Genomic DNA, 144,179 nt, shown 5'->3' with positions numbered 1-144,179 from the left:
CCCAGCCCTGCATCGGTATTGGAGCTGCCCAGTCCTGTGTCTGCGAGGGAGCTACGGAGCTCGGTATCCTCCGCTGGACCAAGCTCCGTAGCTCCACTGGATGAGCCGAGCCCAGGGCTAGATGTGGAGGAGAGTGAAAGTGAGTGTCTGACAACCCAGCTTAAGCTAAACAATTAATGGCTGTATATGTTAACCATTTTTTTTTTCTACACATGTTTTTAGGTGATGATCTGGTTGTGGTAGCCGAGCCATTTACATCGGACAGTGCCCACAGGCTGATAGGGCAGATCATGGCCTGGAATGCCAGGATCGACATCATGGAGAGCAACATCCAGGCCATGCAACAAGAAATCCTGGCCACGCAAAAAAAAATCCTGGGCATTCAGCAACAGCTGGTCCCTATGAGGCAGGAAATGAAGGACATGATCGATGTTTTAGGGAGAATATAAGCCCCCTTTCCCCTATACCACAATCGATCATGTTCTTCATTTCCTTGCCCAAAAGTTTTTAAGGTTGTTACAAGATTTTTATAGGCCAAATTTTGAAGATGCACACGGTGTGTCAACATGTGCTATGTGCCATCAGAGGATCGCAATGGACGCATTTGGTGTTTGCAAACCCTTCCTCCTTCTAGTATGAGAGAGGAAGGGATTGCACACACCAAACACGTCCATTGATCACTCATGATGGTACATAGCACATGTTGACATTACCAATTTTTGGTGTGCATCTTCAAAATTTGGCTTTACCCCTTGTTTGGTGTAAATAGTTCAAAATCTGATTTTATTATTTTAAATTTTAGTGATAATTGTATTTTTGATATATTTATATATTTTTATGTTTACCAAAACAAAACAAAAAAAAAAAAAATAAAAATAATTTTTAAAAACCAAAAAAAATATAAAAAACAAATATTTTTAAAAAACCAATTTCACAAAAAAAAAAAAAAAACCCAAAAAAAAAAAAAAAGCTCTAAATAAGAGGCACTGGTTTTAATGTGCACTATTAAAAAAAAAAAAAAAAATAAAAAAAAAAAAAAAAATGTGTGTGTCTACTTCTTTCAATACTCAATACCAGTTTGTAAAGTCATTTTGTGTTTTCTGTCACAAAGGGCCTTATTTCATATTGTCAAAAACCACTTTGATATACAAATGCACTAGGACAAGAATATGCAATTAGTGGAAATCCAGCTGTTGCAGAACTACAAGTCCCATGAAGCATAGCAAGACTGGCAGCCACAAGCATGAGACCCAGAGGCATGATTGACTTGTAGTTTTGCACCAGCCGGAGGTTGGCCAATTGCATATCCCTGAATTAGGTCAATGTAGGATACAAGCAACGTGAAAAGCAAACAAGAACCAAACTTAAAAATTTGAACAGACAAGACATATTTCAAGAAAAAGATTTTTTTTATTGGTCAGCTGGCATTGGAATAGCCCCCCTACCATTAAAATAGCTGACATACCGGTCACGCACCTCACGTGCTGTTTGGGGGGCTAAGCCAGGAAGGGCATGATCCAGCCCTGTCAGTTCTGGAAGCCTGAGTCCGGCCTCAGGCCCAATAGGCTGCAGGTACTGGTTACCAGAAAATTTCCTTAAAAAATTGTGTAGAATGCAGCAGCACAGAACAACATAGTTGAGTTTATATTCTGCCAGGTTGATGGCTGTCAGCAACAGACGGAACCGGCTGGCCATAATGCCAAAGGCACTCTCCACAACCCTTCTTGCTCTGGCCAGCTGGTAATTAAAAATCCTCCTCTCCGGGGTGAGGGTCCTTTGGGGGAAGGGTCTCATGAGATGTTCACTCAGACCAAACGCTTCGTCAGCCAGAAAAACAAACGGGAGCCCCTCCACATTTTCGGCATCTGGTGGCAAGTCCAGGCCACCAGTGGTAAGACGGTGGCAGAACTCGGTCTGCCTAAAGACTCCTCCGTCAGACATCCGGCCGTTCTTCCCCACATCCACATAAAGGAAGTCACATTGTGCCGACACCACCGCCATTAGCACCACACTATGGAACCCCTTATAGTTCCAATAGTAGGACCCCGAATGGGGTGGGGGCACAATCCGCACATGTTTCCCGTCGATGGCCCCTCCGCAGTTGGGGAAGTCCCAACGGGCAGCGAACTGGGAAGCCACAGTCTGCCATTCCTGTGGCGTTGAAGGAAGCTGAAACAAAAAAAAAAAAAAAATTAGTCATTAAATAAAAACAATTCATAACAAAGAAAATTCAAAAACATTTTGGAACAACAGTTAAACAGAAATCTTGCTAATTTGTTTTCTGCCAAGGAAAAAAAAAAGTAGGCGGACCAATTCACAGATTAATCAGCCCTCTGATGGACCAGGGGACATAAATTAGGTGGGTAAGTGGGGTGGGGTGGGGACTAATTACTAAGTCTACAACACATGAACATAATTTGAGTGGGGTGGGGACTAATTACTAAGTCCACAACACATGAACATAATTTGAGTGGGGTGGGGACTAATTACTAAGTCCACAACACATGAACATAATTTGAGTGGGGTGGGGACTAATTACTAAGTCCACAACACATGAACATAATTTGAGTGGGGTGGGGACTAATTACTAAGTCCACAACACATGAACATAATTTGAGTGGGGAGGAATAATTAATGAGTTGACAATCCATATCTCTCTCTATACATCTCTCTCTATATATCTCTCTCTATATATCTCTCTCTATATCTCTCTCTCTATATATCTCTCTCTATATCTCTCTCTCTCTCTCTCCACACAGGATGTATACACCAAAAAGGTAAAAAGCTAAAAAAAAAAAAAAAAAACACATTTAAAGAAAAAAAAAAGTGACACAAAACAAAAAAAAACATTTAAAGAAAAAAATAAAGACACCAAAAAAAAAAAATATATATATAAATAGGCGGACCAATTCACAGATTAATCAGCCCTCTGATGGACCAGGGGACATAAATTAGGTGGGTAAGTGGGGTGGGGTGGGGACTAATTACTAAGTCCACAACACATGAAAAAAATTTGAGTGGGGGGAATAATTAAATTAATGAGTTGACAATCCATATTCTCTCTCTCTCTCTCTCTCTCTCTCTCTCTCTCTCTCTCTCTCTCTCTCTCTCTCTCTCTCTCTCTCTCTCTCTCTCTCTCTCTCTCTCTCTCTCTCTCTCTCAGGATGTATACACACAAAAAAAAGGTAAAATGACACAAAAAAAAAACATTTAAAGAAAAAAAAAAAGTGCATGCATTCATATAAAGGGGACATTCACATCATATTCCTGTCATGGATATTAAAAGTCATGATGAAATTAATACAAACATACAATGCAATATTAAAATAACAAACTTACCTTAATATAGTCCTTCTGCAGGACCCGAATAATGGCAGAACAGGTCTCTGGAATAATGATCCCCAGAGCCTGGGGGGAGATGCCTGGCGAGAACTTGAGGTCCTGAAGGCTTCTCCCTGTCGCCAAGTAGCGCAACGTGGCGACGAGCCTCTGCTCCGGAGTGATGGCTTGCCGCATGCAGGTATCCTGCCTGCTGATATAAGGGGTCAGCAAAGCCAGCAGACGGTGAAAAACGGGGTCCGTCATCCTGAGATAATTCCTGAAATCATCAGGATTATTCTCACGGAGTAAAGACATATGAGAGAATTGGTCACGCTGGCGCAACCAATTCTTTGTCCATGAACTCCTCCTCACCCTGTTCACAGACTGGGCTCGGGTCAAAGAATTAACCCCAACACCAAGCCCCCATACAGCACGAACTCGTTCCCGAGTACGTCCACACTCCATGGCTTTGAAACGGTCGGCTGGACAGACAAGCTCAACTGAACGCACTGAAGAACAGCCAGACCTATGAAGAACGACCTGAAACCCAGAAACGAGCGGACCAGAAGCGCCTAATAACAGGTACAACTGATCCACGCGTACCGAAAGACAGATACAAACCTCACAGGTAGACTGCGCCGCAGTGAACGGACAAATTAAGCTGAAGTCTGAAAAGCGCGAATCGTCTCTAACCAAACTTCTACTAACGCAAAGTCAGCAGAAGGAGCCCAAAGGGTGCTTTGCTGTGTCTTGGACCTCCTATTTCTAGTCCCGTCGTACGTGACATACGTCATCGCGCACGGTTTCAGCAAACTGTTCGTTCGTCGTGTGTGGCCATGTCCGTCCATGCTAAGTTTGAGCGGACTGTTCGCTCAAACTGTTGGACGGACAAAGTTGGCCGAACAGTCCGCGCGTGTGTACGCGGCCTAAGTTCTTCTTGCTTCTCCTCCCTATCTGCTGGTCCATATCTCCCTCTGAACTCCCCTCCTCTTCCTCACTTGTGGGCACCCACATGACATCACTAGACACGTCATCATCGACGTCACCTTCCCCACCGCTATAATTAGAGATCTCGGAGTAGGCAGCAACAGCGGGGACCAACCTCCTCCTTGGGCTGATCTGGGTACTGTTGTCAGACTCCTGAGTGGCGGTTGTTGCTACCTCCTCTTCCTGATTCAATGCCAAGAGTGGCTGCGCATTGGCAATGTCTTGTGATGGATCGGAAAATAATTCCTGTGACTCAAGCGGAAGGTATATGGTGGTGTTGGTGGTGCACACAGCAGAGAGTGAAGAAGAGGGTGCAGATCGAGAGGATGAGGAGGGTGTAGAAGAGTAAGGCTGAGTGAGCCACTCAACCAAGTCTGGAGCATCCTTTGACATAATCACACGCACCTTCTGCAATTTGCCACTTTGGCTCAAGTCTGTTTCTCCTGCCCTACCCCTACCACCCCTGCGGAAGGGCCTGCCTCTTCCTCTGCCTGTCATTTTTTAAATGACCCTGTGACAAAAGTCTCTAGAGAAGTGCAGTATGTATGTGGAAGAAGGTATATAACACCCCGCTTCAATCTGTTGTTTTTGGGGGCCACTGGTCTATCACACCAGTTATAATACTTTTTTTTTATTGCATTTGTCACTCTTTGTAGTATCGCTGCAGAACCGTCAGTCACAATGCTGCACAGTGGAAACGCACTATACTATGCTTTCTATATGTGCAAGTATTTTATATGTGTATTACACACCTATATACTGCACACCAAATAATACACCTATACCAGTCCTTAAAAGGACCTTTGTGGACCTAGTAGCTAGTGATTTGCAGACTGTCCCTCAGTCCCCACACTGATAAAAGACTGCTGCAGAATAGGGTAGCAGTCAGCAGCAGTGCACCACAACCCTATATATTGTACACCTATACCAGTCCTTACAAGGACCTTTGTGGACCTAGTAGCTAGTGATTTGAAGACTGTCCCTCAGTCCCAACACTGATAAAGGACTGCTGCAGAATAGGGCAGTAATCTGCAGCCCAGCCCTGCACCAGCACCCTATATATTGTACACCTATACCAGTCCTTACAAGGACCTTTGTGGACCTAGTAGCTAGTGATTTGCAGACTGTCCCTCAGTCCCTACACTGATAAAAGACTGCTGCAGAATAGGGCAGCAGTCAGCAGCAGTGCACCACAACCCTATATATTGTACACCTATACCAGTCCTTACAAGGACCTTTGTGGACCTAGTAGCTAGTGATTTGCAGACTGTCCCTTAGTCCCTACACTGATAAAAGACTGCTGCACAATAGGGCAGCAGTCAGCAGCAGTGCACCACAACCCTATATATTGTACACCTATACCAGTCCTTAAAAGGACCTTTGTGGACCTAGTAGCTAGTGATTTGCAGACTGTCCCTCAGTCCCTACACTGATAAAGGACTGCTGCAGAATAGGGCAGTAATCTGCAGCACAGCCCTGCACCAGCACCCTATATATTGTACACCTATACCAGTCCTTAAAAGGACCTTTGTGGACCTAGTAGCTAGTGATTTGCAGACGGTCCCTCAGTCCCTACACTGATAAAGGACTGCTGCAGAATAGGGCAGTAATCTGCAGCACAGCCCTGCACCAGCACCCTTTATATTGTACACCTATACCAGTCCTTAAAAGGACATTTGTGGACCTAGTAGCTAGTGATTTGCAGACTGTCCCTCAGTCCCTACACTGATAAAGGACTGCTGCAGAATAGGGCAGTAATCTGCAGCACAGCCCTGCACCAGCACCCTATATATTGTACACCTATACCAGTCCTTAAAAGGACCTTTGTGGACCTAATAGTAATAGCTAGTGATTAAACTGACTGTCCCTGCTCCACACAGCGTCCTGTCCCTACACTGACAAAAGACAGCTGCAGAATCAGTCAGCAGTGCACTCAGCAATCACCAGCACAGCAGTGCACCAGAACCCTATATACTGTACACCTATACCAGTCCTTAAAAGGACCTTTGTGGACCTAATAGTAATAGCTAGCTAGTGATTAAACCGACTGTCCCTGCTGCACACAGCGTCCTGTCCCTACACTGACAAAAGACAGGCTGCTGCAATCACCAGCACAGCAGTGCACTGAACCCTATATACTGTACTACACCTATACCAGTCCTTAAAAAGACTTTTGTGGACCTAATAGCTAGCGATTTATGTCACTACAGTCTCTCCCTGCTCCACACAGCTTCCTGTCCCTCAACTGACATAAGACAGAATGTAAAATGCCCGCCAGATCAGGTCTATTTATAAGGTAGGGGGAATGTCCAATTATCCATGTGCTGTAATGTCTCAATTGGCTGTCCTGTACCCCATGATGGATGTGTCATTGTGGGTCAAAGTTCTTTCACACTGTAAACACATATGTCCGCCGGGTGAACAGCGGCAATAGTCCGCCGATTGGGCGAATCGCGAACACGCAAAATTCGCCGCAAACTGACCACCGGGCGAACAGTTCGGCCATCCCTATTGATAAGTTCTGAATGTAGGTGGCTTGGTATTGTTGTAATGAGACCTTTTACTTGCTTAGTAAAATCCTGGGTCGGCTCATAATCCAGTTTTTTGTAGTAAATGGTATTTGCCAGCTGCCACTGGCCCTCTTGTATATATTTGTTCAAAACAATATAAAAATCATATGAAATGATATCATTTGTACATTGAGCCCTTGTGCGTCGCGTATACGCGTTTCGCCGTAAAGGTTTCCTCAGGACACGGAAAAGGGTTCAAAAGGTTCAAGGTAGCAAGAGAGAACAACAATAAATCTCACTGTCTTCAAATGAGCTGCGCCTCAAGTACAAATGTCATAACAACCAGGACAGATCCAAATATATGGAGCAGTCAACCACACTGTGATAGAGTGGACAGCAAGTGGCACATTCTGATGAGTACTAGACATGTGCAGATTGAAATATTTTGTTTTGGAATTTCGTTTTCGTCCGAAAAATTAATTTAGTTAGTTACTCCCGAAATTCATTTTTATTTATTTAGTTTTTTTATAAAAAAAATTGCATTCGTCCGAAAATCCAAATGAATTACGGTCGAATCTGTCATTGAAGGCTTATGGTGTCTTTCAAATGTTTAAAGAAGATTCAACGGAGCAGCAAAACTCACTTATGATGCTGCAATCATACATTCCCGGTCGAATATTTAGACTACAAGTTACAGTAGGATTCTAATGTTGTACGTCTTCTATGGGTTTTTTTTTAAGGCTATTTGCATTGCACGGTGCACACAGGTCATTAGCATTAGCATTAAGAAAAAATTATTAAGAAAAAAAAATGTGTGGGGGGTCCCCCGAAATTCCATACCAGGCCCTTCGGGTCTGGTATGGATATTAAGGGGAATCCCATGCAAACAAAAAAAATGGCGCGGGGGTCCCCCTCAAAATCCATACCAGGCCCTTCAGGTCTGGCATGGATTTTAAGGGGAACCCCGCGGCAAAAAAAAATGTCGTGGGGGTCCCCCTCAAAATCCATACCAGGCCGGTGGTTGTGGGGGTCTGCGGGCTGGGGGTTTGTCGAATGCTAGTGCACAGCATTGGGCTGTCTCCCAGGGGTATGCCTTCATTGTCTCCTTAAAAATATTTTACCTTTAGTCTTTATATGCTTGTTTGGCCATAATATGTGTCACCAGCATTTACTAATCTTTATGTGGATGGGATTATGTCCTCTATTGGCCGTCCCCATTGATGGTAATTTGAAGATTGTGAGATTTATTGTTGTTCTCTCTCGCTACGTCTTTGAACCTTTTTCTGTGTCCTGAGGAAGCCTTTACGGCGAAATGCATAGACGCAACACACAAGGGCTCAATGTACAAATTGTATAATTTCATATGATTTTTATATTGTTTTGAACACTGTTATGATATTGCATTTTTCAATAAAATATATATTTTTTCTACTTTCCTATTTGCTTCAATGCCTTAAAAGTCTGACCTGTTGATATCTATTTGGTACCTTCTTTGTTTTCCCTTGATACATTTCGGATGTGGCATTGTGGGTGCTCTCTACTTCCCATTTCTCATCATGTACAGCCCTTCGCTTGAGTGGTGAAAGGTTGTATATTATTTTCTTTTGTTGGATGGATATCAGGGATGTGACACGCAGCCTGAAGCTGTCAATATAGGTATCCAGTTTGGGGTTGCGTCCTTGTGGAGGTGTGAAGTTGCTGTTCTTTTTCTTTTTGTCCCCTCCTATTGTCATAGGATTCCTTTCATTACAGTGAAAATATTCTTTGAGCCTTATACCCCATATACACGGTCAGAAATTCAGATGTTGTTGGAAAATCCGATCGTGTGTGGGCTCTATTGGACTTTTTCCGTCGGAATTTCCGACAGAAAAAGTTTCAGAGCTGGATCTAAAATTTTCTGACAACAAAATCCAATCGGATTTTTTCCGATCATGTGTAGAGGATTCCGACGCACAAAGTGCCACACATGCTCAGAAAAAATTTGGAGACGAAAGCTATTGGCTACTGGCCTCTACATAGTCCCGTTGTATGTTTTGTACGTCACCTCGTTCCGAATGATCAGATTTTCCGACAACTTTGTGCAACCGTGTGTATGCAACACAATTTTTTGTGTTCGGAATGTCCTACTGTGTGTATGGGGGCATTAGTCTTCTGAAGAATTCCTCCATCTCTTACCATACCTGTAAATTATTCAATTTGGTGGTTGGGCAGAATGTGAGGCCTTTGGAGAGGACTGTTATTTCTGGTGTGGAAAGTTTACGATTTGACAAATTTATAATTGCGAGTTCCTCCGCATTTTCAGTCAGGTCAGCATTTACACAAGGGATACTTTGGGATTCTGGATTGGGTTCCAAGCTGCTGATAGGAGTTATAAAGGTTGTGTTTGTTTTGTGTTGTTTAGGTTGTATCCAAAAGGTCTGCTCTTGGTGTAGATTTTGGAGTTTTTTTTTTGCTTCTTGTTCATGGCAAGTTTTTGCAGTTGTCTTTGTAAGGTTTCAATTTTATTCTTAATTAGGTTGATGCTTGTAGGGTCCAATGATGTTGAGGTTTCAAACACCAACTGCTTTTGTTTGCTGATTGTTTCCCTTTTACCATACAGTTTATGAATGAGGTTGTTCCTCTGAGTCCTTCTGCATAAGGAGAGTTCACTGTATTTGCACAAGGATTTTTAATCTGGAGACCTTGTGGTATGAGATACCTCTTTTTGCATCTTGAGAGAAAGAAGATGTCACTGTTGACTTGTGTTTCCTTTGTGATCAAGTTGGTTAATTGCTTCTTCATACGGCTATATGCAGTATCTTCCATCATACTTGAGGTGATTGTAGCTGTATTAGTGCAATTGTGACAGAGAAAATTGAGTATCGTCCGTGATACTTTTTTTATTTGCACTAACATATCATTTTTCATGGACGAGCTTTCGGGTGTGTCCCCTTCTTCAAGGTCCAAGCAGTATTGATTTACAAAAGTTTTAGCAGAAGGTAAAATGTTTAAACAAAACAAAACAAAAAAAAATCTAATAGGGAGGAGCAAGTGGAACAAAAGGTAAAAACTGTGAGAGATGAACTGATGGGAGAAATAAAAGATTCATTTGTTAGCTGAAGGCAGGTAGGTTTCCCTAAGGAGATGAGTTTTCAGGGATTGCCTAAAAGTGGACAGAGTAGGAGAGTCTGGAGAATTGATGATCATGGGAGGAGGAGACAAGGGAGTCAGAGAGCAGGAGGTCTTGAGAGGAGCGAATGGGACGGTCTGTGTGATATTTGGAAACAAGATTGGTAATGTAGCTCAGGACAGAGTTGTGAAGGGCTTTGTATGTTATTGTTAGTATTTTGAATTTTATTTGTTGGGCAATGGAAAGTCAGTGGAGGGACTGGCAGAGAGGGGTGGTGGACGCTGAGTAGTTGATAAGGTGGATGAGTCTGGCAGTAGTATTCATGATAGACTGAAGTGGGGATAGCCTGCAAATAGATAGTTCTATGAGGAAGAAGTTACAATAATCAAGGTGAGAGATAACAATGAGTAAATAAGTTGCTTAGTGGTTTCAACTGTAAAAAAGGGGTGTATTTTGGAGATGTTATGGGGTGAAGTCTACAAGCTTTTGACAACGATTGGATTTGGGCAGAAAGGACATGTCGGAGTCCAGGATTACACCTAGAACCCTGGCATGAGGGGTGGGGCTGAGAGTTGTATTATTGATCTTGATGGATATGTCAGGGGAGGGGGGCACAGGCAGACATGGGAAGGGGAGGGGTCCGAGAGCAGAACCTTAGGGGAACCCTACAGAAAGAGGAAGCTGAGAGGAGGAAGAGTTCTGTGAGAGGTAGGAGGAGAACCAGGACAAAGCAGAGGCTTGAAGGCCAAGAGGAGTGGATAGTCTAGTAGTAGATTGTAAGTTCCGAGGAGCAGGGCCCTCCTAACTTTTGAATTTAATTGTATCCCTATTTTGAGAAATAGAGTGCACTGCAAATTTATATACCGTATTTATCGGCGTATAACACGCGCCGGCGTATAACACGCACCCCAAGTTTAGTAGGGAATTTTAAGGAAAAAAACTTTTAGGAGGGAAGTTTAAGGGAAAAAAAAAACTTACATTTATATGCCCATCAGTGTCATCTGCAGCCTTGTCCACCATTGCAGCCTTGTCCACCATTGCAGTCTATTGCAGCCTTGTCCACCATTGCAGCCTTGTCCACATTGCAACCTTATGCAGCCTTGTCCACCATTGCAGCCTTATGCAGCCTTGTCCACCAGTGCAGTCTTGTCCCCCATTGCAGCCTTATGCAGTCTTGTCCCCCATTGCAGCCTTATGCAGTCTTGTCCCCCATTGCAGCATTATGCAGTCTTGTCCCCCATTGCAGTCTTGTCCCCCATTGCAGCCGTGTCTATTTTTTTTTTTTTAAATGCCGCCGCTGAGATACAGAGCCGGATGTGTATCTCGGCGGCGTGCGGTAGTTCTTGGTGGGCCTCCGCCCGCCTTTGGCTCTTCTCGGTAGCTTTCGGCCGCCTTCGGCCGTTCTCGGAAGCTTTCGGCCGCCAAGAAGAGCCGAAGGCTGCCGAGAAGAGCCGAAGGGGCCGAAAGCTTCCGAGAACGGCCGAAGGCGGCCGAAAGCTTCCGAGAGCGGCCGAAGGCGGCCGAAAGTAGCCTTGAAGAGCCAAAGGCGGCTGAAAGCCGCCCAGAGGCTCAGAATTTCGGGGGATCGGCGTATATCACGCACCCACGATTTTCCCCTGCTTTTAAGGGGAAAAAAGTGCGTGTTATACGCCGATAAATACGGTAAGTGTAAAATATTTAACTTTCTGACAAGGTGTACTTAATTTTAAATAGATACAAATGTTTAAATTGTGTTTTAGATCTTATACATAAAGACATTTTTTGTTGTTTTAAAATGTTTACTACTTTTAAAAATGATTGTAAAGTATTGTAAGATTACTCTGCTCGGAGAACATCCATACTTAAGCCTGGTACACACGATGAGATTATGGGACAAATGATTGTCTGTTTTTTTTTTTTTTTTGCATGGTAGTTTCCATATTAAAAAACGAAAAGGTTACAAAAGTATGAAAATTCTTGTACGACAGGATAAAAATTTTGGGCGAAAGCTGTGTAATAACAATCAGATTATGTTACGATCGCTTTGACAGTGGTATTTTTTATACAATATTCTGATCATGTGTACGGGCTTTAATATGCACTGCCCACCTTTGTAGGATATTTAGAATCAAATTAATAAGTTGTTCCATTTTTTTGTTTCAAAGGGCACACAAAATTCAAATACCAAGCAAAAAACAGCTCAGATTGGAGCCATTGCACTAACAATCCGATGTTAGTACAGCAATCTCTCCTGCTACTGTGCTCTGACAAAGCCCCCTCCAGAAAACTCCTGCAAGCGCTCTCAGCGATCGCCTGAGAGTGCTGATTGGGAGCCTGTTGGCTGCTGGTTTTCCAGCATGCTTGTCTGACAGAAGCCGGACAAACACCCAGCTTCTGTCGGACCAGCTGGCATACATATGGCTGAATGTCGGCTAGTTTTTATTGAACTGGCCAATGTCACATTTGGCCCGTGTGTACTAGGCTTTAGTCCACTGTATCTATTGAGACAGCCATGGTTGTCATTTTTTCCTCTCTTTATATCAATTACATGGGTGTGAAGGGATTAGTAGTTTACATAAAAAGTTCAGGTTACAATAAGGGACAGGGGACACTGCATTTGTGGTAACTGATTTCTTTGTTTGTTTGTTTTTTCTGCTACTTGCTGAAAATTTCTTTAGCCGGAGAATTTAAACTAAAGCAGACAATATATGATACAATTTTCTTTACTTACACAAAAAGTGCAAGGAAATAAAATCTCTTGATTCCTCCATCAACACAGTCAGTATTGAAGGGAGAATGCCTCTCGCTGCACTATTGTATTCTGCCAACAGGGGGGGGGGGCGCAGGGAGCATTCCCGGCCAGCAGAATATAATAGTTACTGCTAGCAGCTATAGCCTGACAGTAACCATATACAGAAAAATCCAACAGGCTAGTTGTACCCAAATCGATTAACGGATTGACTTGGGTACAATCAGCCTGCCCATACATGGATCGAAATTCGGATGCTCCCTGCCAAACCAGCCAAATGTTGATCCATGTATGGCCGGCTTTACGCAGAAACCAGATCTAAGATGCAATGTATTGAATGTTTGTTCTTGAGCTTAGATATCTTTAAAGGAATACAGTGTTGTCACCCTGCTATTTGGACAATAAAATTGCTGCAGAATAATGACAAATTATCAGTCCAGTCTATCTTCCGGTCAGCATGATCATTGTCAGCACATGTGTATGCAGCAATGCTCGATTGGCTTCTAGTGCTGCCTCTGTCTCACATTCTGACTGGCTGCTGTACATTGAATATCAGGGGGCTTCAATCAAGACACACATACAAATTGCATGTAATATGAAAAAAAAAAATCTGCGCTTAGTAAAAACGAATAAATCAGCAGCTAAACACTATAACCATAATACTGGGCACAACGAAAACAAAAGAAATAAAGTGCAGCGCTTGGCCACTAAATATAAATGTGGCCTAATAAATGTAAAACAAAAAAAACTGTGAAGTCAAATATACAAATATTGTGAAAAAACATTAATATAAGATGCTTCTGAAACTCAAGTGTCCAATAGAATCAAAAACGAACTGTGAATCCAAATGATCATAAATAAATTGATGCAGCAAAATAATATAAATAATGTCCCATGTGAATATGAAGCAGAGGTAGCTAATCTTGTTTGTTCAAAAATAATAACAATACTTGACCACGTGGACCCTTCACCTCTATAGATCACTAATAAATGGAGGCTTACCAGATCCCCAGTGACCCCCTGTTAAGGGAGGTCGAACTGTGCAGATTCGATCACAAATCACATAGACGTCTCGATACAGGATGCCGGAAAACGACCCAATCGTTCGGATGACACGTGATCTTCAAATCCGCTCGGATCCTCTCAGCAGGCCTTAAAGCGACGTATCACCATTTTGCTCCTCTTCTCTGTTGCTCTCATCCCAGCTGCTTCTCCTGAGTTTCCGTCAGTTGGCGATAATGCCCACCACTTTACTGCAGTGGGTCGGCTGGCATCTGTTGTCCACTGTCTGGTGTTCAGCTCTGTGCACTCTCCAGCTATTGTTTAAGTTGCATGTAATAATACATGTAATTATTTTTAAATAATAGCTAGCTAATCAAATAATGCATTTTATATCTGCTTGGATTTTAGCTTTAATCACATTTATCTGTATATTTCTAACAATAATATTATTATTTTTATATAGTGGCAGCAGTTTGCAAAGCTCTTTACAAAATTGGGGGAGACAGAACGGTTACAGAACTATCCAGTCCAGGAGGGTTCAGGGGGCCCTGCTCATGAGAGCTTACAGTAATAGTGTATTGTACAGTGTTATCCAGAAAGGTTGGCGTGTAAGACCCTTTATTGACTAAGTTAACCACTTGCCGCCCGCCCTATAGGCAATTGACAGTGGCAAAGTGGTTTCATAATCCTGATCGGACGTCATATGACGTGATCAGGATTATGAGCCGCTGCGCGCCCCTGGGGGCGCACATCGCGGCGATCGTTGTTGTGGGGTGTCAGTCTGACACCCGGCAACTACGATCTCGGTAAAGAGTCTCCGACGGAGACTCTTTACCACGTGATCAGCCGTGTCCAATCACGGCTGATCACAGTGTAAATGGGAAGAGCCGGTGATCAGCTTTTCCTCACTTATCAGCACAGCCCCCCGAGGATGCCCACACTGGACCACCAGGGACGCCACCAGACCACCAGGGAAAAGGTAATCCTCCCTAGACCACCAGGGATGCCAGTCAGCACAATGGATGCCAATCAGTGCCCATAATGGATGCCAATCAGTGCCCACAATGGGCATCACTGATTGGCATGCATTATTGTTTGGCACTGATTGGCATCCATTAGTACAGTATAACACCAATGCTGCCTATGAGTGCCCACCTGTGCCGCCTATGAGTGCCCACCTGTGCTGCCTATGAGTGCCCACCTGTGCCGCCTATCAGTGCCCACCTGTGCCGCCTATCAGTGCCCACCCATGCCCATCTGTGCCACCTATCCATGCCCATCTGTGCCGCCTATCCATGCCCATCTGTGCTGCCCATCCATGCCAATCCGTGCCAGCTATCAGTGCCAATTTGTGCCACCTATCAGTGTCCATCCGTGTCGCCCATCCGTGTCGCCCATCAGTGCCGCCTATCAGTGCCGCCTATCAGTGCCACATATCAGTGTCCATCAATGCCACCTCATCAGTGCCACTTCATTGGTGCCACATCATTGGTGCCCATCAGTGCCGCCTTATCAGTGCCCATCAGTGCCCATCAGTGAAGGAGAAAACGTACTTATTTACAAAGTTTTGAAACTGAAACAAAAAAAAACATTTTTTTTTCAAAATTTTCGGTATTTTTTTATTTGTAGCGCAAAAAATAAAAACCGTAGAGGTGATCAAATACCCCCAAAGGAAAGCTCTATTTGTGGGAAAAAAATGATAAAAATTTCATTTGGGTACAGTGTAGCGTGACCGTGCAATTGTCATTCAAAGTGCGACAGCGCTGAGAGCTCAAAATTGGTCTGGGCAGGAAGGTGCTTAACCACCTCGCGCCCGCCCTATGGCCGAATGACGGCCGTAGAGCAGGCGCGTTCGTCCGGGTGGTCGTCCCTGGACGTCCTGATGTTTACTTCCGCAATTCGCGCTGCCGCGGGCGCGCATCGCGGAAGTTCTGTGTTCGCTGTGTCCCCCGGGGACAGGCAAACACAGATCGCTGTAAACGGCCAATCACAGCGGTCGTTTACAGCGTGATCGACGTGTCCAATGGGAGATGATCTCATATGTAAACATATGAGATCATCTCTCAGCGCCGCTCTCCCTCCTCGCACAGACAGTGTGAGAGGGGAGAGATGAACGGCTGCAGCGGCAGCCGTTCTGCCTGTAGTAAAAAAAAAAAAAAGGAAAAAAATTAAATAAAAAGTGCCATCCTCCCCCAGCAGTGCCATCTGCCCCAGTGCCATCTGCCCCAGTGCCATCCGCCCCATTGCCATCTGCCCCAGTGCCATCTGCCCCAGTGCCATCCACCCCAGTGCCATCCACCCCAGTGCTACCTGCCCCCAGTGCCATCCACCCCAGTGCTACCTGCCCCCAGTGCCATCCACCCCAGTACTACCTGCCCCCAGTGCCATCCACCCCAGTGCTACCTGCCCCCAGTGCTACCTGCCCCCAGTGCCACCTGTTGTCAGTGCCACCTGTCGTCAGTGCCATCTGTCATCAGTGCCACGTGTCATCAGTGCCACATAGTGCCATCTGTCATCAGTGCCACGTATCAGTGCCATTTGTCATCAGTGCCACCTGTCAGTGTCACGTGCCATCTGTTGTCAGTGTCACGTGTCATCAATGCCACTTATCAGTGCCATCTGTCATCAGTGTCACGCGTCATCAGTGCCATGTATTAGTGCCATCTGTCATCAGTGCCACGTATTAGTGCCACGTGTCTTCAGTGCCACGTATTAGTGCCACGTGTCATCAGTGCCACGTATAAGTGCCACGTATCATCAGTGCCACATATTAGTGCCATCTGTCATCAGTGCCACATATTAGTGCCATCTGTCATCAGTGCCACCTGTCATCAGTGCCACGTATAAGTGTCATCATTGCCACGTATCAGTGCCACCTGTCATCAGTGTCACGTGTCATTGTCCTGGTGCTTCAAAAGTGTTATAAATAGTCAACAAGTTAGATGTGTAATTTATGTTCCTAGAACACATGATGGCGCTACCTGCATGTTGGGCCTCTCTATGTGGCCAGGCTGTGAAAAAGTCACACACATGTGGTATTGTAATACTCAGGAGGAGTAGCAGAATTTTTTTGGGGGTGTCATTTGTGGTATACACATGCCATGTGAGAGAAATAACCTATTACAATGACAATTTTGTGGAGAAAAAAAAAATGAAAAATCTTAATTTTGCAAAGAATTGTGGGAAAAAAATGACAACATCAAAAAGCTCACTATGCCTCTTACTAAATACCTTGGAATGTCTACTTTCCAAAAAGGGGTCATTTGGGGGGTATTTGTACTTTCCTGACTTGTTCGGGTCACAAGAAGCGAGATAGGCCACCAGTACATCGGATGTGATCAATTTTGTGCGATTCGCACCACACCTTGTAGACTCTCTAACTTTCACAAAGACCAAATAATATCCACTAATTTGGGTTATTTTTACCAAAGATATGTAGCAGTATAAATTGTGGCCAAAATTTATGAAGAAAAATTAATAATTTGCATAATTCTGTCACAGAAACAAAGAAATATGCGTTTTTTTAAAAAAAATGTCGGTCTTTTTTCATTTATAGCGCAAAAAATGAAAACCCCAGAGGTGATCAAATACCACCAAAAGAAAGCTCTATTTGTGGGAAAAAAAGGACAAAAAATTCATTTGGGTACAGTGTTGCATGACTGAGTAATTGTCATTCAAATTGTGAGAGCACCGAAAGCTGAAAATTGGTCTGGGCAGGAAGGGTGTTTAAGTGCCCAGTAAGGAAGTGGTTAAGTGCCTGGTATTGAAGTGGTTAAGATATTAACCACTTAAGGACCAGGCCTCTTTTTCAGACTCTGTGTTTACACGTTTAAAACATTTTTTTTTGCTAGAAAATTACTTAGAACCACAAAACATTATATATTGTTTTTTTTTCTAACACTAGAGAATAAAATGGCGGTCATTGCAATACTTTTTTTTCACACCGTATTTGCGCAGCGCTCTTACAAGCACACTTTTTTGGGAAAAAATAAGACAACAGTAAAATTAGCCCAATTTTTTTTTATATTGTGAAAGATAATGTTATGCTGAGTAAATTGATACCCAACATGTCATGCTTCAAAATTGCGTCCACTCATGGAATGGCGTCAAACTTTTACCCTCAAAAATCTCATCACATTTAAAAGATTATACAGGTTGCATGTTTTGTGTTACAGAGGAGGTCTATGGCTAGAATTATTGTTCTCGCTCTACTGATCGCGACGATACCTCACATGTGTGGTTTGACTATCGTTTTCATATTCGGCACTACTCACGTATGCGTTCGCTTTGCTTTCTTATTTATTTTACTTGATTTTATTTATTTTTACAGTGTTTTTGAAAAAATGGATCACTTTTATTCCCATTACATCCCTTGTAATAGAAAAAAGCATGACAGGTCCTCTTAAATATGAGATCTGGGGTCAAAAAGTCCTCAGATCTCATATTTGGACTTAAATGCAATAAAAAAAAAAAATATGTAATTTGAAAAAATGACATTGAAAAAAAATGTACCTTTAAGAGGTATGGGCGGAAGTGACGTTTTGACGTTGCTTCCGCCCTCTTATGGTATAGAGACGAGTGGGGGCCATCTTAGCCTCACTCGTCTCCATACCCAGCAGCGAAAAGGACTTGATCTCCTCTGCCGCTACCGACCGCTCCGGTAAGCTGCGGAGGGCGCTAGAGAGCGGCGGGAAGGGGGGTGGGGTGGCACCTCTCCCGCCGCTGATAACGGTGATCTCGCGGAGAACCCGCCGCAAAGACCGCCGTTAACGCACACAGGACCCCCTCCTGTAAAGAGGGATATCTCAGTTGTGGCAGCAGCTGCTGCCATTACCGAGATGTCCTTCTTCAAAGTAGCAACGTATATGTACATGAGGCGGTCCTTAAGTGGTTAAAAATTTAAGCTTTGGGACTCATTAGCATACCCCCAACTGTCCCTGATTTCAAGGGACTGTCCCTGATTTGGAGAAATGCCCCTCTGTCCCTCATTCCTCCTCATTTGTCCCTCATTTTGGTCTGATCTATATAGTTGTATATAAAATGCACTTTTTATCTTTCAAAATGTGTTTCCCAGTGATAAACCTTTCATCCAATTTCTAAATTGCTGCATATGTACATTTTACAAGCCAATATAAAGGAATATTAGTGGTAAAAAGTAGTGGGGGGTTAATTCTCCTTTAAGGGGGTGTGGCAGGGGACAATTGCTAGTAGATGTCCCTCATTCCCATCTCAAAATGTTGGGAGGTATGCATTAGGTCCCTTGTTTGGACTTTATGCAATTCTGAAAATGGTTTGAAATCATTATGTGGCCAATAAAGGGTATCACAAACATTTATCACAAACGCCAAACATTTTACGTATATATCTGTATATCTCTAAAAATAATAACATTTATGAGCACTGTTTGTATCTCTTATGTAGATAAACTTCAGAAGAAAATTCCATTCTTAAATATTAAAATTCATGTTATAGAGGTTTCATCATCATTTGCAAGGATGACTTATACTTTACTTCCTCTTATTCACACATAACATCCGTCAGATCTTTCCTGTGTTCACTTTGTTGACCACATAGTCTTCCTTTGGCAAAATATAGACATTGTTTTACATACAACAATTGATCACAGGTGATTTGATATCAGCTGTAATTTTAAAACACATCCATAGAGATATTTTTTTTCTGCAGATCATTTTGATTACTTGTACACCTAGAATATGGTCTTCCAAACCAATTAAACTAGTCAAGGTTGGATATATATCTTTTGTCTGCCTAGAGTAGTGGTCTCTAAACTGCAGCCCGCAGCCCAGATGCAACCTTTTGCTTGCCTTTATCTGGCTCTCGGGGCACAATTTCTTTCACTGATACCAATGATGGGTCACTATCCCTCCCACTGATACCACTGATGGGGCACTATTTCTTCCACTGATACTATTGATTTGGCACTATTCCTTCCACTGACACCAATGATGGGGTACTATTCTTCCCACTGATGCCATTGATGGAGCACTAATCCTCCCACTGATACCAGTGATGGGGCACTACCAGGAAGGTAGTGCCCCATCAGCATTTCTGCTTTATATGCCAGCACTTAAACTGACACTGACAATGGATAAGGTAGTAGAACCTATGGGTAAGTGACAACCACAGCCTCAAAATGTAAAAGTATCTGAAGGAATAAACTATTCTTGTTACCCTTATTTGACAAAAGCTTTTCCAAGTTCATTATAGCAGAAGAAAAGGAAAATCTGATTTGTATGTATGGACAACAAGAAAATCTTCTTGTTCAGGCATATTTGTTCATGAGGTCCACCACCTACTGGATTAAAGTGTGCCTCTAGTTAAATCTTTTTTATTTCCTTATTGATTTGGACAGACTAGGGAAGGGTTAAGCCGCGTACACACGGGCGGACTGTCTGGCCAACTTAGTCCATCGAAACACATTTCAGCGGACAGTCCGCTCGTGTGTGGGCTTCAGCTGACTTTTTCAGCGTGCAGTCTGGCGGACTAAGTATTTCGGAATTTCCGTAATATTGTCCGTCAGACTTTGGTTTCAGCGGACAATCCGCTCGTGAGTAGGCTAGTTCGATGGACTAAGTATGGCGCATGCTCAGAAAGGATTTACACGGCGAAAGGTTGCATTGCTGTGTATTGGACTTCCTATTTCTAGTCCCGTCGTACGTGCTGTACACGTCATCGCGCAAACTTTCGACGGACTGTTTGTGCATCCGTGTGTGGTCAAGTCCGTTCATTCGAAAGTAGGACGGACTGTCCGTCGGATTGTCTGACGGACTAAGTTGGCCATACAGTCCGCCCGTGTGTATGCGGCTTTAGAACTCCTGAGAGGTTATGTTTGCTTTCTGTGGCTCTCCAATTTGCTGGTCAAAGACCAGACCACTTTTTGCGATTCGGCACTGCGTCGCTTTAACTGACAATTGCGGTGTCGTGCGACGTGGCTCCCAAACAAAATTGACGTCCTTTTTTTCCCACAAATAGAGCTTTCTTTTGGTGGTATTTGATCACCCCTGCGGTTTTTATTTTTTGCGCTATAAACAAAAATAGAGCGACAATTTTGAAAAAAACGCATTATTTTTTACTTTTTGTTATAATAAATATCCCCCAAAAATATATAAAAAAACATTTTTTTCCCTCAGTTTAGACCGATATGTATTCTTCTACATATTTTTGGTAAAAAAAATCGCAATAAGCGATTATTGATTGGTTTGCGCAAAAGTTATAGCGTTTACAAAATAGGGATAGTTTTATAGCATTTTTATTAATAATTTTTTATTATTTTTTTTTTTACTAGTAATGGCGGCGATCTGCGATTTTTATTGTGACTGCGACATTGTCGGGGACCCATCGGACATTTTTGACACATTTTTGGGACCATTGTCATTTATACAGTAATCACTGCTATATAAATGCAGTGATTCCTGTGTAAATGACACTGGCAGTGAAAGGGTTAACCTGTGGGTGGCAGTGTAGGGGTTAAGTGTTCCTAGGGGTGTGTTACTAACTGTGGGGGGGTTGGGCTTTCATTTAGTGTACACTGATCTCTGCTCCAATCACATGGAGCAGAGATCAGCGTCACTAGTTGCTAGGCAGAATGAGAAAATTTTGTTTATACAGCATTTCCTCCATTCCGCCGCTCCGTGAGACGATCGCGGGGATGCCCGCGGCGATCGAGTCCGCGGGTCCCGCGACCGGACTCACGGAGGTCCCGACCAGCGCGGGAGCGCGCCGCCGGCGGCGCGCTCCCGATGGCACGGCGGCAACGAATATTGGACGTACATGTACGCCAATATGCCTGCCCGTGCCATGCTGTCGACGTACATCGTCGTGCGCTGGTCGGGAAGTGGTTAAGGAGGTTTCCCTTTACGTCTTGCCCCAGAAACACAATTGGTGAGTTACCTTAGTGGTGACACAGTAATTAAAGCATGATAGGTTCCAATCATCCCCTACACAATCCTAAACAACAACACAAAAGTCACAGCTTGCTATGGTATGTAACGGAAAGTCACATGACCCCCCCCCCCCCTCCCCAAATGATTCAGGAAACCAGATGCTAGATAATGGTTGATCATATTTTGACATTCTGTTTCTTCCAAAGAGAGTTGTGTAACCATGGTTGGGATCAGAAGAGCAACTAATTCTTTCTTGCAATTGTAGCGATTAGCAGATCCATTAGCAGCTCATTTTCTTTGCTGTATTCCACTTACCTGTCTCTCTTAACTTCCACTGAGCTTTACTGTAGAGTTTTCATTTTAGTGTTTTCCCCATAAATTAAAAGGGTCAGCGATGCACTTCTAGAGAAGGTTACCAAGGATCTCTGACCCCCAGTGGTGGACATAGCTAGAGGGAGTAAAAAGGGAACCCTCACCCCCTCAGTGATGTACAAATCTAGAGAGGGCTGCCTAGAAACCCTGATTCCCAGTGGCAGACAATGCTAGAGAGAGCAGCGAAGGAACCCTGACCCCCTTCCACCCCCAATCACTGGTGTTGCCTGACATGACAAGGAAGGCCTTTCTTATACCTCTGGCTCACGACTCCTGGTAAAGTGACATGAGGCATGAGAGCACAGAGTGGCATGAATGCCTTATCATTCTTCTATTAGCTGATGTGGGTAGGTCGCCTGCACATCCACAAGATCAGACCAGACAACACATAGGAGAACAGCTGAAACAGCTGACAGCAGGTTGGTGCTCCACAGGAGCTGGCTGGGCAGCAGGCAGTGGGTCAGAAGGCTGGAAGCAGGTAGTCAATCAACAGGTTATTCGCTGGCGACAGGTAGATGATTGTCAGGCATTGGCCGGTCAGAAGGTAGTTAGGCAGCAGTTACTGGCTGGGCAGCAGGCAGATGATCAGCAGACTCAGACAAGCCAGGTCAGTAACTGGCAGTCAGATCACGTAAAATCATAAGACAGAAGAGTAGTTAGGGTTCAGGCCAGAGTTGACAATGGTAAGGCAAATCAGCAACAAGAATTAGGCAGAGACATATTCCAAGAACAAGCTGGGATCAGTGCAGGTGGGGTTTAAGAAGGAAGTCAGAAACAGGAACGAATTTGAGGGTACACAGAGAATTCTGTAGACCAAATAGCTGATTCAGCTGCAGCTCTGCCCAGCATTGATGACAGACGCATGTGTGCACATGAAGAAAAATTCAGCGCTTATATATACTAGTGACGGTATTATATGTGTGACCAAATATACCACAATTATAAAAGAAAAGTGCAAATGTAAATCATATAAATATATATGTCCACCAAGTGAGAAAAATTGTATACAACAAGAAAAGAAGAGTTGAATCAAAAAAGTCCTGGTGTCAGTGAACACTGTAAGTAGGTTAACATCTCAGAAGCATCAAAGGATGACATCAATGAAACATAGTGCAAAGAGAATCTTATAAGAAGAACCGCCACCAATTGTATGAAGGCTTACCAGAAGCAGTAGACGTAAAGGGGCATATACCTCTTAAGTCAAACCGGCTTGTGGTGATAGACACCGTGTACAGTGGAGAACCATCAAGGATCCAGATCGCCTCGATCAAAAGTCAGACTCTGAACAGTACTGGTTAACGGCAAGTTCACAGTTTACATGCGGATGAGGCTCAAATGAAGGAAAGGAGGGCCAGAGGATATCCTCATGCTCACACGATGAAACCAAAAATTTAAGAAAAGTTCCACATAGTGTGATATAATTTAGAAATTAATTTTAATAAAAGGAGGGTAAAATGGAACACTCACATTTCAGATGTAAATAAAAACTCATGTAGAGACATGGAAAGGCACGATGATGTTGGCAGAACTCGACTCATCACTCATGACCTTCTATGGAATAGATAAAATTACAGGACATTGAAGAGGGGACAATAAAGAGATCAAAATTTCACAGAATGAAACCAAAAGGATTTTTATGTTAAATGCCCTCTAAGCAGAAGGCATGAATATAAATATAGATCTTAACTATTTTATTTCCAATTTTTAAAAACATCCTGGTTATAGGTGACTATATGTGGCTAAATATATAAAACAGTTGAATTTTACGTAGGCCCTCAAATCCTCTGTAGCATAATAAATTACCCCCTAATGCTATAAATTCCATTCTTCTAGGTAGTTTTCGAATTTCTAATTTAAAACTTTTTATTAGGAAAAAAAATCCTCCCAACTTTAAAAGATATAGGGGTACTTGCAAGTAGTCAATAAGGAACTTGCAGCCTTAAAACAAAATATTTGCAAAATTTTTAATTAGTTTCATTTTAATAAAGTATTTATCAACATAATTTTATTTTCATTTTATCTTTATTTTTATTTCATTTTATTACTTTACTTGTAATGAATGTCTTTTTATACTTGCATACATTTCAGTAGAATTTACATAATTTCTGAAATAAATATACTTTTTTTTTTAAATATATACTGTATGGCGTCCCGATTATACTCTTTTGTCACATTTCCTGTCTTCATAACACGACCGAGATGTTATATATGGTGAATTTGGTTAATCCTGGCTGCTTGGGGTAATATACGAACAATGTCCATTGGATATATACGAATAAAACAATATGAGTAATATAAGCACTAAAAATTAGGAGTAACCTACAAAAACAGACATCACAATAATCTTACGGCGGACTAACCAAATATGGCCCCTACACATGGGCGGATTTGGTCTATTCAAAAATGGACGTTAATTACATGGTATTAGGTTGTTTATATACCGCATACTATATAATCCTAGGAAGTGTAGCGAGATGGAGTTTATATACACTGTGCAAGAGCATCGCCTTACCCACTATCCCTTTTACCCTTTTTATATAGACTCTACTCTACTAGTAGTATTAGTGGAGGCAGCAGCTCCCAAAATAGGATAATAGACACCATTTGTGCGAAACACCCTCAAATTTATATAATGACCCTGCATAACTGTGTAGTCAGCCAGGTTGCAGGCGATCCAGAACTACAGAATTGGGACATAGAAACTCAGAGATGATCATTCTAAACCTTGCATTAACCTTAAATGGGAATCCTGCGTCACATTTTTCTATATTCTTAGCCCTTGTACACACGGTCAGACATTCCGTAGGAAAATGTCTGATCGGACCGCGTTGTCGGATAATCCGCGTGGGTTCCATTAGACTTTTTCCGTCTGAATGTCCGACCAACAAAGTTTGAGAGCTGGATCTAAAATTTTCCGACGACATGATCCGATGCGCGTCAGATCCAATCGTGTGTAGCCTAGTCCGACGGACAAAGTGCCACGCATGCTCAGAATAAATTCTGAGATGGAAGCTCTCGGTCAGGTAAAACTAACATTTGTAATCGATATAGCACATTCGTCACGCTGCAATGTTAAAAATTGTTTAATGCAGCGCATTCTCTTTTTCTTTATAATGCTACAAGAATGAAGTTGTTTTGCTGCTCACACACACTTCTCCAAAACATATTTCTTTATTCTTTTTCCTGATTTCATGAATACAATATTTCTAATTCGTCAGCTCTCCCCAATCATTTTTTATTTTTTTTTGTTTAAATTTTGTGGCTGTTTTTTTAATCAAGATCTCCTTTTTTGACATTTTGCTCATCTTCGTAACTTTTTTGGTGTGTTTTGTGTGTCAACTTACCACAACACCATTATTATCTTTTTATTTTATTGTTTTATTTTTTTATCTCTAGGAGGTTGTTTGGTGTTGGTGCCCCTTGTTAATTTGACTTTGTATTTTTGAAATGTACCTGCCTACTCACAAATACTGTCCTTTTTTGAAGTAAAACACATAGGCAAGTATTTCTTGAACCAAAAAAAAACTTTATTAGGTGTTATAAACAAATAAACAGGAAGGCAACACTGGAGAAACTGGTCAATTTGGCGAAGCCTTTGGCCCCCAGGGCAGACATCAATTATTTAAATGCAAAATTGGTGGCCTGAGGAGTCCATATCTAAAGGGAGAACAGTCTGGTCCAGAAGTCCAAGAGATCAGGAAGAGTAGATGACATCTATGTCCCCAGGCTGTGTTCATACAAGAGCCTTTATCTTCTGTCAGACCAGACTGAACCCAGGCCATCACTCTCTGGTCTTCCTTAGGCATTTCCCTCCAGGCCTCCTTCCAGGCTGTGGCTCTGCTGTTGTAGTTGTGGCAGGGGGTGGAGGAGGAGGAGGGCGATGGTCAACCTCCCGGCTGCCACTTGCCACAGCCTCCCCCCGACTGCCACTTGCCACAGCCTCCTCCCGGCTGAGGTCTTCCTGTGTATGAAAATGGGACATCGTTTTAGTTTTTTGGTCATCAATCACACAATTTTCAGCTCATGACTGTTGAAAATTGAATGTTAATAAATAGAACAGACTATCATTCTAAGCCCAGCATTTTTCATGCTTGTCCCAATAATTTTTGGTCACTACTGTCTATTGATATGTAAACCACTTTGTTAAATCACAACTTACTGATCAATAATAACATCTAGTTAACAACATTAAATGTATGACAAAAATATGTTGAGCAATGCTATACCTGTCTCAAGCTGGGCCCCTCCACATGTTGCTGCCTGGAAGGCCCAGGTTGGACATTGGAAGCCTCAGCTGGGGGTGAAGGAAGACTGTAGAGTGCTGGCCTGGGTTCCCTCTGGTCTGCCAGAAAATGCAGCCTCTCATAGTACAACATCCTGGGGACATAAATGTCATCTGGATCTCCTGATCTCATGGACTCCTGGAACTTCTTGCGCTCCCTCAGATATGTACACCTCAGGGCACCAATTTTGGGCATCACATAGGTCATGTCTGCCGTGGGGAGCATGATCTTCACCAAACCAAGCAGTTTCTCCAGCACTGCCTTCCTCTTTCTTAGGTCCTTATAAAAGGGGTTGTTCATCTGCCACAGGCAGGACAGCTCCCTAGGCATATCAATGATTAGCCCCAGAAAATGTGGTTCCTTGAAGGGATCCATCTTCTCTGCAAGACACAACACAAGACAAACCCTAATGTCAGGCTAAACTCTCCTAATCTTGTCCCAATATAAGCCTCAATCTAGAAGCAGTATAGGCTAGTGATATACCAAGTTAAAATTGTACCTTCCTTCTAACGATCAGTGCTTCAGCTCCTTCCTCCACTCACAGATCGTACGTACGACGCACGCATATTGCGTTGTATATACAATGCGCATGAGTGAAACTCTGCCCAGCTTTAGAAAGTGTCATAAATAATGTTTTCAGCTTTGAACTCAGCCAAAAAACACTTGTATGACACTTCCAAGCAATGTTTCATATTTCTATTTCTGCCCTCAAATATCTGTGTGCTAAGTATTTCTTTTTTACATTCTCATAGGGGAGAGAAGACTCTGGATGTCTGAGGACACCAGGGACCCCACACCTCCCAAAGAAGGGGAAATACCAACACCAGAAGCAGAGGAGGAGGAGGAAGGAGAGGTTGTAGAAATTGGCGAAATTGGCACCACAAACGGTGAGTGTCTGAGACCACAGCTTCAGGTAAGGTAATCAATGTATGCCTGCATATTTATAATACACTGTGTTTTTTGTGGGGGGTTTATTTTTAGGTGATGTGGATGTCGTGGAAGAAGAATCGCATTTTATCAGTGAAAGTGCCCAGATCATCATCGGGGAGCTAATGGGGTGCAATCGCGATTTAGATACTATCAAGAAAAACATCAATGATGTTCAACAAAAAAAGAACATCATTGATGTTTTAGGGAGAATCTGAAACACCCAAAACTAGCTAGCATCCATTTTCATTTTTAAAAAACACTTTTATATTTTTAGAAAAGCCAAATTTGGAATATGCACACAGTGTGTCAACATGTGCTATCTCCCATCATGGGGGATCAATGTAAATGTTTTGTGGGTGAAACCCCTTCCTTGCTACTAAAGTGGCTGAGATGAAGGGGTTGCACCCTCAAAACACGTACATTAATCCCCCATGATGGGAGATAGCACATGTTGACGTTAGGCATGGGATCAGGAGGATAATGGCCAGTTTGATTCACAATTTGTGTGTATCTTCCAAATTTGGCTTTTACAGGGATGGCACCCCATGTGATGAAGGCAATATCAACACAGTCTGTACATACTCATGTCTGATATTGTCTTCACTTTTCAAATTTGAACTTTGTAAGTTCCTCAGTTCTGTATGTTATGCTTTGATACATGCCTGTTTACACAAAAACGGCAAGTTATATTAATATTAGCAAAAATAATGTTATATACACCAAATATGTTGGTTTGTTGTAAAACCCTTTTATAAACGCACATGTGAATGTGCTTTGAGTAAAATGTTGAATTATCAACAATGTGTGGCTTCCTTTTTCAATGCGCAAAAGCAGTATTTGTAGTAAAGTTGTTGTTTTCTGTGACAATGGGTGTTATTTACTAAAGGCAAATCCACTTTGTACTCCAAGTGCAGTTTCAGGTGCACTTGTAGTGCATAGTGGATAACACCCACAATGCTTTTTAATTTGCCTCAATCACGCCATTTTCATGACTCCACACATTTCTGTCAGGGTGCTGAAAATGAGCAATATTTTTGTCAAAAATGCACTACATACATCAACAAAAACAAGGTGTGTGTGTGTGTGTAGCAGACCCACAACATAATAATATTATCTGAAGAAGAGACTGTCACCTCATCTCGCACAGAAATTGGGTTTGCACTGTTGAAGAAAAAGGCCCAAAGAAAACCCCAAAAAACCTAGGAGACACCTAAAACAAACCCAAGCAGTAAATGAAAACAAAGATTATTGCAGTTTGAAAGAAAAATGTATTAAAAAAAAATGCCTCTCAGACATTGTCTGGCATATCAATGGCCCCCCTACCCACAAAGTACTCCATATATCTTGTTCTGACCTCACGGGTGCTTTGGGGGGGGGGGCAAGCCAGGACGGCCAGCTTCAAGGGCCATCAGGTTGGCATGTTCAGGTAAGCCTGCATCAGGCAACATAGTTTGGTGAGTATTTCTTCAAAAAATTGTGCAGAATGCAGCACGAAAGCACAATATGATTGAGTTTATATTCCGCCATGTGGATTGGAGTCAAAAAGAAGGAACGGGCTGGCCATTATCCTGAAAGTGTTCTCCACTACTCTTCTGGCTCTGGCCAGCTGGAAATTAAAGATCCTCTGGTCCGGGGTGAGGGTCCTCATCGGGAAAGGCCGCATCAGATGGTTTACCAGACAAATGTCTCATCCGCGACGAAAACGAAGGGGAGTCTTTCCACATTCTCCTCTGGAGGTGGCAAGCCCAGACTGCCACTCTGGAGACGCCAGTAGAACACTCCACCATCCAACATCCGGCCATTTTTCCCCACATCCACATACAGAAAGTCATATGTCGCTGACACCACCGCCAACATCACAATACTATTAAACCCCTTGTAATTATAATAGTAGGACCCCGTGTTGGGGGGGTGGGACGATGCGGACGTGTTTCCCATCAATTGCACCTCCACAATTGGGAAAGTCCCAACGGGTGGTAAAGTGGGAGGCCACAGTCTGCCATTCCTGTTGCGTTGAAGGAAACTGTGGAGTCAAACAAGAAAAAAAAAATTCATTTTGCACATCAACATTGCAAGCAGATTAGACACAAACACCCCTACACCCCCCCCCCCCCCCATCTGATGGCCCATTGCAAAAAAAGTAGGGGGGGGGATGATTTGGACAGGTAACCCTCTCCACTTCATTGAGAGCTGAATGCATAAATAATGTGTGATACTTTGGCCAGCCCCTCCATACATACACTATTGGCAGCCCACCGGACAAGTAAGAAGTGTCATAATCCCAAAAAATAAAAAATAATGAACAAATGGAAGCACATTTTTACATTCTGCTATTACCTATCAAGATAATAATAGGATACATTTTTTTTAAACAGTAGCATTTGAAAGTATTGAGGCAGGCCCTTGCACTACATGCTTTGGTGAATTAATCCATAAATCTGACCACAAAAGAGGTAGACATAGTGTGTATTGGGTTTGGCAAAGTCAGCAGATTGCTATCAGCTGACCTAGAAGTTTGGGGAGGGGGGTTCTTAATGAGTTTGGCCCACCAAAAAAAAACCTCTAGCACTCTGCATGAATTTAAGCACACACATAACATTTGTACACATTTTCGGGGGTGTTTAGGGGAAAGCAATACCATGGAGCTGACAAAATACATTGCTAAGTGACTAAGCTATATGTTTATGGACCCAGAAGAGCATGCTGGAGAGGTTAGTGAAGGCAAATATGCATGAAGGACAAAAAAGGAACTTTAAAAGCATCCAGCATGCATGAGGACAAAGGGGCACAGCATATCAATTACAGCATACTTACCTTAATATAGTCCTTCTGCAGGACCTGTATGATGGCAGAACAGGTCTCTGGAATAATGATTCCCAGAGCCTGGGGGAGATGCCTGTCGAGAACTTGAGGTCCTGAAGACTTCTCCCTGTCGCCAATAACACAACGTGGCGATGAGCCTCTGCTCCGGAGTGATGGCTTGCCGCATGCAGGTATCCTGCCTGCTGATATAAGGGGACAGCAAAGCCAGCAGACGGTGAAAAACGGGGTCCGTCATCCGGAGATAATTCCTGAAATCATCAGGATTATTCTGCCGGGTCTCATGAAGCAAAGGCATGTGTGAGAATTGGTCACTGTTAGGAACAGTGTTATTGCTTGGATCGCCTGCTGGTGTCACTGTTTCTTTCGTCATCAAAGGTTGCAGTTCTGGTGGTCACCAGCGGGTGTCTCCCAGCAAATGGACATTCTAGCTGCACCTGATGTGGAATTGCTTGGAAGGATATAAGCCCGCCCTTCACTGAGGCTCATTGCTTCAGAATTCAGAATTGCTTCAGAATTCCTTCCTGCAAGCCTTGTCCCTGCCTGATCTGATCCGTTCCCAGAAACCTGTTCCTGATTTGCTTCCTGCCCTGTCCTGGACTCTGTTTCCTGTACCTGGTTCCTGAGACTTGTCCCCTGATTCCTGCCTTGGCTCCCCTTGCTTCTGCTTCCTCCACCTGGCCTCCTGTTCCCCTTGTCTCTCATCCATGCCTTGTTATATATGTGTTTCCTTTCCATGTGTATATATAGTTAGTTAGTTTAGGGTTTTGGGGTTGCTGTGTATTATTTGCATTCTTGCTTGTTCATGGTTTGCTGTATTTGGTTTGCACGTGTGTCTTTATCCTTAATAAATATATATGTTTTCATTTACCTTTTGAGCCTGATTCCTTTAGTGCAGCCCATTGATCTGTTTACTCTGTGCTGGAAGCCTCTGTTAGGCATCCCTCCCATGACAGTCACGCTGGAGCAACCGATTCTTGCTCCATGAACTCCTCCTCGCCCTGTTCATGGACTGGGCTTGTGTCAAAGCTAAAAGCCCAACACCAAGCCCCTGCACAGCACAAACTCTACGATGAGTACGTACACGAAATATGGCTTCAAAACGGTCGGCTGGTCAGAACGGACAACAGAAAGCACCGATAAACAGCAAGGCCTGAAAGAACGAACTGAAAAACAGAAACGAGTGGACAATAAGCACTGAGGATCAAAGCGTACTATACCAAGATATAGTCTGCAATGACCAACAAATACAAACTGACTACACGCACTGATAACCATATACGCACCCACAAGCACAAACTGAAGAGCAGTAACAATCTGAAGCACAAATCTGAAAAGCGCGAATCGTCTCTAACAAAACTTCTACTAACACGCGATAAACACGAGATCAGCAGAAGGAGCTCAAAGGGTGCCACACGTGGTGCTGAACTTCCCTTTTCTAGATTGTAATCTCTAACGAGCAGGGCCCTCTGATTCCCCCTGTCTTGAATTGTATTGTAATCTAATGTCTACCCTAATGTTGTAAAGCGCTGTGTAAACTGTCGGCACTATATAAATCCTGTAAATAATAATAATAATTTTCTAGTCCCGTCATACGCGGTTTACGTGACCGCGTTCTTGACGACCGGAAATTCCGACAACTTTGTCCAACAGAGCAGATTTTTTTAGACTGACAACGGTACTAATCATACTTTTGATTTTAAAATGGTTGCTGAAATGTTTTGGGCACCCCATAATGATCCACAATTTGGGCAAAGTATCATACAGGTACACCAGAGCCCTTTTATATCTAGGTTGCAATTCATTGCTTCCCCACAAGGTGGGGAGCTTACACAAATTACCAATAATACAAAAATGAGGTCTGTTGCTACTACTGTGCAAGATATAGTGAGATGGGACTAAAGCAAAAAGCATTTCAATCAAATCAGTGTGTATCATTCTTAGAGCATAAGTTATTCACATTTCTCATTCCAATAGCCATGCCAATCAATGCTTTATGCCTCATCAGCCAAATGCACATACACATAGGAGCCACTAAAACCAACATAGGCACCTTGTTATTATTATTATTATTATTATTATTATTATTATACAGGATTTATATAGTGCCAACATTTTGCGCAGAGCTTTACAACATGGGGCAGACAGTACAGTTACAATACAATACAGGAGGAATCAGAAGGCCCTGCTTGTTAGAGCTTACAATCTAGAGGACCAGGGACTGTATATCCTGATCTCAAATGTTACTCAAAGATCTGCAGTCCCTATTGATATAATAAAAAAAGGTTAAGCTCTGTTTGTTTGCTTCCTCCCCCTGCTCGGCTGCCACATTTGGCACCTTTTTTGGGGGGGGGGGGGGAGTGGGTACCTGGTTTTGACAGGTACCCGACACACTTCTGGGTGACTTTGGTGTGGCAAAGTCACACAGAAGTTCGCCCCCCTCCCCCCGCCACTGGGCCATTTACAAAGCGCAGCGCACTACGAGCATGCGGAGTAGGGAACCGCCTGTGAAGCCGCAAGGACACTGCTCGATTCCAGGACAGGTAAGTGTCCTAATATTAAAAACAAAAAAGCAGCGCTCTATGGGTAGCAGCCAAAATATATATATATATATATATATATATATATATATATATATATATATATATATATATATATATAAAAATACCTTGGACTAAATTCAAAGTTAGTTTATTGCACTGTAGACAATTGACCAGCAACTACAAGAGGCTGTTAGTGCTGGTACAGATGGCAGGAAATGGCAAAAAGCATGTGGCTATGTAAATACATTTTATTAAAAGCAAACCGTACCACAGTGATGTCTGGATGAGAAGGGGTTAACGTTTCCAGAAGGAACGCCAGTAACACGTGGAAAGAGGTCATCCCAAGCCATGTGGGGAATGATAATATCCCGGTGGAAGAAAATGGGGTGATGGACAGCCTCTTGCCTCTGATGAGTAGTAGGTACTGTGAATATCCAGAGGAAAACAGCGTGAGCAGGGAGACACTGGCTGGCTTTGGTGAATGCTCGAACTGATCGCAAGGATCGAACAACGCTCTGCCAAGCTGTATGGTGTGTAATGTGTCAGTCGCCACTGGAGGATGGAAGCCGAGCATAGCCACTGCGTGGGATGACGTCAACGCCACTCCTGAAACAGGATTTGGTAATGCCCTGTGTGTGTGTGTTGATATCTTATACCTGCAATACCTCCAAAACAAAGAGAAGCTAAAGCTGAATTAATGCCTCTCAAAAGCCTCTCACCTTTGTCTTAGACTTCCATGGAGGCTTTGAAGACGTTTTGAAGCTCTACTAAAGGGACATGGGATATAATTTTTGAAGTAAATAAAACACAACGTGTGGACAGGACTGTAAGCTTACCATTTTATTTAGTGACAGGGGCTTTGATTGGTGTTCAAAAAGCTTGTCCGAAGCCATGTTTTGAAGCAAGTGTAAATGGGCCCTCAGGGTCAGATTGCCCGTCGTACTATCGCAGTCCCATTATAAGTCATTGATCACCACCATTAGTAGTATAAAAGAAATGTAAAAATTTAAATTTCAGTATATATGCCAGTTTTCAGGCGCTATAACTTTTATGCAAACCAATTAACATACCCTTATTGAGATTTTTTATTTATACAAATTATGTAGCATAAAACATTTTGGTCAAAGGTTATGATCAAATTATATTTTTTTAATGTTTTTATTGGAAAGCAGAATGTAAAAAATATTGTTTTTTTTCAGGCCAGTTTTCAGCTTTCAGTGCTATCCCATTTTGATTGATAATTACTCAGTCATGCAACGCTGTACCCAAATGAAATTTTTATCATATTTTCCCCACAAATAGAGCTTTCTTTTGGTGGTGTTTAATCACTGGGAAATATATTGAGGTGAGCAAAACAATTGCAATTTGAGGTGGAGGGATTGTCACTTGTAGCTGTTACTCCTGTTATTTTCATCACGTGGAACATCCTTCTTATGCCCTGTACACACGACTAGTTTTCACGTCGGAATAAACTCTGAAGGTTTTTCCAAAAGAGTTCCGATAGAAAAGCTGTCTTGCGTATACACGATCACACCAAAGTCCGACTGTCAAGAATGCGGTGACGTACAGCACGTACGACAGGACTAGAAAAAGAACGATCAATAGCCAGTAGCCAATAGCTTCCGTCTCGTACTTGTTTCAGCGCATGCATCGTTTTTAGTGCGTCGGAACAGCATACAGATAGGAATTGGTTCCGTTGGAGATATTTAGAACATGTTCTATTTATAGTTTAAAAAAAAAAGTCTGATGAGGCATACACACGATCGGAATATACGATGAAAAGCTTCCGTCAGACTTTTTCTGTCGGACATTCCGCTCGTGTGTAGGTGGCATTACTGTTCCCTGGGCTCTTTTGGATTCACCATTTATCTTCTATGGACTACATGCTCTTTTTATCATATTTTATTTGTGTTTAATTTTTTGCGCTGCACTATTTTTGTTTTATTAATTGTTTTTGAAAGTTGTGAATATCTATTTGTGTTCAGCTGTAAGTTAGTTTTTTTTTTTTTTTAGTCCCTTGCACTAATTGCTTTCTATTGTTTACCTGTAGGTACCTTGAATATTCCCTAAACTTGCACAGTTTAGTAGATATTCAGTATATGCGCTGCTGCCAACGTCATCGGCACATGTGCACTGAAGAAATTGGCTGCTGGTGCCGTTTCTTCATGACTCGTGCCGTGACCGCCAATCACGGTGCCGGAGGCGCAAACCCAGTGGAAGTAACTCCGGTGGAAGATGTCCGCTGTGTACGCTGTGTCAATTCAGTTCTGAGGTAAGTATTTCATAATGAGCTAGTATGCAATGCATACTAGCTCATAATGTCTTTGTCTTAGAGGTTTTTTTTTTTGAGGTTTACAACCTGTTTAAAGTGGTTGTACACCCTGTACAACCACTTTTACCTACAGGTAAGCCTACATTAAGGCTTACCTGTAGTTGCTGGAAATATCTTCTAAACCTCCACAGTTTAGGAGATATTTACAATAAAGCCGTGCACCGATGTCTACGGCACATATGCACTTTAGAAAGAGCAGACCATGCCATTTCTAAAGGGGGTCATGCCGTGACTGGGGGCTCCGGCGCACATGTGTGGGAGTGACGTCACGCGACTCCGAGCAGTCACAGAACTGGAGTCCGTGGCCCCGGAAGGAAGAGGGGTGGAGATGGATGCTCGCTACTAATGGGGACAGTGGTGACATCGTAGGCTTTGTTTTCAGGTAAGTGACACATAATGGACTACTATGTGGTGCATAGTAGCCCATTATGCTTTAGCTTTGCAGGGAAATAAAGAGAAAGTAAAACCCATCAGGGTTTACTTCCTCTTTAACTAGTTGCTCACCCCCGGCCATCAAATGATGGCCAGGCGGTGCACCTATTGTGGCGGGAGGCCGTCATATGACTTCCTCCTGTTTAAACAGGGAATGCGCGCGATAGTGCGCACATCCCTGTTCCTTTGGTGGCAGCGTGTCACGGAGACACCGCTCGCCACCAAGGGGGGTGAACAGCCATTGGGCATGGCTGTTTACCACGTGATCGGCCGTGATGAAGTCACGGCCGATCACAGATGGTTACACCCCCACTGTGCACGGCGCATGTGCACGATCGCGAGCACGCTGCGCGTGCACATCGGTGGCGGCATGTTCCCGGGAACACTGCTCGACCCACGTGATCGGCTGTGAACCTTTCACAGCCAATCACTAAATGTAAACAATCCGCGGTAACAAGATGCCATCAGAGTACTCGTTACCAGGCCATCAGAGTACCAGAGTACCTATCTGCAGCCCATCAGAGTACCCGAGTACCTATTTGCAGCCCATGCCTCATAGAATATACGTTGGGGTGTTTGCTTTCCAAAATGGGGTCATTTTGTGGGTAATTTCACTGTCCTGGTGCTCCAGGACCTTCAAAAGTGTGATGGGTAGGAATGAAATGAGATGTGTCGTTTATGCTCCTAGAACGCCTGAATGTACTACTTCAATGTTCGGCCTCTGTATGTGGCCAGGCTGTGTAAAAGTCCTACACATGTGGTATCGCCATACTCGAGAGGAGTAGAAGAATGTGTTTTGGGGTGTAATTTATGCTATGTGTTAAAAATATCTTATAAATTGACAACTTTGTGTAAAAAAAAATGCATTTTCATTTTTTCCACATTTTCCAAAAACTTCTGGGAAAAAATGAACCGTTCAAAAGACTCATGCCTCACAGGTTATACGTTGGAGTGTTAGCTTTCCAAAATGGGATCATTTTATGGGCAATTCCATTGTCCTGGTACTCCAGGGCCTTCAAAATTGTAATAGGTGGCTGTGAAATGAGATGTGTCATTTTTGCTCGTAGAACGTCTGAAAGTGCCACTTCAATGTTGATGCTCTGTATGTGGCCATGCCGTGTAAAAGTCTCACACATGTGGTATTGCCATACTCGGAAAGAGTAGCAGAATGTATTTTGGGGTGTAATTTCTTGTATGCATATGCTGTGTGTGAGAAATAACCTGATAATATGACAATTTTGTAAAAAATAATAATAATAAAAAAAATCTTCATATTGCAAAGAATTGTGGGAAAAAATTACAACTTAAAAAAACTCACCATGCTACTTACTTAATACCTTGGAATGTATACTTTCTAAAAATTGGTAATTTGGGGGGTATTTTTACTTTCCTGACTTGTTAGTGTCTCAAGAAATGAGATACACCCAATTTACTGAAGGCCTGATCAGATGTGATCAATTTTCAGTGATTGGCACCATAGATTGTAGACTCTATAACTTTCACAAAGACCAAATAATATACACTAATGTGGGTTATTTTTACCAAAGATATGTAGCAGTATAAATTTTGGCCAAATTTTATGAAGAAAAATTACTAATTAGCAAAATGTTATGCCAGAAACAAAGAAAAGGGCATTTTTTCACAAAATGTAAGTTCTTTTTATTTATAGCACAAAAAAAAAAACCACTAGTGATTAAATACCACTAAAAAAAAGCTCTATTTGTGTGGAAAAAAGGACGCACGTTTCATATGGGTACAGTGTTGCATGACTGAGTAATTGTCATTCAAACTGTGAGAGCACTGAAAGCTGAAAATTGGTCTGGTCAGGGTGGGGGTGTAAGTGCCCTGTATTGAGGTGGTTAAAGTTGAAGTAAACCCAACAGGGTTTACTTCCTCTTTGTCTCCCTGCAAAGGTAAAGCATAATGGGCTAATATGCATCAGTTAGTAGCCCATTATGTGTCACTTACCTGACCGCTGTCCCCTGTAGCACGGAGTGTCCATCTTCTTCCGGGTATCGCTGCCCTGGCCACTCACAGTGCCGGAGCAGAGATGACGTCACTCCCGCGCAATCGCACGGGAGCCGCCACTAACGGCATATCGCCGTTAGCAGTGGCATGCCCAGCACGCCGCTGTCTACGGTGAATGCGCCATAGACAGCGGCGCCTGTTTTTTTGTAAATATGTCCTAAACCGTGTAGGTTTCAGAGATATTTCTTGCACCTACATGTAAGCCTTAATCTAGGCTTACCTGTACGTCAAAGTGGTTTGTAAGGGTTTACAACCACTTTAAAGGGATAAGGTAGCAGCCCTAGCTGAGGTGGACTGACACTGTAGCTTGAGAGAAATAAATTGTAAAACATTTGTATTGCTTTTTTATTTTATATAATATATATTCCAGTATCACAGTTCTAGGCTAGCTCAGTGTTGTGGTTGATAACTGCCATATTACAAACATTGGAAATGCATTACACAATACACAATCATCTCTTCCAATGGCGCCAACCAGCTGACCCCGCTACGCTGATTACGTAATGTGCAGGACGCACACCCTCCGTTGCAGAGAAGAAGCTGCGTACGTTACGCTAATTACGTAACGAGCAGGACACACCGCTCCACTTGAAGAAGAAATGTTACGCCAATTGCGTGAATTTCATCGTGGTGGGCGGGTCGCGCATGCGTGGTACGCTGCAGCGACGTCACCGGAAGGCCTAGCATTCCTTTGGCAGTGCTGAGTGGCGGAGAGGTGGCAGTCCGGTGTGTGCTGTCGGTCACTTGCAGACACAGTCAGGGTGTAGTTAGGTGTACGGAGGAGAGGGGGAACCTACGCTGGGTGTAGTTGAGCTTTCCGGCCCTGGTGATAGGGGCGCCGCGTTGCGTGATATTTTCGTCGCCCTCCGATCTAAGCGCGCTACCATTGGTCGCCTCCTCGTTGTGCCGCCAGCATGGTGAAGAAGAACAGCATCCCGGAGAGGTGAGTATGGCCGGTCCGCCGTGCTCTTACACGTACATCTGCTGGATGGGGACACACAGTCCGGTATTCGGGGCTCTCGGTCACCTCTTATCCAATCACCCGGGTGAGAGGGACACCCCGCACATCTCGCTGAGGCTTGAAGGGATAGTTCACCTTTTATTTAAAAAAAACTTCCCATGTAGATAAGGGATCTCTGTAGATAAAAATAAACTGCAGCTCTGACCGGAATTGTACAATGTCCTAGTTATAGGTATGCGCCATGTACCTACCTCATGAAGCCTGACTGAAAAACTCCCAGAGATGGCTTCATCCTGTCCTGCCTCATTGCTAAGAGTCTGTCAGCTGCTCACCACCTCCCCATCGCAGCAATGAGCTCTCCATTCAACCCCCTCACATGCTCTCTCTCTTCCCTGATGCAGGAGCTCCTCGCTGATGGTTGGAGCGCTCCCTCCTCCTGTGATGGTGAGTAGTAGGGCTCCATTCACACCAGATCACAGATGGAATCGCTGTAAAGCTTGGGGTGCATTTGCGATGCCATTACTTCTAATTGCACACCAATCATGCCCTGATTGTCGCCCAAAAGAAGCTCAGGTTCATGTGTTTTTTTTTTTGAGCGACAGGCGTTGCGCTTACAGCACGATTTCAGGTGCAATTAAGAAGTAATGACATCGCATGTTTTGCAGCGATTTGGAATTGTGGCAATTCCGTCCGCAATCTGGTGTGAATGGCGTTTAAGAGCAGGGATTGTCATAGCAATGTCCTAGCAACAAGACAGAACAGGATTATGTCCTCTGGGAGTTTTTCAGCCAGGCTTCATGAGGTAGGTACATGGCATACACCTATAGCAAGGACATTATTCAGCTTTGGTCAAAGCTGCACAGTTTTTCATCCACAGATTCCTCTCACACACGTCTGTGTATATATATATATATATTGTAAACGTGAACTATGCCTTTTAAATATGGTGAGCAGAGCTGTCTGCCTCCAAAAACAAAAAGATCCCTGTCTGCGATGGGAATACCAAATGTGGACTGTCTGAGATCCACCCCCTTCCTCGGTAGAAGGTACCCTAACCCACAGCATCCGATCGGATTGCTGGTCGCTGGTGTGTTCTGGTTGGCCACTTTATTAAGAAATGCCATACACGGGGCACACAGCGGTTCGAGGGGGGACTACATTTCCCAGCATTCCTTGCCGGTGGAACAGTACTAGTGCTCTATCACCGGAGGTTATTCCTAGGTCTAGTACTCCATTTCTGGATGTGTGAGATCTGTTGTAAACCAAAACTGTGCTGTTCATGTGGGCCCTCAGAATAGAACCCGGAACGTGCTGGTGAGTGATACCCAACTTTAAGTAATATTCCTGCTAAAGCCTATCTATTCTTACAACTGTCCCCTCCTGACATCTATACTAATACCCAACTTTAAGTAATATTCCTGCTAAAGCCTATCTATTCTTACAACTGTCCCCTCCTGACATCTATACTAATACCCAACTTTAAGTAATATTCCTGCTAAAGCCTATCTATTCTTACAACTGTCCCCTCCTGACATCTATACTAATCTGCGTAAGATGGATGCGTGTACTTATTGTCCAATCACATGATCACCAGTGTGAGACAGTGCCGGCAGTAGGGCAATGGCAAGAGCACTGACGTTGGCTGGGAATGTTGCCCATAGGCTCCCATGGTACAGCTATTAGGCTCTCGTCCCCTGCGGCTGACACTGCAGCTGGATCATGTGACCAGAGCAGGTTGACAATAGGTAGGTGTTAGGAGGGAGCATTTTTAAGACTAGTTAGGCCTTAGATATTATTCTACTTTGAGCCTTATCATCTGAGTACTGCTGCATTATACATAGTGTGTAGGGATAGCTGGGTCACCCATGTGCTTTCTGTGTTGTCGGATGACTTGCCCAAATAGAGCGGTTACATGCTTCTGGCCCATGTAAGGGAATTATACAGAAATGTTAAAAGTGAACCCCCCCCCCCCCTTATTTTTTGGCAAATAAAACCAAAAAAATGCACTTGTGCTGAATAAAGTGCATTTGTTGATTAGGAGTCTTCAAAGCATTGCAACCATAGTCGGCTCATCACGGGTGTGATGCTGAGTCTCCTGCGCACTATTTCTCCAGCCGCAGGTCTGTACGGAGGTATGGACCCGAGTTACAGGGCTGGGGGTAGGATCGGTGGACTGAGGTGACATAACCACACTAATACTCCATTAAGATCTACTAGTCTCTCTGCTGTGGTGGCAGCTGGGACTTGTCTTTTCATTCACTGGTTCCTGTGAATGATGTGGCTGTTTGGTGGAACAAACTGAAAAATGCACAGGGCGAGGAAGCGTGCAATTTTTCACATGTTCGCAAAGTTTGTCACGCTTACAGTGCCATTGAAATGAATGGGCTGCTCCATGTGGCCTGTAAAAATGCTTTTGTGCGATTAATGTGAATGGGGCCTAAACATTGGGTTTAATATGAAACCTGGACAGAATGGTGGCCAAAGCAACAGGCGTAAAAGTTGCCCTTACTGGGAAAATATGCTTCTGCAGACTCCTGCTAGCTTGTCCAAGTGACTAGGTTCCTAGGCATTTTGCCATGTGACCTGCTTGAAGAGGAAGTAAACCCTGATGAGTTTACTTCCTCTTTGATTCCCTGCAAAGGTAAAGCATAATGGACTACTATGCATCGCATAGTAATCCATTATGTGTCACTTACCTGACACAGGAGCCAGCAAAGTCACCGCTGTCCCTCCTAGTTCGGTGCATCCATCTTCCCGGTGGGTCCCGCTGCTCCGCCGCTGTCATTCGAAGCTGCGATGACGTCACTCCCACGCATGCACACAGGAGCCGCCACTCGCGGCATATCGCTGTTGACAGCGGTGCGCCTGGGTGCTGTAGACAGCGGTGCCTGTGTTTTGCCAAATACCTCCTAAACCGTATAGGTTTAGGAGATATTTCTTGGACCTACAGGTAAGCCTTAATCTAGGCTTACCTGTAGGTCAAAGTGGTTTGTAAGGGTTTACAACCACTTTAAAGGATAAGTGCACCTTTTAAAATAAAGGCACACTTTTGCAAGTAAACAAATGTGTAGTTACTATCTATTTATTTATTTTTCCTTTTCTTAGGAGCCTGTAAAGCATAGCACTTGTGATCAGCAGATCGTGGGTGCAATGTTAGGCTCCTGCAGACTTGTCAGTGTGCCTGTCTGCCTCCAATACAGGCAGGCAGTTACTTCAGTCCCAGAAGCTCAATGGACTACAAGTGCATTTCAGCACCCTTGCCGTTCATTAAGAAATACAACCTATCATCCAGAAAGGCTGATGGTACTTGTAGGCATTCATTCACAGAACTCTGAATAGGACCATGTGGGTGGAGCCTCACTCTTTAAATTGTGACAGCAGGTGCGAGAAGATCTCTGGCGCTGTCACAGAGGGGATCTGGAGGAAGAGCTACAGGTGCAGGAACATATTCCCACAGGTGAACTCTTAATTTAAGAAACAGCACAGAGTTTTCTTAGGTAGTAATGTTTTAGTTGCTCTGTGTACTTATCTGTCTCAGCAAGATGATAAAATAGCTTTAGGGACACTTGCAGTGACACACATGTGTTACTGTAAGGTATGTGTGATTTATTTTGAATGCCACATTAAATCCTTAGACTGCCTTTAAAAGAAGTAAAGGATTTTTTTTTTCTTTCGTTTTTATATTTACCTAGGTGGATGTAGCATCAGTCCCTCAGCGTCTACACTGAGAACCGAGCGATCGAACACTACCGATCACTTGATTTTCAGAGAGCTGTAGACTGTCAATCACAGCTCTCTGCTCTTCTCCCTCCTCGCTCATTGGAGTGCTGAGCTGTGGAGGGGCCGTCTCGCTGAACGGGGTGACAGCCCTGGTGGATCCAGACTTTATTGTCGTGATGATGCAATGCCTGGGCTGAGATCTATGACGTCAGCAGAGAGCGGACTTCAGCCTGTTCTCTGCTGAAAACGGGTCACTGAGTGCAAAACTTTTTGCACTCCTGTGATCTATAGAAGTACAGCTAAACAAGCTTTGGCTGGACTTTTTTTTCATCTCACTGTAAATAGTTTTTGGGCCAAACTGGTCCAAACAAACTAATCACTGCACTAATTGGATGTTTTTACAACCTCTCCTGAACGATTTAACTTGGCAGATAGTAACCCACGTTTAAAATGTCTGTTTTGTCATGTTTACATGCCACATTTATTTTTATTTTTTTCAATGTAGCCAAAAATGAAAAACGCTTGTAAACGAAACATGGCTAAACATGAGTTACCACTTTTAGAAGTGTTTGGCCCTTGAGATGCCTCTAAACTCTACTTCGGAACTTTTTTTTTTTTGCTTTCCAAAAAAGGCCCCTAAACTGAACTCTACTGTATATGTGGCCCCTGGGATTATTCTAGAACAAGTTTACCAGTCCTAATTGGACACCAGCAGGATATGTACAGTGCAGGCTTTACTCAGATCATGGGTACTCTAGACCACAAGGTATAGCAACAGTGCTGTTTGGATTCTATTCTGAGAGCCCTGACCAAATTTTGTTTTTAGAGCCCTTTGTAAGGGTCTTGTGCCAAGGTAGGTATTTTTCTCCAAAGGTAAGTATGGTCCTTTGTGCACAGTGAGCTCTACTAGTGTATATTTTGATTTCATTTCTGGCATGCGTTGGCATCCTAGACACAGGGCAATGAGCATTATTCATTATCCTGCCAAGTGTGGCTTCCTGCAGATATACGTGTAACCACGTGGGCTGTGTCCAATTTAAGGATTTGAAACTGATCCCATGTCAGGTGAGCTATCTGTAAGTGCACATTGATTGCTGACACTTACAGTTTAGTGATGCCTTTCAGAAAACGTTTTATGCATAGATGGTTGCTTAGATGTTGACTGATGTTTATAAAGGTATGTAAAGAATATATGGAATGGCCTACAAGGTAAGTTTTGGAAACGGTCTACAAGGTAAGTTGTAGAAATGGCCTTCAAGGTAAGTTTCAGTTCGTAAGCGCCGTCTTGGACGTCCGTGTAGCCCATCGTTTGCATAAGCTCATTGGTACTATATAAACCTTTAAAATGAAAACATGCAGGTTTTTAGATTATGCTGACGTTTTCAGCATATTTATTTTTTTGGATGGTAGCTTTTTTTTTTTTTTTTTCTTTTTTCTCTCCTCCACAGTTCCATCTGTTTTTGCGTTTTTTGTTTACCTGAGATCAGCGGCCTATTTTTATCCGCAGAGCTTTATCTATTTTTGTTGGCTTAGCTTTTAAATGACGTAGGTATTTTTGAACATTGGTTGAGCTGTTAGTGTTTAAGTTGCATTCTTTTACTTGGATGGACGTGGTAATGGTTTGCTGTATGCTTATGTGTTTCCACTAGGGCAGATTAGTTTAGGTCAAGTCTGCTATTCATCAGGGAGTGTATGGCGTACTACTGAATTTAGAAACTGACGGGAATCTGCTTGGGTGTCATGTGTTTACAATGGATGATACACTCATAATGCGACTGTCTGTGTGTATATACTTCAAAGTGTTTTTTTTTTTTTCTACCTTATCTGAGGTCAGATAGTGTTAACTTGCAGGTTGGTTTAAGAACTTCATGGATAACCACATCCTATTGAGATGCCTAATCTGTATGAGTATGGCCAGCCCATTAAAAAAAAAAAAAGAAGCTGGTTGATAAAGGAATAAAGTCCCAAATCACGCTGATGCGGTGCGGGAGAACCACGTGGTTCAGACAGGAATCGCACCACATTCCTGTTCAAATCGCATACGAGTGTTTGCTGTGCGACTTGAACCCATTGATTTTTGTCTGACGCAAATCGCACTGCACCCACACAGAAAAGGTGAAAGCACCTTTTTTCTTTTGTTTTTTTTTTCTTTATATTTTATTGCCGCTTTGAAATCAGATTGCTTGTGTGATAGCATCCATGCCACCTGATTCATCCAATCATACTGCGTATTTTTTTATTTTATTTTTTAAACCATTTTCTGTCTCATCTTGACATTGACACCTGCAGTGGTTCAAATGAATGGAGTGCGATTGTGGTGTGGGAAATGTTCAGGAATCGCTGCAAATCCTGCACTGCATCAGTGTGAACTGGGACTAAGGCTTTTTGCACACTGCTTCCAACAAGTTTAAGCCAGGTACACATGGACCAAATGTCAGGAGACATTTGTTGGTTCAAAAAAAGCCAATCTTCGGCCTGTGTATATGTCGGTCTGTCTGACAGAAACTGGCCGTTTGGATGAACATGCTGGAAAACCAGCAGCCAAACGACTCCCAATCAGCGCCTGCAAGTGGCGGAGAGTGCTGATCAGAGTGTTCTGGTGGGGGGATGTCCCAATGTCAGAAAACAACTCAGCAGGGTAGATCGCTCGACTAATGTCAGATGGCTGGTACAGCGGCTCCAACTGCTGGGTTGCCCATAAAAAAAAAAAAAAAAAAAAGTTTGTGTGTACCTCACGTTAGTGTTTTTTGGCATGCAGGCACTTTTATTTTTTTTGTACTGATCTAAATGCAGCCCATAGTTTTCATTATGCATGCGCTGCATATAGATGGGGAACAAAAATAACAATCTGCTTAGCTGGTCGGTATTGTACATCCACACTCAACAGAATATTATTTTGAAGAGCTTAGAATTGCATTCTGGAAGTTAGTGTTTTTTTTTTTTTTTTTTTTTTACTTGTGCATGCACAAAATAAACTCAAGAAATTTCAGGCAGGAATACTGATGTGCAAACATCAATATTGTGTACTAGTACTTGAATAGTAGTTTTTGTTTAAATTGGCTTGCTTTTTTGGCTGTAAATGAACAGTGCCATGACGGCTAGTATTCCTTTTGGGATTGTGATGCTGTTGAAACGGTTTCCCTTACTGCAAAATGAATCAGTATCCTTATGTGGCAGTATAGGGTCTGGAACTCGGATGATGATGTTTCCTCGTTAAACGCATCCTTGAATTTTTCTATGCTGATACAAATATTTCAAATGCGTGCAGTTTTATTATTTTCTAAGATCCTTTGCAGGATTCCATGCGCCGTAATTCCTTCTATATTCGTTGCATCCTTAAAGCTCAGTTTCAGATTTTTAATGGCTTGCATGAGGACACTAGCAGACCCAGCCTGACAATGATCAGCTGAATCTTTGCCATAAAGTTGGCCGATAGCTATGCATTCCACAGGTCACAGTAAAAACAAGGAACACCCTCATGCAGGTATAACTGCCACCCATGTTGTGTGGTATCCTATGTAGTCAAGTCAAACTGGCATGGCATAGGTCATGTGAAGACTAAAAACAAGAATATGTGCAGCCTTCCCAAGCCGTCATCATATCTTGCATCTTCCAAGGCAACAGCTGCAGACAACGTCCCAGCTGCAAACCAGAATAGGATGTAAAGTGATGTATCCCATCTACAGAAAATAGTCTTCTAGAAAGAAAACTGTCTGTGTTGGTTCAACTTCTGCAGAAAACTGGAAATGCGTATAGCTACTACGAGGGACGTGTTTAAGGTCACCATTTGGAAAAGCCCTGTTTGTTTCAAGCCTAACTTTTTGTAGAGTGTGTGTTTGTGTGTCCGTCCGTCCAAATGCTCCACTTAAAAGTGAACCTCTCTTTAAGGCTGGGTTCACATCTAAACCTCACGAGGCTCACAGCAGGGGTACGGTGTGTCAGTTTCAGGTCCGATTTCAGCCAGAATTTTTGGCTGCACTCGGACCTGAAAGGGACCAAAAGACACACACAGGACCCAGTGCAAATTCACACCGGAGCCGCAGCAGAGATACGTGAACTGGCTCTGTAAAGTGCTGGTCACAATCTCCTGCTATTGCGAATTGGTTGTGGGGAACTAAATTCGCACTAGTGTGAACCCAGCCTTAAATTTACTTTTCTGACAACACTACTTAAAGCTAAACTCTGGGCGCGCACACAAAAAAACGATCAGGGTTGAATAACCTCCATCATGCTGGCCACTTTCTATGTTCTGTAAACCTTGCTTTGGATGTATGTGTGGGAAGTGCAGCTCTAACTTTATTTCCAGCCTGCTTAAATAAAAGCATTTGATGTCTCGTAGCCAGTGCTACGGTTGTGTTTTCGACTTCCTCTCCTGGCAGTTCACAAAACACTGCTCCATGCTTCATATTGTCAATGGCCAGGGGAAGAGGGAGGCGGAGATTTGACCATAGCACAGGGGTCCTACACAGCTTATGTCTGAGCAGGCAATAAGTATAGGGGACTTTTACTTCCCCGGCTGTAAACAAAGATTTACCTAATGTCAAAAGTGGTCTGCAAGAAAAACCTATATACCTACTGCTGCTTTTTAAATGATGTAATTCATAACTTATTGAATGCGGGTCATTAATTTTATTTATTTTTTTTATGGTACCCAGAGTTGGGGTTTAAAGAGGAAGTAAACCCTGATGAGTTTATTTCCTCTTTCATTCCCGGCAAAGCATAATGAACTACTATGCATCACATAGTAGTCCATTATGTGTCACTTACCTGACACAGGAGCCAGCGATGTCACCGCTGTCCCCTGTAGTCCTGCGCATCCATCTTCTTGGTGGGGTCTCGCTGCTCCGCCGCTGTCATTCAGCGAAGCCGCGATGACGTCACTCCCGCGCATGAGCATGGGAGCCAACATGCGCGGCATCTTCGACGTTGACGGCGCATGCGCCGTAGACAGCGGTGCCTGTCTTTCGGCAAATATCTCCTAAACCATGTAGGTTTAGGAGATATTTCTTGGACCTACAGGTAAGCCTTAATCTAGGCTTACCTGTAGGTCAAAGTGTGTTTGTAAGGGTTTACAACCACTTTAAGTACAGTATATGTATTACAATTTGACTGCCGTTTAAGTTCACCTTTCTAAACATGTTATGTTGCACCCATATTTTAGCCGTTACATGTAATGTTCAGCATCTGACCCCTCTACCCCAACTACAACCCTCTCCTCATGCCGCTAGCCGAGTATCTTCTCTCCGCACTCGTCATAATCCAAACAGCAGTTCATGGTCCCTTTGCAGCTGAGGGCTTGTAGTTCTCAGTGAGCTACCCGGGCAATAATGAACACTCAGGCTCCTGACTAAAAAAATTAAATGCGCTTTTTTTGTTTTTCCTGCAAAAAAAGTGCTTTTATTTTTTGTAAAGGTGAACTTATCTTTTAAAGGTAAAACAATCCTTCAGCCTTTAGAACTGCTTTAAGCATAGCGTAGAAGGGTTTGCTTAGGCATCTCCCAGGGTAGTTGGAACAAGCTAAGGCATGATTCGCACCTATGCATCTTTTAGTGCTTTTTGCAGGTTTGCACTACAGTCCATTTAACATGGTTTCCTATGGAACGCGTTCTGTAGTGCAAATCTGCATAAAACACTAAAAATACATAGATGTGAATCAAGCCTAAGGCTTGGTTCATTCTTAATTTGCATGCAGCTCACAGCATGGGTCTGGTGCGTCCTTGTTCTCAGTTTTTTTTTTTTTTTTTTTTTTTTAAGGGGCAAATCGGTGAGCCAAAGACGCACAGGACCTCCTGTTCAATTTGCTCTGCAGCTGCCACAGAGATGTGTGAACTGGCTCCATTGAGAGCTGGGCACACTCTCCTGTAATGCAAATTGGTGTGGGAGTGTTTAAAAGGATTTCAATGCTCTGCTTTAAATCTGTTATATCAGAAATATGTAGTAGCTCTAAGGGGTGCCTAGAATGTTGGTGGGTTCCGACTTTTTATGGTACCCGATTGAATGTTTTGGGGGCTGAAGTAGAAATTATGTTTGGGACACTGGTTGAATACCTGTATTGATTATTATGACTACAAGGTCTTTAGGTCTTGTAAACGTGGGCTCCATTCAGTGGATGTATCTGAGAAGTGTCCCCAGCAGAAGATCTTAAACACACAAGTGCTCTTGGTGAAGCATTCATAATGAATGTGTGTAGCCTGCAGTGTTTGAGCAAGATTTCATCATGCAAGCCCTTCACTTTACTTCCTCCCCACAAAGCTGATGTTCCAAGCTGGATGAAATTGGCTACATTGGTTCAATATAACATTTAAACCATCGTATAGTGTTGGCACTAAGCTGGGTGAACAATACCAGATTTCACATGACTATGGTCTATAGGTTCCAGGACACAGAAAGTTGATTTAGCTGAAGCTTCATTGATTTTATTACACTTTGACCCCTTTTGGATTGCTTGATTGTGTAAATTTATGCAAACTGAAGCTTGTTTCTCTTTTATTGGGTTGTTCTTGAGACCTCTGAGGCATTTGAATGCAAAAGAAATTTTGGATTTCACCTTCCCAGGCAATCGCCTATTTAGCTTTAGCTTAGTGTCTGCTTTGACTGATCGTATAACCGCTGCCAGGGCAACACTGGTTTAGGTAATTGTATCCAGTAACATGTTACCCCATTTGCCAGGAGAAGAATTTGAACTTTATTCTATGACATTATACTTTTGAAAAATGTATTATCTTTCATGAAACAATGTTTGAAATTTTGCATGTATGTTTTAATAAAAATATTTGAATTTGCGTCTGGAGCTTTTATTTTGTATGTTATTTTCACAGAACTGTTATGGGACCAGTTAACGTGTGTAAATGTTTTCTGCTGACTATTCCAAACATCAAACACCTTTTTAGATTTACAAATACAATCTTTATTTTCACTTAAATCCAGTCTGTAAGATTACTTTTTAAAACAAATATGAAGAAAAACTTTTTCAGTGTGTTTAAAAACCAAAGAATTTACAAATTTTACTGCTGCCCCCATGACTAGCCTGTTCAATACCTCTTCCCTGTCAGACTTCAATAAAATCCATTGTTTCCAATAGGCTGAGTTTATACCAAACCAGGGTGGGAAAAAATTAAATGGAGGTGTTTTATTTTTTGTTTGTTTTAGAGGTCTGACCCACCCCTGCAAAAATGTAAAAGCCAGTAGCTACACATACTGCAGCTGCTGATTTTTTAAATGGGACACTTGCCTTTCCTGGAGTCCAGCTATGTTGGCACCACAGCTGATGTCTCCATCAGCTGTCGGGTGCTGCCATTGCGTGTAAGGAAACCCGGCAGTGTAGCATTACAGCTTCACGCCAGGTCACGACCACGCATGTGCAAAGCACTGCTGCGCTCTCCTACTGGCAGTGTGGGGGGGGGGGAGCGGCAGCCGAGCTATGATGTAATGGGAAGTGAGGGCAGGATACCTGTCATTTCAGATCAATCATGGCGGTGCCTTTTAGTGGGCATCCACTCACCTGCTGTTTCAACGTCCCTCACCTTGTGTCACTGCCGCATCACCAGCCATCCCAATAAAGTGATTGGGACTGTTGGAGTCAGAGGAGGAGCTGCTGTGAGACAGAGGATAGTTGCTCTTTTAAAAATGTTGTTTTAAATAGTTGATTAAAATCATGCCCCCCCCCCCTTTTTTTTTTTTTTTTTTTTTTTAAACTAGTAATTTAAATCAAATCCACCCTGTACCTAACTGAGCACAATGCAGCTTGCTAGAACACGCAATAAAGCGGATATGCATGAGCACCACAAATGCTATTTCAATATTCAAAGCAAACCAGCCTATCCATCAATGTCTCCATGCTTTATTTTGCTGGGAAATCACTTTTGAAAAAACACCCCTAGCATCTCTCGCCATGTCCATCTTGAATAAAGCAATTTTCAGACTGGGATGGTGAACTGACCATAACGTAGCTATTTTTAGCAGCAATTTACCGTCAATTTTGCTGTGCTATTTGGCCACTAGTCGGCGCTTTTACCCCCTCTAGTGGCCGAGAGAGTGTTAAAACCACCGCAAAGCTATGCTGGCGGTATGGCCGCGCTGCCCCATTGATTTCAAATGACAGCAGCAGTGTATACACCTCTCCATAGATGCTAGCAGGACCTTTTTTTGCATCCTGCCAGCGCACTGCTCCAGTGTGAAAGCCCTTGAGGCCTTCACATTGGAGAGACAGCGGCGCTTTGCAGACGCTGTTTTTAGCATTGTATCACCTGCAAAGCATCCCAGTGTGAAGAGTCTAAGGGCAGTTGATTTATGTAGCATTTACTTACTGGAATCCATCTGCCCATAGCTCAGGCATGCAGGTGTTCTATCAGAAAGCCGCTACCCATCAGAAAGGGCAACCGAAGTGACGGTCGAAAATTGGAACACCCCTAGTGGTGGACTTTTAAGGCACGTACAGTCAATATCAGATTTTTAAGATACAAAAAGTTTTTTTATTGGAAAAAAAAAAGAAAATACATAAAACAAGGAATGCATAGATACACTGATTACTTGAAATACCCTATGCGTTTCGGAGGGACTGAACCTCCTTCAGCGGTATGTATAAGTGTAAGATGGTATATTCAGAACAGTGTGTTAAATAGACATTCCATAAGGCTTATGATTAAAAACGCAACAGAGAACCAGGGTGGATGCTGCCGATGGTTGTTTTACCCTTTTGAAGCCTTCTAATGTGGTCACCCCAGGACGAAGGGCCAAAAGGACAGCGAGATGTAAAAAGGAGAAGGAGTTGGTCTCCTTTTTACATCTCTCTGTTCTTTCGGCCCTTCCTGGAATTCCTTATGGAATGTCTATTTAACACACTGTTCTGAATATACCATCTTACACTTATGCATACCCCTGAAGGAGATTCAGTCCCTCTGAAACGCGTAGGATATTTGAAGTAATCAGTATATCTATGCATTCCTTGTTTTATGTATTTTTTTTCAATTAACTTTTTGTATCTTAATCTGATATTGACTGTACGTGCCTTAAAAGTCCACCACTAGGGATGTTCCAATTTTCGGTCTATAATTTTGGATATGGCACACAAATTTGTAAAATTATTGCCTCCCACGTATATTTTTCCGAAGTAACATTCCGTCGCAGCCATCTTGGTACGCCCACACTATACAGTCTGAAGTCGTAAAGCGGACATCTTTTTACACCCACGAAGTCTTGCATTTCACACTTATATCGTGGAATACAGGATTTTGAAATCTATCAAGCTGTTGTGATGTTCTGTCAAATTGTCAAACTTGTGAGAAAAGCAGGCTTGCTGCTGCTTTTAAAATTTGACATCAAAACGGTGTTGCGGATTTCCAAATGCTGTATTTCACTCACTAAGCTCAGTTTACTGGTAAAAATGTGTGAAATACAAGACTTCAGTGTAAAAAGATTTCCACTCGCCGCCTTCTGACTAGGCTGAATGCAGGTGTACCAAGATGGCTGTGACAGAACATCACTTATGTTGCATTTTCTGATGGGTAGCGGCCTTCTGACAGGACACAGGTGGGAGGGTGTTCTTGGCTGAGAGCTCCTCCCCCTCTCCTGGAATGACTTAATTTGCCTGGGCGTGAAAACCAGGAAGGAACTGAAGAAATGTAAAAAAAAAATAAAGACCAGTAAAACATACCTTCCTGTATTTACTAATGCTAATGACATAAGGATTTAAAAAGTAGCCAATGTTGATTGACAGAGTGAAGTGATTGTAAACGATTACCCTATAAAACAACCCATTCAGTTCAAAATGGAAATTAAAAAGATTTTTGTAGAGATAGAAAAAAAATGTTTTCTTTATATTCTCTGTTCTCAGCTGCATAAAAGAACTGGGGGGGGGGTGTGTGGAGCAGCATACTGAGCTTCCCAGTGAATGGTTGTACGGGTGGGGGGGCGTCTCAGGACAAGTCTGATCATTAGGAGATGGCACATGGAGTTCCCAACATAGCTTGAGAATTGACCTCAGTTTGTTCTTGGTGTAGTCAGTTTATAATAGGAGAGCAGAGGGACAAACCGGAACACCAGGGATTTCACATGAAGGAAGCGATACAAGGTGAACAGGAGACTTTCTCATACATATAAGTACATGGTACAGCAGACACATCATGAATATGAAGTGTTGGAGGTAAAACAAATGCCTTAAGGCAAGGCCAATGGGTTTTAGCTCCAGTGAACCAAACAAAATAGTGCATCAATGCAACGCATTAAAAGCATGCCCACTCAAATACAAATTAGCATGCAGCAAGGCTTGCACTCAATGTGAATTTAGACTGAACTGAGCTTGAGCAATATTAAGCCATGAGATGCATCTGTACTTCATAGTCTACTCAGTACTTCAAGTGGTTGTATAGAATGCATGTGACAAGTGTCAATACATGCTATATTACCTTGTGTTCATACTCGCTCGTCCACTAGAGAATTTAATTTTTCTGTAGATTGCAAAAAATCCTGGTTGATCCTTGTCGCTGTTCCTCTCTGTGACCCCCACTGCAGCCTGTGGCTGTGTAGACCAGATGTCGACATCTACTGAACATGCTACAGAGCCTTAGTCATTGCAGGACTTATGCTTCATACACACGATCAGAAATTCCGTCATAAAAAAACTTGGACTGTTTTTCCGACGGAATTCCCCTCAAGCTTGCCTTGCATACACACTGACACAAGTTCTCTGAACTTTTGACCGCCAAGAATGCGGTGAAGTACAACACTACGATGAACCGAGAAAATGAAGTTCAATGCTTTTGATCATGCGTCAAATTGTTTCCGAGCATGCGTGATTTTTTGCGTGTCCGAATTGCATTTTCGGATAGGAACTTTTTCAGACCAAAAAATAGAGAACCTGCTCTCAATCTTTTGCTAGCTGGAATTCTGCCAGCAAAAGTCCGATGGAGCATACACACGGTCGAAATTTCTGACTAGAAACTCACATCTGACTTTTGCTGGCAGAATTTCTGATTGTCTGTATTGGGGCATAAGGCTCTCGCCGAATCGTGGTAGTTTTTTTGTTTTGTTGTGACCAATTGTTATATGGACTACAGTGTTGCTAGCTCAATCCATCCATTTGTCTTGTTTTGGTGTGTACGGACAGGCACCTGTGTGTAGATCTTGCAATCAGATTGGGTGTTCCTTGTGTGCGCTGCTCCTGCCTTCATGTTCATCCAGATATTGCTGTAGTGCACATTTTTCAAGTCTTTTCTGTTGTCTGGTGATCCTGAAACATGTCTGATTCTGGAATCACTTCCTCATTAATTTCAATACATGATTTTTTTTAATGTTAAATATAGCTTTTAATTTGTTTCTTGTGACCACCAATTAAATTCAGATCTGCTTTGGAATGTGATTAGTGATGCAGTGGTTAAATACAGGCTTTTTAAGATGTACATTTTGTCTGTCCTGCGGTGCTGTGGATGTAGGGGAGTAGAGAGAACAAAGGTAATGGTAAATTGAGTTACTTGGTTTTTAGCGGTAGTTACTTTAGTTTTTATTAGGTTTGGTGCATAGTGCGCCCCTGAGCCCTGCGCTACCCCCCCCCCCCCACCACCACCACCATTTGATGTGGTTCAGCAGGTGGGTGTGGTTGAGTTCCTGCACCTATTCTCTGAGGGGAAAAAAAAGCTCTGGATAAATGTATCTAGTCTAATGCCCCGTACACACGATCCGAAAATCGTACGGAAAATACCGCTTTCGAAGCGATCGTACGATAATCGGATCGTTAGTACAGAGCTTTCGAGAGCCGATTAGGACAGTTCATTCGATATTATTCTATCTGACATGCACGGAAATTTTTTTTCGTACGATGCCAGATCGTACGATTTTCGTTTAATCAGTACAGCTATCGTTCGAAAATGCAATACAAATGCATTACAACACATGACATCACTTCCGAATTTTTTTTCTGTCGTGCGGGAATTTTCGTGACTTTAGTAAACTCATCAGATTCGATCTGAGATTAGCATGCAATAAAAAACGGACGATCATTCGTCCGATAATCTCATCGTGTGTATGGGGCATAACAGATACAACAGGCCCTTTGAGATCACCCATAATGCTGATGCAGCCTGTGATGAAATTGAGTTTGACACCCATGTTGTAGACTCGCCACGTAATTTCCCATTCTGCCACCCAAGACAGGCATGCTCAATAGTGTGGGAGAGCCCTTACTTGGTAGTGTGAATTTTGTAGCTCTCATGTCCCAGATTTTAATTATATTTCTGCCAAGTGTCCTGCTTTCCTTCTCCACAGCCTAAAGCCTAGTACACACAATAAGAATTGTGTGTGTGTGTGTATATGTGTGTGTATTTTATATATAAAAATCATACAATCTGATATCCTACGCAAAAAATGTTGTCTCTTCAGACGAAAGCTGTGTACCAACGATGAGATTTAAGTACAATCGCCTCAAAAGCAAAACTTTTCATTTTTTTTTATAATATATACGTATATAATTAAAACGGGAGTCCACCGGGACTCCGCGTTTTTTTTTATTTTTTAAAGTCAGCAGCTACAAATACTGCAGCTGCTGACTTTTAAAATAGTGACACTTACCTGTCCAGCGCGCCCGCGATGTCTGCACCCGAAGCCGATCTCTAGATCGACACTCGAGTGCTGCCGCCGCCATCTTGGGTATGGGAATCAGGAAATGGAGCCTTTCGGCTTCATCTCCCGGTTCCCTACTGCGCATGCGCGAGCCGCGCTGCGCAATGAGGACGGTCCCCGCTGCCTCTGAGATCTGTGTGTTTCCCAGCAGGCAGCGGGGCACTTGCGGAAGGGGGCGTAATGTACACCCCTTTCCGCAGAGAGCTAGCCCGGAAGTGGGTGCAGTTACCTGGATTATCCAGGTAACTGCACCCCCCCTCCCCCCTGAAAGGTGCCAATTGTGGCGCCGGAGGGGGGGAGGAATCCGATGAGCGGAAGGTCCATTTTGGGGTGGACCTCCGCTTTAAAGAGAAATTTTTGCTTTCGAGGCGATCATACTAAAATCTCATCGTTGGTACACAGCTTTTGTCCGAAGAGACAAATTTTTGCGTAGGATATCGGATTGTACGATTTTTGTTTTTGATCCATACAGTTTTCTTACAAACATTATACACACACACACACCTACCTATATTATTTTTGTTTACCAGTGTTGCCGTTTTCTAGTAATGTTAAGCTGACTTGCCACCTTCCGCAAGTTGCTTTTTGGACAGTATTCATACTGTTGAGAGGAAGTGGGCCTGCATGTGATTCTCTCAGGAAGTATCATAATTGGTATATTACATTGAATAAAGATTTGTTGAACCCGAGGGGCTGAACCATACCAGTCATAACACACCATAGTTATTTGAACTGTGCAGTTGTACTCAAAAGTTTGCATACCCTTGGAGAATTGGTAATATACTCTATGTACCATTTAAAGAAAACACGAGTGAGCAGACACATTTCTTTTACTCCTTATGGGGTTCATATTCAACTAGGGCATAACGGAATGGCACAATCCTAAAACATGGCAACAAGTAAACGCATGAAATGACCCCCGTTCAAAAGTCTGCATACCCTTAGTTTGTAATACTGTGTATTGCCCGCTTTAGCATCAATGACAGCATAAAGACTTTTGTAATCATTGTCTATGAGGCCCCAAATTCTTGCAGGAGTAAAAGGTGAAGGTTTTATAGTGGTCATCACAGTCTCCTGACCTGAATATCATTGAGCCATTCTGGGGAGATCTCAAAAAGGTGCGGTTCATGCAAGACGACCAAAGACTTTGCATGACCTGGAGGCGTTTTTTGGCCAAGACGAATGGGCAGCTTTTTCTGCTGTAACCAGTGGAGGGTCAACTTGGCCTTGTCCTTGGTCATTGTGCTGGAAAGTCCATGTGCAACTTTTGTGCAGAAGAATGCAAATTGTCTGCCTTTTCAGATAACATGTTGCATTCATCTTGCCATCAATTCTCTTAATTTTCCTTCCCTCACACACCTCCAAAACATCAGTGAGCCACCACCATGCTTCATGGTGGGGATAGTATTCTTGTCGGCCTTGTTCACCCCTTTTTAAACAGCGCTTATGGTTGTCTCCATAAAGCTCAGCTTTGGTCTCGTCACTCCAGATTACTGTGCCAGAAGTGGTGAGGCATGTCAAGGTGGTGTTGGGCATATTGTGACCAAGATTTTTTGTGGTATTGGCGCAGTAAAGGCTTCTTTCTGGCAACTTGCCTAGAGGACGACTGATATATCGGCCGATATTTGGAATTTGTTAATTAATCGGCCGATTGTGCTGATAAAAAAGACCGATTATATGTTCAAGAGGAAGTAAACCCTGATGAGTTTACTTCCTCTTTGATTCCCTGCAAAGGAAAAGCATAATGGACTACTATGTATTGCGTAGTAGTCCATTATGTGTCACTTACCTGACACAGGAGCCAGCGAAGTCACCGATGTTCCCTGTAGTCCGGAGCATCCATCTTCTCGGTGGGTCTCGCTGCTCTGCCACTGTCATTCGGCGAAGCCGCGATGATGTCACTCCTGTGCACGGGAGCCGGCACTCGCGGCATATCGCCGTTGACAGTGGCGCACTCAGTGCGCCTGCGCCCCGCTGTCTACGGCGCATGCGCCGTAGACAGCGGTGCCTGTCTTTCGGCAAATATCTCCTAAACCATGTAGGTTTAGGAGATATTTCTTGGACCTACAGGTAAACCTTAATCTAGGCTTACCTGTAGGTCAAAGTGGTTTGTAAGTGTTTACAACCACTTTCAGCGCAACTTGCAAAAGACTTCTGTAATAGAAGTCAATGTAAGTTGCCTGAAGTTAATCAGTGGAGCCACTTTCCTCTTCTCTGGGCAGTCTGCCAAGAAAAGATCAAAGAGAATACAATGTTTTTTCTTCAATGGACTGAACTCCCTGTGTAGAGTTCTCAGTTTAACCATTTAAAGACTAAATCTTTTCTGACACTACAATCCTGTATTTTCTGCTAGAAAATCACTTGGAAGTTGGAACCCCCCAAAAATTATATATATTTTTTTAGCAGAGACCCTAGGGAATAAAATAGCGGTTGTTGCAATATTTTATGTGATGCGGTATTGGCGCAGAGGTCTTTCAAACACAATTTTATTGGAAAAAATACACAGCTTTAAAAAAAAAAAAAAAAAAAAAACAGTAAAGTTAGCCCCCTTTTTTTTTTTTTCTTCGTCCAAAAGTTTTGAGTACCTGTTTTTGTGTATTTAATATAGGTTGTTTTTTTTTTTTTTAGCTAAATTATACATACAAGTGAACTGATTGGAGGTTTGTTTTGTTTAATAAATGTTTAAATGTAAGAACTTTTCTGTATCACTTATTAGTTAAGGCTGCTAATTTTAGCGGTGCTTTACCTTCATTTTAGCGGCGCTATTCGGCTGCTAGCAGGGCACTTATAGCCTAGCTAGTGACCGGGGAAGGGGTTAAAATCGCATTGCAGGCGCTTCAGCAGTGGTGCCCATTCATTTCAATGGGCAGGAGTGGTGGAGGAGCGGTTTACACTCCAAAGATGCTGCTTGCAGGATTTTTTTTAACGTCCTGCCAGCGCATCTCCTCATTGTGAAAGCACTCGGGCTTTCACAGACTGCAGGGGAGCCGTTTTGAAGGCAATTTACAGGCACTGTTTTTAGCCCAAAAGCGCCTGAAAAACGCCCCAATGTGAAAGGTGCCTAACTTAGATTTTATGAGATGAAGGGAAAAAAAAAATCGGCCTAACATTTTGGCCCTAAAAAAATCGGCATCATACATCGGCCGCCGCGATTTCTAAATATCGGCATCAGCCAGAGAAAAACCCATATCGGTCAACCTCTAAACTTAACCATGCAGCTCATTTTTGTTCAGTGATAGTTGTATTGTACTGCTTGAAACAGCCACACTTTTTCCAGAGCAGCTTGTATTTCTCTTGAGGCTACCTGTGGGGTTTTTTTTTTGTTTTGTTTTTTTGGTATCCCAAACAATTCTGTCAGTTGTGGCTACAAACTTTTCTTGGTCTACCTGACCTTGGCTTGGTCTCAAGATACCAGAATTTTCCACTTAAAGAGGAAGTGAACCCTGATGAGTTTACTTCCTCTTTCATTCCCTGTAAAGGCAAAGCATAATGGACTACTATGCATCGCATAGTAGCCGATTATGTGTCACTTACCTGACACAGGAGCCAGCGAGGTCACCGCTGTCCCCTGTAGTTCCGAGCATCCATCTTCTTGGTGGGTCTCGCTGCTCCAGCGCTGTGATTCGCCGGAGCAGCGATGACGTCACTCCCTCGCATGCGCACGGGAGCCGAGATTCGTCATTGCTGTCATCGACTATGCCTCACTCGGTGCGCCTGCGTGTCGCTGTCTACGGCGCATGCGCCGTAGATAGCGGCGTCCGTCTTCGGGCAATTATCTCCTAAACCGTATAGGTTTGGGAGATATTTCTTGGACCTACAGGTAAGCCTTAATCTAGGCTTACCTGTAGGTCAAAGTGGTTTGTAAGGGTTTACAACCACTTTAAGTGATTAAACAGTACTGACTGGCATATTCAAGGCTTTGGATGTCTTTATATCCTTCTCCACCTTTTTATAAAGTTCTATTACCTTGCTATGCGGGCCTTTTGACAACTCTTTCCTGCTCCCCATGGCTCAGTATCCTGCCTGCTCAGTGCATTCACGAGAGCTAACAAAATCTCAATTACTTTTTATACACACGTGGGAAATTACCCTTTTATTTATTTTTATTTTTTATTGACATTTTTACCTGTGTATCTGTACCCAGGCCAAACATTCTAGGGTTTGTAAACTTTTGAATAGGCCCAACTGGGTGCTTTCTGCAATCTAAAAGAGAAAAACTGTGATTTAAAACAAAAAATAGGCTTCATGTGATTACTATCCTTCAAGAACAACTTCGGGCAAAATATTTATTTTCCCATGCAGTGGGGCTGCACTGGATAGTTGAGAGGCTAGACCCTTTTGGGTTTTACTACTATCTGTGGTTCTATTGGTAACGTCTTGTCCTGTTAACAGCTGATTCACCAGACGGGAAGTGAGCAAATTCCTGCAACAGGAGCACACGTAAAAATGCCTGGGGTTCTACCCTTTCCATAGGGGTTGTAAAGGTTTGCGTTTTTTCACCTTAATGCATCCTATGCTGCTGTGCTTGCCCCTGATGTCCTCTTCACCGCTCAGCCTGGCTGTTGATTGGGTAGAGTGGATGGATTGAAAGTAGTGCAGCCATTGGCTCGAGCTGCTGTCAATCACATCCAATGATGCGGTGCCAAGTGATAGTGAGCGGGTATAGCTGCTGACCGTATCGTGGAAACGCTCCCGTTTCCACGATACGAGAGCTTGCATGAAGGTGGTTAGTTTTCGTGGGGAGGAGCTGATACAGCCGCCGAGGGACCCCAGAAGACGAGGTTCGAGGCCACTCTGTGCAAAACGAGCTGCACAGTGGAGGTAAGTATAACATGTTTGTTTAAAAAAATAAAATTGTCTTTACAACCCCTTTTAACCACCTGCCTGCTAGGCATTTTTACCCCTTTCCTGCCTAGTCTGCTTTTGGGCTTTCAACGCTATCACACTTTGACAATTGCATGGTCATGAAACGCTGTACCCATATGAAATTTGTATAATTTATTTACACAAATGGCTTTCTTTTCGTGGTATTTAATCACCACTGGGGTTTTTTTTTTTTTTTTTTTTGCTTAACGTGGTTCTAAAACTTGGCAAACGAGTAATTTTTCTCCTTCACCTATGTGCACTGATGAGGTACCATTGATTGGCAGCCCTTGTAGAACTGCACTGATAATCATTGCCCTGATTATCCGTGTAGATCAGTGATTCTCAACCCTGGCCCCAAGTACCCCCAACAGGCCATACTTTGGGAATTTTTCTTGGATAAAATAGTTGTCCAAAATCCCAAGATATATGCTTCGTGTACATTCTAATTCTGTTGAGAGATGTTACACCAGTTGTACTCCTAGGCAAAGTTGCCAACCACTTGCTGGACTATTTGTTTTTCTTTGCTGTAGCAAATTAATTGGGGCCACAGAAAGATAACAATGCTGTCGCTATCACTATACGCCTAAAATGAAACCTGTACTGTGGAAAGTTTTTGAGAGTACCATTGGTGACTGCAGCCCTGAAAATGCCAGTTGCCTGGTGTTGATACTGAGATACTGAACAGGAGCAAACATACAATGGGAAAGTCAAACCAAACCACTCAATATACGCTTATTGCGAATTTTTTTTTTTGTGTGTTACCAAAAATATGTAAGAATATATACTTGCCTAAACTGGGGAAAAATGTACTTTAAAAATAAATTGGGGGTATTTATTATAGCAAAAATTACAAAATATTTTGTTTTTTCAAAATTGTTGCTCTTTTTTTTTTTTTTCTTTATAACACAAAAAAATAAAAACTGCAGAGATAAAATACCACCAAAAGAAAGCTCTATTTGTGGTAAAAAAAAAAAGTAAATTTTATTTGGGTACAGCGTCATAGGACCACGCAATTGTCAGTAAAAGCGACTGGCCTGGTCTTTGAGCAGGCAGATCAGATCTTCTGTGGCTAAAGTGGTTAAATTACCCAGGAAGAGGATAGCAGCCACTCTGGGTGGAGCTAGACTAGATCTGTTCTGCCCTGGGCCAGGGTATGACAGCGCTGCAAGAGGTGGAGCTGCTGCTCTGATTGGACCTGACAGTCTGCATGGCCAAGCCTCTTAAAAGCAGTTATGGATTGAGGAAGGTGTGTAGGACTGACATGAACCCATTTACAGTCAGTAACTGAAGCCATGGTACCAGAAAGGAAGGTAGTATTTTCAGTTGTGGTCAGCAATGGCAGCCATAATAGTTTTCCGCTACAGGATCACTTTAATTTTTGTGTGACATTTTATACATAGCAAGATAAATTCTGATTTCCCAGCAACCTGCCAGAAATAAGCCCAGTGGACATTCCTGCTGCTTATAGAGACGTTGCAGCCACTGTGACAGCAATGCATATGTTTGTAAAAGCATCAAGATTAGATATTTGGAACTTTCATATAGCTGTCCCTGGTTGTTATTGTCTTCATGTTCTGTGTTGCCTAGACAACCATAAATGGTTTCTCTCCAGTTATTAGTCAACCTGGCTGGAGCTGTCATTCATTTTAGTATAGCAAATAATCCAACACAGAATTAAATATGTCGTCTCTGAAAGTTGCTGTTATAAGAAAGTAATATGAATCAGAGGTAGACTGTTTTCCTGATGTCTGCTTCTGTGGCTTAAAGTGGAAGTCCACCTTAAAGCGGGAGTCCACCGGGACTCCGCGTTTTTTTTTTTTTTTTTTTTTTTTTTTTTTTTTTTTTTTTAAAAGCCAGCAGCTACAAATACTGCAGCTGCTGACTTTTAAATAGTGACACTTACCTGTCCAGCGCGCCCGCGATGTCGGCACCCGAAGCCGATCGCTCGCTCGGCTGCCGGGTCCCGCTGCCATCTTGGGTATGGGAATCAGGAAATGGAGCCTTTCGGCTTCATTTCCCGGTTCCCTACTGCGCATGCGCGAGCCGCGCGGCGCAATCCGGACGGTCCCCGCTGCCTCTGGGAGCTGTGTGTTTCCCAGCAGGCAGCGGGGCACTTGCTGAAGGGGGCGGGCGCTTGCGGAACGGGGGCGTAACCTACGCCCGTTCCGCAGAGAGCTAGCCCGGAAGTGGGTGCAGTTACCTGGATTATCCAGGTAACTGCACCCCCCTCCCCCCTGAAAGGTGCCGATTGTGGCGCCGGAGGGGGGGGGATTCCGATGAGCGGAGGTCCATTTTAGGGTGGACCTCCGCTTTAACAATTAAATTCTTCTCTGCAATCATTAATGTGAGCTAAGTTCAGCCTTGTGCCTCAAAATGAAAAAATCCCAGCTTTTTTTACTTTGCAGTATCCAGTGACTAAAAGGCAGCCAGTTGGTGTGGTTACTGAGCGCTAGTTACATCGCTTCCAGGGAAGGACACTGTTCCTGTGTAGCCAGTGGGCGTATACAGGATGGGAGGAGCTAATCATAGGTTCCTGCCCAGTGTTCTCATCAATAAAGATGCATTGTACATTCAAATTCATGAGGAAATCAAAAAAAGATCCATCCACATAGGACCCAGGGGAATAGGAGATGCAGTGCACCTATACAGTATAGCTGTATGGCTTTGGACACGTAAAGTTGCACAAGTCACAGTCCATTGATTTCAATGGCACCCTTTCCCATCTATGCGACTTTGAAAAGGTCTCTGCACTACTTTGCAATATTTAATGTGACTTTGATCCAGAGAGTGTAAAGTTGGATCAAAGCTGCACTCGGTCACTGAAAAGTCGCACTGCAGCCTTGGGTTACGATTCCACTAGTGCGACTCCAGGTCTAGGCATGCCTGTCTAAGAAAGACCCACAACCTTTTCAGGAAGTGAAAGACAGCTTAGGAAATTCAGTTGTTGGGAGATAGCGTTGTCGGGGAAGAACAGGAAGAAACTGCTTAGCTTAGAAAGTCTTTAAGCCAGACAATCAGCTATCCAGAAAATGTATGTCAAAGATAATGTATTTGACATACTATTAATAGGAGAAAAAAAACACTTTTGATTGGACTTCTACTTTAATGTGCATGTAAGTGATAGATTAGCTGTTTGTCTGAAGTTCAGCTTTAAATACTACCAAATAATTTGTATTTCTATCCGTCCGCTTCTGAGATTTACACAGCTCTGCTGCAAAGTTCTCTCTGGCAGGGAGGGGGCCCAGTTTGCCTGCTGTAGTTCAGTAACACTTACTGGCCGACGAGCGTCTTTCATGTACTGTGGTCAAATTTGAAGGACAACCTAAAATGACAGTATAGCTCTCTATACCAGGGATGTCCAACCTTTTGACCTTCCTGGGCCACGTTGGAAGAAGAGGAATTGTCTTGGACTACACATTAAATACAAAAACAATAAGTATAGCTATTGAGCAGAAAAAGTTTGGCAGGTCACAAGTTAATGGTAACGATCACTGATATAGATAATGTACCCATCGGAGCAATAAAACTTTAGTTTTTTTGTCATTGTGGCGCTCGGCAAGGATGAAGGCTCCCCTCTGCTTCCTCCTGCGCCCGGAGAGCAGAAAGAGGCGTTTAGTCTTTGGCAGGTAAGCCTTTCTGGCCAAGGGTCCTAGGAGCTCTGTACTCCTTTCAAGACATCCATCAGAGCTTTCCTTGCTCCTGGACAGGTTCCTCTGTCAGTGTCTCCCCTCTGGAGGAAACAATAACTGAGGAACCAGCAGGGGAGGAGGAATTTTAAAAGGGGCTGGTGTGGTGTTTCCTGCAGAGGGGAGGAGCCAAGGTCTCATGTGGCTGTCCTGAAAGAGGATGAAGGGAAAAATGACCAAAAAACTAAAGTTTTATTACTCTGATAGGTACATTATCTATATCAGTGATCGTTAACTTGTGACCTGCCAAACTTTTTCTGCTCAATAGCTATACTTATTGTTTGTGTATTTAATGTGTGGTGCAAGCGCAGTGGTGCCTCTGCCCATTCTGTACAAGCACGTTCCACCGCAATGATTGTATTCGCCGGGTGACGTCATTTCCGGCAGAAGGGGCGGGTACTTCCGGAGCCGCGAGCCAACCGGTTCCGGCCGCTGATCACTGAAGAGAGGCCGGGCGAGGACTGGAGAAGAACTACATTGCTTTAGAGACAGCATTAGGCTCCACAAGGAAGAAACCTAATTTGGATCATGGCAAAGGAACGGCATACTGCTCCCACGGAGGCCAATCACAGGTAAGGGGGACCTAGGGAGGAGCTCCCCTTACCTTGCTACTCTCCCCACCAATCTAACTTATTCTCTTAAGAGCAGCAGCTCAGCGCTCTTAATGTAATGGTGCTCCCACTCTGCTCAACAGGTTCGACTCCTTCATGTTACATTCTGTTTCAGCTGGGGGGGGGACCCTGGGAAAGGATTCCACGTGTTTTGTTTTTAAAACTGCACTTTGAGGAGGATGTATACAGGGAATGTGTTTTTGATACCTGCAATTGTGTATTTCAGTACAAAACTAAACCTCGTAGTTCCAAGAGGAGATGCTTTTCATGTAAAGTCAAACTTAGAGATTCCTGGGTAAAGACGGTATGTAAAGAATGCATAGACAAGGTAGTTCAGGAACATTCCACTGAACAAGGTAGTGAGTTGGCAGCTTCAGTTAAATAGCCAATACCTTTCAGTCTTTCAAAACATTGTTTGCAGGTTTTCAGATCCCGCAGCTTCAAACTGCTCTGCTACCACTTCAACAGGTAGCATTGCCAAAGTTGCAGGTTCCTTCAACAAGTGTGGGCCCACCAGAAGCCTCCAGGGAGGAGGTAAAGGAGTAGCCAGATAGTGTAGCTTCCGGTTCCCAAGAATCAGAGGGAGAAGCTCTGGAAGGAGATTTGAGAAAACCCTCCAGGTATAAACTTTCGCTAGAAGTAGTCTCCTGGGGGCTATCTATACTACCCTAGGTATGCAGCCTGAAAAGACCCTAACGTTGCATGACCAAATGTATCAAGGCCTAAGAGAACAAGAAGGCAAAAAATTTCCTGTCCATGAGGTCTTAGTAGAGACAAAGAGAATGGCAGGATCCGGAGAGGAAACTCGTGTTTTCAAAATCTTTAAAAAGATTTCCATTTGCGTATTACCCTGCGTCGGTTTGGAACAAGGTTCCCAAACTAGATGCAGCATTTTCCCAGTTCTCGAGGCATACAGACCTAGCCTTCGAAGACATGGGAGTGCTGTCTGACCCAATGGACAAAATAATGGATTCCTCTATGAAAAAAATCATGGGATTCTACAGTTGGGAGTCTAAAGCCAGCTATGGCAGTAACTGGTGGCTAGAAATGTGGCGTTCTGGCTCGCTCAGATACAGGCCCACATTGAGGAGAGAACACAACGAAAGAGCAAATCTCATCCTTTCCTATGCTCCTCAGGGGCATTGCCTACATAGTGGACGCATCCGCAGAGTCAGTACGGATGGCTGCAAGGTCCTCGGCCTTGTCAAATGCCACAAGAGCCTTGTGGTTTAAAGACTTGGCAGTGGGATGTCGCTTCTAAGGCCAAGCTTTGTGGAATCCCACTAACAGGGTACTACTTGCTCGGGCTAGGATTGGACAACATACTAGACCACACAAACACAGCTGATAAAAAGAAAGCATTTCAGATGAAACGTAAACCAACCTGGGGGTCAACCACAACAAGGGAAGAAAAGACCAAGAACAGATACGAGGCCCCGTACCCAGGGCTGAGAGTCAAAAGAGGCCCTGGAACCAGAGAGGGAAAGGCAAAGGAGGAGAAATTTTTCATCCTGAGAAAAACCGTAACAAACAGTGACAAGTGGGTCACGGTGTGGGGTAGATTGGGGGCCTCCCTTCCACAATGGGAGGCGATATCCTCAAGCCGATTCATACTAAGAATCGTGTGACAAGGCTATCGCTTGGAATTTTCAACCCTACCTCAAGCAGGTTTTATGTCACAAAACTGCCAAGAATCGGAGAAAAGGCCAGGGGGGTCTACTGGAAGCCATAAAGGAACTAATAAAACAAGAATTGGTAAGCTATGTACCACAAGATGAAATTTGGCAAGGGCCTTTACTCCCATGTGTTTGTGGTCCAGAAACCCTTGGCGAAATTCAGACAGATACTAAATCTCAAGCCTTTAAACCAGTCAGTGACCTACAAACAGTTCAGGATGGACTCAATCTTTCCGTAAAGGCATTATTGCACCCAAATTGCTATATGGCTTCCCTGGACCTAAAGGATGCATATTTACACATTCCATTAGAGCAAAAATGCCAAATATATCTAAGATTGGCAATAAAGACAAAGGAAGAGACGTGCCTCCTTCAGTTTCAGGCTTTCATCTTCGCTTCAAATATTCATAAAAATATTGGCAGAACCTTTGGCGACACTCCGACTCGGGCATTGCAGTCATCGCTTACCTAGATGACTTTCTGATCTTTGCCACCACAAATTAACCAAATATCTCAGTTACACCCAGGATTTTCTACAGAAACTGGGTTGGTTATTAAATCTAGAGAAGTCCAACCTGCTCCCCTCCCAACAGATTACTTACTTGGGGTACACCCTAGATTCAGAACAACAAAAGGTGTTTTTACCCAGAGAAAATACAAAAAATCCAAGAAGCAATGAAAATGAAACTCGTAATAGAGAATACATCAATAATACTCGTTGCACCACACTGGCCCAGAAAGCCATGGTTCTCCATACTAACAGAACTGGCTATAAAACCTCCATGGTTTCTACCAACCAGAGAGGATCTCCTCTTTCAGGGACCAGTGTGGTGCCCCAGGTAGTACTGGAACCTGGCGGCCTGGCTTCTGAAGAGCAGTTGTTGAAGACTAAGGGATTCTCAAACCAGCTGATTAATACATTGCTGAATAGTAGAAAGATGGAGACTGGCACCATATATAGAAAAGTATGGCTACAATTCAACAACTGGTGTATAGAGAAATGCTGTGCACCACAAAGTTTAGAGGCGGTCCTGTAATATCTACAATGCGGGGCAGAGATGGAACTGAGCATCAGTACATTGAAGAGTCCGGTATCGGCAATGTCCATTTATCTGGAAAAGAAGCTAGCTTCTGATTTCTTTTTCAAAGCCTTAAGTAGACAAAGGCCAGTACAGAGATCACTCTTTCCCAAATGGGACCTGCCGTTGGTGTGACAAACCTTGACAGGGGACCCAATTGAACCGCAAGGAATTTGCCCAATAAAACTGGCGCTTAAAGCCGTTTTTTTTGGTGGCGGTCACTGCCGCCAGGAGAGTTTGTGCAATGGATGCCTTATCAACCAGGCCTTCTTTTTGCCAAGTTTTTCCGTATCGTATAGTTTTAAGCTAGATCCAGCCTTTTTACCTAAAGTTACCTCAGTTTTCACAGAGATCAAGATATTATTTTACCTTATTTTTGTACAAATCCTTCTGGAGAACAGGAGGCTGTTTCATAGATGTAAGGAGGTGCATCCTACATTATTTAACGGAAACCTTTTCAGGAAGTCAGATTCCGTGTATTTTCAGGGGCTAAAAAAAGGCCAGAAAACCTCAAGGCGCACTATAGCCAGGTAGCTCAGAGAAGTGATTGGCCTGGCCTACATTTTGGGGGGTATGCAGATCCCAGATGGTATTAGGGCACATTTGACAAGGTCAGTATCAACCTCACAGGCAGAGAGGGCTGGAGAAACACTGGAGAAAATCTGAAAAGCGGCAGCTTTGTCCAGCTTCGATGCCCTTTGTCAAGCCATACAGAGTGGATCTCTTGTCGACCAAGGAGTAAGCCTTGGGACGCAAGGTCTTACAAGCTGTAGTCCTGCCCTTAGGGGTAAGTGCTCGTTTATCCTCTCAGATGGTTGTCCTGAAAGACGATTAAGGGAAAAACTAAGTTACTTACTGGTAACGTTCTTTCCTGGAGTCTTTCAGGACAGCACTAGTACCCACCCGAATGTAAATGATTTGTAATTTCCTGAACTGTGGTATTTTGTTGATTATGTGTATCTTGTGTCTCCCGAACATACTGTAGGTGCTCAAAAACAACTGAGGAACCAACAGGGGGGAGGAATTTTAAAAGGGGCTGGCACTGTGTTTCCTGCAGAGGGGAGGAGCCAAGGTCTCTCAGGTGACTGTCCTGAGACTCCAGGAAAGAACGTTTCCACTAAGTAATTTCGTGTTGGGTTTTTTTTTTTTTTTTTTTTTTTTTTGTGTAAGTTTACAATTATTTTGGGCCACATTCATAGCCATCTTCTACAAGGCACATCTCAGAACATCAGAATATAATTAATAAAGTTAACCCATTTGCGCCTAAGGGTAAAACAAATCTTGATGCCTAAGCCCAACTTTGTGAATTTGACATGTTAGTAAAACCGTACATATCACAACTACTTTGTGGCAAAAAGCCCAGTGCGATGGGGCCGTATATTTGTGACGTCAGCATGACGGGGTTAATTTCAGTAATTCTATTCAATTCACCATAGATGCGTTTAGGGCTGCAACTAACGATTATTTTCATAATCGATTGGCCGATTATTGTTTCGTTTAATCGGTTAACCCTTTCACGACTAAGCCTATTTTTGGCATTTGGTGTTTACAAGTTAAAATCCATATTTTTTGCTAGAAAATTACTTGGAGCCCCTATATCAGTGCTCGACAAAACCCGGTTGCCAGGTCACATTGGCGCCTAGAATCAGCGACCTTGCGCCTGGGGCAGCATAGCTGGGGGTATCCCGTCTCCGTGGACCCCCCCCCCCCCCGCGCGATCGCGTCGCGCCGCGCCGCAGGCGGCCGGTAATTGAGCCCCCGGCTTTGAGGCCTTCTGTGATCCTATGGTTCCTTCTGGAATCTGGCGCCCTCTTGTGGTGGCCGTTGGAATTACAACCAACAATGCTAATGGGCCAGTCTTTCTCCATCCCTTTACTTAGAACACCTAAACAAAACAAAACAAAAAAAATATATATATATATTATATTAATATATATATATATATATATATATATATATATAATATTTTTTTTTTTTTTTTTTTTTTTTTATTATTATTATTTATTCTAACACCCTAGAGAGTAAAATGGTGGTCGTTGCAATACTGTCTGTCACACCGTATTTGCACAGCGGACTTACAAGCGCACTTTTTTTTGGGGAAAAAAAATTTATTTAATAAAAAAAAAGACAACAGTAAAGTTAGCCTAATTTTTTTTTTTTATATTGTGAAAGATAATGTTACGCCGAGTAAATCGATACCCAACATGTCACGCTTCAAAATTGCGCCCGCTCATGGAATGGCGACAAACTTTTACCCTTTAAAATCTCCATAGGCGACGTTTAAAAAATTCTACAGGTTGCACGTTTTGAGTTACAGAGGAGGTCTGGGGCTAGAATTATTGCTCTTACTCTACCGATCGCAGCGATACCTCACATGTGTGGTTTGAACACCGCTTTCATATATGCGTTCGCTTCTGCACGCAAGCTTGGCGAGACAGGGCGCATTTAAAACATTTTTTTTTCTTATTTTAACTTTTATTTTAATTTTTTTCACTGTTCTTTTAAAAAAAAAAAAAATGTGTGTCACTTTTATTCCTATTACAAGGAATGTAAAAATCCCTTGTAATAGAAAAAAGCATGACAGGTCCTCTTTTATATATGAGATCTGGGGTCAGAGAGACCTCACATCTCATATTTACACTAAAATGCAATTTAAAAATGTCCCTCTAAGAGCTATGGGCAATGACTTGGAGACAGGTGGGGGGCTGGGGGCTATCTTCCCCTCACTCGTCTCCATGTCAGGCCAGGGACAGGTCCAGATCGCCGTCACGGACCTGGCTCCTAACTTTTTTAGCTGGCTCCTAGATTCCAAGCAAATTTGTCAACCCCTGCCCTATATATATACATATATATATATATATATATATATATATATATATATATATATATATATATATATATATATATATATATATATATATATATATTTCTAGAGAATAAAATGGCTATTGTTGCAATATTTTATGTCGCACAGTATTTGGGCAGTGGTGTTTTAAACGCAACTTTTTAGGAAAAGGGACACTTTCATGAATTTTAAAAGAAAACGAAACAGTAACATTAGGCCAATTTTTTTGCATAATGTGAAAGATAAGGTTACGCAGAGTAAATGGATACCAAACATGTCACACTTTATAATTGCACGCACTCCTGGAATGACGACAAAGTACGGTACCTAAAAATCTCAATAGGCGACGCTTTAATTTTTTTTTACAGTTACCAGGTTAGCGTTACAGAGGAGTTCTAGTGCTAGAATTATTGCTCTCGCTCTGACAATCCCAGCGATACATCACATGTGTGATTTGAACACCGTTTACATATTTATTTTAAAATGAATAAATCGTTTTTTGTTTTTTTTTAAATAAAAAGTTTGATCACTTTTATTGCTGTCACAAGGAATGTAAACATCCCTTGTGACAGTAATATGTGGTGACAGGTACTCTTTATGGAGGGATCGGGGGTCAGACCCCCGATCCCTCCTTTACACTTCAAAGTATTCAGATCGCCGAAAATGGCGATTCTGAATACTGTATATATTTTTTTTAAAACCGCGGCATTGGCAGCTGAGTAAACGGGAAGTGACGTCATGACGTCGCTTCTGTGTTTACTATTAGGAGTCTGGAACAAAGCTGATTACGGCTTCGTTCCAGTTCCTCCCCAGCAGCCAGAGGCATCGGATCGGGAATCGGTGCTCCCGATTTGAGCGGAAGCACCGGTAACAGCGGGAGGAGACGTCCCCTTTTAGCCACTTCGGTTGTTATGGCTGGATACCCAATCGCCTGCTTTAAAAAAAAAAAAAAATGTCCGTCATCCCGGTATACCCCCCGGAAGCCGAGTACGCACATCTGCGTACGCTCGGCGGGAAGGGGTTAATAACCTTTAAAAAAAAAAAATATATATATATATATATATATATATATATGTCAGATTGACGTTCATTTTCAACAACCGTGACGGGAAAATTTGGAAATAGAAAACTGCTTGGTCAAAGGAATTCTCAGACAGTGTATGTTGTTTTTCATTCAGAAATTACATTCATTTTAAAAACCGAATGTTAAAAACAAGTGAAACTTTCAAACAGAATTCTTGTAAGATTTTTCATCTGAATATTCTCATCTGAAAATTGATCCGTGAGGCCAGCATAAGGCTTGGTACAAACCTATGCAGTTTGCTTTTGATCTGTTTCTGCAGTGCTTTTTACTGCGCGTTTGATTTCTGCACATGTGATTTTACTGCAATTTGCGTTTTTGCTTTTTTTTTGGGGGGCATATTAAAAAAACACAAATTGCTTCAAAAAAAATGCATTACATGCTTTTCTTCAGCTTCTCCATTGAAGTATATTGAACTAAAGAAGCGCTGCTTTGCGTTTAAAAGTCCCTGACCCTTTCCAAATGCGCAGCGGCTGAAAAAAAGCACAGATATGAACCTGTCCCATAGGAAACCGTGTAAATGAACTGTAGTGCATTTCTGCAAAAAGCACCAATAAACCTATAGATGTGAACCAGGTCTAAGACATTTAGTAACATAATGGGGTTAAAAAGACTAAAATGAGCCCTTTATAGTAAAAACAAAAAAAATAGATAATCACTACTTTAAGGGGATAATTTTTTTACTGTAGAACTGTGAAAGTAATTAACAGTAGCGATTTATTTGTTCTTCTTGTACTATAAAGGGCTCATTTTCGTGTTGTGTGTTTTTTTTTTTTTTTTACCCCATTATGTTACTCACTGATTAATCGATTTATGAAAATAGTAATCTATTAATTTCATAATCGATTAGTTGTTTCAGCCCTAGATGCGTTGCCTACAGAGCGATACATTTCAAGCATTCTTTCTTTTAATTTTGATGATTATGTCTTACAGCTAGTAAAAACCCAAAATTCTTTATCAGAAAATTAGAATATTAAATGAGACCAATTAAAAAAAAAAAAATCATACAGAAATGTTGGCTTACTGATTTAAATATGTCCATGTACAGTATAGTAAAAATTCAATACTTGGCCGGGGCTCTTTTTGCATGTACTACTGCATCAATGCAACGTGGCATGGAGGTGAGCAACCTCTGTCACTGCTGAGGTGTTATGGAAGTCCAGGTTGCTTTGATAGCGGCCTTCGGCTTGTCTGCATTGTTGGGTCTGGTGTCTCTCATCCTCTTGACAATACCCCACAGATTCTCCATGGTGTTTAGATCAGGTGAGTTTACTGACCAATTGAGCACCATGATCATTAAACCAGGTATTAGTACTTTTGGCAGTGTGGGCAGGAGCCAAGTACTGCTGGAAAATAAAGTCTGCATCTCTATAAAGCTGGTCAGCAGAGGGAAGCATGGAGTGCTCTATAATTTCCTGCTTGAGGGCTGCGCTGACATTGGACCAACACCATCGATGTAGAAAGAGGAAGCTTAGGTGTGTGTCATAAAGTACTGATGAGTTTAAGTTCATATTCACTTTGATATGTTGCCCATATCTTGAATCAGTGGGGAAGAATAGATCTGTGTACACTGCAGGATAGTTTTGCAACCATGCCTGCTGCTGCCAATCAACATTGTTGTGCTTCATGAGGGCAATTGCTGGCAAAAGCCAGTGTCACTAATGATGTGACAGGTGCAGGGTGATTTGGCAGTGCAGCACATTGCACTGAGAGTCAGTATAGAATGTGTCCGTTTTGCAACCAGACCCTTCACTGTCAGTCATCACAGCAGGGCTGAGTGGGGTCTGTGGCCACACAGCTGACTACAGTGCATATACACTATGTGCTAGCATGGTGTCCTGTAAGTTCTAGCAGCTATCCCCGAGACACAAACTGACCATGCTAGCATTCATTTGCTCCTGTGATTGGCGTAATCATGGGTGGCAGTAAAGCTCCGCTAGTTTTAGTGGCGCTTTTCGCCCACTAACGGGATGCTTTTAACTCTGCTAGTGACTGAAAAAGGGTTAAACGCTTTCAGCACTGACCATTTATTTCAGTGGCATGGGGCATCCCGCAATGCCCCAAAGATGCTGCTTACAGGACTTTTCTTTCCTGTCCTACAAGTGTACTGCTCCAGTGTGAAAGCACTCGGCCTCTCGCACTGGGGCTGCATGGGAGGCATTTTACAGGCAATATTTTTAGCCCAAAAGTGCCTGAAAAATGCCTCTGTGAAAGTGGCCTAAAAGAATCTTTTTTTGTTTGTAGTTCTCTCCCAGCACTGACAATGTTGTGATAAACTTGGCAGGCTGCTTGTGTGTGGTTAATTTATAGCTCTAAGACCGCTTTAACACTGGGGCGCTTTGCAGGCGCTACAGCGCTAAAAATAGCACCTGCAAAGCACCCTGAAACAGCCACTGCTGTATCCAATGTGAAAGCCCAGAGGGAGCGGTGGGCTGGCAGGATGCTAAGGCCCCTTTCACACTGCTGGCACCCGGGTGTCATCGGTAAAGATGCCATTGGGATGCAATTAAAGTTCGTGTGTGTGTGTGTGTAAAGAGTCGTCCTAAGAGCCCTTTCACACTGTGCCACCTAGGGTGTCAGCGGGAAAGCGGAGCTATTTTTAGCGCCGCTTTACCATCGTCTTAGTGCCGCTATTCGGCCACTAGCTAGGTGGTTTTAACCCCAGCTAGCGGCTGAGAAAGGGTTAAAACCCAGCCACAAAAGGGTTAAAACCATGTAAAGCGCTGCTACAGCAGCGCTATGCCGGCGTTATAGCCTCGCTGCCCCATTGATTTCAATGGGAAGGAGCAGTGTATACACTGTTCCACCGCTCCAAAGATGCTGCTAGCAGGACTTTTTTTTTATGTCCTGCCAACGCACCACTCCAGTGTGAAAGCCCTTGGGGCTTTCACATTGGAAAGACAGCGGCGGTTGTTTCAGGGCGCTTTGCAGGCGCTATTTTTAGTGATGTAGAGCCTGCAAAGCGCTCCAGTGTGAAAGGAGTCTTAAACCCTCATTTTAGCTGCACTATTCGGCCGCTAGCGGGGCGGTTTTAACCCCAGCTAGCTGCCGAATAGCGCAGCTAAAATGACGGTAAAGTGGTGCTAAAATTAGTGCCGCTTTACCACTGACGCCTGGGCACTAACAGTGTGAAAGGGGCCTGAGTGAGTAGAGAATGTCTGTCTGTACTTGTTACATAAATGAATTGTGTAAATTCTCCAAAGAGATCTTGAGGTGGGTTGAATATTTTTTTTATTTTTATTTTTTAACTAATCGTGCAGCTCCACCATACATAATTTAAGCCTTACAGGGTAATTTTTTTATGAATGAATATGAATAACCAAACTAATATATTCCTAAATTTTGGGTTGCCTCAAACCTGTTTTGTTCAGTAGTGTTACTGGCATCTTACTGCCTAAGAACACAGCATTTTTAGGCATACAGTTGTTTGCTTTTTTTCACTGATGTAAATGCAGACCATTGTTTTCAATGTGCCTTTATACACACATGCATAAACATGCGCTCTGCGTATGGATTGGTTAAAGAAAAAAAAACCTGTTAGTGGTCAGTATTTTTGTGTGTGCACAAATACATTTTTTTTAATGCAGCCAGTGTAGATACATGAATTTTAAGGCCCCTTTCACACCGAGGCAATTCTCAGGCGCTACAGTGCTAAAAATAGCGCCTGTGTAGCTCCTGAAAAAAAACTGCTTTTTTCACACTGGAGTGGTGCGCTGGCAGGACGGTGAAAAAAGTCCTGCTAGCTGCATCTTTGGAGCGGTGAAGGAGCGATGTATTCACTGCTCCTACCCATTGAAATCAGTGGCTGCAGCGGCACTTTGCGGGCGGGTTTAATCCTTTTTCGGCCGCTAGTGAGGGTTAAAACCGCCCCATTAGCAGCCGCATACCGCCACTAAAACTACGGTAAATCGTCCGTCACCGCTCCTGCCCCAGTGTGAAAGGGGCCTAAGTTGGAATCCTCTACAGCAGCATTTGGATTGGGAGAGCCTGGTAGGACTGAGAGCCAATCAGGTGGGATGTTTAACAAAATATGCTAACACAGGACATGCTGATGGTGAGTAGAGGATGACCTTATTGGTCATTACTTGTGGAAATCGAAGGCCTGGATGGAAAGAAATACAGATACTTTTGCAGGTTAAACATCTACCGTATATTAAAGTTCAGCTATAAGGTGCTTTTTAATGGCATTTGTAGATCAGTAAATTCAGGATGCTTGTATGCAAGGTTGGTTTGAGACCCTTGTGAGTTAATCGCAGCTGTTTTGTTCTGTGTCTGACCACCTCCAAAACTGCTGCAAGCTGCCTTTTGCCCTCCCTTTAACTTGTATATGGGGAAAGACTATACAGATGCAAACAAATGCTTATGTAGACAGTATAGGACTCCTGACCTTTTGTTTTTGTGCATCAGCAACTGTTGATCTATGGCGGTTTTTATGAGAATTATGCCTCATACAAAAACCCTAGGGTACAATAAAATATACACAAACATGCCTTATACAAAAGCTCTAGGATGCATTAAATCAAACATAAATGGTAAATACTTTTAAATGATTTGCTGGTTAAACTTTGTGGGAATTGATACTATGATTAAGTTTTCACATCTGTTTGCTAGTCTTGTGTACATTGCTGCATAGTATGTTTGTTTGAATTAATATATTTACTTGATTTGGGCTTGGCAGGATAGATTAGCTCCCATTCAGATCAGTTTACATCGAGATGGAAAGTGCTAATATAGTGAGAGGTTTCAGACTTTAGCCCTACCCTTAATAGTTGCCTTAGTTTTTTCTTTTATTCTAATTCACTATAACTGCTACTTATTTTTCTGCAGGTGGCGCTCTCTGACAGCCATTGGCACTCGCGTTCCAGGATCCCGGTTCATTGCCTTCAAAGTACCTCTGAAAGGGGTAGGTAAACGCTTGTGTGTTGAAAGATTTGACTTTAGAAAGAACACAATATTTTGAAGTGGGAGAGCCACTCTTGCACAATGATATAGATTGTGTGTATGTATGTATATATATATGTGTGTGTGTGTGTGTATATGTGTGTATGTATATGTGTGTGTATATATATATATATATATATATATATATATATATATATATATATATATATATATATATATATATATATATATAAATTTAATTATGCACATAAGTAATAAAAACACTCAATTTAAAATTGGAGATATGCAAAGAGATCCTCCTTAGGTTACGAAGCCTATCAAAATTGTAGAATTGCAGTTCAACTGTAGGTTGGATGGGATCACCTGCTTCATCGGGACCATGTATATTATATAAGTTATTGTGTTTACATAGAACAGGCTATAACAAAATGTTTTGTATGTAATACAAAAATTCATAAAGAGCAAAAAAAAAAAAAAAACACTAACTATCTCCACCGGGACAAAAAGAGGAAAAAAATTAATAAAAAAGATCATGATCAAATCTGTGTGTGTGTGTGTGTGTATGTATATGTATATATATATATATATATATATATATATATATTATAATATCCTTTATATTATAATATCATATCTCTCCTTAAAAACATGAGATGAACATCAACAGTGTTCATGTCTGTCTCCAAATACGCCTACTGGCCCTTTGGACATTTTGGATCTATAAGACTACAATTCTAGATGCTAAAAAATGTATATGTTCAGCAACGAAGCCAAGGAAAGATGGAAAAATCTCCAAATGGCATCAAATTACAGATTAGACATTCTTATAATGTCAAAAAAAAGTTAGATTTTATTTCCGTCATTTACACTTTCAAAATTACAGAAAACAAAAAATGGCATCTGCAAAAGTTTGGGCACCCTGCAGAGTTAATATCTTGTACTGCCCCCTTTGACAAGTATCACAGCTTGTAAACGCTTTTTGTAGCCAGCCAAGAGTCTTTTAATTCTTATTTGAGGTATCTTTGCCCATTTTTCCTTACAAAAGTGTTCCAGTTCTTTGAGATTTCTGGGCTTTCTGTCACGCACTGCTATTTTAAGGTCTATCCATAGATTTTCAATGTTGAGGTCAGGAGATTGTGAAGGCCATGGCAAAACCTTCAGTTAACTCCTCTTGGTGTAACCCCCCGTGGATGTTGAGGTGTGTTTTAGGATCATTCTCCATTTGTAGAAGCCATCCTCTCTTTAACTTCAGCTTTTTCACAGATAGCATCAAGTTACCATCCAAAATTTGCTGAAATTTTATTGAATCCATTTTTCCTTCTACTCGTGAAATGTTCCCTGTACCACTGGCTGCATTACAACCCCAAAGCATAATTGATCCACCCCATGCTTAACAGTTGGACAGAGGTTCTTTTCATTAAATTCTGTGCCCTTTCTTCTCCAAAGTACCTTTGCTCATTCCGGCTAAAAAGTTGTATTTTAACCTCATCGGTCCACAGAACTGGTTTCCAAAATGCCTCAGGCTTGTCTATATGTTCATTTGCAAAGTTCAAACGCTGATTTTTGTGGTGAGGACGTAGAAGGTTTTCTTCTGATGACTCTTCCATGAAGACCATATTTGTACAAGTATCTCTTTATAGTGGAATAGTGTACCACAACTTCAGTGTCTGCCAGATCTTTCTGGAGGGATCGTGCGGTCAAACGTGGGTTTTGAATTGCTCTTCTCACAATCATGCGAGCTGTTCTGTCTGATATTTTTCTTGGTCCTCCAGATCTTGCTTTATCTTCCACTGTTCCTGATGACTGCCATTTCATAATTACATTCCGAACAGAGGATATTGACATCTGAAAACGCTTTGCTATCTTCTTATAGCCTTCTCCAGCTTTGTGAGCGTCAACTATTTTCAGTTTCAGTTTTCTAGACAACTGCTTAGAAGAACCCATGGTGATGATTGTTGGGGCAAGGCCAGATGAGTCTGGCCATTTAAAACCTTTGAGATTGACATCACCTGGTCTTCCCAGACAATGATTGAGAACAATACATGACACTGGCAGGTCTCGGCTTTGCAAAGGGGGCAGTGCATGCTATAAATTCTGCAGGGTGCCCAAACTTTTGCAGACGCAATTTTTTTTGTTTTCTGTAATTTTGAAAGTGTAAATGATGGAAATAAAATCTAACTTTTTTTTGACATATAAGAATGTCTAATCTGTAATTTGATGCCATTTGGAGATTTTTCCATCTTTCCTTGGCCAAACTTTCGATCCCCACTGTATACTCAACATATAAAGCCACCCAAAATGATGGTAAAACTATGGGCATCAGGATTTGTGAGACCACAGAAATGATTAACAAAGTAATGAGGAATTATGGGCCAAGGAAGCACTTCCAAACGCAGAATGGAGCCCTTTAAATATAAAGGAAACCGATGGTAACAAAGGAAGAGGATATGCTTGTTGGCCCCAAGGGTTTCATTTTTGAGTTGTGATCTCCTAAAATCCTCCTGCCTCAGCCTTTACCATGTGTCACCACGAAGACAGCCTGTGAAATTGGTAGCTAAATCATACGCCTTAATGCAGTGCTTGGAATGTCCTATCTGGCTGGAGGAAACGCATGAAAACTGAGGGCTTGGGAGCATTCTGTGGCATGCCTTTAAACTGGTAGATAAATCATTGGCCTTAAATATGGCAGTTGGGCATTCCAAGGACCAGCTCCAGGCAAAGGGCAACTCCAAGAATGGAGTAGATCTGCCCATGGCATGGAGTCAGGCCTTTCCTCCCCATCTTCTGGCCACTCTCGGGGTACCTAGATGGCGCCGGGAGCAGATGTGTGCGTAAACCGAAGTCCTGTCACTTCCGGAACTGCGCCCATGCTCATGGAGGAGGTCCTTGGAAAGCCCAGCTGCCATATTTCAGACCCATGATTTAGCTACCAGTTCACAGGCATGCTCCAAAGTCCTCAGTTTCATGTTTTTCCTCCTGCCAGATAGGACACATTTACAGTTTTTTTTTTTGCTTTCCAGACAGCATGCAGGGTGTTCAGTCACCTTTTTACAAGGCAGGAGCTTTGGGATATTTTCAGCAGGTGAAATCAATGGTGGTCTCTTACAGCCTCACTAGAGGTTTCCTTTATGGATTATATGGTAGTTTACAGTATATGAGGCGTGTGTGTGTGGTGTAAGAGCTAGTGAAGGGTCCAGGCCTTCAGGTAATGCTAACAGGTCCTTGGTTTCTAACTACTAAGGCCAAGTTTACATCTTTATGATGCAACAACGAAAATGCATTACCATGCTTTGTGTCAAATTAAGGGCTGCCCAATGCACAGAAATTGCACCAAAGTACGTGCTTGCACTTTGTTTTCTTAATGCAGTGCACTGCAAGGTATGTTGGTGTGCCTTTTTAAGAATGAATAGCGTTGAAGCACGCCTACAGTAACAACAAAGGTTATTGTGTGCATGGATTTTAGCTGCATTTAGTTAGCAGAAATTAACCACTTGCTGACTGCCTACTGCAGATATACTGTGGCAGGTCGGCTCTATTGCTTGAAACCATGTACCTGTACATGGTTTTGCTGGGGATACTTTCAGGTGGGAGGAACATATTTCATCCCACTCCTGATCACTCATATCTGGAATAACTTCCTGCCATTTCTCTCTTACTCTCACCGGTTCTGCACTTATTTTGCTCTGTAGTAGGTGTGAGTATAATTTGAATATCAGTCCCTGCGATCTCAAGATGCCTATAAGAGGATATTTAGAAATGTTTAATTCCTTTCTTACAAACTGCACCTGTAATACATGTCTGAACTGTAAATACCTATAAAACTGTTTACTTTGGAGGTCATATTGTTTACACATTATCTCATATGGCACTATTATATTATTATTATACATCTGGCCAATGGTTGTTATTTTTTTCTGTTTCCAGAATTTGCTATCTTCTAACCTTGCTAATTCTTCTAATGTTGGGTTGTTCCGTAGGGCAGTTTCTGGTGGAGTATCATTAAATCTGTTTTTTGCCTCCTTCCAAACTGATCTGGCCAGCTTTAGAAGGCATTGTAAAATGTAGTTACCGATTTATCAATCTAAGGGTCTGCCATAAGATGGTCGGCAGTCCTTTAATTTCTTGTCCTGGTGTCACTGGAATAGGCAGTGAGGGAAAATCTCCCCAATGAGTGCACAAACCACAAGATGCCAGATGTTATGACCCTAACCCACTTTGTCAAATACTAGAAAAAATAAATAAGTTTTAGCTAGATTTACATTTTAAGAAATAAGAGGCACCTCTGCAGTTCTATTTGTTACTGCTCAATAGAACATTGTGTCAAAGTAGGGCCCTGTACTGTTTAAAATGTATAGTTATGCATAAAAATGTGGAAAATCTATTAATATGCAAAAACCTTTTTGGAATAATTCGTCATAGACTTGCAAGCAGCAGAAGCACGTAGTTTGGGATTGTATTTACAGTAATGCCAAATAGTAATGATTCTATATTGTGTATGTGTGTCTGTGTACTGTTCTCCCAGTGGCTGAAGTGTGTTCTATTGTGTGGCAGCTACAGGGGAAGAATAGTGCTGGGAGATATCCTGGGAGATCAAGTGAGACTGTCCATGGTCTCTAAGTGAAGTATTAGGTCTATAAAATGTGTTTATTATATACTGTCTTCATTGTAGGCCACAAATCAGCGTGTGACACAGACTCAGAAATTTACCCCTAAGGATTTGGTGACGGCAATTCGCAACCAAAATGAAGAACTTGGATTGATCATTGATTTGACAAACACCGAACGCTACTATACAACTAAGGTACAGATTAATGTAACAACTTTTCTTTTGGTCTGTTAAAGTGGAACGGAACCCTCTTTGCTATCTTGGCCTCTGTTTAATCTGCAGTTGCCGTGGTGCTGTACATGGGATCAGTTATGAAACCAGCCATTAGATGGCTTGACCAGTTGAGTTGAGAGCACAAGAATCGAACGTTTAAGCTGGCCATTGATAGAATGGATATTCGGCTGCAGTGACTGGCTGATTTTCGATCGGTGTGTGGCCTTCTCTGCTTAACAAATAGTCAATCGTTTGTCCATCTAAAAGTAACCTTTTGACAGGTTGAAAACACTAGTGTTTCACCATGTAAAAGGAAATTGAAAATTGAAGTCATTGCTTGGTCATGCGGTATTAAAACTGACACTGCTGTGTCATTGCCATTGACTAAGTCCAGCATATACACTATATTACTTTAGTAAAGTTCTGGGACACGTGCCTTTATACACACGTGAACTTTAATGGCATCCCAGTGTTAGTCTGTAGAGTTCAATATTGAGTTGGCCCACCCTTTGCAGCTATAACAGCTTCAACTCTTCTGGGAAGGCTGTCCACAACTTTTAGGAGTATGTCTATGGGAATGTTTGACCATTCTTCCAGAAATGCATTTGTGAGGTCAGCTACTGACGTTTGATGAGAAGGCCTGGCTCGCAGTCTCTGCTTGAATTCATCGAAAAGGTGTTCTGTTGGGTTGAGGTAAGGATTCTGTGCAGTCCAGTCAAGTTCTTCTACCCCAAAATAGCTCATCCATGTCTTTATGGACCTTGCTTTGTGCACTGGTCCAAATCCTTTGGTGGAAGGGGGATTATGAAGTGGGTTTGTTTTTCAGGGGTTGGGCTTGGCCCCTTAGTTCCATTGAAGGGAACTCTTAAAGCGGTTGTATAGTCTTAATTTTTACTTTTACCTACAAGCCTATACAGGTTTAGGAGATATTCCCCTCGCGATGAGCTACTGAATACAGCGGCGTATGCACACGGGATTCTTGGCTACGCCAGACCCTGCCGGAAAGAAATCTCCCACGCGTGGGAGTGACTGTCGCTGCTCTGGCCACTCACAGCGCCGGAGCCGCGATACCTGGAAGACACGCAGAGGGAACATGTCAGCTCCCTCAGCGTGCATCGGCAGAGATGACGGGGGCTCGTTCTAAGGTAAGTATTTCATAAAGAGCTAGTATGCGGTGCCTACTAGCTCATTATGCCTTTTCCCTTGCAGGTCTGGAAAAATAAATAAAAAAACTTGGAGCATGATAAACCTGCTGACATAAGTTTAGGGTTTAGGGATGTCTCCTTGTTCCAACATTTACCTTTTTATAAATAGCTTAGGCTTCCCGAGTAGTTATCTGAAAACTTGCAAACCACAGCCAGTACACGGATTAAAATTATTTAAAGTAAGGACTGTCAGCCAATTGGAATTTCCCCTGGCTCAACTTCAACTTTGAAGTTTTGTTACATAACTAACTTTTAATGAAGTGTGTCCCATTTCTTGTCTAACTGCTACAAATTGTAGAAATTTTCTCACAGCACCAATCTACTGCCACTGCTGCTGCGGTTAACAATAGCTACTGCAAGTGTGAAAGAGTTGCGCCGCTCGCTTTCCCCTTTTTAGCCACCTCCATAGAACTTGTAGAAGTCTTTCCCAGAATGTAAAGTGTTCTGTGATTGGAGGTGGTGGATCTGCCATTCATTGAATGCCTTGTGTTCTGATAAAGAATAGTATGAGTTCTATAAATGGAGGAGGCAGGCGAGTGGTTCATCTCTTTCACACTTGCAACAGCTGATTTAAACCCCCAGAAATGCCATCAAATCATGCTGTAGGGAAAATATTTCTACTGGTATGCAGCAGCCATCTGGTCATGGGACATTCATTACAGGTGAGTTGTGTCTCTGATGCTATATAACAAAAAAATAACGGAACGGTTTCCTTTTAAAACGATATGGTGGTTTTGTACATACAGTATGTTTCTGTCTTTTTGATTTTAGTATCTTGATTTACTTGTACCTATAGATTTGAGATGACATCTGGTCTCAATACAGACAGTTTGGGCTAAAGTCACATGTCCATGGTTGTCTTGCAGACACAGCCAACAGAAATAAAGAACTCAATAGCATAAACAAGAATGCTAGGTCAATCAAATTTTTCTGCCATTTAGTAGGCACCAGTGCAGTCAGGTGGCAGCATGGGGCATGATCATTGCCAGTGGATTTTGGAGGGAGGTCTAAGCAGTGGTAAATATAGTCATAAGAGGGTGGAAAAAAAAAAAAGTGAAAATGTAGTCTGGAGCAAGTCTTCTTAAGGGCTTATTCACACCAGTTATGATGTGTTATGCTCTGTACAATTCTGTCAGCGTGCAATTTTTTTTTTCTTTTAACTTTAGTAAAATGTCGTAATTGACATTTAATTCAACTCTGAACTCTAGTTGTAGCATGATGTGGTGTCATGCAGTGAAGCGAGTTGTTGCATCTGTACGCAACGCCCACCCACCACACCATATGGTGTGAACAAGGCACATGGAAAACAATTGTTTTCAGTGTGCCTCTGTATTGTTCTAATTTTTTTTTCAGGTATTTTATATAGCACTGTCAATTTATGCAGTGCTTTACACACATTTATTATTCATTCACATCAGTCCTTGCTCACATTCATACATACACATACTGGGGCCAATTTAAGCACAATCCAGTTAACCTACCTACATGTTTTTGGAGTTTGGGTGAAAACTCGCACAGGGAGAACATGCAGTTTCCAGGCAGGTAGTGTCATGGTTGAGATTCAAACCAGCGACCCTTTTGCTGCTAGGGGGAAGTCTTCTATGCTGATCAACTCTAACCTACATGGTGGGAAAGAGTCCTTTCAGTATATTTTAATCATTTGACTGTTGATGCTATAAAACAGAGTGCAATGATGATAATCTAAATGTGGATAGTCGTGGAATATCAGACCTTATCTATCACTGTTAAGTTAAAACTTGTGTTTTTGTTTTTGTTTTTTTCCCCTCCTTTGTAAAGGATTTGCCTAGAAGTGTACAGTATGTGAAGCTACACACGGCAGGTCTCAAAATCCCAGATGATGCAACAGTCCACCAGTTCAAGAGACTTGTCAGACAGTTTCTTTTTGCCAATGAAGATAATGGTAAGTTGGCCTGCTTTCACTTATTTCTTTGTGTTCACAGACGTTAGTGATTAAAACTGAATATTTTATATTGTGACCTAATTATTGCACTGGAGCTATTTATCAGCTCTGAAAACTTAAACCAGAATTATAGTTTACTTTTTATAGACCATTAACTACTTAAAGACCAAGCCTCTGAGATTTGGTGTTTACAAGTTAAAAACATGTTTTAGTACTAAAAAATTACTTAGAACCCCCAAACATTTATATATATTTTTATATTTGTATATTTATTTATTTTCTAACACCCTAGAGAATAAAATAGCGGTCATTGCAATACTTTGTCATGACTTATTTGTGCAGCGGTCTTATAAGCACACTTTTTTTTTGGAAAAAATACACATTTGTTTTCATTAAAAAATAAAGCGGTAAAGTTGGCCTTTTTTTTTTTTCATACTGTGAAAGATAATGTTACACCGAGTAAATTGATACTCAACATGTCATACTTCAAAATTGTGCCTGCTTGTCAAATGGCGACAAACTTTTACCCTTAAAAATCTCTATAGGTGACGTTTAAAAACATTCTACAAGTTGTCTGCTTTGAGTTACAGAGGAGGTCTAGGGCTAAAATTATTGCTCTCGCTCTACTAATCATGGCAATACCTCACACATGCGCTTCTGCGTCTGAGCTCACCCGGATGGGGCGCATTTAAAAAAAAAAAGAAAATATTTTTCTTATTTTACCTTTTTATTTTTACACTGTTCTTTTAATGAAAAAAAACAAAAAAAAATTTCACTTTTATTTGGTCCCCTCTGACAGTGATGCAGTGGTTTGCCAGGATTAGCGATATACAGCGTATGGAATGACTAACGGCTGCTATAGGGGAAAGAGAGGAGGAACATAGTGCGCAGTGGTCACATTGGGATCTGTTTCGATATTCAGACAACTACAAATCCTACACATAAACAGGCAGTGTCTTGGGGACAATGGGGCCTTGGGTCGGTGGCCTCGCCGGGGCTTCACCTTTACCTCCTACCTCCCCGTCCTTATTCTTTCTTATAAGCTATCCCCTCTTTTCTCTTGCGACACCATGGGTGTCGATCCTCTTTCTTCTCCATAATAAAGGAATGTAAACATCCCTTGTAATAGAAAAAAAGCATGACAGGACCTCTTAAATATGAGATCTCGGGTCAAAAACCTCAGATCTCATATTTACACTAAAATGCAATTTAAAAAAAAAAGTTGCTTTAAGAGCTTTAGGTGGACCGATCATGGAGGCACTAATCATACCAATGGAGTTTCGTTTTAAAGTGTATTTCCGCTTTACAGTCAAATGTGAGAAACCCTCAACATGCTTGTGTTCCCACTTTCTCACAGCATACCTAAAAAATAGAAAAAAATATCTTGAATTTCTATGTCATGTCTATGTTTAGTGGACAAGCTGAGGTACTTTTTTATTTTTTATTTTTTTCTATGCATTAACATACCCCCCACCCACCAGAAGACACCAGCAATTGGCTGAAAATGCTGATCAGGTGCCGATCGGCAGACCTTTTCCGTTCATGCTCCTTTGACAGAAATGGGCTGCTTTACACACAGGCCGAATGTCGGTCAGTTTCTATTAAACCAGCCTATGCTGCCTGATGTTTGGCCTGTGTGTACGGCCCTTTACCATTTGTTAGGACCGACTGTGTTCAGTTCTAGTTTACATCTGATAATGAAGCTGTCATCACAGTACAGACTGAGTTTATGGTGTTAAACTTCCCCACCCCCTCCTTTTCCTAGAATAAGAAAGCTAGGTAGAATTTGTAATAGAGATATACTGTATAACCTCAGCATTGTAATGGCAATACAAAAAATTGTTCTGTTTGACAATCCAATATAAACCTGAAAAATCTCCTATGCTGTGCGTGCTGCCTGTCTGCGGGGCATACCTTTCCACAACCTACATGCTTTGTACCATCTCTGCTTATTCTTTTGGTTTACTTTGTTTCTAATGACTACATGTTCTATGGTACCTTGCTGCCTGTAGTGATGTGTGATTCCTGTAGTGACTGCCTCCTCTCAGCACTTCTGTAGCTTAGTATTTCAGACTCTGTAGATATGACACTGCCGTGTCACACATTTCGGTTTCTCAAGCAGTTAGAAGTGTTGCCATGTAAAAAAAAAAAAAAACTACTGAATTCATCAACTAAACATCTTGCATGATTTTTTTTTTTTTTTTTTTTTTTTGTGGCAGATAAACTAATTGGTGTCCACTGCACAACTGGGATTAACAGGACAGGATATCTAATTTGCAGGTAAATAATGCATAGTTCTTCAAAATGCATCAGTTTTCTTTTTCATTTACAGTTAAAGCTGAACCAGGCAAAATAAAAATCCTCCCTTGAAGTGGGGCTGCCCCCACATACTGCAAGGGTTGAATGCTTGTTTAGTCCATAGACCTGCACTGAACACAAGATTGCCATGGAACAATCCACCACTGTCGCCTAAGGGAGAAGGAGAGAGCCGGCAGCTGCTGGAATAGAGGATTCGTCAAGGAAAACTGCTTTTCCATCCCCCAGGCTTAAATAAGCATCCAAGCCTTGCAGTTTGGTGGCAACATTATGCAAGGGAGGATTTTTACTCTCCCTGGAGTTATGTTTTACAGTCTATTTAAGCCCAGAACCAGAGTTTTCATATATTTAATTTAACAGTCCTTAGATGTGGTGGGTGTTTTTTTATTTTATTTATTTTTTTTTTTTTTCCCTCCCCATTTCGCCCTAGTGATCCCAGTTCCTGTCAATGGGATGAAATTGCTCACTACAGAGGAAGAGCATTTTCTCTCTGGGACAGGAAGTGATAAAGCACATGAATGATTTTTACAGTTGTCACCAGAACAGGCGAGTTTGAATCTTCCCTTGGGGAGACCGGTTCTTGTGACAATTGTCTAAGCGGCAGTATTTCCCTCACTTTCTAGAGGTTTTCGCACAGTTCATGTTGGGCCTTCAAGGCATAATGTAAAGGAAATGTCTCCAAAAGGACACAGACCACAAAAAGTTAACTGGAGTCACTGCAGCACAGAAGGTTTTTCACTTTAATGCATAGAATGCATTAAGGTAAAAAACCTTGAGGTTTTACAACCCCTTTAAGGCCAGAGAACTTTTCTCATCTCCATAACATAGGACAGAAGTCTTTAGTGCAAAATTGAACCTAGTCAAGCTTGATAAGATAATTTAAGATAGTACTGCAGATCACACAAAACACAATTAGATTTTCTGTAATGTATTAAAAAACACTTTCTAACAAAATAAACCAACATTTTAGCTGAATAAAACAAAAGGGAGCAGACAAAATTAGTTCACTGACTAGTTTTAAATGCGACTTTGTTGTCATTTTCAGGTACTTGATAGATGTAGATGGATGGCGACCCCTACATTCAATTACCGGTAAGTGTGATTGAGATCCATGCTATTTTCACCTCCATTGCAGGTCTCTTTCATGCCTAGAAAAACAAAGGTAGCTGTCAATGCTTTAGCTGCCAGCTCTACATGGGAATCTTATCAATTTTAAATGTATATATTATGTAGACAAAAACTCACCCAAGCTCTACCACATGTTTATAGGATGATGAGCTGAATAACGGTGCTCAGGCTATGGTGTCCCATACATCAAAATTGCAGAAAGAATGCTGGTAACTCGATTGCTTCCTAAATCTTTATTGAACACAAACAGCAGTGCAAAATCAAAGGCTAAACTATATATTAGTGCAACGATTTCACTAACATAACCCCTATCTATATCGGTGCTTTCAAAAACCTTCTAAAATCACTATATAATAAGTCATTTGTACAATTCCTTAACTACTTAACCACTTCAATACAGGGCACTTTCGCCCCCTTCCTTCCCAGCCCAATTTTCAGCTTTCATCGCTCTAGCGCTTTCAGTGACAATTGCGCGGTCATGCTACACTGTACCCAAATTAAATTTTTATAATTTTGTTCGCACAAATAGAGCTTTATTTTGGTGTTATTTATTCATGACTCCGTTTTTTATTTTTTTGCGATATAAGCGCAAAAAAAGCGGAAATTTGGAAAAAAAAAACTATTTTCTTTTTTCTATTTTAAAAGAAATCCAATAAAATCAAATTTTGTCATAAATTTAAGCCAAAATGTATTCTGCTACATGTTTTTGGTAAAAAAAAATCCGTTAAGTGTATAATGGTTTGTGTGATCACGGACATATGTACGCAAATGATCATGTACATATGTGTGCAGGTGATCACGTACATGTGTGCAGATTGGGACATGTGATTTTAGTGGGACACATGTGGGGGACATGTTTTTATTATTAGGGACATGTGTTTTTATTATTTGGGGACATTGTGTTTATACTGTGTGGTGTGTTGTGTGTTTACACTAGACTGATGATCAGTGAGTATGAGCTGTAAAAAACAGCTCATACTCAATGATCATCAGCCGGCTGCAGCGATCTGCTCTCCTCTCCTCAGCGATGACTTCTGTGTGAGGAGAGGAGGAGCTGATTGCCTACCAACCGGCTGTTTACATCACATGACGGCCGTGATTGGAAACGGCCGTCATGTGATCAGGAGGTCCAATCACAGAGCCCTCCTGCCGATCTGAGATGCGCCGTGTCCGGGTGACACGAGCACATCGGGATCGCGCCGCTGCGCGGGCACGCACGATCCCGCTCCTTCTGAAGGACGTTCAGGAACGTCCTATCAGAAGTAGACGGCTCCCACCCGGCCAATGCACATATAAGTGGTTAAGGACCGAGCCTCTTTTTTTTACACTTGTTGCTTACAAGTTAAAATCATTTTTTTGTGCTAGAAAATTACATAGAACCACCAAACATCTAATATATATATTAATATATATATATACATTTCTAACACCATAGAAAATAAAATGGTGGTCATTGCAATGCTTTCTGTCACACAGTATTTGTGGTCTTACAAGCACACTATTTTTGGAGAAAATACACTTTCTTTTAAAATAAAAAAGACAACAGTAGTTAGCCCAATTTTTTTTTATATTGTGAAAGGTAATGTTACGCTGAATAAATTGATACCCAACATTTCACGCTTCAAAATTACGACCGCCCGTAGAATGTTTAAAAATGTATACAGGTTACCAGTTTTGAGTTACAGAGGTCGTCTGGGGCTAGAATTATTGCTCTCGCTCTAACGATCGGGACGATACCGCACGTGTGGTTTGAACACTGTTTTTTAATATGTGGGCGCTACTCGAAAATACTGGGTTATAGCCGCTAGCTGCTGCCTTAACCCCGGTATTTAGTGTCAAAGTACTGACATATGGGTACGTCGTTTTGCTTGCAGTGGTTCATTTGCCATCCTTTACTTCCCCACTTGGTGGATCTTTGACCTGGAACAAGTGGTGCATATTGGGTGGTGATGCGCACATGCTGTTTCTATATTGTATTATCATGTATAAACCCTACCAACTGTAGTTGTGGGTGATATTTTGCATGGGTTGAAAAAAAGAAGCAAGTCTGTCTAGTTCAACCAACAGAAAATAAATACACAAGTAGAAAACCTCTATATACAGATTCCTATACCCCTAGTTGATCCAGAAGAGGGTAAAAAATCCCTTTTTAAAGCATGGTCTCGTTTGCTCCAGCAATGTTAAAATATACTTTGCATTTTTTTTAACCCCTTCCAGCTTACAGTACGCATATAGGCGGCCTTACTGCATGTTTTTTTTTTTTCTGTGGGGCCACATATGTGCATATTTTCTTGTGCTGGAAGTGCTCACACAGCGCGCTCCCTGCACAGAGATCAGGAAGACTCACATTTCCAGGTCACCTGATCACTGTGATGGCCTCTGAAAGGCTATCACGGTGATCAGTCATGGGAAGCCCACCCCTGCTTCTCGATCGAGAGAGAGAGAAACGTGTGTGTGTGTGTGTGTGTGTGTGTGTGTGTGTGTAAAAAAATAAAAATAAAAAAATCTAGGGTCAGTGCCAGGGTTAGTCTTTGGGTCAATTAAGAGTCAAAGGTCATGGTCAGTATATTTTGGGCAGGATTAAAAGATTGGTGTGTTTTTAGGTAGGATAAAAAATAAAACAAAATGCACACTATTGTACTGTACTACAGGTACAAACAACAAATATACATTATATATGGTATCGCTGCGATCATCTGGGGAAGGAGAATTTATTTTGGGTTATGGTAGGAACAAGAAACATACAGCTAAATTTAAAACATATATATATTTTTTTCTTTTTACTATTTTGGCCGTTTTCCTTTTGATTATTAAAACAATTTAGGAGATATCCATTACCATTTACCAGCAAATGAAAGCCCGATTTTTCCTGAAAAAAAAAAATAATTTACCTGGACGCACAAAGTAGTTGTGATAATATGTACGGATTTACTAACACATGGTCAGAGTTGCAAAATTGTGTTTATGCATTAACATTGTTTTAACCCCTTTGCTCCTAACGGTAAAAAAAATCTGCTTCCCTGGCTAGAACTAGTTCTTAAAGTGGAAGTAAACCCATTAAATTAACAGTTTAAAAAAAACAGTTACATTCCTGGCATGCCAGGAATGTAACTGTCACACTGGTTGTGCTCTGAACCAAACTGTTAAACCATCCAATGGCTGTTGTCATAACTGATCACATGTGCAACAACATGGCAGTTGAAGATTAAACAGAGGTCAAGATGGCAGCTTCCTTGGCTGAAAATGATAGGAGGGTTTACTTCCACTTTAAGGGAGTCTTTGCCACATTTTCACAGCTCTTCCGGTGAAGAAATCTTCCTGTATGAGTAGATGGAATCCCTTTTCCTCCAGACAAAGAGAGCCTTTGTAATGACCTTAAAGTGAATAACTACACTACATACACTATATCAGTGATGGCAAACCTTGGCACCCCAGATGTTTTGGAACTACATTTCGCATGATGCTCAACTATATACACTGCAGAGTGCATGAGTGTCATAGGTAATGTAGTTCCAAAACATCTGGGGTGCCAAGGTTCGCAATCTCTGCACTATATGGACCACTTATGTATTTATACATGGCAATCATTACCCCCTTAATTGCCCTTTCTCAGGAGAGAAAAGATTCAATTCAGCTAATCTTTCCTCAGCTGAGCTTCTCCATGTCTCTTATCAGTTTGGTTGCCCTTTTTTGCATGTTCTCCAGTTTCCCCCCGATATCCTTTTTGTGAACTGGTTTTTACAGGGGCAAAATAAGGTGCCTATCTGTTGTCTATACCTCCTTTTTAATACAAAGAAGTGTCAGAGTTTAGAGTATGAATCATTATTCATTACTCTTTAAATACGTTTTTTTAGCCCCTTATTCCTATCCAGTTACAAACTGAATTTTCTAAACCTATTAACTTTATAATGGAATTTTGGATTAATGCTAACTAAGCTTAACCACTTCAGCCCCAGAAAGTTTTACCCCCTCAATGACCAGGCCATTTTTTGTGCTACGGCACTGCATTATTTTAACAATTGCGTGGTCGTGGGATGCTGTGCCCAAATAAAATTTGTCCCCCCCCCCCCCCCCCCCCCACAAATAGCAAATAGAGCTTTCTTTTGGTGGTATTTGATCACCTCTGCGGTTTTTATTTCATTATTATAAAAATTGTAAAAATTTCTTGTATCCAATTACTTCATCAATTTAGACCAGGGATATGCAATTAGCAGACCTCCAGCTGTTGCAGAACTGCAAGTCCCATGAGGCATAGCAAGACTCTGACAGCCTCAAGTATGACACCCAGAGGCATGATGGGACTTGTAGTTTTGCAACAGCTGGAGGCCCGTTAATTGTATATCCCCGATTTAGACCAATATGTATTCTGCTACATATTTTTGGTAAAAAAAAAAAGAAAAAAAAAATCTCAATAAGCTTATGATTGGTTTGTGCAAAAGTTATCGTGTCTACAAACTAGGGGATATTTTTATATCATTTTTCTTTAATTTTATATTCTAGTAATGGATCAGCGATTTTTTTGCTAGACTGCGACATTGCGGTGGACAAATCGGACACCTAACTGAGAATTTTGGCACTTTTTTGGGAACCAGTGATATTACAGTGAACGGTGCTAAAAAATAAAAAAATATTCTCTGATACTGTATTGACAGGGGCAGGGACAGGGTTAACTATGTGCAGGGAAGGGGTTAACTATGTGCCTAGCTGGTGCTTGCTAACTGCATGGGGGTTGCTTTGACTGGATGAAAACAGAGATCAGTGTTCCTGCTTAGCAGGAACACAAGATCTCTATCTTCTCCCCTGTCAGAATGTTGATCTGCCTTGTCTACACATGCAGATCGCTGTTCTGCCTCTCTGGGAAAAGATTGTGGACCCACTGATTGGCATTCCCTGTGTCTATTGCTCGAAATGTTGTACATGTACGTTTCACGTAATGGAGCCAGCCTGCCACAGTACAAGTGCGGCTGACAATTGTTCCCTCCCGCTATCTGTGTAAAATGTGTATTCTTGCCTATTTTTAATCCACTCTGGTCTGGTCATGTGACCACACGGGGTTGAGGAGGGAGTGCCAACAGGGACCTGGGAGCCTGGGTGACATCCATAGCTCCTGATTTCCCAGCCAATGTTGGATGCTCCCTTCTCTCTCCTGCAATCATCACTCATGGACGCAGGGGATCGCGTGACTGGAGTAGACTAAAAACAGGTAAGTATACACTTTTTTTTACACAGGGTAGGTAGCGACAAGGGAGAGGGAACATTTTTAAAGCATTAGTTCAGTCACATGTTACAAAACTTTTGGAAGTGAGCAGGGGATAGTCTTCCCGCCAACCTTGCCACCCCGCGCACACGCGCTGCCACAATCAAAAGGAAACGTGGCACGTCCGACTGTCATTCATTCACAGTGCTCTGTGTATAAATGAACTGTAAGTCACGACTTTCTTTGTAGCTTCGTTTTGTAGTTCTCAATGAACTACCATGGCGCTGTTGTTCGATGTGATAGTTCATTGATTCTTCCCATCAGTGTGAAACTTGCCATACAATGTACAGGGCAGACAGCTTACACTGATAACCTGTGGGAGGCCTGCGTGGCACCCACGATCTGCTGATTGCTGGTGCAATGCTTTCCAAGCTCCCAAAACTAAAAATATAAAATGCACATTTTTTTTTTACTTGCAAAGAAAAATGTGCATTTCCTTTTTTTTTATTTTTATATATATATATAAAGATGAACCTATTCTTTTATGCATGTTTTTGGCTGGAATTCCACTTTAACTTACACTTTAGCCACATGTGGGAAAGGGTGTAAAATGCTGTCCTTATCGAAGTTCTTACTTCCTCATAAAGAGAGATCAGATTTGTTTGACAACTTTGGTCTTTCATGAATCCATGCTGACTATTGCTTAAAATATATTTTTCTAGCAAAAATCTGTGGTCTTTTTATCAAACGTTGCAGTTATTTTAAACTAACTGGCCTGTAGATATTTAATAAAGACTTTGATCCCTTTTCAAATATAGGCACCACATCAGCATTGCATCATATTGTTGTGGGTGTAAATATTTTTGGTTCTGTACTTGCTACTTTTGTGGAAAATATGCATTAGGAATTGTACACATGATTTTTTTTAATGTATTCTAGTAATTTTTGAAGGTCTTTGGGAGCGCTGATATATCGGTAAATCACTTCTCACCAACTACAATTAGGAGAAATGTTTCTTTTTTTTTAATTATGTAAAAATGGTTCACAAAAAACTAATGCTGACATGTGTTTTAGCTTTTGCGAATTCCCGTGGGCATCCAATTGAAGGAGCAGTTTACATTGAGGATCTAATTAAAGGACCTATGCGAAGGTATGAACAATTTTCTCTGTATTTTCATTGTGTGTAAGAGAAAAAAAGTAAATATACACAACGTCTTCTTATAGACACTTGGGGACATATGAATAAGGCAGTGAATGTGACTTGAAAGTTTCAGCAAATATTTACTGGCGGTGAATCAATAATTGACAATAAAAAAGGCATGCACTAGTAATGTTTGGTTAATGTCAGATTAGGTGCTTTTTGATTGGACTGGACAGCACCCATGTGAAAGGGACCTTAGATATGCTTTTATATAAATGATCTTATTTGTGTATACACTCACCGGCCACTTTATTAGTAACACCTGTTCAATTGCTTGGTAACACAAATTGCTAATCAGCCAATCACATGGCAGCAACTCAACGCATTTAGGCATCTAGACAACTTGCTGAATTTCAAACTGAGCATCAGAAAGGGTATTTAAGTGACTTTGAACATGGCATGGCATGGTTGTTGATGCTGGTCTGAGGTATTTCAAAAACTGCTGATCTACTGGGATTTTCATGCACAACTAACTAGGGTTTACAGAGAATGGTCCGAAAAAGAGAAAATATCCAGTGGCAGTTTTGTGGACGAAAATGCCTTGGTAATGTCAGAGAATGGACAGACTGGTTTGATATGCTAGAAAGGCAACAGTAACTCAAATAACTACTCGTTACAACCAAGGTATGCAGAATACTGTCTCTGAACGCTCAACACATCGAACCTTGAAGCAGATGGCCTACAACAGCAGAAGACCACACCGGGTGCCACTCCTGTCAGCTAAGAAAAGGAAACCGAGGCTGCAATTCCTACAGGTTCACCAAAATTTGACAATAGAAGATTAAAAAAAAGTTGCCTGAATTTGGCGTAAACCTGAAAGCATGGATCCATCCGGCTTTGCAGCAACGGTTCAGGCTGGTGTATAATGGTCTGAGGCATATTCTCTTGGCACAATTTGGGCCCCTTTGTACAAACTGAGCATCGTTTAAACACCACGGCCTACCTGAGTATTGTTGCTGACCATGTCCATCCCTTTATGACTACAGTGTACCCATCTTCTGATGGCTCCTTCCAGCAGGATAATGCACCACGTCACAGTTCAAATCATCTCACCACTGGTTTCATGAACATAATGAGTTCACTGTAAAGTAAATAATAAGGATTGAAAACAAAAATCTGAATTGTTGGAGAAAAAATAGCTATCAGCACAGGTCAACAGATACCAAACTATATTTACACATAAGTGCAGCGCTTGCTATAATCAAACAAAAAATATAAGTGTGTGATTACAAATAGTGATACAAAACAGTCCATAGAGCAATTCCGATATAAGTAACTAATGTGTGAATAAAACTAAGAAGTCTACAAATGTGTAAAAAGCAGATTATACGTCCCAAATTGACTCCAAGAAAGAGCGCTAAGCAGGCAAAGGCTCCCAAACGCCCAGTGGAAGTGAAGGTAAAATTGGCTTCTTGCCAAAAGTTATTAGAATCTTTTCCATTCCATAGCACACTGCTGTGGAATGGAAAAGGTGATGGAACACTAAAAAAGGCCCCCATATAATGAGGAGTTGAGGAGCCGTGAGTGTGTGAGGATGCTAAAATCAGTGTGGATTAATTTTGGGTTTACACCTCAAAAGTGGTGTTTGGCTTTTCATTGATTTGAAAGCCAACAAATTTTGGTAAGCAGCCAATTTTGCTTTCACTTCCACTGAACTCGCGGGGAGTGGGTGCCCTGCGGTCATCGTGCCTGCGTCAGCTTGGGACACGATGCGGGAGCGTGTGCATGCCTGCTGCGTTATCTTAAAGGAGCGGTGTACAGCTACTGCGATTTGCTGAGCCAACCTGCCACAGTATAACTGCGGCGGCTGGTCGGCTAGTGGTTAAAGCGGTAATAAATACATCAAGAATGTAATATGTTAGAGCTTACTGATCATTACATATAGTGGCTGCATTCCTTTTCTCTTTTTTAGGATTTTTACCCTCTATTTTCACCTGATGATCTAGCTAGTAACACACCACCTGAATTAGAGTGCCCCCCACCCCCACTCTGGATAAAGGCGCAACAGACACCTTTTGGACAGCAACATTGTTAACCTAGAGGGAAGGAGAGTGTTTAGACGCACTAACAAATTGAAGCCAAACTTCAGCTAACACCTTTTTAAGCAGTTATAGCAAACATTTTTTTTTTTTCCCCTTTTTGGGGTAAATGTTTTAATAAATAAAAGCTAATCATTGTAAGCACCTCTGTCAGCAGTAGTAAATGGTTTGCCTCATCCCTCTAACTGCTACATCTGAATCCGGGCTTGTTCCTTTGAAGAACAACAGACTTACTGGCCAGATCACCAGGTGAAAGTGAAAGATAGCATAAAAAAATGAATGCAGCCATCACATCTAAGAACTAAGAAGCTGCAGTATAATGTTTGCTTTTGGATTTAAACCCAGTTTAAATGTTTTTGAATGGGGAAGGGTTGTATTTTAAAATGAAGTTTAACTTTTAATCTGAGTTTTATACAAATTGAGTGCATCTAGATCTGTGCTGAATCTCGGGTTAGGTTCACACCTGTGCGGGTGATTGCTGCTGCGGGACCTCACCTGCTTCTGCAGCCACCCGCACAGAAAAACGTGTTGCCACTCAGGAGGTGCGTTGGGGTGCACTGGGCACTGCACTTGCTGTTTCCATGCAGGTGGTGTTTTCATAAATGGAGCAAGGACCTTTCCCCTGTGTTATCAGGAGGCACAGCAGCTCATTCAAATGAATGGACTGCCATGCCCATGCAAAACGCAGCTCGCAGGGCCGCACAAGTGTAAAGCTGCCCTCCATAGAGCTTTTTTGGGGATGAAACAGCTACTAGAATGTTTGCTGTACAACTACTTCTTCATGCTCCAAAGTGTTTGTGGGTCAGGATCACAGGTCTAGGAGGGAACTGTGCTTCAGTCAGATAGCTTATTACATGCGTTTGGACAGGTTTAAAAAAGGCCTTTAAGAGTGTTGTTTTTAGCTGCCTGTGTGCATTAAGCGTTAGTCGGTTTATGTGTAAATTTTGTAAGGCTCCATTCACATTAGTGTGATTTATCATGCGAGTTTGAACATCAAGGTCGCATGACAAGTCACACCCCAATCTTTTTGGTGGCACTCATTCAAATCGGTGCCACTTAGTCGTAGTGACTTTGAAAAGTTTTCTGCACTACTTTGGTGCGACTTTGGATGCGACTCTGATCCATAGAACGTAACGTCAGATCAAAATGGCACTGGAACTTTTGAAATGCGCTAATGTGAATGGAACCTTAAGCTGAGCTTTCTGGATTTCAGCATTGAATAAATATGGGGCCAGAGATTTCTTTTTATAATGCAATTTTGACATTGTTTCTATTTTTATATATATATATATATATATATATATATATATATATATATATATATATATATATATATATATATTGGCTACATTGGCTACATTTTATATATAAACACATAGTTTTTCTTAATTTTCTGTTTGTTCCCTAGCAATGTTGGCATAGATCTGCCTCCAACGGAAGAAGAGAAAAGAGCTCTGAATAGTGGTGGAGATCTACTAAGGTAGGCACTTACTGCAGGTGGCATGTAGAGCAGGGAAGGTGCAAAGTATTTATTGAAGTGCACACAATCTGAATTTGGGATGGGGATGGGCAATAAAACAAATGGTGACACTTAGCACACCTGTTTTCATGCACCTAACGTGTTTTTCATATAAACTGAAAGCTCATTTGGGTTTTAGCATCACATAACTTCCTAAAGAGTAACAGCTGAAGAAAGATGAAATGCACATTTCCACCAAAATCACTAGCCTTTATATAAAATTCATCCATGCTACACACCGTGCTCCTGACCATCAATGAGCTATACTTTAAATTATGAATTAACGCTATTGATTTTAGTGCAAGAGTGTGGGATTACATTTTATTGTCTACTTTTGCTATTTATGATATGCTGATACTGCACCAGTCCCTGCACCTAGCAGGGAGAATTTAGGCATGAGACAAAAGTCAAACCTATGTGCTACTGTAAGCTAAAATTTAGGATCCATCCAAGTGTCTACAGGATACGAGAACTAATCAACAGGTGTGTTACTTTGTTTCTAGTACTTGCTTGATTTTACTTACTTTCCTGAAGATACATGTATTATTACTGTGCAGGGACAATATGTTGTAAAATCCGCAACCAGTAAATAAAACTGCGGATTTGTTGCATGCATCAAATATACTTGGGTTAAAGCGGAGTGCCACCTAAAAGTGGAACTTTAGCTTTAAGAAGTCCTAGCCCCCTGACATGGCGTGTCATATATTTGTTTTTTCTTTTCTTTTTGGGGGCGGTGGGGAATGCGTACCTAGTTTTGACAGATACCCAGCTCCCACTTCCACCTGCGCCACCTAGGCGACTCGTTTTTTTTTTTTTTTTATCCTCCACCCACCTACCCACCCCTTCTTTCCCTGCAATCTTCTGGGACACATCATAGGTCCCAGAAGATTGCTCAGCCATTCAGGACAGCACAGCGCGACTTGTGCATGTGCAGTGCGCACCCAGCTATGCAGCAGGGATGCCCACACTTGCAATGTAGGTGCTATGGAGAGGGGAGAGTGTGAACCCTGAGACAGGCGAGTATTTATTAAGTCAGTAGCTACACTTCTTTTTTTTTTTTTTTTTGCTGACTTTTAATAAACTGGAAAAAAGTGGAACTCCACTTTCAAATATTAAAGGGGCATGTTTTATTTTCTAAAGTGTTACAATTTATAAAACTAAACTATAATGTGTCTTGCAGAGATGAACAAGGAAATGACTTTGGAGATTTTGATGCTCGTGATAGGCGGCCTATGCCACCAATGAGATCGGATGACTGCCTGGATGATTTTGATGCAAGGGGAGCAAGGGTTGCCCCTAGAAATATACTAGGTGATCACGATCTTCGCTTACCTTCACTTGAGCCTCAGGACACACATTACATGGGGGATATGGAAGAGCCTCTGTATCCTTCTGAGAGGTTACGAAGACCTGGAGATTTCCATCCGGATATGGAAAGCTTCCATGACCCTACACCAAGGCCACTCATGAGCATTCCAGCTCGTGCACCCAGAGAGATGCAAGGGCCTTTTGAAGACCCTGGGATGTTAAGTGAAGGCATGGATTATGATATGAGATCAAGGGGTCGCCCAATGCATGCCATGCAATCACAAGACTTTTCATCAGATATGCAATATGATGATCCTTCTGCTCACCCTTTACCATTGTTTCCACGCAATAAAATGAATAATCCTGCCTTTGAAGAAGAGGAGGAGGAGGAAGAAGAAGAAGAAGCAGCTGAGCACAGGATGAATAGTGAATTACCTTATAGAGAGGGTTTTATTGGTAATGAACCCCCCAGGTTTAACCCTAGTGGTAGAGGAGCGATGGCTGGTTCTTTCCGAGGTCCTGTAAATCAAAGGATGCAGCCAAGAATTGCAAGAGCAATGGGAAGACCCATGGGGCAAAGAATGAACCCTAGAGATTCAAGGTTTATGGCAGGACCTGTAAGTGAAGACCCACATCAATTCATGGATGAAAGTATGAATGAAAGAATGTATCCAAGAGAAGGTTCTATGAATGAACGCATTCCACAAAGAAATACAAGGCCCATGGATACACAGATGGGTGAAAGGGGACATCCAAGAGAAGCAGCCTATATGGAAGATACTCCATACATGGAGGAGTCTATGAATGACCAGTTGAACATAAGAAATGCCAGAGCAAGTAAAGGCTTCATGAATGAAAAGTTACACCCACAAGAATTACGGAGCATGGAAGGGCCAATGAATGAAAGGATGCCTCAAAGAGGTTTCCGAGCCATGCAAGGTCCAATGAAAGGAAGGGCACAGCTCATGAAAGGCCCATTATCTGAAAGAATACATCCAAATCCTGCACGGCTCACAGACTTTTCGATGAATGAAAGGATGGACCCAAGACCAGGACAAAATATGGAAGATCCTGGATATGAAGAGATGCAGCTAAAAGACCCAAGAGCAATGGGTGCTCCCATGAATACTCGAATGCCCCCGAGGGGTGCACGTTCTGGGCTAAACTCCATGGTTGACCGAGGGTATCCAGGAGGTACAAAAGCAATGGATGGTTCTAATAATGATCACATGTACCCAAGAGATGGTGGAGATGGCATGTATCCTAGACCTGCACGCCCCACTGAAAGCCCTATGAATCGGCCATACCCAACTGGTGCTCGGGCCACAGATGGCTCCATGAATGAATGGGTGCCACAGGGTAATGCAAGAGCCATGGAAAGACCTGGAAATGAGCGGATGCATCCAGGGCCAATAAGAGGGCCAAGACCAATGGATGGATCAGTGCATGAGGATTTTACAAGGTATGATTATATACTCCCAGTTTTATTTTTTTAAGGGAACAATTTGGCCAAAACTTTATTAAGATCTGAACTCCAGGCAAATATAGACACAGATTAATGCAACACTGTGTACACGAATGGGATAATTTAAATTTTTTTAAATGCAAGCAATGTTTGAGTTGGGATCAGGCAGCTTCCCTTGCGTGCAATGTAGTGTCGAAAGGAGAATAAAGCTCTCATCGACTTTGAACGGTGATATCTGGATGATGCCTGCAGTTACAGGCATCATTCAGTTGTCATCTTTTTCAGCCAGCGATTCCTTTCACCATAAAAACGGCTCTTCAGTCACTTGATTGATCTTACAGGTGGCGGGAGGGGATGTTATTTAGTATCAGTGTTAAACCAGGAAAATTTGGATGGCACACATCTTATAAGTGACTGTACATTAAAAGCAAAACATTAGTGTCAGAACGTCTGCAGAAGTCCATATACAACAGTCAGCTGCATGATCACTGACCCGAACACTTTAGATCAAGCATGTGACATATGCAGCAAACGGTGATTGAGGAAACCCCTCAAAGCATTCCAGCATCATACAAAGGCAAAAATGATTAGAAATGGACACTTTGTCACTAAAATTCCCATATATCATTTCGCACCAATAATATCCACATTATGGTGCACCCTGAGTGTTCCTATGCCTTGTCCCCCGGCTTTAGCAGTCATAAAAAGCTATAGGCAATAAAGAGCTTCCTGTCCCAGACTGGGTACCTCTTATTACTAGGTTTTGTACTATGGATCTGCTATAGATAATGGCTTACTGCAAAGAGACTAGGTCTGTCAATTACACCTTCCAAAATGCCTTTATCACTTACCCTCTTAGGCTGTATAAACCCTGTGGGTATTGGATATGCCTGGGACTATCATTGAGGTTCATGAAAACTGTACTACATGAGAACTATAATAAATAGGGGTGGACTACAGAATCTAAAAGATATAATGCATGAAACTGAAACCTCGCTGAAATGGGGTCTTGCCAATTCTGAACCATTGTAAAAGACTATGCAGTACAAAAAAAACTATTTGACAGCACCAATGTGCTTCCTTTCTGGGCCCTGCCATGTTTCCACTAAGTGGCTAAGGAATGTAGTTACTGTATATAGTATCCTTGTGCACAGGAGAGCTGAACATATTGTAGGATACAGTTTTTAGCATGCCATCACCGTGCTTGCAAAACCCATCACTGAAATTACACTTCCGTCGAAAATTTAGTATTTTCCTTTTTTCCCTTGTTTTTGCTGCCAGTCATACTATGAAAATTGGAGTTAAAAGTCCAAGTTGTTCCTCTTGCCAAAAATGGGTCTACATTTCCAAATATAATCAATTTGGGGTATTTTCTGTGGTCCTGCCACTTGAGTCACTGTTAATACAGTACTGTGGCAAAAACTGACCTTACTGTTTTCAGCCATCAAGAATCGCAATGAACTCCCTTGTTTCTGGGCCGATGTATAGGAGTAGCAGTATAAAGTATTTTATAGCAACACTACATTAAGAATCTGGAAAAAAAAAAACATTAATACAAATGTTCAAAACATTCACAATCTAATACCTTAGACTGGTTTCCATTCAAAATGGTGTAATTTTCGGGTTCAACATATTTTTCAAAAGTAGAACTTTGAAAGAATATGTTCGCCTTTAAGAACATAATAAAGACTTCTTTTTTTTTCTAGGTAAAAAAAAAAAAAAAAACGATTTTATTTTCTTCTTTTGGAGCCTGAAAAGCATTGCACCAGCAATCAGCAGATGCTATGCAGGTCTTGAGATTTGTCACTATATCTGTATACCCGTACAGGCAGGCAGATGCACGGACAGGAATAGGTGAACTACCACAGCGCTCCACCGCACTGTGGTAGTTCATTGAGAAATACAAGCTAACAGCCGCAAAGGATGTTGGGACTTGTTCATTCACGCACAGGTGTGAATGAATAACGCGGTCGCGTGGGCTGATTTTGAAAAGGGACCGCTAGTACCAAAAACTTCTTCCTGTACTGATACACTGCCACAGGGAAGGGAGGAGCTGCTTCAGCACTGGGAAACTGTCACATGTTCTTGCCTAAAAATGGGTGGACTATGTAACATGTTCCCAAAGGTGAACTTATCCTTTAAAGCTGTGTCATGGTGTGAAAAGGAGCTTCTTTATTTAAAAAAATCCAGTATATACACCATTGCTTCCACACCATATCTTTTCCCAATAACTTGGAGATAGAAAGCCAATTCTGGTATTGTATGATTCCAGACGCAATACCAGAAATACACAAAAATATAATTACAAATTTAGACATAAAATCCACACCAAGGACTAAAAAAATAAATAATAAAAAAAAGCGAAGAACCACATAGGAGGTATATATAACTGAACTACACCCCTCTTCTTTTATAAATGTATGCTAAAAAGGAAAGGAAAATAAGTCGTCCTTTTGAAATACGGCCTCTAATGAACAGAAAAAATACATATCAATGAATACATTATATAAAAAAAAAAAAACATAACTCCTTATTTTTGTAATGGCGTTTATCTATAAAAGCATTAATGTCAATATCGTGTTGGGCTAGAATTATTGCTCTCGCTCTGTTTGCAACGACACCTCACATGTGTGGTTTCAACACCGTTTTCATATGTGGGCGGGACTTAAGTATGTGTTTGCTTCTGCGTGCAAGCACACGGGGACAGGGGCACTTTAGAAAAATGTTTTGATCACTTTTATTCCTACTACAAGGAATGTAAACATCCCATGTAATAGGGATATGGCATGACAGGACCTCTTTACAGTGAGATATGGGGTCAATAAAACCCCATATCTTGCCTCTAGACTGGGAAGCTTAAAATAATACAAAAAAACTAAACTAAAACGATCACGGCTTCCCAGCCAAGGCGGTGCCATTTTTTTTGGATGCGGCGCCCGGTCTCCGATGACCATAGAGACACTGGCGACCATCTGGCCTGCCAGAAATATCTATGGTGGACATCCAGATCCATTCTCCAACTCGCCATTCGCAGAGGTGAGTCGGTAGAAGCCGTGGGGGGGGAGGGGGGGACCTCTCCTCTCTCCGCCCGTAAGGATGATCTAGCATCTGACCATAATCATTCTTATGGTGTAGGATATCGCCGGCTGAAAACGCTGATATCTGAATGAGACTCCTTTCTCACCAGGGCGTTTTGCAGGCGCTATAGCGTTAGAAATAGCGCCTGCAATCTGCCCTAAAAAAGCTGCACCATTGTTTGTAGTGTGAAAGCCCTCGGGCTTTCACACTACAGCGGTGCGCTGGCAGGACGTCAGGGAAAAGTCCTGCCAGCAGCTTCTTTGGAGCGGTATGTTTACCGCTGCTCCCCATTGAAATCAATGGGGCAACACTGTAATAAATGTTTTAACCCTTTCTCGCCCGCTAGCGGGGCGCTTTTACCCCCACAAATCCGGCAGTAAAACGCTGCTAAAAATAGCGGCGTTTTACCGCCCGCGCTATGGGCGGTGTGGTGTGAAAGGGGTCTGATACCTTTAGCTTCAGGCATCATTCAAATATACCACCACAAAGCCCAGGATGTCCATGGATGTTCAGCCATCGGCAAGTGGTTAAAATCCATCTGCATTTTCCATAATAAACAGTAAATTGATTGTCCAACAGAGACTGGAGCCACTTGTAATCACCAGAGAATGTTAGTGGTGCTCTGTCAGTGTATTCGCAGGCTGAAGTCTCTTTAGAGATCAACCCCTTCCGGGTTTGATGGATTTTTGACTCCTCACTTTACTTCCTTTGACCCCCCGTGTCATTACTGTGGCCTGTTGTGATGTAGGAGTTGGGCGGTTGAATAGCTGAAAAGGCAGCAGGACAAGCCAGTATTAGCTTCTTTATAAGGAGCACTTTTATTGGCAATTTGATTTTAGCAAGAGTATAGCTCTAGGCCAGTGATGGCAAACCTTGGCACCCCAGATGTTTTGGAACTACATTTCCCATGATGCTCTGGCACTCTGCAGTGTAGTGGAGCATCATGGGAAATGTAGTTCCAAAACATCTGGGGTGCCAAGGTTCGCCATCACTGCTCTAGGCTGTTTAATGAAAAAAGTTCTGCCTTTAAGCTAGCCACACATGTATAGATTACTCTTGTACAGCTTATGGGACCTAACAAGAGAAATCAGATAGATTCCGCCATCTCTCAGCTTGGATAAAGAAATCTCTTACTAGCTATTGCATTCTGACAGTTGGCATTCGAGGCTGTCGGAATACCTGAACAGTGACTGCACGTGATTGGATGCAGTTACTGTTCAGCTGACGGGCCACCCAAGGACCAAACTTCAGCCAATTCAGCAGCGGACATCTGAAATTCATGCAGTGTGTGGAAGACTTAAAGCGAAACTTCACCTTAAAATCCCCTTTCGCCTCTCCTCTTCTAATTTTGGCTTGCGTATGCGCAGTTGGGAGCCAGCTGTGAAGCTGCAGGGAGTCACATCCAGCTTCCTACAGTAAACATGGTGCGCGGGGACCTGAAGACCAGCCACAAGATGCTTGCTATTACCAATAAACCGATATAAACCCTCACTGGATGACGCTGGGTTTGCTAAAGCAAAATTTGTGTATTATATTGCCCTTTTTTCTCTCATAGAAGATACATTTTTTAAAACCTTTGTTACATCTCAGTACTTTGTATTTACATGCATGTACTCCAGCAGCTTGTTTGGAGAGGGTTTTATGACTGACAATGGTAAAACAAGCCTACCTAATGAGTGCTGGCACAGCCTGTTATAGTAGCACATGTTACTGTAGTAATGTTGGAGAGCAATTGGGAGACAGAGCATTGTCATCTGAAACAGGAAGTCTCTGAGTGAGGATGTTCATGGCAGGATTATCCCATATTATTTTGACAAGGAATTCAAAATGATTTTGTAATACTTGGAAACAATGATATGAGATTTAATGATTGCTTAAAGAGGAAGTAAACCCTGATGGGTTTACTTCCTCTTTCATTCCCTGCAAAGGCAAAGCATAATGGACTACTATGCATCGCATAGTAGCCCATTATGTGTCACTTACCTGACACAGGAGCCAGCGAAGTCGCCACTGTCCCCTGTAGCCCGCCGCATCCATCTTGCTGGTGGCGTCTCGCAGCTCCGCCGCTGTCATTCGGCAAAGCCGCGATGACGTCACTCCCGCGCATGCGCACGGGAGTCGACACGCACGGCAGCTCCATTCTTGGAAATGCCGCGCTCAGTGCGCCTGCGCGCCGCTGTCTACGGTGCATGCGCCGTAGACAGTGGTGCCCGTTTTCGGGCAAATATCTCCTAAACCATATAGGTTTAGGAGATATTGCTTGGACCTACAGGTAAGCCTTAATCTAGGCTTACCTGTAGGTCAAAGTGGTTTGTAAGGGTTTACAACCACTTTAAAGAGGAGTTACAGCCTGTGGGGGAAATACAAATACTGTAGCTGCTGACTTTTAATGTAAGGACACTTGCCTGTCCAGGGAGCCCAGGATGTTTGGCACCCCAAGCCGATCTGTCAGTCAGCTCCAGGTGCAGGCACTGGCATCTTCACTAAGGCAAGCAGGAAGTAAAACCTTGCGGCTTCACAGCCTGTTTCCTACTACGCATGCAGTATACCTGTTCTAGCTACTCGTCACATTAAAATATCTGGTCAACATGGGAAAAGTAATTCTCCCCATACAGGTTTCTTTGAATATGTACAATTTAATTAAATGATTAATTAGTATTTTTGATTTATTTCAGACCATTTGAAGGGAGGAATATGAATCCTTCAGAAGAATCGATCAGGCCACCCAATAGGTTTGCTCCATATCCCCCCAAGAAGCCATTAGAAGCCCCGGAGTTAAGAGGACCACATAATATGGCGCCTCCCGCTCGTCCCCTTGGTATGCCCGAGATGGGTGGCCACTTCCCACAAAGAAGCAGATTTCAGTAACGGGTGTTTGTTTTCATTAAGTACTGAGACACTTGTGTTAAAGAAAAAAATCCCTTTAAAATTGTAATAGTAGAATTTGTTGTACACACTGTCAGTGATTTGTCATAGGCAGTGTATTGTTGCAATGACTTTATCTTTTACCAAACAGAACTTTTTGTTTTATTAAAGGTGTTAAAGTACAAGTAGATTCAATATAGAAGCAGCCTGCTTTTTGTCTGACAGTCATTTTATGTGGTGGATATCCTTCAGTTGTTCAGTGTGTTGAAATTTGGCTAATCAAAGCCATTTGATATATATGTGAGGCTTCCACAGTCTGTGGTTCCCTCACTACTGTGGACCTAAACATTTTTTGCTTTGTTACATCCTTACACATGTATGCTGAGACTTTGTTTTTTAGCAGCTAGAGAACTGCTAGGAAAGCTGGTAAAAAAAGCAACTTGGAACATGTATTAAAAAATAACCAATACAATTTAGAATGCAGTTCGCAGTGATTGTTACATCATTGAGGAAGAGCAACAATTCATTCCTAGTATTCACTCGCACATCGAAAGCCTATATTAATTTTACAACTGTGCAGCAAAACCGCTTAACCCAAGGTAATGAGGAGGCAATCAGGACGACTTCTTCTCCAACAGGGGAACTAAATCCAGTCCATTTTTCTGTGCTAAAACCAGTGAAGAACTGAATTACATAGTCTTAGCCAGTTTTCTGGCTGTCAGGCTAACCCAATGGCTATAACTTAACAGCTCATCAACAAGCATGCAGACCAGGAGTTCTGTTTTTTTCTTTCCTTCGTGCTTCTGGGCCAGTGATTCAAATTATTGAAGTCAGACAGCCAGACAACCTACCTCAGTCAATCTTTGGGAGCAAAAGCAAATGCCCATTAATTTCAGGTATAAATTAACATAATATTCACTTCTTGTCCTCCTTGGTGACAACACTGGTGATTGGCCTGTGTAAGCATTTACTCAAGATATAACTAGTGCTTACGACTTCTTTTCCTCGATCCGTGGCGTATTGGGGGAGTTCAAAGGAAAGTGCTACTGAGGAGGACAGCAGTAAGAGTAACTGGTTGATATTTGCCCTGAGCAAAGTACAAATTCACTATACTGTTGATTCATTGGCAATCAGATTTAATTTCTGATGCTGGAAAGCTAAATGCCCCGCAAATTGCTTTTAAAAGTGCATTTTCTACTGTTGTCTGTCAGTGGACAAACTGTTCAACCATTTATGTAAATATTGCTGCTCAAAATTGTCCATATATTGAAAAATGAAACCGTCCAGCCAATTGTCTGACCAAAACATTTTTTTTTTTTCTGCGGATAGTATAGAAAATAAAAGTAAAGTTGTAATAACTAAATGGGATAGGCTATTACGGTGTACATAACAGCAGGGTATCAAGTCCCATGTCAGGCCACATATCTATCGGCCTAATGTGCTGTTACTGGAAGCAGGTACAAACATGCAGTAAATTGAAGTTCTCATTCTCTATAGCAGAGATCTCCACGGCCCTCCAGCAGTTGCAGAAGTACACGCCCCATGAGGCATTGTATAGCTCTGACATTCACAGATATGGCAAGGCATTATGGGAATTGTAGTTCCTGAACAACTGGAGGGTCATAGTTTGGAGACCCCTGCTCTAGAGGCAATGGACTGAAGTTTCCTTCTTACTATGTTTGCATTGCATGCATTACTTTATCTCAGTTTAAGAATAAAAATAAGGACCAAAATCTGGTATTTCTTTAATATGCAAGACCGATGTGCTTTTTATTAAAGTAAAGTTGTAATAGAAAATAATGTTGGTAGCTAAAAGCAGTCCACTCCAGCCCAAGGTCAGTTCCATTATTTCTCTACCTATGTGATCCTTTAAAGTTTGGTTGGTCTGTTTTTTCTATATTTTTAACCTTAAAGGCTTGCATAGGTTCCACCAAATAAACAAAAAACATTGTTAAAGGTATTAAATTATATCCTACATCAGTGTAGTTCTTGTCCAAAAATGCTTACTAGACTGTTATTTTTCAGATTAGAAAACATGGAAGTATTGGAAAATAAAGTTATACAAGTAGGTAAAATGTTGAGTTCCAACACTCCTTATGGATGGCAGCCATAGAAAGTGTCGAGTGGTTTGGAGCATTATCATGGTGAATCAAACTTCTTTGTCCTTTAGATTCCGCCACTATCCTAAACATCCCTAAAATGGTTACCATCACCTTCCCTTCTACAAATCCAAATCATTGTATGGTTTTTAGATTGGCTTCATACAAGATTATTCAATGACAGGTTCAGAGTTAGGAGCTTCAGGACTCAATGGGAACCTACCTTTTGTATATGGTAAGAACATATGGCAGTGACAATCGGCTGTTGCTGACATGCCTAATGTCTCACTAATGTTCATGGGCATTAAATATCCACATTTGACCAAATGTATGTGGACACCCCTCTGAAATAAGTTATTTGCACAAATCCAGGTCCAAAAACCATGGCTTGACCAGTTTGGTGTAGTTAAAATTGGCCAGCATAGAGGGCTAACCTCAGCTCTATTGAACACCTTCGGAATGAATTGAAATGCTGTTCAAAGTTGTTACCTGACACTACACATGTTCTTCTGGCTGAATTGGGTGCACATGTCCAGACCCACTTCAAAATCTTGTGGAAAGAAGAATGGAGGCTGCTATTACCACAAAAGGGATGGAGATAACTCCATATTAATGCCTATAGTATGGAATGGTCATCAAGCTCATATAGTGTATCTTGCAGTGCTTTTTCACACACACACAATCTCTATATTTTCCCAAATTATAACTACTGATAATCTACCTTAGCCATCTACCCCGATGGTTCACTTCAGCAGACATGCTCCCATTTCTGGGTTTAGAGCCCTATGCTTTCCAGTACTGTATGAAGGCATATCTTCCCCCAGTAATGTCACCATGTCTACAGGATTGGTCTTTTTGTTTTGTTTTAGCCCTTTCCTATGCAGATTTGTTTTATCACTCCTTTCTTCTCAACTTTTCTTACTTTTGCTTACCCAGTAATATTTTAGGACTTGTAAGTATTAAAAAAAAAAATAAAATGAACATAACTAAGACGCAGGCAATTGGCATGCAGACATGCAAAAATATTAATAAGAAATTAACCTAATACTATATGTAGGTGGAGAACCTCTGTGAAAACCCCCATAGTCTTTTCTGGAGAGCACAATCCCCTACTATCAGTAATTACCTGTGGCATTGCGTTGTTTATTACATTGATGAATACCAAACCGGTCAATTTATTACCAACCATTTCTCTTGTCCTCTGCAGAAATGCTGATATTATGTGATTGATTTCCTTATAGCAAAACTGTCAGGTATGCCAATGTTTTTAAGCCAAGTGTCCCCTTTGTGTTCCTGCATGCACCTTTTGCTCATTACTGAGATCTCTCCTGCTTGCCCAAAATGTTCCCAGATGAATGTTGAACAAGAAAAGTTGCCGTCAACTCTGAGCTCTGCCAGGAACCCACAGTCCAGGGAGAGTGCCATTATTGGCCAGTGAGTAGGGGAGCTCATTGCTTTGTGCTACAAAGTACCTTTTGAGTGGCAAGTTGCAACTGAACTTTAGGCCTCATTGAATTTGTGCCTGAAACTGGGGCCTCTGCAGGAGTGCAATAGATGGTATGGTGTTCAGTAATAAAATGCATGCATCATGTGATGCTTTTAGTTGGGTAATGGTATTCTTAAAATGTTAAGATACCTGACAGCATTGTGTTCACTGGCAGTTGGACTATTTTTACCAAGGTTTGTGTTGGTCTTGTTGCATATTCCTAGTAAGTGACTTTAGAACCAAATAATCTTGGTTATTGCCCATACTGTGGTTAACGTGCACCAATGTTGTGTGTTCTGTTTAGGTGCATTTATCGCAGGGTAAGCAATGCTGTTTACTGTACTCAGTCACAGCTGAGGTTTGTTTCTAAAGAGAACTAGAAAAGCAGCTGGAAAATGCAACCCAAAATTGTGGCTTGGGCATCAGGAAACACATCTTCCTCTTCATTCTGCTTTTTGACAGTTTGTTCACACGGACTTCAGCCTGTATAAGAGCAGCATGAACACCAAGCTTTTGTGAAATGTTTTGCAATTTGCTATTCAGCACTGTGTCACTTTAACTGGAAATTGCTCGGTCATGCAACACACCCAAATTAAGTTTTTTTACAATTTTTTTCACACAAGTAGAGCTATATATATATTTTCTTTCGGCCACAGTGTATTCTGCTACATGTCTGTTAAAAAATTAAAAAAAAGTCCCAATAAGTACACTGATTTGTGTGGAAGTTATAGTGTCTGCAAATGAAGGTATATAGGCAGTGATCAGTGATTTATAGTGTGGGGGGGGGGGGGGGGAATCTGGTGCAAACAGACCCTCCACGGGAGGTACACTGATAATGACATCAATAGTGACACTAATACAGTGATCGGATATAATACTGAATGCTGTGTTAATGACCATGGCTGGGAAGAGGTTTAGCATCAAGGGGTTAACCGTGTGCCCAACAAGTGTAATATGTGCTGCTTTTACGAACAGATCTGGGTGATCTGTGTCCAGCACACGCATTTGCACCCCCAACGCGGAACAGGCTGGATGATGTACGTGTACGTGATCCAGCCTGCCCGTGCCGCCTGCAGTAAATGCACTGTGAGCTGATGGGAACTGGTTAAACAAGCAAATGGGCTTTAAAAAGCTTCAGGTTGTGCTGTGGCCTGATAACCTCTTATTTAAATTGACAGTCGGCACGCCTATTGAGATCTTTGTTTAACATTCCCATACTGGAGCTGAAGGGTTCTCTTAAAGCTTCTACAAAGCTTGAAGAAATCTCTGTAATTGCTCTGTTAAAGCTTGCGGTTCTTACTGTTCTTGTACAAGCCCATGTAAACAAGACGTCAGACACAGGTGAGTGCTTTTATAATGCTGAAAGGTTTTCTTTTCTGACTTTCTTATTGTAGGATTACAATTGCAGGCCACCGTCACAATGGGATTAGTTTGCACTTTGATGTTTTACAGTTTAAAATTTGAATATCTGTGTTGTGTTTTCTTTTATGACATTTTATGTATGAACCATGTTTTAATATCCTGAGATAACTGAGGTAAATTCTTTTACAGCAGCATCATTAAAAGGTGTTTTGCTCTTAAGTGTGTGTGTGTGTTGTGTGACTTTTCTGTTGTGCTCTCAGCAAACAGTGGGGAAAACTCACAGAACTACAGTGTAGTATCCACAAAGTTTCTCTGATGTTTTCAGTGGATTTTAAGGAGTCTTTTAATCACACTTTTTTTTTTTTTTTTTTAAAGATTGATTCTACTTTTCACATCACATTCACGTTGGGGTATAACATGGAACATAGTGGTGTTTTTCAGCACCAGCAACCTAAAATGACTTATTTACCTTGGATCACCTATTAGAGAAAACTAAATGCATTAACCCTGTAAAGCAATGGTATAGTGTGTGGGTGTGTGCTGTCTCAGCCAATGAGTAGGGGAGTCCCGGGCAGCTGAGAAACTCCTACAACATCACTGGGTGGAGCTCAGGTAAGGATGAGGGGGGTTGCTGCACAGAAGTGTGCTTTAAGATAAAAAAAAAAAAATTGCCTTTACAACCAGTTTACGATCAGTTTTACTCAGTTATATTAAATTAGTTGATATGTTCTCTAAAATTTAGCTTTGCTCCTAAGACTTTAATTGAGTGTTTTTTTATTTTTGCAACATGGTCTTGAACTGCTTAGGGACTAGCCGCCGCAGTTATACTGCAGTAGGTTGGCTCAACTGCTGGAATCATCGTACCAGTACGGTGGTCCCTTTAATGGCTATAGCAGGCGATGGTGGTCGTGATGTCTGCCAGCTACCTGCGATCGCTCCACAGAGCCAGAGCGGTAATCTGTCTATGTAAAAAAAACAGATCCCAGTTCTGCCACTGTTTTAGTAATCAGGAACAGCTATCTCTCTACTCACAGTCAGTCCCCCCCCCCCCCCACAGTTAGAAACTCCTCCCTATGATACACTTGACCCCTTGATCGCCCCTTAGTGTTAACCCTCTCCCTGCCAATGTCATTTATGCATTGTTCAGTGACAATTTTCAGCTCTGATCACTGGTCTCAAAGTGTCTAATCAGTTTGCCACAATGTCACAGTCCCACTAAAAATTGCTGATCACTAGTTAAAAAAAAAAATACCAAAAATGCCTTAAATATATCCCTTATTTTGTAGACACTATAACTTTCTTTTTCATACATCATGGGACACAGAGTCAGGCTAATATTCATTACCTGCTGGGTTATACTCTATCTCCAGGTGAATAGACACTGGTAGACCAAAGGTCTTTAGACAGGAAGTGATCTCCTATATAACTCCTCCCACACAGGAAGTACTTGAGCTCCAGGTCTCTGGTCCCACAAACGGTTCTTAAATGAATCAAGGGATTGGCCGATCAGATCGATTTGATACAGGCTTTATATGCTTAGATAAATGGTACCCGAGCCTCGCAATGAAGACTCAAGCCCCTGCAAGTCTCCGGGCACTGGACCCTGCAAAGTGGAATCCTGGACACCACAGTGCTAAGGCATTCCTGCAGGGTGCTGTACAGGTCCAAGGGAGTGGAGCCTACACATGAAAATAGTACCCAGTCCTTGAAGGTCCTCAAGTGACAGGAACCTGCCCTGATGGGTGAAGTTTGGGCTCTTAGTTTCTAAGCTGCCCTGCGCCTGGACGGGTAAGTGAAACCCCTTTACTTATTATTGTGGGGTGTCCCAGTGATTGTAACTTATCCAGTAGATAACGCACCGGGCTTGAAAGACCCTGTTCACAAGAAATTGGAGTTATTATTAAAGTCTTCCTTTTCTTTGGCCAGTTCAGCTATTCAGCCAGCTGTTGCAGCAATTGTTATCTGCCAGTCTGTAAAGGATCAGGTCAAACGGTATGATAGGCCTAACTGCTTTGAAGCCACTGCGTCTTCAAGTCGCACAGATATGAATGGTACTCATTGGAAATCATGGGGTACAACTTGTCATGTGACTTTTCAGTCCCAAATTGCATGAAAAGTTGCACTAGTGGAAACCTAGCCTAAAGGATTCAATACAGCAGGTTTCTCGTTTGGCTCTCTCGTCTGTACATGTGCACAGACTCTTGTGGCTTAAGAACTGGTCAGCCAAGCTTCCTTGTAAAAAGTTATTGCCATGTTTCCTTTTCATGGGGAAAGTTTTCTAGTTGATCATTTGGTGCATCAAGGAGTGATTATAGAGGTTCCAGTATCTAATGGGGGCGGGGCACAGGGTTTTTACTCAAACCTGTTTATGGTTCAGAAACCAAACGAGGACACAAGGCCCATTTTGAACCTAAGGTCCCTGAACAAGTATCTACTGATACAGTCCTTTTGGATGGAGTGCGTCAGTAGTAGCCTTACTCCAGAGGGGAGACTTTCTAGGCTTCATCGACATAAAAGACACGTAATTACACATACCTATCTTCAGGGCCGGACTGGGATACCGGGAGATTTCCCGTTCGGCCGCTTGCCCTGGGGCCGCTTTTAGTAGCGGCTACATTGCTCTGCTCTCTCCTCCTATAGATCACATCGCATGGCTGGCTTTGTGATCGGCGGCCGCTCTGTAACAGTTCCCGCCCCCCCCAGACCGGCTTGTGTGATAGGCCGAAAGTTGATTCTATCTACTATCACACAAGCCGGTCTGGACTGTGTTACAGAGTGGCTGCCGAACACAGCCAGCCAGCACTGTGATCTATAGGATGAGATTCTGCTTGTACAGCCTGCCCTGTGTGCCATAGTGCCTTGATAGGAGGATCGGCATATAGAGGAAGTGAGCCTTCTATATTCCTCCATGCTCAATGCTTGCAGGAGTGAGAGGAAGAGAATCGCGCATTCTGCGGCTGCATGGGGGAATATAGAAGGCTCATTTCCTCTATATGCAGCCCCCCCAGTGGATCCTCCTATCCAACCTATTTTACTGCCCCCCCCCCCCCCCGTGCTCTCCTCCACAATTCTCTCCCCCCCCTGTTCTTTCTGCCCACCCCTGCTCTCCAGCTCTCCCCATCCTTCTCTAGCCGCAATCCCAGTGCTTTCCACTACCCCCCTGTTCGTGCTCCCCCCCCCCGTGCTCCCTCCATTCTTTCTGCCCTCTCAGTGCTCCACTCCCCCCAGTGCTGCCACCCCTGTTCGTGCTCCCCCCATTCTTTTCTCCCCCCCCCCTGCTCTCCAGTCCTCAGCGCTTTCCCCCATTCTTTCCCCCCGGTGCTCTCCACTCCCACCCGTTCGTGCACTCCCCCCAGTGCCCTCCACTCCACCCCAGTGCTCTCCCCCTGTTTCCCTGCCGGTTCTCTCCACTCCCCCAGTGCTCTCCACTCCCCCCAGTGCTCTCCCCCCCCCCCATGTTCTTTCTCACTTCCCAGTGCTCTCCAGCTCTCCCCATCACTCTCCCTACTATTCTTTTAGGCTCCTCTCCAGCACTCTCCACTCCCCATCCCTGTTCTCTCCACTCCCCCCTTCGTGCTCTCCCCCCCGTTCTCTCCACTCCCCCCAGTGCTCTCCCCCCTGTTCTCTCTCACCTGTTCGTGCTCTCACCCTCATGCTCCCCCCCCCAGTGCTCTACCCTCCTGTTCTTCCCTCCCAGTGTTCTCCTCCCCCTGTTCTTTCCCCCATCCCATGTGTTCTCCAACCCTGCCAGTACTCTCTGCTCCCCCTTCTCTCCAGCTCCCACCCAGTGCTCTCCACTTCCCCAGGACCTGAGGACAGGCTGACTGGGGCTGGAAAATGAGGACAGCGGGTGGCCGGGGACCACTCCATCTCACAGCAAACAGATCCTCTGGAAGGAGCACCGTCCCCATCCAAAATGAGAACAGACCCTGTCTGCTGCTGGCCGTCATGGATATCCTGCTGGCATGCAAGGTACCATACCAAGCATCAACAACACACCTTCCCACAGACAGGGACTGCAGACTGGGGCATAGGGCACGAGAGGCTGCATTCAGGGCCCAGTAAAGCTGAATTTGATGGGTACAGTGAGGCCGCATTTGTGGGCACAGTGAGACTGAGACTTACTGACCTGGAGCCGACTGACTGAGCCCTGAACCGTACACCCAAGAGGAGGTCAGTGACAGCGCCCACAGGCCAGTCGGGGTGGGGGGGGGTCACTGATGTAAGGGGAAGTGAATATGATAATGTAAGGGGCACTGATATAAAGGGTTTCCCCCTGATATTAGTAACCCTCCCCCCTTACCTTAGTGTATTCTTTCTTCAGAAGGTGGTTCCCCCCCCCCCCCCCACGTTATGAGTTCCTGGGGTCCCCCGTGATGATTGACCACTTTTAACTGGAATTTGCATATATAAAGCCCTATGTAATTTCATATCTATATATACAGTGCCTTGCGAAAGTATTCGGCCCCCTTGAACTTTTCAACCTTTTGCCACATTTCAGGCTTCAAACATAAAGATATAAAAATTTTATTTTTTGTGAAGAATCGCCATCAAGTGGGACACAATTGTGAAGTGGAACGAAATCTATTGGATATTTTAAACTTTTTTAGCAAATAAAAAACTGAAAAGTGGTGCATGCAAAATTATTCGGCTCCTTTACTTTCAGTGCAGCAAACTCACTCCAGAAGTTCAGCGACGATCTCTGAATGATCCAATGTTGTCCTAAATGACTGATGGTGATAAATAGAATCCACCTGTGTGTAATTAAGTCTCTGTATAAATGCACCTGCTCTGTGATAGTCTCAGGGTTCTGTTGAAAGCTCAGAGAGCATCATGAAGACCAAGGAACACACCAGGCAGGTCCGTAATACTGTTGTGGAGAAGTTTAAAGCCGGATTTGGATACAAAAAGAATTCCCGAGCTTTAAACATCCCAAGGAGCACTGTGCAAGCGATCATTTTGAAATGGAAGGAGTATCAGACCACTGCAAATCTACCAAGACCTGGCCGTCCCTCTAAACGTTCAGCTCAGACAAGGAGAAGACTGATCAGAGATGCAGCCAAGAGGCCCATGATCACTCTGGATGAACTGCAGAGAACTACAGCTGAGGTGGGAGAGTCTGTCCATAGGACAACAATCAGTCGTACACTGCACAAATCTGGCCTTTATGGAAGAGTGGCAAGAAGAAAGCCATTTCTCACAGATATCCATAAAAAGTCTCGTCTAAAGTTTGCCACAAGCCACCTGGGAGACACACCAAACATGTGGAAGAAGGTGCTCTGGTCAGATGAAACCAAAATCGAACTTTTTGCCCACAATGCAAAACGATATGTTTGGCGTAAAAGCAACACAGCTCATCACCCTCAACACACCATCCCCACTGTCAAACATAGTGGTGGCAGCATCATGGTTTGGGCCTGCTTTTCTTCAGCAGGGACAGGGAAGATGGTTCAAATTGAGGGGAAGATAGATGCAGCCAAATACAGGACCATTCTGGATGAAAACCTGTTGGAGTCTGCAAAAGACCTGAAACTGGGACGGAGATTTATCTTCCAACAAGACAATGATCCCAAACATACAGCAAAATCTACAAAGGAATGGTTCACAAATAAACGTATCCAGGTGTTAGAATGGCCAAGTCAAAGTCCAGACCTGAATCCAATCGAGAATCTGTGGAAAGAGCTGAAAACTGCTGTTCACAAACGCTCTCCATCCAACCTCACTGAGCTTGAGCTGTTTTGCAAGGAAGAATGGGCAAGAATTTCAGTCTCTCCATGTGCAAAACTGATAGACATACCCCAAGTGACTTGCAGCTGTAATTGCAGCAAAAGGTGGCTCTACAAAGTATTAACGCAAGGGGGCCGAATAATTTTGCACACCCCACTTTTCTTTTTTTTATTAGTTAAAAAAGTTTCAAAAATCCAATAGATTTCGTTCCACTTCACAATTGTGTCCCACTTGTTGGTGATTCTTCACAAAAAATAAAAATTTTATATCTTTATGTTTGAAGCCTGAAATGTGGCAAAAGGTTGAAAAGTTCAAGGGGGCCTAATACATTCTTCATCAAATGTGCTTTAAAATGTATGGTTTTCCGTTTCATGAACAAGAAAATAATGACGTTATGCTGTTGGGCTGGTATGAAATTTTTTCCAGGGCTGGTTTTTATTCCCAGTCCGGCCCTGCCTATCTTTCAGCCTCATCAACAGTTCTTACGTTTTGCAGTAGAGGAATGCAATTTTTACTTTGGCTCTACCCTTCTGGCTTGCTACAGCTCCCCGAGTGTTCACAAAGGTCCCAGCACCAGTACTGGGTCTTTTAAAGGCCCAAGGAATCCTAGTGCTTGGGTATCTGGATGACCTCCTGCTCAGAGATCACTCATTACAGGCTTTAGAACAGAGCATAATATGCACAGTGTGGTATTTGAAAAGCTTATGCTGAATGATAAATACCAAAAAGTCAGCCTTCAAACCAGCTCAAAGACTAAAGTATTTAGGTCTGATCCTAGATACAGTTCAGACAAGAGTATTCTTGCCACCTGTAAGGATCTGTGCCCAGAAGGATCAGGTGCGTCAGATAAGAGGCACCAGACAACCCTCCATTCGGCTCTGTGTGAGTCTTCTTTGGAGGATAGTATCCTCCTTCAGGGCAGTGCCATTCCAGAACTTTACAACAAGATATCTTGTTGGCCTGCAACAGAAGAGGACAAGCCCTGGCTTATACAATATGCTTATCTCCTCAGGCACGCTTAATACTAAACTGGTGGTTGCAGGATCAGAACTTGCAAAAGGGAAAATCCTTTCTCCCGGTAACTACAGATGCCAGTCTCTCATGCTGGAGAGCGACCCTAGAAAGGTTCACAGCTCTGGGGAAATGGTCAGGGACAGAACAGATCCTGCCCCTCAACGTCCTTGAATTATGGACAGTAGGTCTGGCCCTACGGTCCTGGACTGTGGAGCTTCAGGACTGCCCTATTGGGGTTCAGTCCAACAATGCCATCACAGTGGCCTATATAAACCACCAAGGCAGTACCAGGAGTCATTCAGCTCTGAAGGAAGTAAACCATATACTAGCCTGGGCAGAGGGAGATGTGCCGATATATATATCGCATAGCAGATCTGCCTGGGGGAATGGTCCCTACACCCAAGGGTGTTCCAGGAAATTTGCCAGCGTTGAGGATGGCCAGAGGTCGACCTATTGGCATCTAGGTTCAACACGAGCTACAGCAATTTGTGTCCCAAACAAGGGATCCTCTGGCAATCAGAGAAAATTTTACAAAATGGCTATTGAAGCCAGGGTGCTGAAGGACCGGGCATCTCGAGACCAGTAGTGTCTACCCTAGTGAATGCCAGAAAAGCAGTCACTAGGAAAATTTATCATAAGGTCTGGTAGACTTATTGCTTGGTGTGAAGCCAGAAAATGGCATCCTTAGAAATTCGTGATTGGGAGAATTCTGTCTTTTCTACAGTCAGCTGTGGAAATCAAATTGGCTTTGAGTACAATCAGATGTCAAGTTTCGGCCCTATCAGTATTCTTCCAAAGGCCTTTAGCCTCCCATTCACTGATCCGAACCTTTATGCAGGTGGTAACTCTCTTACTTCCCCCTATTAACCTATCCCCCTAGGTTACCAATGTGTCCTTGGGACTTGAACGTGGTGCTGTCTGTGTTAAAGAAACAACCATTTGAACCTATCAAGGAAATTCCATTAGACTTGCTGTCATGCAAGCTAGCCTTCCTGATGGCCATCACCTCAGCCAGAAGGGTGTAGTAGTTGGCAGCCCTTCCGTGCAGGGAACCATACTTGATCCTTCACCACGACAGGGTTGTGTCATGACCTGTTCCATCCTTTTTGCCAAAAGTGGTCTTGGCCTTTCATTTAAATCGGGACATTATTTTGCCTTCTTTTTTTCTCAGCCTCGGAGGAAGAGAGACGATTGCATTCCTTGGATGTGGTCCGGGCAGTCAAGGTTTATTTGTCTAGCTCTGCGGAGATCCGTGGATCAGACTCCTTTTTTTGTTTTACCAAACGGACCCAAGAAGGGGCAGGCAGCTTCCAAGGCTTCCATTGCCAATTGGGTCTGTCAATAGATCATTCAGGCCTACGGTCTGAAACATAGAGCTCCTGCGGGTAGGCTGACTGTTCATTCTACCAGGGGTGTTGCCACCTGGTCTTCGGTGCATACGTTCACAAAATTTTATCAAGTGGATATTCAAGCAGCCGAGGATTCGGTTGTGTACTGTGGGCTGCCGTATAAGTTCTGATGGCCTTTGTTTGTCAGGGTATCTCCATCCCCTCAAGGCTATTGCTGTGGGATGTCCCAGCAGGTAATGAATATTAGCCTGGCTCTGTGTTCCATGATGTATATAAAAAGAAAATAGGATTTTTTCATCATACTTACCTGTAAAAGTCTTTTCTTTGAGGTACATTGTGGGACACAGGGATCCCTCTCCTCTTTTTTTTTTGATAAATCAGTGCTTGCTACAAAACTGAAGTGCTTCCTGTATGGGAGGGGTTATATAGGGGATCGCTTCCTGACTAAAGACCTTTGGTCTACCAGTGTCCATTCACCTAGAGATGGCGTATAACCCAGCAGGTAATGAATATTAGCCTGTCCCATGATGTACTCAAAGAAAAGGATTTTACAGGTAAGTATGACGAATTTTTTTTTTTTACCAAAAACATGTAGAAGAATACATATTGGTCAACCTAATGAAGAAATTTTTTTTTTCTTGTATTTATTTTTAAAAATGTAAACCACAGAGATGATCAAATACCATCAAAAGAAAGCTCCATTTGTGGGGGAAAAAAACTGTTTTGTTTGGATACAGTGTCGCACAACCGAGTAAGTGTTAGTTAAAGCGACACAGTGCTGTATCACAAAAAATGGCCTGGTCATTAACCACTTCAATACCGGGCCTATTCTGGCACTTCTCTCCTACATGTAAAAAATCATATTTTTTTTTGCTAGCAAATTACTCAGAACACCCAAACACTATATATGTTCTTTTGGCAGACATCCTAGGGAATAAAATGGCGGTCATTGTAATCAGCCCACAGCTATGTGTAAAAGTAATATCTCTGTAACTAAAGTGCCAGTGCGTAATATGAAAAATCAGAAAGCAGATTAAGTGCAGAAAAGTACATAAAAAACAATGGTATGTGAATGGCAAAAATTAATGAAATCAATAATCTGTAAATAAATAAGTCTTCCTACAGTGCACAGAAATTCATGGAATTTATAAATAAAAATAAAAGTGCCTTAAAATTACTGTGAACTTCCATCCACAAATATAATAATAAAGTGCAAATGAGATAATGAAACTGTCATAAATAAATGAAGTGTCCAAAAATATATGAAAGTCCAAATATTAAAAGAGGAAAATAGGAAATATATATAAAAAATAATAATACCAAAAATATGAATAAATATCTTCCAACCAAAATTTGCAAAAATAGCAAGAAATTTTTTTTTTACTTTTCAGTGCTCCCCTCCTTCTTCAGCTCTCGCCTCTTGCGTATGCACTCACCAGAGCACCTCACCCCAGATGGGGTAACAGGTGTATATAATCCTAATTCCGTAGCCGGTATCCCTCCGATATGGGAATCTATATGGTCAGATGTTTATAGGACCTCCAATCGTTGCATCTCTCCACAAACAAAAGTGTCAGCAGCAAATGATCCTTCCACCCATTAGTATGTCAGAAACAGTCAGTTCACATATATGGGAAAGGATAGGTCTCATAGCGTGATTCCATTAAAAATCACATTTTTATTATTAAAAAGTACAAAGAATAAATGGTAAAAACAGACGAGGACCATAAGTCTTGAGCCACGATGCATGAATACTACTCGATCCACAGCAAAAAATCGATTGGCATCCAAAAAAAAAAACACACAGCCGGCGCGGCGTGTGTTCCAATGCTGGATTCACCGCAAACGGAAGCTCAGAACCGCAGAAGGTGATATATTGCAAACCAAGGGAAGTCCCATCTTATGCGTTTTGTCATGCGGACATTATCGGAGGAGCCTTAATGGGAAATATGATGTTATATCAAGAAAATAGATACTCAACATGTCACGCTTGAAAATTGCGCACAGTCATTGAATGGCGCCAAACTTCAGTGCTTAAACTCCATAGGTGACGCTTTGAAATTTTTTACAGGTTACCAGTTTAGAGTTACATGAGGTCGAGTGCTAGAATTGTTGCTCTAATGCACGCGGCGATACCTCATGTGTGGTTTGAGCGGCGTTTACATATGTGGGTGGGACTTACATGTGAGTTTGCTTCTGAACGCAAGCTACCAGGGACAGGGCGGTTTAAATTTTATTTTTTATTTATTTATTTTTTTACACCTTTTTTTTTTTACTATTTGATCACTTTTATTCCTATTACAAGGCATGTAAACATAATAGGAATCTATTGTGACAGGTCCTCTTCATGGAGAGATGTGGGGTCAGTAAGACCCCACATCTCTCCTCCGGGCTGGAAAGCATGAGATCGTGAAAAAAAATTCACCAATCTCATGCTGACAGCCGATGTCATAACGTCGCGGCCAGCCTCTGATGGTCATAGAGATGACTGGTGACCATCTGGTCACCGGAAATCTCTGTCATCATCCGGCACCGGCTGATTCTTTCTCCGGGCCCCCGATGGCACGGAAGAGCCTGGAGAAGCCCCGCATGGCAGCGGGAGGGGGGACGTCCCCTCCCGTTGCCTGTAAGCACGATCAAGCAGCAGAACTGCAACTATGATCATTCTTAACGTGCACAGAATCGCCGGCTGGAAAGAATGCCTGTAGCCACGGGCATCATTCAGATATCCCCTCACAAAGTCAAGGACATCACATGATGCCCTAAGGTATTGAAATGATTAAGGGGGTAAATCCTTCCGGGGCTGAAGTAGTTAGTTTGTTAGAAAAATAATTTTTTGTGAGTGCAAAATAATTATCAGCTGAAAATGGGGTTATTGTCATTTTGGCAATAAGAGAAAACACGTGATTTTGCAGCCATTTCGTGGCAGTTTTGCTGTGCTTATGGTGTGTCTCATAGGTCATGTGACTCAAAACGCATCTGAAATGTAACACGGTGCGTTATTGATGCTGCATTTTCAATGCATTTCAATGGCAGGTGCGTTTTTGGTGCGGTTGTTTTAACTGACCAAAAATGCATCAGGCAGGATTTTTAACACAACAATAGAAGCGCAGCAGACCAGTTTGAAGACTTGCATATACTTTAAAGGGATACATTTCTCTTGAACTTTTCTTGTGCTAAAGGTGCCAATAATGGCCGAAGACAAATTTTATATTCTTTTAAATTCATATTAATTAAAAAGTAGAATATAATACAATTCTATATGAAAATATATATATATTAAAACGTTCATTTTTGGTTTTTGGCCAAGTGCATCTTGCATTTTCAGTTTCGGCACCAAAGTTCCCATTAGGTGCACCGCCTATAAATAAGTATTTTCTTTGGTGAAGCAAATTTTAATTGTTGCATATAAATGATTAAAGTGGGTCTCCAACTTTAACTCTTATAACATGAAAAAAAGAGTGCACGTTTGGAAAGCATGCCTAGAAAACTTCTGGATATGCCTGCTCATTGTTCCTCCCTGCAGGAAGCAGGTCTGTGAAGAGGCAGAGGATGTTTTCTTTGATATATATTCTGCTATATTTAAAGATGTTTGCAGTTGGCTTTATTGGCAATTGACTTGGATATATAAATTGGAAAAATCTTTGAAGATGGAAGATGCTACAACAAAATCAAAGGATTAGATTTGCAAAATACAAGGAAAAAAATGTAGGCAAGGTTGACATCGCTGCTGGTATTGCCCAGCGGTACAGAGTTTTTGGGTAGACATGTCAAAATGTATCACTATGGTTACAACCATATCTTTCCCCCTAGCAAGTTTTGATCTGTCTTGGGCCTGGTGAAGGGGTTGGCAGCCTGTTTTATGCCGTAAGGCTATTATCCTTCACTGGAAAAAACAGGCAAACTTCCAACTCAGTTTATTACGGCGAACGGAGCTGAAAGTGGGAATAGATCAAAACCAGCTACCCCCCCCAAAAAAAGTGCCACATGTGGCAATAGAGGGGGAGAGGAGGCAGGCAAGCGCTGCACTGGCAGGATGTTAAAAAAAAGTCGCTAGCGGGGGTTAAAAGTGCTGCTAAAATTACGGTAAATTGCCGCTAATACTAGCGGCTCCTTACTGCTGATGTGGCGGCAATGTGAAAGGGCTCTAAATCATAAAGCTGAATTAAACCCATCGATTTAACGGTTTCAAAAAAGTTACATGCCAGGGTTGCTAACTGTCACATTTGTTTGTGTCCTCAACCAAACTGTCAAACCATCAAATAGCTGATGTCATAACTGACAAATGTGCGGCACCATGGCAGTTGAAGATCAAATCAAATCTTTATTGTCATTCCACTACACGTACGAACATACTGTCTTTCACTCTGGCTTTCACACTGGGACTGCAGATGAGGCATTTTTCGGGCGCTACTTTTAGACCCCATTCACACCTGAGCATTTTGTAGCTTGAAGCCTGAAGCTACAAAACGCCGGAGGGGATAAAATGTATTATTCTCAATGGAGATGGTTCACATCTCCACTCCATGTTGCCTGAAGCCGAACGCCTGAAGCTCAAACAAGTTCAGGACCCTTTTTTGTCGCTCAAATTGTTTTTCTTCTTTTAACATTGGTGACCTTTTGCCCTGCACAAAATTGCGGTAAAAAACGCAGCGAATCGCGGTAAAAAAACGCCGCAAAATCGTGCGATTTTCTGCTAGAAAACGCTACGCTCAGGTGTGAATGCAGCCTTAGCACTAAAGCGCCTGAAAAACGTATCCAGTATGAATGTGGTCTTCCTGCTTTTCAGGGGCTTTGGACTTCTTGCTCTGGGCAAGAAGAATCAGGAGCAATGCTGGAGGCAGTTTACAGCACACGTTAATTTTGATAGCTTAAAGTGGTTGTAAAGGCAGAAGTTTTTTTTTTATCTGAATGCATTCTAAGCATTAAGAAAAAAAAAACTTTTGTGTGTAGCATCCCCCTCAGCCCCCCTAATGCATACCTAATCCCCATCTCTATCCAGTGATGTGCACGAGTGCCTCGGGTGTCCGGGACTCTCCCCCCGGAATTGCTGAGACACAACAGTGGTGCCATTGGCGCCCTCTGCTTTCAATCAAAGTCAGCCAATCTGGAGGGAAAGGGGGTGGGGCAGAACCATGGCTCTTTGTCTGAATGGACACAGGGAGCTGTGGCTTGGCTTGCGTGCCCCTAGAGCAAACTGCTTGCTTTGGGGGCACTCAACAGGAGGGAAGTGCCAGGAGCACCGAAGAGGGATCCGAGGAGAGGAGGATCTGGGCTGCTCTGTGCAAAACCATGTCACAGATCAGGCAAGTATAATGGAAAATTTCCTATCAAATACTTACTCTAATTTCCCTTTCCTGATCGACTCCATGGCAGCAAGGTGTGGGTTAGTCCTGCCTCCATAACTGCCCTATAGGACATCTCTCCCATCAATCTTTGCTCTGGGCTATTAGCCGCGTTTCGTAACTAGCCGACTCCAGGCATTCCAGGAACTCCTGTTGCTATTAGGGGTGTTGAAATTAATCGCCGAATCGATGCATCGGCATTCGACCGTCCACGATGTGGCATCGATGCTGTAGCTTTAAGTAATCGATTATTGAGGATGATGTCATCCTCGCGCCATGCCGCCACTCCTCCGAGTGGAACCGAAAGCAGCCGAAGCTTTCGTGCCGTTTTCTCCTGCCTCCCGCTGACGTCATCCCCCTGTGTCGCAGCTCAGAGAGAGGAGAAGAAGACAGTCTGACCTCCTCCGAGTCCCAGTCCCCCCCCCCCCCCCCCCCCCAGCTTTCCTCCCAGTGGGCTGCCTTACTCCCCAGGCCAGCACAGAGCTCAGGCTGCCACTGTTACAGGGGGAGAGGGAGACCGACCGTCCGTGCCATCGTCAGGCCCATCACCCGACTCAGGAGGACACAGTGACAGGAGTCAGGACTGGGAGAGAGACCCGAGCTAGGCTGCGCTGTCCTCACAAGCAGCAGGAGAGGAGAGAGACCAGCTCCGTCCAGAGTCCAGACAGAGTCAAGAGCACTTGAGTGCCACTGCCAGTCAGACACAGTGCCACACTGCCTGCCACTCAGCTCAGAGTCAGTACCATCATCAAATCAATCAGGTAGGTAACTGATTGTGTCATTGTCATTTGTCATGTTCGTGTCACTATCACACACAGACACACACACAAACTGTGGAAGAACTAGTACACTCACTAAACTTGTCATTCTGTCTCAGATTCCAGTCCTCACTCACAGGCAGCAGCAAGAGAGGAGGAGAGAGAGACCTGCTCCGGCACCAGAACAGCACTGCGCTCAGCTCACTCATGGTCATCATCATCACAGGTAGGGGTAACCAAACTCACTGTCTGAGTGTCTGTCACACACACTAGTAGTACTAGACTAAAAGAGGTGGTATGGTACTACCAAACTAAAATAGATTAATATATAATATAATCTAAAATAATAAAAATATCATATAATCTAATCTGTATCTGTCCGCCACTGTAAATGTAATGCAAATGTAAAATTTTCACATTATACCAAAAAATTGGGCTAACTAACTACTTTACTGTTTTTTTTTTGTTTTTTTTAAATACATAAAACCATAATTTAATGAAATGGGGGCAGGAGGATGTTGGTGGGCAGAGGGACAATGGGACAGAGGGACAATGGGACAGTCACAGTGTGAGGTAGAAGCGTGTACTGTCGTTACATATCTGCCAGTGCCCCTGCCCAGTGCCCACTGTGCCCACTGTCCGTCTGCCACACCAACACCAGCGGTGTTAATTGTATATATTTGTTTGTTTATAGCACTGTCTGCCATTGAGATAATGATTTTAGTTTTTTGCAGATTTTCATTAAAAGGCCCTCTTTCCCTTTCCTCCTTTTCCCTTTTCCCCTTCCCCCTTTTCCCTTCCCCTATTCCCCTTCCGCTTTCCCTTTTTCCCTTTTCCCCTTCCCCTATTCCCCTTTTCCCCTTCCCCTTTTCCCCCTTTCCCCATTCCCATTTTCCCTTTCCCCATTCCCATTTTCCCTTTCCCCATTCCCATTTTCCCTTTCCCCATTCCCATTTTCCCTTTCCCCTTTCCCATTTTCCCCTCTCTCTCTCTCTCTCTCTCTCTCTCTCTCTCTCTCTCTCTCTCTTTCTCTCTTTCTCTCTTTCTCTCTTTCTCTCTCTCTCTCTCTCTCTCACTCCCGCTTTCTTTTTCTTTCTTTCTTTCTTTCTTTCTTTCTTTCTTTCTTTCTTTCTTTCTTTATCTTTTTGTCTTTCTCCCTCTTTCCCCCTTCCCTTTCCCCCTTCCCTTTTCCCCTTCCCTTTTTCCCTTTTTTCCCTCTCCCTCCCGAGTCCCTAATCTATTCCCAATTCGTATGTTATTGTCAAGAAGACCTTATAACGACAGTTCTACTATTGTGTGTCCAACTGTCCATTTTGAATTTTTATACTTGTAGTTTCGTGTCGTGTAACTAATGGCATGTTTGTCACAGTGTGTCTGTCATGCTCTGTGACTGTCTGTCTGTTTTTCTAGGGGTTTAACCTTCAACCAATTCTATATTTAATTCCAGACAACTGACGCCCACCAAGCCACCAGAGGAAGGCAAATCCTTGAAAGAATAAATTGAATCTTAAAACCTGGAGTAAATCTCGATTGGATCACACCAATATACACAAAAGAAAAATCACACACCGTCTGACGTGTGTGTATTTCTGATCCCATAATGGTTTAACTCAAGTTTTTAAGCTTCAATTGATCATTTATTCTGTCAAGCATTTTTGGGCTTCCTCTAATGGTGGCGTGGCTTGGCTTCAGTTACAGGTGTATCGTGGTAGAGTGCAGGTATTACATTTTCTGTAAAGTGACTGAGTAATGACTCGAGTGTCAGTCAACAAGCTTTTCTAGCACTGGGGGGAGATGGAGAATGGTTTATTGTTTCAGACACAATCTTCAAAAATGTGTCCATTAAATTTTCACACTTGATGTGTGTATAAATAAACTGTATGATTGTCAAATGTCAATTTTTGGGGGGTCAACTTAACCCTCAGCTAAATAAATTCTAAAATTATATTTAATTCCAGACAACTGAGGCCTGCTAAGCCACCAGAGGAAGGCAAATCCTTGAGAAAATAAACTGAACCTTAAAACCTGGAGTAAATTTAATCTTTATTGGATCACACAAATACACAAACAAGAGAAAAAACACACACTCACTGACCTGATGACAATGAGTGGCTGTGCCAATGCCCATTACCTACCTGACTGTGGCCCACCCTTTCACATGATTCTGATTCTGACGTGTGTATTTCTGATCCCATAACAGTTTAGATCAAGGTTTTAAGCTTCAATTGATTTATTATGTCAAGGATTTTCCAGCTTCCTCTAATGGTGGCTTGGCTTCAGGTACAGCCAGGTATATCGTGGTAGAGTGCTGGTAACATTTTCTGTAAAGTGACTGGGTGACACAAATCTGAGAGCTTATAACGCTGATCTAGGTGATCTGTGCTGTTGACTCACTGGGCAGTGGTGGTGGTGGTGGCATTGGCAAACAATCATCACGGTGAACCAGGAAGTTCTGAAACACACTGTGTGACTGTGTTATAGGTTCACTGTGTTTGCCACTCAGTCAGGAAGTGAAAGTGCTTTGTTTTATAGATGTAGGTGGTAGTGTTACTGTTACAAGTAGTTTACTTCTGCATAACAAATATTAAAATGTAAACTACTTTACCAGGCCAACACTGTACTACACAACAGGTTTTGGTGTCACAGTACTCTTTTAAATAAATACTGTTGTCTGCTGCACTGTTCATGTGGTTCATGTTCAGACTTTACTATAAGCAGGGAGCTTGGTATAATTTGTTTAAATAGCAGATACAAATAAATATATTTCTTCAATTTCTGACTGCTTGCATTTATTTTTTGATGAAAAGTTGAAAATCATGGGCACTTGGGTATTAATCGTGATGCATCGCAAAATCGAATCGAATCGTGAACATGATAATCGTAATCGAATCGAATCGTGAGGTAAGTGAAGATGCGCACCCCTAGTTGCTATGGAGTCTATCAGGAAAGGAAAATAATGGTAAATATTTGATAGGAAATTTTCCATTTTCCTGACAGACTACATGGCAGTAACGTTTGGGAAAAAACTCTCCATACACACCGGGTGGGAAAATACTGAGCAAAGAAAATAAATTTATTTAACACTGTCAGCTGACAGTACTTGCAAACCAGAGTTAACAGATAAGGCAGCTGGTTCAACACAGTAGTGAGACACAAATGTATTGATGGAAGACCAGGAAGCTTCTCTACAGATATCAGGAGTGACATAGCACGAAGCTGCCCAGGAAGTCGAGACACTCCTGGTTGAGTTTGCTGTCACTGCCTCTGGAAGAGCCAAGCCCTTTGTTCTATTAGCTTGTCGATTGGTCTGCACGATCCATGCTGTAACGGATCAACCGAGGCCAACATTCCTCTGTTGAAAGAAATGAAAATAAAATCTGATTGCCGAAAGGGAGCCGTGATCTCCAGGTATTTTTTCAGAGTGTGTCCCACATCGAGGGGATGAACATCTTGACTTTCTGTTGACCTAAAGGTGGGGAGCACAATTTAATGATTTTTATGAAAAATCGTGGTCGCTTTAGGATTTGACCCCAGCAGCATGGGGATTAGCACGGCTCTTTATGGGAATTGGTTAGAAAAGGCTCCTTCGAACCAAAATTTCTGATTTCAGACACTCTTTTTGCTGACGTAACCGCCACCAGGAAGGTGGTCTTGAGTGTAAGATCCTTCACTGAGAGTGGCTTGCCGGGATCTGATCTGAGCTGGGAAAGAAAATCCAGGACAAGAGGGAGGTCCCACTTGGGGAAACTTGGCTTCCTCTGAGGCCTAAGCCTGATGGCTCTTTTGAAGATCTGGCTCATAAGATACCTGTAAATGCGGAGACCTGTACTCAAAGTGAGCTAACTGAAAGGGATAGATTTAGACCTGATTGCAGGAAGCTCAGAATGTAGCACTCTGGCAGTCCATGACAAGGGTTGGACCCAGAGGTCATGAGGTCATGTGGTCCCTGAACCTGGTCCATATTTGTTCATAGACCCTATTAGTGCTTTTTCTTCTAGAGTTCAGGAGAGTAGGGATGACCTCCTATGGTCAGCCTAGAGCTTCTAGCCTTCCCCTCAAGAATCAGGCCCTGAGGTGCAGATGAGATGGACAGGGGTGCAGGGTTGTGCCCTGAGACAATAGATCTGGTCTGAGAGGCAAGGAAGCTGTTTCCCGATAGCTGAGGAGTGTCAAGAGAGGAAACCATGGCCTGTTGGGCAAGAAAGGGATTACCACCATCACTTCCACCTTCTCTGTTTTGAGTCTCCAGAGAAACTGGGGTATAACAGGCACCGAAGGGAAGGCATAAGCCTTGCAGAACCTCCATTGGTCCTTGAGGGCATCTATTCCATAGGCCTGAGTGTCTTGGAACCTTGAGTAGTACTTGGTCAGTATGTTGTTGCATGGGGATACAAAGAGGTCGACTTATGGTGACACTTCCAGGGTCAAGAGCCACATGAATACTCCTTTGTGGAGAAACCACTCGTTGTTCATCTGAACCAGAGAAAGGAAGTCTGCCTGCATATTCTGGATTCTGGGTATGTAGACCGCTGAGATGTTGGACCGGTTCTTCTGTGCCCAGTTCATTATTGACCACTTCCCATAGTAGAGACAAGCTGTGGGTTCCACTCTGCCTCCCTATGTAGGCCACTGCGGTTGCATCATCCAACCTGAGCATAACTGAGGATTTCTTTGTTAAATGATGGAATGCTTGAAGCGCCTGAAACGCAGGCCCGTAGTTCCAGGATGTTGGACACAATCCTGAGAGAAGGAGAGTTCCATCTGCCTTGTGCCACTTCTGAAGGCAATGAGCGCCCCAGCCCTTGTTGCTGGCATCTGAAAATATTGTGACCCATGTGATGGGGACGAATGAGTGGCAATTGCAAAGATTTTAGACATTAAGGAGAATGCACTGTTTTTTGCTGTCGGACCTCCATTGTTGGAGGAACACTTTCTGGAAGGGCCGTTTGTGCCACTGTACCCACTTAACCATGGGAATTGTGGCTGCCATGATGCCAATTACCTTCAGACACTGAAGAGCAGAGAGATCAGATGAAGTGAGGGCTGAGCGGATTCTCTCTGATCACTATCGTTTTCTCCTCGGGCAGTGAGATGCCCTCCCACTGTGTTGAAAAGGGCCCCAAGAAACACGAGGGACTGTGAGGGTTCTAGATTACTCTTCTCTAGATTCACGAGCCACCCAAACTCTTGAAGTATGGAGATGACCAGACTCTTCTGTTCTAGAAGTTGACCTCTGTCTTGTGCTAGAAGAAGGAGGTCATCTAGCTAGTGATGAAGACGAACCCCCTTTGACTCAGAATGGCCACAACAGCTAACAAGACCTTGGAGAAGGCACGAGGTGAAGTTGTTAGATCGAACGGGAGACAGGTGAATTTTAAGTGCCGCTGGTCTACTGCAAAGTGAAGGAATTGATGGAAATCCATTGCCACTGGAATGTGGAAGTAGGCTTCTTTTAGATCGATCGACACCAATCGGTCTCCTGGATGGACCAACGCCTGGATCGCGTATAAAGACTCCATTTTGAATTTTTCTTTTCTGATGAAGCGGTTGAGATGGGTCAAATCTATAACCAGTCTCCATGTCCCGTTCATTTTCTGCACCATGAACGGAGGAGAATACATGCCTTGGCCTTGTTTGTCCTCCGGAACAGGAATGGCTGTGCCTTGCTCCACCAAGTCGTAGGGATGAATCTGAGTCTGGGGATGCTGCTGAAGACCCAGGTGTGACCTGAGGAGACCATTTTGACAGTCCTGGATTGAGGCCGCCCAGACATGCCGAAAGCAGAGAAGACGAGCTCCCACCTGGCATACCTGAGCGGTCCCAATCTCAAAAAGACTTTGTGGATTCCTGGTTGCCCTTAAGAACCGTCTTTAGCAAGTTTCTTGAATGAAGACTGCCTAGCCTTCCAGGATCTAGAAAACTCTCAACCAGGCCTGTAGCAGCACGCCTCTTTGGCACGATTGTTAGTTTGTCTTCTCTGAAAGATGCGTCTCTGGCTCTGTAAGCGACGATCCTGAGGGAGGAAACCTGACTTGCCACGTGTGGCTCGGGTTACAGCGCCATCAAGTTTGTTGCCGAACAGGGAAGTACCCTCAAAGGGAATTCGGCACCAAACCTGCTTTGAAGCCGGATCCACCAACCAGAGACAGAGCCATAAGGCACGATGGGCTGTAACCGCTGCCAGCATATCCCAAGCCACCAGGTGGATGACATCAATGGAAGCCTTCTCCAGGAAAGCAGATGCCAGCCTGATTTCCTGGATAGGTGAGCTTCTAGCCACCTCACTGGAAATACCTCTGGGGGTTTCGTCAACGCTATTCGACCAGGTTTCCAAGGCTTTAGAAACTGTGGCTAAGGCTAGGACTGGCTTGCAGGCCATGCCTGCCATCAGGCCATGCCTGGCATCAGGTAGATCTGCTTCAGATAGGATAGGATCTGCCTTTCCAATGGATCTTTAAAAAAGACAGTGTCTTCCATCAGCCTCATCAGCGCTGCGTCCACCAAAGGAGCTGTTTTAAGATGCTAAACCTCCTTCTCCTTGAAGGGATACAGTTTCAGGATTTTGGATTTGCATGGAACTCTTCTTGTCCATTTTGCCCCACTCATTAGAGAGAATGTCGCCCACTTCAGGGGAGGGGGAAATATTGGTGCTCCTTGTTGAGCTGCTTGAAGAATTTCCTCTGTTTTGGAGGGGAAGTTACAGGATCTTCCCAATTCAGGGCTTCCCATACCGCTTTCACCAAAGAGTGAACCAGAGCATACTCTAGGCCCATCCCTGGGTCCTTTACCTCGGATTCACTATCCGAGGGAGGAGCGAATGGGCGGCTTGGCTGTGAAGATTCCCATGTATCGTGGACCAGCCCCTCCAGTTGGGGAGCATAATGGCTCCGGGGGGGTTAACGAGCCTCACTCTCTTATAAGGATTCTCTCACCCCTTGTTTTGACTAGAGATTTGAGGTGCTGGTCTGCACCCTCCCTTTCATCTTCTGCTTTGGAGAAACAGTGGTCACCGAGAGACTTGCCGGCAGGGACCGGAGCCCTACACCCCCGACAGGATTTCTCTGTCTCCCTGCTGTGAGTTGAGGAGGGGGGGGGGGGGGTTAAGGAGGGTCTTCACTGTGGTGTTGGGACCTAGAGGGAGACCCACGGTGCCTGGATTTTGAGGAAGAGTGACGGCAGTGTGGCTTAGAAGACCCGCTACCTCTGCGGGAACTATGTTGTGCATCAGACCTAAAAGGGCTGTGAGGAAGAAAGGAAAGGGAAAAAAAATACATTTACAACTGGTACCCTATACACACCCCCCCCCCCCCCCCAGCAGGCAAAACACAGGGAAAACCCAATGCATACCTGCTGCAAGAGGGCTGGCCATCAGGAGGCAATGAAGGATCCATTGTAATCCAGGCAGAGTACTCTAGGGAAAGAGAGAGAGATCAGCTGCCAAGCAGGGAGCACTACATTCCCACAGAACCAGCACTTAATTGGGGAAGCCATCACAGATGCCAGGGGAAATTGCCGCATAAGCCCACGATCATTCCTGAGGCCCTGCAGGCTTCTACATGATTAAAAGTGTCGCCGCGTGAGAGATCTGCCAGTGCCAGGCACGAGACGCTTGCACGCATGCACGCATGCACGAACCAAGCCTTGTTTTCGTTCCAGGTCCACGTATGCTGAGACCCGGAAGAGAGAACGAGCGGTGGCTGGAACGCAGAAGGAGCCAGCTGCCATGCTCATGGGAAAAAGGCACCAGGGAGGAAAAGAAAAGGCATTCAACAAAAATAACCACATTTAAAAAACAAAGTGCTGCCATGGCTAAAGATATGCATTTGCCATTCCACGATTATCCAGGCTGAGGGACATCAACACACACCAGACTTGTGGCAGACAATGGCCGCCTGCTTATAGCAAGGCAATCAGGCCAATGCGCTCTTGCCTGGTCATCCAATCTTCAGCAATCTTCAGCAATACATTCAATCCTGATCACAGGGGAATTATCTCCCAGGTAGAAGAACAATCAACTTGGTCATACAGAGGAGGACAAAAAAGGAACATGGCTGGTAGGCCAGAGCAAAGATTTATGGGAGAGGTGTCCTATAGGGTAGTTATGGTGGCGGGGCTAACCCACACTTTGCTGCCATGAAGTCTGTCTGACATGTTTTATTTTTAACCACTTCAGCCCCGGGATTAATTTACCACCTACCTGACCAGAGCACTTTTTGCGATTTGCCACTGCGTCAATTTAACTGACAATTTCACGGTCATGCAACGTTGTACCCAAACAATTATTTTCTGCGCTATAAACAAAAAAAGAAGGACAATTTTGAAAAAAAACACATTATTTTGTACTTTTTGCTATAATAAATATCCCCATTTTTTTTAACCACTTGACCACTGGGCACACCCTTAATAACCAGACCAATTTTCAGATTTCGGTGCTCTCACATTTTGAATGACAATTACTCAGTCATTCAACACTGTACCCATATGAAAATTTTGTCCTTTTTTTCAAACAAATAGAGCTTTCTTTTGGTGGCATTTAATCATCGCTGGGTTTTTTATTTTTTGTGCTATAAAAGAAAAAATACAGAAAATTCGGTAAAAAAAATGAATTTTTCTTCGTTTCTGGCCAAAATTTATACTATTACATATCTTTGGTAAAAATAAGTACAAATTGGTGGATATTATTTGGTCTTTGTGAAAGTTATAGAGTCCCCAAGCTATGGTGCCAATATCTGAAAATTGATCACACCTGAAGTACTGACGGCCTATCTCATTTCTTGAGACCCTAACATGCCAGAAAAGTACAAATACCCCCCAAATGACCCCTTTTTGGAAAGAAGACATTCCAAGGTATTTAGTAAGAGGCATGATGAGTTTTTTGAAGTTGTCATTTTTTCCCACAATTCTTTGCAAAATCAAGATTTTTTTTTCTTTCAAAAAATTGTCATATTATCAAGTTATTTCTCACCCACAACATATGCATACCACAAATTACACCCCAAAACACATTCTGCTATTACTCCAGAGTATAGCGATACTACATGTGTGAGACTTTTACACAGCATGGCCACATAAGAGGCCCAACATGCAGGGAGCACCATCAGGCGTTCTGGAGCACCCAGGCCAATTCTGATATTTCTCTCCTACATGTAAAAATCATTATTTATTTGCTACAAAATTACATAGAACCCCAAAACATTATATATGTTTTTTTAGCAAAGACCCTAGACAATACAATGGTGGTTGTTGCAACTTTTTATCTCGCACGGTATTTGCGCAGCAATTTTTCAAACACTTTTTTTTGGAAAAAAAATTGTTTTGTGCTTTAAAAAAAAAAAACGTAAAGTTAGCCTAATATTTTTGCATAATGTGAAATATGAAGTTACGCCAAGTAAATAGATACCTAACATGTCACCCTTCAAAATTGCGCACGCTCGTGGAATGGCGCCAAATTTCGCTACTTAAAAATCCCCATAGGCGACGCTTTACATTTTTTTACTGGTTACATGTTTTGAGTTACAGAGGAGGTCTAGGGCCAGAATTATTGCTCTCGCTCTAACGTTCGCAGCAATACCTCACATGTGTGGTTTGAACACCGTTCTCATATGTGGGTAGAACTTACGTATGCATTCGCTTCTGCATGCGAGCACATGGGGACAGGGGCGCTTTAAATTATTTTTATTTTTTTATTGTTCATTTTACTTTATTTATTTTAGTTTGACATTTTTTTCCCCAAAAATAATTTTTTTGATCACTTTTATTCCTATTAAAAGGAATGTAAACATCCCTTGTAATAGGAATATGGCATGACAGGTCCTCTTTACAGTGAGATATGGGATCAATAAGACCCCACATCTCACCTCTAGGCTGGGAAGCCTGAAATAAAAAAAAAAAAAGATTCTGGCTTTGATCATATTGGCAAGTCGGTAGAAGTACCAGAGGGTGGCGGGGGGGGGGGGGCGTCCCCTCTTGCCTCCTGTAAGAATGATGAAGCAGCAGAACAGCTGTTATGATTCTTATGGTGTAGGGAATCGCCGGCTGAAAAAGCCGATATCTAAATGATGCCTGTAGCTACAGGCATCATTCAGATATCCCCACACAAAGTCAAGGATGTCATATGACAGCTGGCGGGCGGGAAGTGGTTAAACTGCTTTTTTTTTTTAACACAAAGTTGTCCATTTATACAATATTTCTAACACATAGCATGTACATACCAAAAATGACACCCCAAAATAGATTTTCTCCTACTCCTCCTGAGTACGGCGATACCACATGTGAGACTTCCACAGCCTGGCCACATACAGAGGCTGAGTACAGCCAAACATGGCTGAGCATGGCTGGGTATCACCGAGTATTGCAGGGTATCACTGAGTACGGCTGGGTATTGCAGGGTATCAGAGTATGGCTGGGTATTGCAGGGTATCACCGAGTATGGCTAGGTATCACCGAGTATGGCTGGCTATTGCAATTGGCTATTGGCAGGGCATTGCAGAGAATTGGCAGGGCATTGCAGAGAATTGGCAGGGCATTGCTGGGTATTGCAGAGTATTGGCAGGGCATTGCAGAGTATTGGCAGGGCATTGCTGGGTATTGCAAAGTATTGGCAGGGTATTGCAGAGTATTGGCAGGGCATTGCTGGGTATTGCAGATATTGGCAGGGCATTGCTAGGTATTGCAGAGTATTGGCAGGGCATTGCTGGGTATTGCAGAGTATTGGCAGGGTATTGCAGAGTATTGGCAGGGCATTGCTGGGTATTGCAGAGTATTGGCAGGGCATTGCTGGGTATTGGCTGGGTATTGCAGAGTATTGTCAGGGCATTGCTGGGTATTGACAGGGAACTGAGCGGTTAATTGTTGGTGAGCAGTGCTGTGGGTACTACAGATGCAGCCCACAGCGCTGCTGACACTGATCTCTCTCCTCGCACTGTACCGATCGGTACAGAGAGGGGAGGGAGGAACAAGTGACGGAGCGGTCACATGGTAAACGCCTGCGGCGGTCACGGATGCTTTCGAGTGCGCGCCCCAGGGGGCCGGAATTCTGGGAGCACGTCATATGACGGCCTCCCAGAGTTAAGCAACCAGCCTGTAGCTGTCATTCGGCTATGGGCCGGTTGTTAAGTTGTTAAAAAAGCGTTTTTTTTCTCAGTGTAGGCCGATATGTATTCTACATATTTTTGGTAAACAAAATTGCAATAAGCGTATATTGATTGGTTTGTGCAAAAGTTATAGCGTCTACAAAATAGGGGATAGATTTATAGCATTTTTATTATTAGTTTATTTTTATTTATTAGTAATGACGGCGATCTGCGATTTTTATCATGACTGCGACATTATGGCGGACACATTGAACAATTTTGACACATTTTTGGGACCACTGGCATTAATACAGCGATCAATGCTCTAAAAATGTCACTGGCAGTGAAGGGGTTAACACTAGGGGGCGATCTAGGGGTTAACTATGTTCCCTGGGAGGTGATTCTAACTGTAGGGGGTGGAGACTGACGGATCGGGGTTCCTAGCTAATAGGAACAAACAATCTGTCACTCCTGTCAGAACAGAACAGGAAAGTGTGTGTTTGCACACACTCATCCCTGTTCTATGTCTCCTGCTCACGATCGCTCATGGCCAGTGTCATCGCGACCGTTGGCCTCGAACATCGGCACCCCCTGTGCAGCGGGCATACGCGCCCTTCCTATCCCGACCCCGTGAGCCAACATATAGCTACAACGGCTCGTGCAGGGTAGCCAAACTGCCGCAGTATAACTGTAGCGGTTGGTCGGGAAGCGGTTAAAAGGAAAAAAAGACTTTAGTATCGCTTTAATTATTAATGTGGAATTCCTTGCTAAAGAACATTTTTTATCAAGTTGTTATGGATAAAATTCTGCTTTAAGTAGAGGTTGTCCTAAGGAATTCAATATGGTCTGGTAGTCCTGGCTTGACAGCCCCTTCACCAATGCCTATATGCCATCTGATTGACATCTCACAACGATTAGCCTTATGTCTGTGGCTTGTTTCATTGCCCTTCTTTATTGTCCAGTAAAAGACTCTTCTCTTAGCCCCTGAACAGGATTATTTCATTAAAATGCTATTGAGGAGTATTTAGCACACTCCTGATTTATTAGACCAGGCATGTCCAAAGTCCGGCCCCATGGGGCAATTGCGGCCCGTGTTCTGGTTTAATACGGCCCCCCTGGCACCAGGGCCACAAAAGATATATACCGTATTTATCAACGCTGCTTCAGATGAGACATTCAGAAGAGTCTCCTGTTTACTCTGCGGTGTCTGTAATAGGATGCCCTGTCTCCTGGGCTGCCATTGGATGACTGTTCTGTCTATCATAGGAGGAGGAACTTCCTATTACAGATGCCGCCGAGTAAACAGGAGATTCTCCTATATGTAATTTGTCGGTGCTCCTCCTGCCCCTTTCCTGTCTCCTCCAAGGCTGCAGATGGGCATGGATCAGGCTACACCGATGGCGATGGTAAGGCTGCATTCATGGCAATAGTAAGGCTGCATTGATTACAATGGTAAGGCTACATTCATGGCAATGGTAAGGCTGCATTCATGGAAATGGTGAGGATGCATTCATGGAAATGGTGAGGCTGCATTCATGGCAATTGTGAGGCTGCATTCATGGAAATGGTGAAGCTGCATTCATGGAAATGGTGAAGCTGCATTCATGGAAATGGTAAAGCTGCATTCATGGTAATGGAGAGGCTGCATTCATGGCACTGACTAGGTTGCATTGATAGGCACTGACCCTTATTTTGCTTCACAGTTCTTTATTTACAATTTTAGTTTTTTTCCTGAAACTTTCCTCTTAAAGTGAAGATGCGTATTATGCGTTGATAAATAAGGTATATCCAAATAACACGCCCAAGCTCATCCTAAAGCCTCGTACACACGATCCGATTGTTGGCAGACAAATCGCCAGACTTTTGTCTGAAGGGCGTGTGCTGTGAACTTGTCTTGTATACAAACGGCACACAATTGTCGGCCAACAAACACAAACGTAGTGACGTACTACATGGAATTTCAGCTCTTGAGCGCCACCCTTTAAGCACCTTCGTCTAATGTCATGTTTGAGTATTGATTCCGAGCATGCGTGTTTGTACTTTGGACTTTTGTGTGATGGACTTGTGTACAGACCGCTGTCCGCCAAAAATTTACTAGCCTGGCATCCAACATTTGTCTGCAGAAAGTTGTACAACAATTGTCTGATGGAGCATACTAATGGTCGGATTTTAGGCCAACAGTCTGTCATCACACAATTCCCTGCCGAAAATCCGATCGTTTGTACGAGGCTTAAGACCGAATTTTAATGGTTCAAAGAATGTCAGGAAAAATGGTCGGCCCTCAGGCATGTTCACTTCATCAAAATTTGGGCACCCCTGTATTAGACCATTTTAGTCTAGTTTTTACCCTTACTCCTGCGATTTAGAGAGCCCTGATCCAGGTTCCCTTTGAAATGATTGGTTCACAGCACTCGTCACTGATCGGTACAGCTTGGGAGTTGGTGGGGGCGCATTGGGTTGAGGGTGGTTTTTCTTTTTGTATTTTTTTTTCTGTTGCTTTTTTTAATTTTGGATTTCCACATTTTATCTCTTTTTGATATAATTGCGCAGATTGCGTCCTTTTGGTAGTACCTTGGTTTGGGCCCTGAGTGGCAATATTATAGTGAATTGTATTTCTCTTACGTTCTTGACCATAAGGTTGTTACGCCACTTTCAGGAGAGGACTAGGCAGAACATGTTAACATGTACAAAAAACAGAACTTTCTAGTTCCACCCAAGGGGCGGTCCTTCCAGTAACAGCCCTCCAACCTGCTTCCTGCAGCTTCAGTTTTTTTCTGCCTAGTGAAGGAGAAGGACCTAGGAACCCTGCAGGCCCATCGGTCCGTGGATTTTTTCTGCAGAAGTTTGTCTTTTGCGCAAGATTAAGATCCTGTGATCTGCTATCAACAGCCTGCTGGGTGACAGGCTGGATACCCTTATCCTTGTAGTCTCCCCAGCCTGGCCAGCAAGTGTGTGCAGACCAGAGCTCTGCGCTGGGTCGGCCACAAAATGCCCCTCAGGCTCCAGGGGTGGCCGGTGAGTGCAATGCTCCAGGGCACACATTTGACCGGGCTACTGATGTCTGCGTCACAGTGTGCTGGGCCAGCAGCCACCCCGTACTGATCGGAGAGTGGGTCTGTGATGGAATGTTCCCCCAGCTCATCAGAACTGGTAGGTACAGCTCTCCCTGCCTCGGTGGGGCTGAGCAGCTGAGCATTCCCTGGGAGGTCGATTCGTGGGTCCCTCACCTCCCTCTCCTCTCTCCCTGTCCCTATCTCCCCCCCCCCATGGGGGCTGCTGCATGGGCTGCTGAGCGGTGTGCGTGCCACATGGATAGGGGCCCCCGGGGGTGCTCTCACCTTGGGTTGGGGGCTGCGCTGGGTGGCTATGCCCTGGATGTCTGTTGTCTCTCCCCTGGGTGTCTGGAGGTCTGTGTCTGCTGATTGCTGTAGCGCTGTTTGCTGCCATTTCCTCTGCCTGTGTTTCACTGTCCCTCTCTGTATACAGTGCTCGGCGGATATTTTTGGTGTGACCAGGGAGAAGCATGGTCAGAAACCATTTTTTTGTAATTCAGCAGCCATTTTCCCTGTGATTACGTCCCTTATACTGGACGCTCAGCAGCCATTTTGTTGTAGCCTAAACACGTTTTTCATTCAGCGCTGTTCCCTGCGGCTCAGCACAGGGCAGTTTTCTCTCACAAGCATCTGGGAGCTGACACAGGCACACCTAGCTGGACAGCGCAGAACTCGGTCAGGGTGGTGAGTCCTACAGTGGGGGCCCCTCAACCTGCAGCAGTTAGGAGGGTGGGACCATCACTGTCCGAAGTCCTCAACAGGTGGCAGACAGGGTAGGGTCAGCATGGCTTCAGAAACTGGTGTTTCTTCCCACGAAATCCAGGCAATTGCAACCGGTGCAGACAGTGCAGTGCCTTTGGACGCTTGTCTTGGTCCTTAACATGTTCATTGCCAAGATGGAGGCGGTGCGTGGGTGCAAGGGCGGTAAAAAGTGGCCCCTGACCCCTCGTTCTCCAGGGAGAGCCCTGACCCAGACTCAGGCCCCGCTGAGGCTGGTGACCTCTGCTCTGTTGTTTCAGATGACGCTGATCGGACAGTGGGGATGAGTCCCTGTCTGGGTCAGCACGCGACAAAAGTGCTTGTTGGAGCACTTATCACAGCTGTGCTTGATACCCTGAAAATTCAGGACACAGCAATTTCCTCTGCTGAGGTAGTGGTCCCTTTTGGGTCCCATAAGCCAGCCCATACACCTAAGGTGTTTCCGTATCTGACTTATTTCGATAAGTTCATTTACAGGAATGGGTGCGACCGCAACGGACCTTTTTAGGTTCCAAAATGCATCGCGGTGTGTTCCCCCTTGAGGAGAGCCTTCCTAAATAATGGTCGGCTTCTCCAGTCGTGGACCCCCCAGTATCCAGGTTAAATAAAAATAACCACGATCCCAGTAGGAGAGGTTCCTGTGTTTTAGGACCCCACGGGCAGGAACCGAGGCAGTGGCCCGTTCCTTATCTACAGTTGGGGGGTCGGCAATACGACCAGTACTGATCACAGCACTTGTGTCGCAGACACTTACTGAATGGGCAAAATTTTTACACCGCAAAATGGAGAAGCAGCAGGCTACTCCCGTCTGCGTAGAACTAGCAAACCAGTTAGTGCACGGTCGTAAGTATGTTGGAACGTGGCTCTGGATACATTTCCACTGCTATGCAGGGTTTCAGTGTCAGCAGTGGGCTGAGGCGCCTGATTTGGCTGAAAGGCTGATCGGCGGACCAGGCATTTGAAAGAGCTTTGATGGATTTACCCTTACTTTGGTGAGCGGCTCTTTGGATGACATTATTAAGAATGTCTCAGGTGGGAAGAGTACCTTGCTCCCACAGTCCAACAGGAAGACCCTTGGGGGCGAAAGCGCCCCTGGAACCGCAAGCCTAAAAATCCTGCGAGAACTGTGTTACCTCATGAAGGTTTGCCCCTGCCCGTCATATGGGTGGGGAGGTCGCCTTCGGGAGTTTGCAGCCCGGTGGGCCTCTCGGCTATCTGACCAATGGGTCTGCGAACTGATCTCCTTGGCTACAAGGTAGAGTTCCTCTCTTGGCGAACAAACAGATCTTCCCTTCCAGCATAGCCTTACTCCCTAAAAAGTGCTTATACTATGTGTATACCAAACCCACTTATAATCACTCACTATATTAATATCAATCTGCCATATCTTGTATTACAACATATAAATAGTGATCACACAAGGGGACCTCCCCAAAGTATACAACAAAATCACTGTTCCCGTTGATAATATAAAACACAAAATTAGTGTAAGTGTATATCTCATTAAATCAAAGTCCTTATTATGCAATGGTTCTTTAAACCGGATCAAGCTACTTCGACTCAGGTCCTATTCACCCTCTGATAAATGTTCCACACGTGTCACCGAAAAAAGCCAAATCGTGCCACCACCACCTTATAGAATGGCCACTCACCAGACTTCACCATACAATATGCCTTCGGTTCATTCAATGGATAACCACTCCTCAATCCACTCTCCCGTTAGCAATTCCTCAATATCCGTGTATTCATACAGGTAAATGAAACCAACATAGTGTAAAACCGTTTCACCTTTAATTATCAAAAATTTTTAAAACATTTTTCACTCATATTTCAGCTTGTCTACTAGCCAACACCAAGCTTATCCAGCTATAAGTAAAACAACATTGAATCGGGCAAGCCCATGATGTTCCACAGGTGGTTCTTTCCTCCCTCCATTCAGCCAACCTGTTCCTGGCTCCTCCTTGGAAAAAGTGTATCTCCCACAGCTTCTACGCATTTCGCAGTTTTTGCATCATCAGGAAGCTTCAGCACCCCGAGTCCTTACCAAGGTATTGACTTCGATTTGGCATTCTTGAAACAACACGGGATCACAATCGGAGTTACTGGGATGACCTCCTTCTGAGAGCAGCTTCTGCCTCTGAATTAAAGGAACATGTGGCGATCACCATGTAAACCCTGGCTGTTGAAGCTAAAAAAGTTGGTGCTTATACCGATTCAACGCTGGAGTGCCTAGGCTTACCGCTGGACTCCATGGAAGTGAGAGTTTTCTCCCTTCAGACATACTGCAAACTCTCAGAGCTGCGGTAAAATTATCACTGAACCGCAGGTGGTCATCGCTGCGTTTCTGCATGCGAGTTCTGGGCCTTATGGTGACCTCCCTCGAGGAAGTCGACAGATGCTGGACCCAGGAGATTGGGCATTGCATCCAGACATGTTCAGGCTATTGTGCCTGTGGTGGGACAAACCAGACGTGGATCTCCTGGCTTCCCATCTCAATCGGTAGGGCCAAAATTCGTATCCAGGATAAGAGATCCTTGGGCAGACGCATCTATCGTGCTGGTGGCTCCATGGGATCAGTACCGACTGATCTACGACTTTCCCCCGCAAAAGCTACTACCACGTCTGCTCTGCAGAGTGGAGGCTGAGGGGGTTCCATTAATATTAATGCCCCGGAATGGCCTTGGCGTCCCTGACGTGCCGACCTAGTACGCCTGGTTGCAAAGATTCCCTGGTGACTGCCGTTGCGAGAGACCTTCTGTGTCAAGGTCAGATTCTCCATCTTGTTTTACCATAGCTGGTTTTAACGGCAGGGCTGTTGAAAGTCAGATGTTAAGGTACTGAGGCCTATCGGACTTGGTGATCTCAACTATGTTGAGAGCGCGGAAATCTTCTTCTCGGAAGATACACTGTCGTACCTGTAAGGCATACATCTCTATGTGTGAGGAGAAAGGATGGCATCTATTCAGTTTCCAGGATCCTGCTGTTTCTACAGCAAGGAGTAGACAAGAATTTGGTTTTAAGCACCGTTAAGGGACTAATATCAACCTTGGCTGTCTCTTTTCAGCGACCCTTGGCGTCTCACTTTCTAGTGAGCACTATTGTTCAGGGGATCCGACTTGTAGTTCCTCCGGTGCGTCCACCGTTACCCCGCAGGATCTGATCCTGGTGTTACAGGCACTTCAGGAACCACAGTTTGAAGAACATCAGAGGAATTCCCTTGTTGACTCTTTCTGAGAAAAGGGGTCTTTCTAGTGTCCATTATATCGGCCAGGAGGGTTGCAGAACTGGCGGTCTTGTCTTGCAAGTCACCCTATATGGTTATCCATAAGGATAAGGTGGTGTTGCGTTAGAAACCTTCCTTTCTGCCGAAGGTGGTTTCGGCTTTTCACATCAATGATGATATTGTGTTACCATCTCTGTGTTCTAAAACCGACACATCCTAAGAGGTGGCCCTTTATTCCCTGGACGTGATCAGGGCTATAAGGATATATTTGTCTGCCACGGCTCCCCTTTGGGAGTTAGATCTCTGTTCGTTTCGGTAGCTAGTCCAAAAAAGAGGTATGGCGGTCTAGTCGATCACCATTTCCGGGTGGGTCAGACAGATGTGGTACAGGCCTATGCCTTGAAGGGGCAGGTGCCCCCCTTTCCTACCCTGGCCCATTCCACCAGGACAATGGGGCCTTTCCGGCTTCCTACATCGAGTGTCAGTCGCTCTGGTGTGTAAGGTGGCGATTTAGTTGTCCGTTCACACTTTTACCAAATTCTACAGAGTGAATGTAAGTGCATAGTCTGCCTGTTTGGCCGCAAGTTTTTTCTACAGAGTGGATGTAAGCGCATCGTCTGATGCTTGCTTGGCTGCAATTTTGTGGGCGACTGTGTAATGTTGCAATTCTGCACTACTTTTTCTGTTTTAAAGAAAATGCAGTTACTTTTGAGTATAATGCACTGTTGCATTGTTACCGCAAGTTCTGATGCAGTCAGATAAGGTGGTGACTCCCTTGTTAGGGAGCACTTCTGTTTGTGGGTGAAGTTCTTTTATGCTGTTTCCCATCCCTCTTGATGATACTGCTTGGGGATGTCCCTATGGTCAAGCATAAAGGAGCTGTGTCAGTCAGTGAATGTAAGAAAAAGTAGGATTTTTGTACTCACCGTAAAATCCTTTTCTCTGTAGTTCACTGACTTACACAGCACCCTCCCCTCTTATTGTTTTACGTTATACTGCTTGTTGACGTACTGAGGCTGCAGGAAGCAGGCTGGGGGGTTGTTACTGAAGGGACCGCCCCTTGGGCGGAACTAGAAAGTTCTGTTTTTTGTACATGTTAACATGTTCTGCCAAGTCCTCTCCTGAAGGTGGCATAACAACCCTATGGTCAAGAATAAAGGAGCTGTGTCAGTCAGTGAACTACAGAGAAAAGGATTTTTTACGGTGAGTACAAAAATCCTATTTTTCATCACTGGCCCTGATAATGTTTTCTATGTTCCATTTTGTGGTAATTTTCTACTTTTTCTATTTTTATTTAGTACTGCTTAGTACTAAATGCTAAGAATTTTTGGTGGCAAGATGATATACCAATTGATTTGTTTTGTTTTCTTATTTTTGCATGCTCTGTCTTTCAAAACGAGTAACTTATTTAAACAAAAAAAAAAGAAAAAAAAAAGAAAAGATGACATCACTATCCCTCTAATGCCCTGTACACACGGTCGGACATTCTGAGGACAAAATCCATCTGATTTTTTCCAACTGATTTTGGCCC

General features: G+C 43.0%; 1 protein-coding gene and 1 long non-coding RNA gene across 2 annotated transcripts in view; both read left to right on the top strand.

Moving 5' to 3' along the window:
* LOC143929956 (uncharacterized) overlaps positions 1–471 on the top strand; it is a 15,987-nt gene extending 15,516 nt beyond the window's left edge. The window contains exons 2-3 of the long non-coding RNA XR_013262671.1: positions 1–139; positions 223–471. The exon at positions 1–139 is cut by the window's left edge and continues 86 nt beyond it. This is a non-coding gene — a long non-coding RNA (uncharacterized LOC143929956). The remainder of the gene's footprint in view (positions 140–222) is intronic.
* A 37,493-nt stretch (positions 472–37,964) lies between these two features.
* LOC143930694 (uncharacterized) lies at positions 37,965–105,596 on the top strand. The gene is made up of 10 exons (XM_077455231.1): positions 37,965–38,244; positions 75,266–75,341; positions 80,010–80,141; positions 83,162–83,285; positions 85,505–85,565; positions 86,647–86,693; positions 93,001–93,076; positions 96,575–96,646; positions 97,866–99,455; positions 105,212–105,596. The coding sequence occupies exons 1-10, from the start codon at positions 38,216–38,218 to the stop codon at positions 105,402–105,404; spliced, it is 2,400 nt and encodes a 799-aa protein (XP_077311357.1). The 5' UTR covers positions 37,965–38,215; the 3' UTR covers positions 105,405–105,596.
* Positions 105,597–144,179: the final 38,583 nt, after the last annotated feature.

The sequence above is a fragment of the Lithobates pipiens genome, unplaced genomic scaffold, assembly GCF_037356315.1.
Source record: "Lithobates pipiens isolate NorthernLeopardFrog02 unplaced genomic scaffold, aLitPip1_a1.2 Scaffold_25, whole genome shotgun sequence".
Lineage (NCBI taxonomy): Eukaryota > Metazoa > Chordata > Amphibia > Anura > Ranidae > Lithobates > Lithobates pipiens.
Note: the sequence above shows the minus strand (reverse complement) of the source record. Positions and strands in the feature narration are given on the sequence as shown.

Coding starts and splice junctions, on each gene's coding strand:
- LOC143930694 (XM_077455231.1), top strand. CDS start 38,216: ATGGTGAAGAAGAACAGCATCCCGGAGAG. Junction 80,142..83,161: donor AACGCTACTATACAACTAAG/GTACAGATTAAT, acceptor TCCTTTGTAAAG/GATTTGCCTAGAAGTGTACA. Junction 96,647..97,865: donor AGTGGTGGAGATCTACTAAG/GTAGGCACTTAC, acceptor TGTGTCTTGCAG/AGATGAACAAGGAAATGACT.